The sequence below is a fragment of the Durio zibethinus genome, chromosome 6 (assembly GCF_047325235.1).
Source record: "Durio zibethinus cultivar Kanyao isolate XHJ-2024 chromosome 6, ASM4732523v1, whole genome shotgun sequence".
NCBI classification, from domain to species: domain Eukaryota; kingdom Viridiplantae; phylum Streptophyta; class Magnoliopsida; order Malvales; family Malvaceae; genus Durio; species Durio zibethinus.
This window is the reverse complement of record NC_143167.1, coordinates 32,469,282-32,607,779: the sequence shown is the minus strand read 5'-3', so window position 1 is coordinate 32,607,779 and position 138,498 is coordinate 32,469,282. Positions and strand designations below refer to the sequence as shown.

The window sequence follows — 138,498 nt, the reverse complement described above, 5'->3', positions numbered from 1 at the left end:
CTGGTTGCAGCTGCCATTGTCAAGTTAGTTTGAATGTTTATTAATCTCTTGTAATCAAGTACATCGTAACATATGTTGCAAAAATTTGCCTATTCCACAGGCTTCCTTGTTTCCAAAAATTTCTCCAGAAGAATTTAAAAAAAAATAAAAATAAACGACTAGAATTTAAGACTTGATCTCTTGATCTTGTCACGCCACCTCTAAAAAATAAAAATCGAAATTAAAGGAATTTCCTTTCCTTTCTGTTTATGCTAGTTGTTGAGTCCAAATGAGATTGAGGGCCCCCACCAAATCCATCCACGGCCCATACCAATGGCAAAGGCGGAAGGCAATATTTTTTTAGGATCACTAACAGTGTTTGGATCGAGAGAAGAGGAAGTAAAGAAACAAAAATTAATAGAAATAAAAAAAAAAATTGTTTGGATAAATTTTTAATTTAAAAAAAATTAAAAATTCAAGAATCTTTGGTTTTACTTATAATTCTTATTTTTTAGTATCTCAATTTAGAGGAAAAATTAAGAAAAAGAAAGTTGAAAGTTTCTTATTTTTATAAAAAGATTATTATATTTATTTTTTATTAATATTTAAAATTTAATAAAAAAATAACCACATCATAATCATCTTATAATTTTTTCAAAATCATCTCTTTTTTTAAGTAAATTTCATATTTTTTAATAATTTTTTGATGATTTAATTTTAATAAATTATTAAATATAAATAAATATTTTTTTAAATTTATGAAATGTCAAACTAACTCACAATCATCTATTAATTCATGTTTATAAAACATTTTTATGTTTCACTTGATTAAAAATTATTAATATAACAGTAATGATAAAATCAAATAAAATAACAAACATATTAAGATCTATAAATATTTTAAAATTACAAGAAATAAAATATTATAATTGAAAAAATTATTAAAATAAATTATTTTTTTTCACTTTTTATTTAAAAAATAATTGTTAAAATTTTATTTATTTATTTATTTTATTAATTTTAATTATTCAAACGAAGAGTACGTAAATTTTTTCTTTTTAATTTTTTTTTATTAAAGGCTAAGAGTAGCATCACACTGCACAGTGCAGAATATAGTACTGATTCAAATGAATAAACGACTTCAGTGCCCGAAAGATCAGTAAAACCAGTTACCAGTTCATCACCAATGGCACTGCCATCATCCAGAGTCATTTTCAACTCTTCACAAGCGCTGGCGGATGTCACCCCTATTGTCAACTTCATAACCTCCCTTCTCCAAACTCTAAACCCACAAACCCCCGACCTCAAAAAACTCGGTTCAGCACCTCTAAACCGCTTCTCACCTTTCCTAGACCCAAACTTACTAGCCGTTTGGAAATTAAGCTTATCGTAATTTCAGTTTAATTCAAATATTAATTTCAATAAAATCAAGTCAATATAAAATTTTAATTAATTTTTTTAATTATAATTATAAAAAATTTTATTACTATTTTTAATTTTATCGCAAAGCAATCAACAAACAAACCAACCCTTGCCATGCTCTCTTCTTCGTCAACTGGCGATCAAATCCAAACCCAAATCCTAAAAATTATACCCACGATAAGGAATGTAATAAAGCCACCACAAATCTCCTCCTTTCCCACTCCTTGAAAAATCTCAAAAGCTCTCAGATTTCTTCGTTAGCAAAATCATCAAGGCCTATGGGGATAAAGGTAATATCAATGCTGCTATCTTCTGTTTTAACAAGGCAAAATACTTTGGGAAAAATAACTGCCTGTTTTCGTTTAATGCAATTCTGGGTGTTTTAGTTAAGACTAATAATATAAATTTCGTCAAGACCTTGTTTGATAATGTTGTGAAGGAGGGTTTTGTTCGTCCTGATGTATCTTCCTATACTATATTGATAAGGGGTTTGTGTAAAATGGGGATGGTTGAGAGTGCAAAAAAGGTGTTTGACGAAATGAGTTAGGAAGCCAAATTTGATTACTTTTAATACTATGATTAACGGGTTTTGTAAGAAGGGTGATATGGGGAGTGCAGGTGTCCTTTTTGTTAAGATGATTGCTGAGGTGGATTGCTTGCCCCGATGCTGTAACTTACACTACGTTGATTGATGGGTATTGCAAAAAAGGAGAATTTGAAGCTGCAATGAAGTATCTGGATAAGATGGTGAAAGGGGGTTACTTGCCTGATGTATTCACCTATAATGCTATTATATATGCTTTGTGTCTCGAAGGGGAAGTTGGTGAGGGAAGGAAGATGATATACCAGATGAGGTTGAATGGAGTGAAGGATAATACTGCAACTCACTTGAGTATATTAAAGGGGCTTTGTGTTATGGGGAGTTCTAAAGAAGCCATTGAATATTTTAGGTGGACGGACAGTTGTAATATGGATTTGGATGCAAAAGCATATATAGTTGTTGTGAATGAGTATTGCAAATTGAGGAAGCATGATGAAGCAATTTTGCTTCTGAAGGGAATGCATGGAAGAGGCATTAATCCGAATTTTTCTAGTTTCAATTCAGTGTTTAGGACTCTCGTGGAGTTAGGGGAGCTTGATAGAGCTGTTTTGCTTCCAAAACAGATGCCACAAATAGGTTGCACGCCAAATTTCTTGTCATATAAAACCGTGATATATGGTCTTTGTAGGGCTGGAGGTAGGATGCAAGGGGTTAAATACCTTCTCGAAGACATGCTTCAAAATGGTATTCTTACTGATGCCAGAATGTACAGTTGCATATTTGAGGGATACAGTGTGGATGGAAATGAAGAAACGGCAGTGCAAGTTTTTAATGAAATGATTGGTAAGAGTTATCTCATCAGTTTGGAGAGTTTCTCAAAATTTGTCAAAATGTTGTGTGCAAAAGGGCTGATTGTTATGGCTGAAAAAATTTTTGAGGACATTTGTAGGACATGCCCATCAGTTGAAAGGGATAGTTATAGAAGAGTCTTAGATAAGCATCTGCAAATAACTCAAGGCTCAAGTAAGGAACATAGAGGAGAAGAGAGTTCTTGAGGGTGGAAAGCATGAAAGGTATGTTCACTTGAGAATTAGAATGCAACTTTGGTTTCTGTTGGGACCTACTCTGTACCTTGTTAGCTGAATTGCAGGCTTTAGCAAACTGCAAAATTGCAAGTATTTCCTGTGAAGCCTTGACCACTTTTGGTGGACATGTAATTAGATTTGATATTCATCCGGTGGGAGCAGTATTTGTATTTCTGACATTGCTGAGATGAACTTGCCTATGTTGGTGACAACCTTTGTACAATCGCTAAAATGTTAAGCAATGAGAGACATGCCTTCAAGCCATAACTTGCTCAATTTGTTTGTCCACCATAGACAAGATGCAGAACCAGCATTAGCCCTTTAACTTGTATTTGGCTGGCATTTCAATTGGTTCACCATTCCACCTTGAGCATTGGCTCAAATGAGATGGAATTTCCCATAAACCCTCTTATCTTGTATTTTTTGGTAATTCCCTCCTACCTAGTTTAATTCTATACCAACAATCAAAGAGCAGAATCCAAATCCAGCCCTTTTTAAATTCTTATGTCGGTGTGCCACAGTCCATTATGATAACCAGACAAACACACAAGTTATGGGCCCACAACCAGCCCTTGGGCCTGTCTTGAATGATGTGTCAAAATCTAAATGGGTTTAAGAGGAAACCATCCCTCGTTGACATTTTCTAGTTTTGGGTTTTGTTTTTTTTTAATTTGTTCGTATGGGCTAAAATACCTGAAAGCCTGGGTCACGGATTCTTCTCTCTATTATCAAATCCGCTTAATTGAAAATCACATTTTCTTTCCAAATTCTCTCACATCTCTGTCTTTCCTTGTTTCTCCCTCCACAACCAGAGAGAGAGAAAGGCTTAAACTAAAACAATTTTTTTTTTCGCAAATCTTTGTTTTCCCTCCTTTTCCTCTCTCTTTCTCTCTGCTTCTCGATCCCCACTCTCCAAAACCGAAAAGAGCTCTATTTGAAACAGAAGGAGGAAAAAGAAAAAAGAAAGAAAAGAATCAGTTTTGGGTTATGGACGGCGGTGCTTCGTACAACCCACGTACAGTCGAAGAAGTCTTTCGAGATTTCAAGGGTCGTCGAGCTGGCATGATTAAAGCCCTTACTACTGGTAATACTTTTCACTCTTTTTTATTTTTATTTTTTAAACTACTCTTTTCTCATACTTGGTTTTCATCTTCTTAACCACCTTTTTTCCTCATCCCTTAAATTTTTTTGTTTAATTACTTTTTGGGTGTGGTGGTGGTTGCAGATGTGGAAGAGTTTTACCAGCAGTGCGATCCAGGTACTGCGTTTTTTTTTTTTTTTTCAATTTTCATGGAGAATTAATTGTTGAGTTTTTATACCCAGCTTTGTTTTGTTGGCGAATGATTTAGCTGGAGAATTGAAGTTACAATTTTTATTTTCAAGGTTTTTTTATATATAAATTAAACTGAAAATTCGAACCAAGTAATTGGAGTAGTTTAAAGTTTAGTATAAATGAAGTGAATTTTAGTGCATGGAATGGTGTTTACTGTTATAGCTTATTATTGTTTAAGTTTATGCCCTGAAGAAAAATTATTCAATTATTGGGCTACCATTTTCTTGTCAAATTGAACTTTCCCTTTTAAAATAAAGTGAGTAGTTTGAGCTAAGAGATCTGTATGTTCAGGTGTGATAGATTTAATAATTTCAACATTATTTTTGTTCTTCCTCCGGTTTTCCATTACAAATGTAGAGTCTTTTTCTTTAAATAACTGTACATTTTTAAAAGTTGGTGTGAAAAAATTCTTTCTTTATTTGGCAATTTTTTGATTGACAGGCAAGTTTAATATTGTGGTCATTATTTGATGCTTATTGGTTTTTTAGAATGCTTTGATTTTGGATAAAAAACATGTTCATTTTAAATTAGATGCAAATCGATGAATGCAAATGCAATAAACTCAGTGTGGTTGCCTTATTCATTTACTCGTTCTACCTTGTTAGGTTCTAGATGCATAAAATTGAATGAGTTAACTAAAATTCTAAACTTTTGATTACAGAAAAGGAGAATCTTTGCCTTTATGGATTTCCCAATGAGCAGTGGGAGGTAAATTTACCTGCTGAAGAGGTGCCTCCAGAGCTTCCGGAGCCTGCACTGGGTATTAACTTTGCCAGAGATGGGATGCAAGAAAAGGACTGGTTGTCTTTGGTTGCTGTACACAGTGACGCGTGGTTACTTTCTGTGGCATTCTATTTTGGTGCTAGGTTTGGATTTGATAAAGCTGATAGGTATTTTTCTCCTTGCCCGAGTGTCATCCCCTGATTTGGCGTTACATACACATTGTAGTTGTAAATAAGCTAATACTTTTTGTAGGTATAAATAAGCTAAGTTACTTGGTAGGCATTCACACCAACCCAACTTGACTTGAGTTCAGCCGAATAATCGGTTTGAGTCTTTTGCAGTTTTTGTGTTTTGTTATTTATTAAGATTTTTATACTGCACATTTTACGTTTATCATAAAAATTTTGCATGCTATCTTTTTCACTTAGGTGAAAAACTCTTTTTGTAAAGAGATCCTCTTTTATTGTTAAATTTAGTACATTACTAAAACTTATTTAATTTGGCTAGAATTTGCTACTTGGTTTGGAAGCCCCATTAAGTAATTTGATTTAAATACCTATTTATAAGGTTTTCCTTGTAAATTTATTGGATTGACAAGTTTAATTTCTTTGCAAAAATGCTGAAGCCAGGTGTTAATGTAATTCTGAAGTCCTTCTAGTTGTCATCCAAAGTATGATTGTTCTGATGCTTAATTTAGGCCTCATTTTGAAGAACTTACAGTGTATGGGTAAATAATATAATACTAGATTTGCATGAGTGAGCTTGCATACATTGGGATGCTCTGTACTGGATTTGCATGTGACCGTAACAAGCATGCTATATTTTGAGCTACATATTTTCCAAGATAATACCATGCTGGTTAATGTGATACAGGAAACGCCTTTTCAATATGATAAATGATCTTCCGACAATATTTGAAGTTGTGACAGGAGCAGCTAAGAAACAAACAAAGGAGAAATCTTCAGTTTCAAACCATAGCAGCAACAAATTTAAATCAAACTCTAAGGTATTGAAAATCTTTTATTGCTTAGCTGTTTCATTAAATGTTAATCTGTGTGAAGTTTAGGGTTAAGGTTGGAGCTAAAACATAATATTACATTATTCTCATAATTTGACGAGGGCTTACGGCTTAGTAAAAACTCTAATAGTGGAAGTATAATTCTTTTAGACATAAAGCTGACCAAATTAAGTTGGCATTTTGGGTTGTTACATCAATATTTCTGCAAAGTTCATTCTCCTTGTGCTGATAGCAGAGCCGAAAGAGGGAAATAACTTTACAATTTCAAGGGGACCTTATAAAGTAGATATTCTTTTCCCTTTGTGTTTGAAAAAATGCAGCGAGGTTCTGAATCTCAGCCCAAATATTCAAAGGCAGCAGCATCAAAGGATGAGGATGATGATGGTATGGAAGATGAAGATGACGAGGAGCATGGAGATACATTATGTGGGGCTTGTGGAGAGAATTATGCCTCTGATGAATTCTGGATTTGCTGTGATATCTGTGAGAAATGGTTCCACGGAAAGTGCGTCAAGATAACACCAGCAAGGGCAGAGCATATTAAGCAGTACAAATGCCCATCTTGCAGCAACAAGAGAGCAAGGCCTTGATGATGGCTGGTTGGTGGCTCTTATGTGAACTCTGTTATTGTGGACTGCTAACTGTCTGGTAGATCATGTATTCAAGTTTGTTCTTAGTCAATGTGTCCTTTAATCTATGAAACCTGTCATGGCTTTTATGTGTAGGTCGTGAACTTGCTGTTTAATTTGATTATGAAATAGGATATCTATAATCAGGTTGAGAATCATTTTCTTTCAGTCATTGGAAGGTAGACTTGTTTTATGTTTGAATCTTCTTGTCATCATATGCATGCAACTTCATTTCCTTTTGTATTCTATAAGCTTCAGAAGGGTAATGCTTTATCATTTCAATATTTATTATATATAATAAAAATATATAAAATGAGGAATTTCAAAAGTGCAATTATTAAAGATATAAACCTTTGATAATTTATTAAATTAACCATCTTATCCTTAATTATTAATTTTTATTTGTTCCCTGTTTAAAATAGAAGTCATCACGTGCTTACCATAAAGGCATAAACTAGTACATGTAAAAATAAAAACAATGAAGAAAAATAGGAATTGTCTGTACTACATGGTTTCCTTGTTTGGGGCAGGTGCAAAACGGTGTGGGCAGAATGAGAGACGTTCAGCCCAGCACGGCCTGCTAAGAGATGGGTCTTGGGCCCAGTGGTTTTGCAAGACTCTGTTTTTCCCTAAACAAAAAGAAAAGGAAAGTGTAGTAAAATATTTATGAACAACTAAAACCGGCCATTTAATTTGTCATTTTCATCCTAAGCTTTCCCCCCACCTTTGCTTCTGCACTTGGGTCAATGACAAACAATCGATGAGGAAAGCTTTTGTCCTTTCTCACCATATTTCTCTGTTCAACCAAAGACTATTACCATTTAGCGAAAGGATAATAAGATTAAAGACAATGCCAATGTAATAAAAATACTACTAATATATACTATAAATTGTTTTTTGATTGAGACGCTTTATCCACCATGAAAGGCACATGACTTCCATGTCTGAGCCTTTGTTTGTCAGTATCATTGGACATCGTAAATCCATTGTCTCCCAAACAGAAAAATACAAAAGAAAAAAGGGTTCTACTGTGCAAATTGTAACTGCAATTCCAGAATAAAATACGGATGAAAAGTGAATACAACGGTGGGTGTTTTGAGTATGTAAAGGCTAAAACTTGGTTTCTTTTTCTTTTTTTTTGGAGATAATTGAAACTTGGTTTCATTTGCGTGCCATCATCAAGTTTTCTGTGTAGCTCTCAATGTAATAACTGAAACTACAGAAATGAGTTATTAGCCAAAATTACACTTGACTGTTATCCACAAATGCCCTCAATTCCTTTTGCATTTTGTTTTAGATCTCACTCTTTTGCGGGAGAAGTGGTGCTCAAATTGGCTTCAATCTCAGCTGTTTCATTATCTCTCAGGCAAATGTAGCTGTTGTGGATGAAAATCAGACTGGCCAATAGAGTAGTGGGTTGGCCAGTTGTTTCTGCTTGCCTGGTCCATACACAATCTTAATAATGGCAACTGCTGGATGGTCCATTGTAAATCCATCGGGCAAATGGGTTTTCTCATCAGCCCCTGGTTTTTCATCCCTCTAATTGTGTGACTCAAACTCCCAATTAAAAAAAAAAAAAGAAAAGAAAGGAAAAGTTCATCTCCTCTACATAAAGGCCAAAGCTGCCTGCCTCATCATGCTAATCATTTTTCTGTCCGTTGCCGCCAACGATTGCTTCTTTTAGTGCTTTTCATCTATCGATGCAGATGGAAAATTTTGCGTTAAACTATACGATTTTTTGCCCATTTAAGTAGTGAAGAGTTATGTATTATCTACAGGTTTAAGGTAACTAGTTAAAATTTAAAATTTAAATGTAAACTAAAAGAACTCAAATTTAAATTTTTATTATTTTTTATTAATAAATAATTTATAAATTTAAAGAATCTCAAAAAATATATGAATTTTCTTGTAAATAGACACTTATGCTAACTTTAAAGATAAAGTAAACTCCTTCCTCCTATACCTTTTTTCCCAAAAACAAAAAAGTGATGTACTATGTTTATTCAGTGAAAATACTTTTGCAATGTGTCTGAGAAATGAGAAGGTGGGATTGAACTTTTGTAATGTGCTCCTGTCTCCCCTTTGTCCTCACCCAGTGAGTCCATCATGACTTTACATTAATGCTGTCAGAACGAAACCCTACCGAGAGCACCCAGATATATATATATATATATATATTGTTGTTACAAAAAGAAAAATGTCAGCACACAAAATTTGAAGTCAACACAAATTTATTAAACACCACTTAGATATGATAGATTGATAGGAGTACTGATAATTACTTTAATGCACTTCCAGGATAAGTGAAGGAGGCGAAAGTTTTTCCTACGAATCTATGGTCTGGATCGATGAGTGATAACAGAGTTTAAAATATGAAAGGGAAAGAGTTCAGGTACGTGCGTACCCAAAAGGCCAAAAAAAAAAAAAAAAAAAGGTGAGGCACACGAGAGACAGTGAAAAATGGACTAGAAAAATGTTGGGGATAGTTTGAACTTTTAGCCATTATTTAAACCCATGCGTGTTATTCAGTGACGAGGCATGTGATTTTCCTGTTACTTTCAAAGATGACTTGTTCAGAGGCAGATTTAAAATTTTTCTAAAATGTTCGTTCATATTATATATAAAAAATTAATAAATTTATTAATTTTATTAACGACAAATAAATTTAAAAGTGTTTAAAAGAATTTCTAAATCAATTTTTAAAAGTGTTAAGAGCACCTTATTTCAGCATATAAATCCTCGTCTCGCCCAGCTGAGAATGCCTTGGCAGTAATTTGTTTTACGTATTTTCACCTGTAGCTCTCTTATGCGGAGTGCAGGTTATTTATTGTTTGCATACAAAAACAAGTTCACTGCCCAATCTTTGGATGATTTACTTCGTTTTTTAGTCTAAAATACGTTATATGACCCAAAGTGGGAAGCTTTAAGTATTACCTTTTTCTATCCAAATTTTGTCTATCTTTTCAAGTTTTCTAGTGAACAAAGCCTATTCACCTTTTCTCGATGTGTAGTCCCATTTATATGCTTCGTAAATGGAAATAGAATAACAAGGCTAAAAGGCAAGAAGGCATAGATAGAACTTCTTACATCAACTAATCCCCTAAACGTCACAATGAATTTAGGGATGTTAATACTTAAGTTATAAATAAAACAAAATATTTTTCCTTCACATCTTTGAATTTTTATATTATATTCATATTTAATAAATATTTTAAATTAAAAAATTATTTAATACATTTATAATAAATTTTTTTGATTTTACAAACGAGATTAAAACGGTAACATATATCTTTTATATATTTTAAAAAATTAATTTAAAAAAATAAATGAAACATGTGTTATTATTTTAGTTTCGCTTGTGAAATTAAAAAATTTCACTATCAATATATCAAATAATTTTTTATTTAAATTTATCTTAATTTACATCTTTTTAGATATTTAATAGATATAAATAATTATCATACCTATAACTTAAAAAAAATAAATACCAAGATTTATTTTTTTATCTTTATATTTTTATCTTATATATTATTTTTTTTTATCTTTTTTATTTTTATCTTATATATTTAAGTAATTTTTTATAAATAGATATATTAATATATATTTTTTCAATAAAAATATATTAATTCTAATTAATTTAAAACAATAACTTATATTATTTAATAAAAAATTTATTTACTAAATATATATAAATATATATGTAAAATACAAATAAGAGAAGAATGTTTTCTTATCTATCTTCATCTTCCTATCTAATAAAAATTTAAAATTATATCTATTTGCATCACATACCCATGATATAATACCCATTTCTATCTCTATTATCTCCATCCCTATTCAAATAAAATGTCAGCACCCTATTAGATAAGAATAAGATTGATATTCCTAAATGAGTTCATATCACATTGAAATACATTAACATGGTTTGCAAAGTGAAACACTTTGGTCCGAAAATATATTCGCTTAAGCAAGAAATGGACATAAGTCACCCATCTTTCAATGATAAGAGATGACTCAAAACGCATTAAGAGGTGCTACAAAGTCAATTCATAGCACAAGCATTCATTCAAAGAATATGTATTCTTTTTCAATCATCATAAGAATTTATCCAAAGACTTCTACTCTGTCATGACTGAGATTGCAAAGTTCAAGGGGATTAAAAGAAAAATCAAACCAAACTTTGGAGTAGTAAAGGATTGAATTATGACAGATTGAGAACATGGAAGATACATTATTACAGAGTGACCAAGATGAAGAAATGCTTCATACACCTTTTACATTGACACGCAGGTGATCCTCATCATTAAAAGGCCAAAACAAGAAAAGAAACGTTTACAATGAGTAACCCCTCTTACTAAGCAGGCCGATTAAAGCCAACAGGGAATAAGGTAACAAAAAGCATCTCAAGTGTGAGAAACATTCTGTTTTTCGGTCACCCGCCCTATTCACGATGTCAAGCTCTCTTTGCTCTTAGTTGATAACCGTTTCAAGAGCTCATAGGTAGTGACCATGGTTGTTGCAGACATAGACATTGATGCCCACCTTGGTCCCAATCCCCTGTAACAAGCTGTGAATCCGCCTTCTTTAACCAAATTCCGCATTGTCTGCAAAACCGTCAAAGGTTTTCTTATCCCATTCTCTTCTCTATCCAGAACCTGTAATCTAGTCTTGATGGTGTCAAGTGGCATAGTGATTAAAGCTGAAACGCCACTAGCCATGGCCGCACTTAACCCTTGGACTAACACCAAGGTCTTTGAATCAGGCCTAAAACCAGATCCCCCAATCACACCACCCTCATCCTTTTTACTCATAGAGCAACCAAAACTACCCCATATGAGCTTGTGTGCGACAGAGTAAGAAGCCCACCAAACCGCATTAGATGGTGCATATGTCAATATTGAGATCCCAAATCCCCTATAAAATCCTTTAGGGCCATCTGCATACAGAATTTTCCTAAACGCATCAAGACCATTTCTATATCTACAAGAATTCACATTTGGATTTACATTTTTGCTACTATTACTATTGTTGTAGCCTTGAACCATAAGTCTTTGGCTCACAACATCAATTGGGGTCCAAACAAGTTGTGCAGCCATAGCTGAACTCAAGCCAGCAGCAGCACTAGCTATAGCAGTTGCTGTAGTATCTGAAAATCCTAAACTAACAGTTGCAGTGCCAACACTGCTCTTGGTAACCTCAAGGGCTCCCATGTAAAGGGCTCGAGCTGGGATTGTCCCCATCAAAGAGGTACCAAAACCCCTATAGAATCCTCTCAATCCTTCATATCTCATAATAGAGGAAGACATTTTAAAGCAAGAAATTTGAGAAGATGAAACTTGTTGCCTAGTTTTCAAGACAACTATAGGGTAAAGAGCAGCTGATAAACCTGAAAATAAAGCAGCACCAAATAAAAAGAACTTGGATTTGTCAAGCATATGCCAATCTATATCTGCCGGTATATGAATCTCCGACCCTGAATCATCCTCGGCTGCACTTAAACTCATTTTCGCCACTTCTGTAAACTGTTTTAGTTCAACTAACTAAAATCTGTTTTTTGTTATCCTTTCAACAAAATTAATCAGCACCCACCTCAAATCCTATTCAAAACTCTATATAAACCAACTCCGCTCAAGTAAAATAAAACTCCAGCTATTTGCGTTTTCCATACAATTAAAGCTACAAATTCGCATGAGTGGAGAAGATGATCAGAAGGCAAAGAAAATTAAAATTTATGAGGGTTTTTAGTCTTTTAAGTATTTGGACTGTACAAAATCAGGAAGTCTATGCAGAAAAGGAAAGGAAAAATGAAGACTTTTTTGTTAGTATTAGGTATAAAACCTAAAAAAAAAAAAAAGGTTTCGCGGGTTTTTCCTTTTGCGCAGTCAAATTTGTGAGCGAACGTGGATCATCAGAAATAAGTCGAACATTTACTCACTATGCAAAAACCCCATATTTTTATTTTTGATTCTTACCAGAAAAAAACCAAGTCTTTGCAACATCTTCAAGGCTTCATCTTTTGTCAGTAGGCAACTGGGTAATAATAAAGAGAGATAGAGTCAAAGAATCTTAAACAAGGGCAAAAAGAAATGGGTTTTAGGAGGGTTTCACAGAAAGCGAAATGGATTGTGTTAATAAGAAGGAAGTGGAAAGAGAGAAGTGAGGGAGAGTGAAAAAGAGAGATTTAACGTTAGAGAGGAAAGAAGACAAAGTTATGGATTTTAGCAAAGGGTTTTGCGGAACTATCGGTTAGCCTGGTTTCAAGGTTCAGTTGGTTCAAGCAGCTGGACTGTTGCTACCCTCTGATTTCCAACTTATCTGTGGGTGATCTCTTCAGTTCATCATTTGCATCTCTAAACTGTCCTTCCATCGACATGAATTCTTGAAAACAGCACAGCTACACCTAACATCCATGGGTTGGGCTGCTTTTTTTATTTTGGGTCATCCTTTTTGTCAAGAGCTATACCCATTACTAGTTCTGAGTTCACTCGTCGTATATTTTCACAAGTGATAAAAGAGAGATAAATTTTATCTCATATTTTTATATTATTGAATAAATTCAAAAATAAATTTTAAAAATTTATGAATAAATTAATTAATTCATAAATAAGATCTGGAATAAAATGTTTGTATTTTGGATTATAAAAGTAAGGATAAAAAAAAATTAGTTACTCTTTGAGGAATAAGATCAAAATAGGGTGAAAGTAAATGAAAAATTATATCTAATGAAATGAAATTCGGTTGAAAAAGTGATTGTTCTGTAACTCTTTTTGATTTTAGATCAATTAATTATTTTTTTTCAAATCTGTGAATTTATTTTTAATTGTATTAAAAAAAAATTGTTCTGGTTGATTTGAGATAAGAATGAAGTATTATTTTGATTGTAAAGATATTGGTGCGGATGCAAGAGGGATTTTATATTGAAATGGTATGAAAAAATATTTTGAAGGTGAAGTTGAAAGATTGTATAATTATGTCATATCAAAAGTATAAATATTTGAAATAAAATTAATGAGATAAATAATAATTTTTTTAATTAAATGGAACAAACATCTGAATGTGTAAACTATGCAAATTATTTAAATCATTTTTCAAGTTTTTAAGTTATAATTATAATACCTGACAAGTTATTGATAAATTCTTATTAGTTCAATTTGTAAAAACATAAAAGACCAGCAACGCTGCACCCTACCACTCAAACGTGTGTGCATATATGAGAGAGACAAACTGTGGAACAGATCAAACAATGCACCATATCCTAGTCATCTTCAATTTATCTGTATTCACATTTGTGTAAATATTATTTCCTATGAGAGCTGAAAGAGCTGTCCCACTATATTGCCATGCTAAGCTCACTCCTTTTCATAAGAACCCGTACCCTGTTTCTTTTACCCCTTTCTTCGCAGAGACAAGACGTATGGGATGCCTGAAAGGTTTCTTTCAATTGTCTTCTTGTATGTGGTGTAGTGCATGACCTTATCGATTCTCATTGCTGAAGGAGGTTTAAGCTATACATATATGTAACATTGATGTGATAGACACCTTAGGCACCATTTGATTGTCCACTGCAATTCTGCAAGTCTTCTTGTTTAGCCTTTCAAGTTTCTATTAAACCTGGAATATGAATAACTCATTATTTTTGGCATTTTGATTCCCCAAAAACTGCTATATAAGTGTTTCTATACATTGAACTGTGAGCTGTGGTAGCAATCCATTTGGCTGTAAGATAAAAACTGAGCAATCATACTTGTGTTATTAAGTCAGTGCTTCTATTTCGCCTTGTGAGAAGAAATCAATTCCGCCTAGTTGGAATTTTTTTCTTACGTCAGAATTGTTCAGTTTGAATTATTGATATGTTGATGTCATTAGTCAATTTAAATACCAACCAATGAGAATATTTTACTTGACAATTCAATAAAATTTGGCCGCCTGCCCCATGAAAGCATGTGTTTAGGACAATAATTGTGATAAAAAATCGTTTTATGAGCAAAGATTCAACAAAGTTAGAGTGTTGGAGTTGTCTACCATTATAATATTGGACTTAAGAGATAATCCCTTCACTGTAGACTCCCCAATGGCATGTTTCTTACAATATAAGCACTATTTTTATAAACTTATACAACGGTTTTGCGGACATCAACAAGAAACTATCAAACAAAATTGGACTTAAAAACTCTCTCATCTTATAAATATTTAACCAACGCCAGCCGCCAGGACTACTTGTCCCGTCTTCTGCACCTTTTGCCTGATCATCCATCCGACAACAAAAAATGGCAAGAATGTTGGAAAGCAAGCTTTACGAAGCAGCAGAAGAAGGGAGTGTAACTAGTTTCTTAGAGTTAAATTCAACAGGATCGCTTGCTTCTGGACGGAGTGCTCGTTAATTATACCACTAAGACTCCTTTGCATGTAGCTGCAATGCTTGGACCTACAGATTTTGTGAAGGAGATTATACATAGAAAGCCAGAGTTTACCAAAGAATCCGATTCAAGGGGTTCATCAGCTCTTCACTTAGCTTCGGCAAAAGGGTATGTTAAAATAGTCAAAGCATTGCTATTTGTTAACCTTGACATGTGTCTGGCTCGTGACATAGAAGAAAGAAACCCTCTTCCTCTTGCGGCCATAAAGGGCCAGGTTGACGTTTTAAAGGAGCTAGTCCGTGCCAGACCACAAGCAGCTTAGGTCACCGTGTCTTGGGGAGAGACCATATTGCATTTGTGCGTGAAGTACGGACAATTTGAGTCTCTGAAGCTAGTGATTGAAGTAATGGATGACCATGAAATTGTGAATGCTAAAGACGATTATGGAATGACGGTCTTGCATCTAGCGGTTGCTTACAAACAAATTGAGGAATGGATTGGATCAAACTGCATATCATCTCCAAGCCTTGTTGCCTTTTATTATTTTTCCCCTTTCATTTGGTTTAGCCAATTACATTTAATCTATAAACTAATCAATTGCCTATGTAGCTATTAAGAATGCAGAGGAATTTAGGCTTCTTTCTGTTTTACTGGTGCTGTAACTAATCATTTAGTAATGATAACAAATGTGCAGACAATAAAATTTTCGCTTTTCAATACAAGCGTTGAAGTGAATGGTCTAAATGCAAATGGTTTTACTGCTTTGGACGTTCTTGATCATAGTAAGAGAGGCTTGAAAGACTTTGACATAGCTGAGTCCTTACGAGATGCTGGAGCACTAAGAGCCGCAGATATTTCACATTCAGGAACTAGAATAGGAGGATTGAAAACAAAGGCAAAACCTCTAATTGCTCAAATTATTTCAACCAACGCACCAGCCACAGGATATCACAACGTGCAAAAAACTATCAATAAGGCAGATTGGCTTGCTAGAAAGCGAGATGCATCGATGGTAGTGGCATCACTAATTGCAACAATCAAGGACGGATCTACGTAGAAGTGTCACGAGTCGAGATTTAAGCTTCGAACTCGCACGATTTTGAGATCCGGACATCCACTCATCCAACGTCCCAGATTAACTTAACTGCTACGGTTCACACCCTTGTGAGATATTGTCCGCTCTGACCCCCTTAACATCACGATTTTATCTTATAAAAAACACCTCACAAGAAAGAGGTGGTGTGAACCTTTTTATACCCCAGTAAGCCTCCTGTTATGTTCGATGTGGGATTCATGACTCATCCTTAGGTCCGTGACATTCTCCTGCACTCAAACTCGTGACGCTCTTATCACGAAAGCTGACCACCCTGCCTACCTTCCTCGAGGCGCTTGGCATGGATCGAACGGTTTAGGGCTAGCTTTGATACCACTTGTCACGGGTCGAAACTTAAGCTTCAAACCTGCGTGACTCTAGAACCCGAGTATCCACTCATCCGACATCCTTGTGACGCTCTTATCACAGAAGATGGTCACCCTGCCTACTTCCCTCGAGGTGCTTGGCGTGGATCAAACGGTTTAGGGCTAGCTTTGATACCACTTGTCACGGGTCGAAACTTAAGCTTCGAACTTGCGCGACTCTAGAATCCGAGCATCCACTCATCCGACATCTCAGATCAGCCTAACTGTCACGATTCACACCCTTGTGAGGTATTGTCCGTCTGGTCCTCATGACCTCACGATTTTATCCTACAAAAAGCGTCTTACAATGAAGAGGTGGTGTGAACCTTTTTATACCCTAGTGACCCTCTTATTATGTTCGATGTGAGATTCAAGACTCTTCCTTAAATTCATGACAGAAGCATGTGGGGCAGTCGTCCCCACTGAGTTCATAAAATCTTTTGGGTTTATTATAAAAACTAGCAAAAGTTTTCAAAATTTAAAATTTTATGCTTATAGAAAATCTTTGTGATCATATTTGCCCCCCACTAAGTTAAGGGTCATACATGAAATTTTTCATTATTTATCTAATAATTGAACATTAACACTTTGAGTGCTACTCAATATCATTATAATATATATATATATATATTTATATAATTTTCAAGTTTGTAAAAAATAAAATAAAATACTTTTAGAGAGTTTGAAATTGTTAAATTTTTAATTTCTTATAATGATTTGTTTAGATTGATACAAGTTGATCTTATAGGGATAATGAGATATGAAGCTTGCATAAAATAAATAATCATTTTCATTCATCTTTTCATTGTATGTGAGAAAAGAATAAATTTTTATTTTTCAAATTATAATAAATAAAAATCAAATATATTTGTTTATTAAAAGTAAATGATAAAACTAAATATAGTAAAAGTAAATAATAAGACATGTTAATTTTTATTTCATTTTTTCACATAGTATATTTATTTTTAAAAATTTTGTAAGTAAAATTTTATTAAATTAATATATCTATATATATGTGTGTGCGTGTCTATTATCATAAATAATTTATCTAAATAGTGTTTAGGTTATATTCATTAAAAATCATATAATTAATTATGCAAATATTATTTATATTGCAAAACAATTTTTTTCATTTATAAAAAATATTATAAATGCTAATTTTATTTGTAATTTTTAAAATTAAGTTATATTTCAATAAAAAAAATTTAAATTAATTTAAAATATTTGCCCCCACATATATAATGCTGGCTCCGCTGGCAACAGTGGCTTTGCAAGCTGGATTAACCCCTCCTGGTAGTCTCTGGCAAGATTACTCGACAGGAACTTCCCAAGACAACAATGGAACAGAATCTCACATGGCAGGAACTTCAATAATAGCAGATAAGAACCATAGCTATTACACTCAGTACCTTTCTTACAACACAATAAGTTTCATTGCATCATTAAGCATAATCTTGTTGCTGATTTCTGGGTTACCTTTCAAGCGAAGACTTTTCATGTGGATGTTAACAGTGATTGTGTGGATTGCAATCACATCCATGGCCATTACATACAGAGTTTCACTTCTTGTTTTTACCCCAAAAAAGGAGCAGCTAAACGTCACTCGCGTGCTTGAATATGCTCTCAAGGTGTGGATTAGGGTGATGACTCTTCTTCTGGGGCAAACCATTCGCCTCTCGGCAAGTTTTGTCCGAGAGAGTTGAAAATGTGCTGGGGAAAAAGAGAAAACCACCGCCACCGTTAGTGTACCGACCATTCCCGCTTGCGATCAATGCTGAATTCTAATCCTCTTATCAATTAGTAGTACGTCTCTATTAATGTAATTGGAAGATGAGCAGAAGGAATTGGCTTCTCGAGCAATAGAGCAATCCCAGTCCAACTGAATAAGTTGCTTGCAATCCTGAATGACTTGGTATAGAGGATCATTATCCTGAATCAGCCGCAAAATTTTCTGTAGAGCCAATAAGGAGACCCTAATTCCACTAGGACTCGTCGGCATCCATGCGCACAAACCAGATTTAAACCAGTAGAGATGGCATAAATATCAGCCTTGGTAACAGAACCCCATCCACTTCTTGTAAAACCAAAAACCCAAGAACCATCACTGTCCCTGCAACGACCGCCCAAATCTAAATCACCAGGATTAGATGTAGCAGCTGCATCCACCTTCAGTTTGACCATGTTTTGAGGTAATTTTATTAGATTTTCGAGGCGTTTGAGTTGTATATATTCCGTACATGTTGTTTGAAAACCATTTAACTAGATAGTTTGCTGAAAGACAAATAATGTGATTATAATCAGAATTTTTTTTGTTTAATTCTCTCCTTCATTTCAATCCTGACATTACCTTATAAACAACCTGCAGTTTCTTTTGGTATTAAAGTCAAGGTTACAGATTTGAGTTTTAATAGTATTGTTAGAAGGGAGATTGGTGGCAGATCAAAGGTTAGTCACGTCTATTAACTTCATATGCTTTATAATCGATCGTTATTCTTTGTACTATAAAGTTGTAAGCTTTTTAATAAACATAATTTTATTTATGCTTATTTTTTTCTTTTACAATGTTGTTAATTTTTCTTAAATAATATGAGTATCTGTATCCTACATTACATGATATAATGAAACACGTTGATATCAATTTATTTTCTGATTATAGTCAGTATCTTTTTGTATTGCTCTCAATCACAAATTAAAGAATGTGTGAATAAATAATGATATATATAGAGATCGAAAACTAAATCTGCGAGGCGTCTTGTGAGATAAAATCATGAGACATTCGGGTTAAAGCAAACAATACTTCTCAGGTTTGGTGCAGTCTTTACAAATGATATTAGAGCGATCACCAGTAAGTGAAAACTAAATGCTACATTATGAGAGTCACTAAGTGGTATACGATGAAAAAACACATTTAGAATTCTAACGTCTGATATGATCTTAGTCCTGTGGTTAGACTCGGTTTGCCAGGGACATCAAGGTTTAAAAATGAAAAATATTGTAACACCCAAAATCCTACATTAGAATAATGTATGGATAAATAATGATATATATATATATATCTAAAACTCAAATTTATGAGACTCTTTTTTTGATAAAACTCTGAGACCTTTGGATCAAAATGGATAATACCTTTCAAGTTGGGTGTGGGTCTCCACACTTTTTGCCTAACTTATTCTAATTTTCATCTTTCGTATTTGCTAGTTTGGTCGAATCATCCAATACCAACTTATACAAATCTTTACAGTGTAAGTAATATTCTATCATAAGCTTCTAAATTGAATAATTTGATACCGTCAATTTTATCATTAACCTATATCACCTTCAATGATCTGAAATAGAATTTACTTTTATCTTAGTTTGCTTCTGTGTTGATATCTCAAAATAACTATCATTTTAATACCACTTGTTGAGTCTGAAGTAACAAACACAATAACAAAAATAATGTTGGGTCTGAAGTAATAAATACAATAACATAAAAATAATATATCGTAATAAATCTACAATAATTAATAACAATCAACAATGCAATAAAAATAAAAGTATACCTAAATTTATATGAAAAACCCTCCAATGTAAAGAAAAAAATTACAAACCACAAAAAAAATCTCTACTATCAAATAATATATATTCAAAGTTTTCCTCTAACTAAAATTAGAATTAATCAATAATTAAAGATAATTAAAAAATTCTCATAAAATAAATAATTCAACAAATACACTCTAAATTTATTTTTAAAGAGTTTCAAACATAATCATTGTCTAAAATATAAAATTTTGAATCATAAATCTATTAATAAAATTTTAATTCAATCGAACTATAAATCGGCTTTCGTTCAATCAAAAAAATTTTTTTTTGGATTTTTCTTTTTCTTTTTTCGGCGTTACCACACTTGTTTCACAAAAAACGCAGCCCCCTCTTTTTTATTATTTAGGGCTTTGTTTTCACATTAAGTTGAAAAGCCCATGGCCTATGGGCTGGAACCCACATTGCTAACGCTAGATACTCTTGACGTGATTGAAAACCTCTTCTCGCTATAACTTTATTAATCTGAAATTATATGATCATCAATTTTGGAGGGTGTTTGAAATGGGGTTCTTTTTCCATTACCCATAAACTGTATATCCCTGTTCAAATCCAAGATAATTAGTCTTATTCCTTTCCTATTGAACCAATTAGTTGAATTTTTCAGGAGTCAATCGACCATATATTGATCCACAAGCAAAAACCTGATTCTAGAACGAGAAAAAATAAGCTAGTAGGAAAGGCTAACTACCATCCTTGCAACAGATCCATCGAGAAATGTCAAAGGAGTAGGAACTTTTCTATTGTCTTGAATTCATTGGTGAAAGATGAAGGGGACAGAGATTTGGGGAAACGGATTCGAAGTTTTCAGCTGGCAATCCTTGTTTTCTTAGATGATATAAACATTATCATAGTCCTCGTCGAATTGAAGCTTTTTCTACTTTTTCAGATTGGCTAAATTTCTCAAATATTTCCGAGGTGTGGTGTTTTCCCGTTTAGTTCTTGACTGTCAATGCTTCTAGAAGTGGACGGAAACCATAACATATATATTATTGAAAATTTCATTAGATTAAACATAGTAAATTTCATTATTGAATATGTATTAGATTATGAAATTATATAGTACTAATTTTACTTTGGACCCCGTTATATAACCTATATATTATTCATTCATACTTTTAGAATTAAAAAAATAGTTATTTTAAAAATGATGAGCAGCTATAATTAAAATCAATATTACATGATTATTGAAAAGATCAAATTTTATTCATTCAAAAAAAAAAAAAAGTCCTTTTCAACTTTTATTTTATAAATTAAATTTGATAATTCTATTCTATGTATTTTAAAATTGAAGAGAAGATGAAAGAGTTGGGACGTCTTTTTTTTTTTTTTTCATTTTTAAAAGGAAAAATATGACTATATGTCTATATTAATATTTCGTTAGAGCATTTGAACTCAAATGTTTCAAAGTCAAAGATGAAGGCTGCAGCAAGGATTATAAAAAGAAAAATATAGTTTGGCAAAATCCTTTTCCTTGGTAATATCAATTCAAAGCTCACAAGTCAATGTCGCTTGTCCCACCATTGGCCGCACTGTTTCTCATTTGTAAGCCCAGAACAAGAAAAATAAACGATCTGCACAGGTTTTTTTTTTTTGCGTCGCAATTTGATAGAAAAAATGAAACTAATGAGCTTGTTGGATGAGGAGAAAGAAGAAGAAAACCTAAGAGAGATAGCAAGACAGAAAAGGCTCAACGAAGCAGCCATGAAAGGATCAGTTACCTCACTCCTTGAGCTGCTCCAAGAAGACCCTGATATCCTCAAAAAAGCCCCCTCATCTCTTTCGGACACACCTTTACACATAGCAGTTCTTCTTGGTCACTCCGCTTTTGCCAAACAGCTATTGACTCAAAAGCCAGAGCTTGCAACAGAATTAAACATCCATGGTTATTCACCTCTTCACGTGGCAGCAGCAAAAGGGTGCGTGGAAATAGTGAAAGAATTGTTGTTGGTGAACCCTGACATGTGTTTGGCCAAGGATCGTGATGGTAAGACTCCCCTGCATCTTGGTGCGATCAAGGGTCGAGTTGAGGTATTAAACGAGTTGATCCAAGTCAGACCGGAGGCGACTCGGGCGTTGACCGGTGGAGGAGAGAGTGGACTCCACTTAGCTGTGAAGAACAATCGTTTAGGAGCATTGAAGGTTTTGGTAGAATCTGTGAGAAAAGATGACCAGTTTGTGAATTGGAGAGATTCTGAAGGGAACTCTGTCCTGCATATAGCTGTGGCCAGGAAACAGTTAGAGGTATGCTTTGCCTACTTGTTTTTTCTTGCAAGAACACTGTGATAAAATAAGGTAACAACTTCACTCCAAATTGACTAAACATGTGGAAATTTAATAGGACAAATTAACCCTAAATCCGGCGAACTTAAGGAATAACTAGGAAGTCTGGAAAGTCTATGATGAATCTCTAATATGTAAGAACTACGAAATTTTGCAGATGATAAAATATTTACTCACTGATACCAAGATAGAAGTAAATGCTCGAAATGCAAATGGCTTCACCGCCCTGGATCTTTTATTACATAGTCAAAGGGATTTAAGAGATATGGAAATTAAAGATTGCCTACAGAAAGCTGGAGCTTCAAGAATGATAAGTAAGGCTCAGTCCATTGCCAATAATCAGGATATTGTCGAAGTTGTGCCCCCAATACAGGTACAGCCACTAATTCTTAAGGAAACTGATTCCAAGCCGGTGGTTGAGAAACGTAAGCATACTGATTGGTTGGGAAGAAAACGAAGTGCATTAATGGTTGTAGCATCGTTGCTTGCAACTGTGGCCTTTCAAGCGTCATTATCGCCACCTGGTGGTGTATGGCAAGATGATTACTCGGTTGATTCTGATGGCAACCCTGCAGAGAATCCACACAAAGCAGGCTTGTCTGTAATGGCCTATACTGATCCAAGACAATATGAGGCGTTCATGATAATGAACACAATCGCTTTCCTTGCATCATTGAGCGTAATTTTGTTACTCATCAGTGGACTACCTATGAAACGACGCAGGTTCATGTGGATTCAGATGGTGATTATGTGGCTAGCAATCGCAGCGTTTACTTCTACCTATTTTGTTGCATTGATAGAAATAACACCAAGACAAGTGAGAACTATGCTGTTTCATGTGACCAGAATTTCACTAATAATATGGCTGGGGATGATGGGACTCGTTTTTGTAGGTAATGTCATTCGGATGATCTTATGGTTGCTTAGAAAGTACGGTTACATCAAGCAAAAGGAGGAAGAGTATTCACTTTATGTAGAGGATGAAGAGAATGATGAGTGATGACCAGTGAGAAAAAAATGAAAGTAATTTGGGAGGTTAGCTTAAATTAAACACCATCAAATCTTCATTTGCAATTGAAAATCCAAGTGGAAAGATGATTCAATCAGCATTTAAGATTATCTCTGATGTAATAATAGAATTTCACTGATGTAATTTTTGCTGTCATGTTTTGTCAACATTATTATTATCAGGGGCCTTTTTTTTTTGGTATTATAAATGTGTAATTCAAAAGATCAAAGCCTAAACCATCTAGCTTTTGCTTGTTCATTCTCAAAAGTACGGTGGAAAAGATTTTTTTTTCACAGATATTGAGCCATAGAGTCTGCGGGTCAGACTCAGAACTCTGAATAGATAATTGGGTGATTTAAGAATTTTTCAAGTTACACAAATGGTTTCTGCTAATACAGTTTGGTATATGGTTTAGGATGATTCAATTAACAATAAGAAACTGGTAATTCATATCCAACTGAAACGAGTAGCCTAATAACTATGTGTTTTTCTTTTTGGGGGATAAATGTGGGGTTTAGGGTTAGGAGGCAACCTGTTAGTGTCACATCAAGCGTTTAAAGGAAGAATAAGTAAGATACATTAATCCAACATCGAACATAAAAAAAATAATTATTGAGGTATAAAAATGTTGATATGGCACGTATTGAAAAATCGATTTTAAAAAGAGAAGATAATAATTGTGTGATAAATAATATCAGAGTAAGCTTTTAATCGTTTAACTCACTTCAAATGATTCAATGAGAGATAAATAGGATGATCAGGCGTTATGAGATTGCGTTATGAGATTGGATGAGAAAGAATATCACGTGAATCCTTTTAAAGAGAATAAACAAAATATTTTAATCTTATATTGGACATGAAAGAAGAGTCATTAAAATATAAAAACGTTGATGCTGCATATTCTAATAAATCAATTTTGAAGAGAGAGTATAACGACCACGTGCGACTAGAACAAGGAACGGAACCTCAAGAGCAGGAAATGCAAAGCAAAAAACAAACTAAACTGACCAAAGTAAATTAACAATCAACATCCCACTCACCAATTGTGACAGGAAACAACATTAACAGGATCATTTTGAAACATGTTAATAGCTTGAGACCACCCAACCTGTCTTGCAAAAATGGCAGCAATGCTTCTCTAATTATCTCATGTAGTAGTAAGCACCCTCCGATTGAGTCTGTTTGTCCTTTCTCTCCAGGTGAAGTAAAATAGAAAGGAAAAACAGAGAACTGAAACGCCTCTTTGCCGCAATTTGATCATGACGGACGGGATGGGATGGACCATAGGCTGGTCAAGCTTGGCCCAACAAAAAATTGGGCTCTTTTAGCAACAACAGCAAAGATCCAAAGCCTATTATCTTGCCAGGCAAAACGGGCCCCGGAATTATTGATAATGACCCAAAATAAGGATTAAAAAATAAAAGAAAATTACAGAACTTTCATTTGTTTCTTCAGAATTCTAGATAGGGCATTAAGGAGACCAATTACGAAATTTTCTATCTGCATTGATTAATCTCTAGAACTCTCGCCTCTCCTGCTTGTCTCCTATATATACAAATCAGCTCTGCACCTTTCGAATCACTTTCAAATCAACTTAAAACTTACTGCGTTACACATCTAAGCCTCTTCCTACATCCCTTCTTTGATTTTTGTTTTCTTCTTCTACATTTCTAGAGCTTGAATCATGGATTTGAGGAACTTTGGCTTCGATTCTCCACTTTTAACGATCCTGGAAAACATGCTTGACATCCCAGAGGAGCAGGAGAAGTCCCGAAACAACCCATCTAGGGCCTACGTTAGAGATGCACAGGCCATGGCAGCTACGCCAGCGGACGTGATACAGTACCCAACATCCTACGTATTCATTGTCGACATGCCTGGCATTAGTTACAATGAGATCAAGGTCCAGGTGGAAAACGACAACGTTCTTGTGGTGAGTGGGGAGCGAAAGCGTGAGAAAGAACAAGATGAGAAAGAAGGGGTCAAGTATGTGAGGATGGAAAGAAAGGTTGGAAAGTTCATGAGGAAGTTCGCATTGCCTGAAAATGCAAATATGGATAAGATATCTGCAATTTGTCAGGATGGGGTTTTGAGACTGACTGTGGAGAAGCTGCCTCCACCTGAACCTAAACAGCCTAAGACCATTGAAGTCAAAGTTGCATGAGCAATATGGTTTATAAGTCATGCTTGATTTGCAAAACTTGTTAAAGACAAGTGTGTGTTTCTTTTAGTTTGTACTTGGTTGTGTGAGTTTTGAAGTTTATGAATATATAGAATAAAGACCGAAGTGTATTTCTTTGTATCTTATTGGAGCCATTGTCTTTTAATTTCCTTCTCTTTCATCTGTTTCTTCCTTTCTTCTACCAAAGTACCTATGAGTTAAAGGACATATTGTGTAACAAAGTCGGTTTAATATATCAACTTATTATATGAATTGCCCGACAGCAACTTGAAATTCCAAAATGATCTCCACTTTATAACTTTCATCAATAAATCACAGTTAATATTCTGGTTTGGCCCGAGTTGTGTTAGAAGTTGAACGACAGACATTGGACATCAACTTTTGAAACAATTACAAACAACCAAAAGACTTAAGATTATGAGTTATGTTTCCTCAAAAAAATTACTATGATTTATGAAGTTTATTCAATACTTGATTATATTGGTTACCAATATCTTTAGATAGATATGGTAATATCGTTTAAAAAAATATTTAAATAAAATTAACATCTATTGATTCGAATAATAAGAAATTCAATTATTCTTAAGTAAGGTTTTAGTTTTGAATCTTATAAATGAAAAAAACAGGCTTGGAAGAACTTATCCCTTTTATGAAGTTCGACTTAGCTCAACTTTGAATTAATTAAGATCCAAATTAGTTATCGAACACCGAAGAATCTTAGACAAAAAAAAAATCTAAATGAAAATGGGAAGGAAACAATTGTCTTGGTTGGACTTACATGGGCCTAAAACATGGGACCACAAAATGTTATGCTCACTCACCAGTAGTATTTTGGATCTAAACTTAACATTCTGTAGGACTATAGCCAATAACATGTGAAAATCACAGAGGCTATAGTTTATTGAGAATAGTGATTTAAATCTTATAAAAGATTTGTTTGAGATTAATTAAATATTGTTTGATGAATAAAAAAACTTATAAAAGAAGAATTCTAAAAGAAAAGAGATTCTTGATAGATAAGTTTAACTTGTAGAAGAAAAATTTTAAAAGAAAAAAGGATTCTTAATAATTTTGTATGTTTATAAATAGATGAAATTTATAAGATTAAGTATATAAAAAAAAAGATGTAAGAAAGTTATAAAGTTTTATGAGATGACACTCTATAAAATTATTAGAGATTTACATCTTATGAGTGTATATGTTTGAATGTTAGAGTGGATTATAGGATACTGAGAGGATCACATAGGTATAGGTGTGTATGTCAGAGTGAATTATAAGAGATTGAGAAAATTCACATAGGTATAAGTACATAAGTATATATAGATATATGTTTATTTGAGTTAAGAATACTTCATAGGACTAGAGGCGATTCGTCTATGGGTATTAATTGTTGAATAATTTATATGATTTATATGTTTGTAATTCTCTACAATTAGTGAATTTTTTTTACTTGTGGACGTAGGTCAGTTAGACCTAATCATGTTAAATTACTATATCTTATGTGATTGATTAATTATTTGATTATGTTTTTGCTAGTGTGATTGGATTGAAACTTTTTTGCCTAACAAGTGGTATCAGAGCTGTGGTAATTTCTAACAAGTAATATCAAAGCTATGGTGATCTCTAACAAGTAGTATCAAAGTTGAATGTTCTAGACATAAGAAGAGACAAGCCTAGAGAAATTCGATTCAAGTGAAGAGTTCGAGTTCATGCTTTGAAAATTGATTTGCAAAAAGCTTGAAGGCAAACAAGAAAAGATAACTGTAAGACTTTCATTATAGGTGGAGCTAAGCAGGTCTAATATGAATATAGATAATTTGATGAAATTTGAGTTAAATGTAAAAATTGTTAAGCATAGTGACTCAAATCCCATAAGAGATTTATTTGAAATTAAGTAAAAATTACTTGATGGATAAAAGACTTACAAAATAAGAATTCTAAGAAAAAAGAGATTCTTAATAAGTAAATTTGATTTGCAAAAAAAAAATCTAAAAAGAAATAAATTCTTAATATGCAAGTTTGTATACTTAGAAATAGATAGCTTCTATAAGGTTAGGTATAAGAAAAAGATATAAAAGAGTTGTAAGATTTTATGAGATAGACTTCTCATAAGATTACTGAAAGTTTATGTCTTATGAATGTGTACATTTGAATATTAGAATGGATTACAAGAGATTAAAAAGATCCACATAGGTATGTGTGTATGATAATATAAAAGTATGTGTTTGTTTGATTTGAAAATACTTTATAAAATTGAAAGAAATTGAAAGAGTCTGTAGGTATTAATTATTAAATGATTGATATAATTTGTATATTTGTAATTATTTACAATTAGTGAATTTTTTTTATTTATCAATATAAATTAATTGAATCGAATCATATTAAATTATTATCTCTTATATAATTAATTGTTTTATTATGCTTTCTCTAATGTGATTAGATTAAAATTTTTTACTTAATAAATGATATCAAAACAGTAATAATCGCTATCATAACCCCGATAACTTCTCTTTTGCTCCGTATGATCAGTTGCTACTTGCTAGTTTTGTCCCTATGTTTCCTCCTTTTATCTTCAACAAATGAAAAAAAAAAAAACTTTAATTTTTCATTTGGTCAAAAGCTTTTTGTTTTTGTTTTACTAAGCCTTACTCACTGCTCCTTACATAATATTAACAATTTATCGCTATTTTTTACAAACCCAGTTGAAAACAAGGCTTCATTTTTTCTCAGGTAAGATTTCTTTTTGGTTGATGAGAATATATAATATATACTGTATTACGTTACATAAACTTTGATGGACTTTCTCAGAAAAGAAAAAAAAAAAAAACCCTTAATCCCAGCGATCCCAAAGAGAACCCCACAGTTGCCAGTTGCCACGTCCCCTAGAGACCTACTCCGCGTGGATCTTAAACAGCCCAGTCGGCAACCACGTATCAGGCGTAAAGACAACTTGCACCGAATGCTTTAGCTTGCTGCTAAATTCACTACTTAAGGCATCCCTAGGTGACGAACAGCCCAGTCCTTCCATTGACGTGTATCATTGAAGTTTTGCTCGTGCATGTGTATCCTTTCTTCATAAATCAATTGCATGCAATTCATTTGTCTGTCACCCCCAAACGGATGGTTAATTGTTTCTCTAGCTAGAAATCAACCCAAGAGTTGTCCTCTATAGTCTATACCGTTCTAGAACCTCATCAAAAGAAGAAACCTCCTTAAAAGACCCAAAACCGCTTCAGTTTTCACGCATCTAACTCACTATAAAAGCCCACCCAAAGCAGCATTCCCTTCACAGCCAATAAAAGAAGTTGCTACTACCGCAGAGAATACCAATCTTACATCTCTTTTTCTGCCTGCAAGAAAGAAAAGAAATTTCGGCAGAGAGAAGATGGATTGGAGAGTCATGGGATCTGATCCATCCATCATTGACACCCTCCATGAGCTCCTTGACTTCCCTGACGAGGCCGACAAGTCCCAGCCCCATCCCTCTCGCGCCTACATCCGGGACGCAAAAGCAATGGCAGCGACGCCAGCTGACGTGAAAGACTGCCCTAATTCATACGTGGTTGTAATTGACATGCCAGGGCTCAAACCAGACCAGTTGAAGGTCCAAGTTGAAGAGGACAACTTGCTGGTGGTGAGTGGAGAGAGGAAGAGGGAGAAAGAGAAAGATCAGGGCGTGAAGTACATAAAGATGGAGAGGAGGCTCGGCAAGTATCTAAAGAAGTTTCAGCTCCCAGAAAATGCTGATACTGAAAAGATATCAGCTTCGTATCTAGACGGAGTCTTGATTGTGACTGTGGAGAAGAAGCCACCACCAGAGCCCAAGAAGCCCAAGACGGTTGAAGTGCAAGTGAGTTAAGAGGTCAGAAACTATGCTCCTACAGCGTAGTTGAAGGTTCAAATAAGAGCAGCTTGAGACTGTGCAGGCTTGCTTGGTGAGGTGTAAGAAAGTGAGGATGTGAGTTTGTTGTCTTTTGTGTTTTTGGTGCCGGGGACTCTAGAGAGCTTTGGAGGAGTGGACTGGTTCTGTTCTTTCAATACAGTTCTCGTAATGTCTGTGAACAGTGTTTATGAAAATATATGGAAAAAAAAAAAAAACTTGCTTTAATCATATGTGTACAAAAATGATCTTGAAATTTAACTCCTTACTCTTACTTTTTAGGGGAAAAAACATGCTAATACCGTTGAATTCATAGGAGTGTAGTGGAACAATACCATTGAATTCATGTTTCCCTTGCTACTTGGAGCTGAGTTTGTTGAAAGCGAATTTAGAAGTTTACTAGAAAATTAGGTACAATATCATGTGGAGGAAGAAGCAAAGTACCCTTATTTTGACCCTCTTCATCTGATCTTATCGTATGGGGCCACCACATTGTCTGTAATAAACTTCAATTCAACAAAAGTAGTTCTCATCCAGAAATTTTCAAACCAACTTTGATGGACTGTGTTAGTAAAACTATAACTTCTTTTTCTTTTTTGCATCGAAATGCCATATTCATATGTGAAGAAGACATAGGCCCAAGGAATCAAGGACGAGCCCAACATTTTGCAAGAAATTTTTGAAAAGGCAATAGGCGGTAGCCCCAACGATTTTAAATTAGTCTGAAACTTTTAAAAGCAAAGTTGGCCCACACTATCAACCAATGAAGAAAGGAAAGTCAAAAGAATTCTAGACCTTCGAAAGCATTCTGGAAAGTGGAAATCACTGGAGAGAGAATGTGATACAACTTTCCGGAAAACTCCTGACAATTACCTCCAGAAACTTCCGACCCAACTTTGTAAATGCTCAAAACCATCAGTCCAATAATCAGAGTAAACAGCATACTATAGCTAAAACAAAATCCTAGAACAATTTCATCCAAAATTCCGGCAGCGAAAAAGAGAAATGGATTTCAGAATCATGGGTTTGGATTCTCCATTCTTGCAGACCCTCCACTACATGATGGACCTCCCCGACGACACGGAGAAGACCCCCAATGCACCATCGAGGGCCTATGTTCGTGATGCTAAGGCAATGGCAGCTACTCCGGCGGACATTAAGGAGTACCCCAAGTCATATGTGTTCATCGTCGACATGCCTGGACTGAAATCAGGGGACATCAAGGTGCAAGTGGAGGATGACAATGTGCTGTTGATCAGCGGAGAGAGGAAGCGAGAGGAAGAGAAAGAAGGAGCTAAGTACGTGAGAATGGAGAGGCGGGTCGGTAAATTTATGAGGAAGTTTGTGTTGCCTGAAAATGCTAATACTGATGCTATTACTGCAGAGTGTCAAGATGGCGTTGTGACTGTCACTGTGGAGAAATTGCCGCCGCCTGAGCCTAAGAAACCTAAGACCATTGAGGTCAAGATTGCATGAGAGGGTTTTTAGTTTGGGGAGGTTTTATATGAACTATATGTTGTGGCCAATGTGGGTTTCGAATAATTTGGGTTTATGGGTTTCGAATAATTGGGGTTTATGGGTTCTTTCTAGTATTTACCGTTCTGGCTTCTGAATGTGTTTATGGTTTGATATTACGGTTCCCTTCCCTGTTATGGATTTTGATGAAATCACGAAATATTGCTGATGTTATTAATTAGTATTTTCTTGTATGTTTTTCTTCTCTAAATCCTAATATTTAGTCCCATATATTATTAGTACTAAGTCAATTCTTAGCCGAAAATGATGAATGAAAGTTCTCAAGTCTTAAGTAACGTGAAATGAAGTTTGAATGAATATTCATAAAAAAGAAAGGAGTTTTGAATAGAGTGCATGCTGTTCGTAGAAATGAACAATGGTCGCAAGCGTCGTAAGTGTAAGACCATTGAAGTTTAAGGTCGAATAAAGCTATTTAATGGGGTTATTGTTGTTATCTTCGTTGTTATCTTCTGATGGCAGAAAAATGTTGAATTGCTGATGTTAACAAAATGAGATTACCTTATTTCAATTACATAAACGTTTAGTTAACAATGATCGAGGCAATTGTTCATGTCCTATATACTCCAAAATTAGTCAAAATAGATTTAATGAGATTCAAAAGGAACACAGAAAAGGCATAGAAACTTTGAAGATGAAGACATAACAGGTTTGGAAGAAATCAAATTAACAAAGTGTTTTTTTATTAAAGCTTTAATCATAGGTGTTTATTTCAGGCCAATCCTCGAACTTGGTTTACAATATAACCGCATTTTAAACATTCCGCCAAACAGAGTTGGCACTGTAAGTCTTCCCTTTTTCTTGTTCAGACGTCTCTTTCTTTTAGGAAGGGGACGAGAAGAATCAAGAGTGGCCCTTTCAGGCTTCAATAATGGTTGGATCGTGGTTCTATCTTTTCTGATAAACAGAGCAATGAAAAAGCCTTCTTTGTCCTCCACTGGGTCAGTCCGGAGCAAATGTTCAGCTAAAAGGCAATAATGCAGCAAGGATTTAAGTCATTAATCGCCCGTAATAGTGATGATACAAATGCCTGAAAGCAGCTAATGACAAGGATATTTGATGAAGAAAGTATCTACTTACAGCCTTCAAGCACTGGAAGACCACGACGGTACCACTGGGGAAAAGGAGTTGCTAGTTGAAAACCATGGGATGCAGCAAGCGGTAAAACAGACTTGACGACATCTTCATTTTCAATTTGGTGGATGGAACAAGTGCTGTAAACAATTCTCTCAACTTGTGGAACTGTAGTAGAAAATATATAAACAATAATCAATCCATAACGCTCCTCAAATATTTCTATGGGCACCATACTAACAATTCAGCAACAATATTTTGTGCAAAGTTACAAAACTAATCTATTCTACATTCTAACTTAAAGCTAATATATGCTCCAACTGTTTTTAAAAGTTGACAAGGGCTAGCATGGATAAAAATACAAACATAGGTAGGGAAAAAAAAATACTTAACAGCATAGTGCATGTGCTAGAGCTTTCTTTTGAAAGGAAGCCAGCTTGTTCAGTCTTTCTCTTTCATCAATGTTAGCCGCTTGACCTGCATAATTTGATAATTAAGGTGCAGCATATAATTCACCTTGTTTATGATTGAAAAATCAAATAATAATGACTGCATACAAAAAGGATACATTAAGAGGAAGGTTATTTGGTATAGCAGTGTAACCAGTAATATACATTGCAATTACATCAGCAATACTTACTATTTTCCAGAATTTTATTACTTGAAACCATAAGTAGGTAAAAACTCGAGAGTTTAATATAATTATCAAATTTAAAAAAAATGAAGAGATAATTAACATCATAAAGCAAGAAAGAGATAATTAAAATACTAAAAAGATATATTCAATCACCAACAGATATAAGACTCAGCAAGTTACCAGTAGCATAAGATGGGAGCAAATGGTCCAATCTCTCAGCAACAGTACCGGATCCGGAGCAGGAAGGATCCAAAAGAATAGCACAGACCTGCAAAGTTAAATTTGGTTGAGAGTACAACGAAAAATAAGACTATAGATTTAAAAGAAATCTTGGGGAGAAAGATCATTTGAAGTTCGGAAACAGGGTCCAGAACTTATCAATGCTTATGGTATGAGCTGCTCGGCTTTAATAGAAAGCCCAACCGGCTATTGAAAAAGTGCTGATGATATTAATAAGTCATCAGCCATTCTACTTTTCAGACTCTAAAGGTGCAACCATCAGTCTTTTTGAAAAAAGCTGTAACCCAAAGAATATTAACTACAGCCAAGACACAAAGCAGAGAACATGCTTACCTTGGAGTAAAGAGGATTTTTCGGGTCTAAGCTTAGAAAATCGCCATGCAGAACTTCAATATCTACAACCCAGTTAAGAACAGCACACTACCACAAACATCTTCATATAGAAACTGGAAGAATGATCACAAACTACACTAGTAAATGACAACAAACGAAAATGACAGATCATAAAATAAGGACAACAGATTGAAGAATGCTCAAAAACAGCGCAGCTTCCAAGTCATATATCGCAGGCCCTTCAACAATGGCAACATATAAATGAAAATAAGTACCAATACTTAAGTACTCAAGTATATAAATGAAATGATGAAACAATATTTAAGGATACTGTGTGCACCAGATAGTCTGACAGTGTTTTCTAAACGTTTTATCCTTTCCTTATTTAGTTCACAGGCTATAACCTTTCCTTTCCCTCTCATAAGAGCAGCAAGATGGACAGTTTTGTTCCCTGGAGCAGCACATGCATCAAGAACCTTCACAGAAAATTGGAATCAAGCAAACTATACATAGCTGCCAACATAAAACTCAAGAAAAGACCATATGAGCATCTACCCTACAGCCAAAATGAGTTGTGGCTGTATAACTTTCAGAAACAAATGTAAGAGAATGAGGACTTGTACAAGGAACGAATATAAAAAGAACAGATAAGTAGCTACTTTGTCCGGTAAAAGACTTGGTAAACAAGTAACAATTGATGACCATAACTCACCTCCCATCCTGGTTCAGGATCCAAAGCAGCTGCCACCATAGAACTCGCTTTCCCCTATACGATTACAAATTTGAATCAAACATGAAAAAGAAATGGTATCAGTGCCTAGTCACAGTAATTTTCCAACAGGAGACAACTGTAGTACTCGCTTATTCATGAATGTATTAAACACTTACTTGCATAAACACACATCCACTCACAACCAAAGGATGATCGTGAAGATCACATTTTGGGGGGAGTTTTAACAAGTCAGGAACTAGGTTATCTTTCTGCACCTATGAACGAAATGAGAGATTGTAACAAAATAAAACACATAAAAAACTGGCCTCTGAATTAGATGCAGAGTAGAGATATCATCAAAGTAAGCAAAAACATAAAAAATGATAAAGAAGAGGTTAATTAAAGGAAAACATAAACTTTTGACTAAATATACTGTAGAAAAAACCAAAAATATGATAATAAAACAAGAAGCAATGAGAAAGGCATTCATGGTTGCTTTAGAGATTAACTCTGGTTGATGGCAGGTTGCACTTATAAAATACTTCACTCTTGTTACTTCATATTACCTATGAAAACATTTAAAATAACTCAACAACCCCACTAAGAATTAAGATTTAGCTTTAGCATAGTTTCAGAAAGTACCACATATTGTTTCCCTAATTCAATCAAAGCAGAATCAACACCCAATTTAAGTGTGTTCACTCGAACATAGCGGGGCTTTGAAACGTCTGTGATAAACAATTAAGCGATACATCAAGAAGGAATGATTTAACAAGCAACAGAATGACACAAATGGATGCAAGAGAACATCTTAACACATACCAGGAGTTTGATAAAGATCAATCAAGTCTTCAAGTCGCTTCACCTTTTTCCTCACTAAAAGCCGAGCTAAAGCAGACTGAAGAGAAACTTTCCGCTGAACTAGAAATTTCTCCGCATCACCAATTAATGAAATTTCCTAGAAATTAGAATTCATGCCACAAGATTATCAGACAGATGCAAAACAAAGGCAGAATATTTGCAAAAATAGCATATCAAAGATGAACCCTTTAGCAAACAACAGCCAAACCATACATACAAAAATTGCTGCAACTCCTCAGCATACATTACTGCCTCCCATTAGCTCAGTGAGACAGTCTTAGAAGGCAGAAGATTCTTTGAGACTGAATACTAAGCATCATTATTAGACATACAATCGTTTAGTTCACTAATCGTATTATGTCTTAAGAGTATAGAACTCCTGCTTTCGTCTCACCTACCATGCAATCGGTAAAATCAAAGAGTTTGCGTGTTTTCAGAGAAAGTTCACACATTATCCCCAATAAGGCCAAAAAGGGAAGAGAAGACGTAAAATATGGAAATGTTAAGCTAATGAAGATACAAAAAACCATTACCTGACCAAAAAGAATATCATATGTGATTATATAAACCAATTCCTCTTGCCTCTGCAACATCACAATAATAATCACCATTATCAAACACTTAATCTATAGCAGTTACCCATCACCTCCAGTAAAATAATATAACAGAAAAAAAAGTAAACAGAGGACAGAAAAAAATCATTGCTTTTCTATTACTTAAAACCCATAAATTTTGACCTTCCATCTACTATTCAATATGTTAGCACCCTCCAACACATCCTTAATTATAGGAAGATCTGAAAGCAACAAAATAATAATAATAATAATAATTAGCTGAAATATTTTAAATCTTCAAATGATTTTGCTCTTACTATAAAAAAGAAACATTGATTGAAATTAAAAGAAGAAGAAACTTTAACTTACGTTTGAGTGTTTGGCAAACGAGAGCGAAAGTAGCCTTCTTGTTCTTAATAGTAGGGCTATAAACGAGGGTCTTTATGGAGCCGACGGCTCGTCGAAAAGCGTCTCCTTGGAGAACGGACCGTAGTACCTTCGCAGCCTCTCTCCTGGCAAAGTAAGCCGACCTCTCGGCGTTGCTCAGTCGACGCATCCTCGGTTTCTCGGCGGGCCTCATCGGTTGCTTCGCCTTGAAACGCGCCATTGTTTTGCAAGAGGAGTGAGGAGTAGCAGGGAGCAGAGAAACCTGAAATCCTATTCTCCAGTCCATTCAACTTAATTGGAAACGCACCGTTTTCTTCTTTGAGGGCTAGGGCTCTGACGGGCCCCTTATTTCACTGGGCCTGGGAAGGACGTTCCCAAGCCCAATACTAGCCCCAAATATTGCTTCATTATAAATAAACAATTTTATTTAAATATATTTCAAATGTTTTATTTTAATATTAAAGTTTACGTCAGGTTAGTTTTATCCATTAACAGCTTTAAAGAAAAAAAAATTACTTAACTAATAGTTAGTTTAACAACAGTTTTACTTTTTTTTTGTTGTTTAAACGTTGTTGTCCACAACTTTCTTACCCTCCCCACTTCCACATTTGAAAGCATTAATTGTGGAAATTTTGTTTGAAAGTTGTACTACTATTTTTGGTCATGCATCAGATTTTTCTTTATTTTTATACTATATACCAAATATTAAGATAGACTTCCTTTAATGTTACTTATGGTTTTGTAGGAATATTGTTAATTTATATTTGATAATTTAAAATATAAAATAATGATATAATATAAAAATAATATAAATAAAAAATAAAAATATTACGATTTTAAATTTCAACAAAAATCATAAATAAGTTTAACAAAATTAAAAATATATATTTCATATTTTTATATCAACACAAATTGTTATATATAATTTTCGTATAAAATATAATATAAATATATAAATTATCAATATTTTATATGATATGAATATATAAATTATCAAATTTAATTATCATGATAAATTAAGAAAAAATCAATTATTCTTATTTTCTAAAAGTTTAAGTTGAATGAAATATATGAACTCCATATAAGAAGGAAAATAAAAAAAAAGAAATTTTCTCCAACAACGATATGATTTATTTCAATAATAAAAATTTAATCTTTGATAATTTTAAATAAAAATAAATAATTAAACTCTTCTACCTACTTGCAAAGTGGAACACGTAAAGTTAAAAATTGGCAATTCTCTATGTTCTTCCATGTCAAGATAAAAGGAAAAAAAAATGTTGTCTCAACTTAATTATTTGCTACTACTACGATCTGATAACTTTTTGGGGGTATGAGGTTGCGTAATTCAACTTACCACACAAGTAAATCAATTAATGATGAAAGCAAAGTATGAATAATCCGATTCCATGGTGATGCCATTTCCATAAATACTGGAGTCAAATCAAACAAAGACTTAGCTATGCTTCCTGTCACATTTGTCGGAGGCCTATGGTTATAAAGATGATAGATGATTTTCTTTGATTCCGCAATCTGGCTTCCAGGAACAAGGCAATGGTTGAAAAATAAGAGATTATTTTATCCGATGATTTGACCTGGGCAAACCTTACGCACGGTTGACTGTAAGCTACGTTGGATGGACACTAAAATTAATTACGGTAATATTGAAAAAAAATTAATAATAATAGTGAAAAATATCTTCTATTTTAGTTTTACATTAAAACAATACCCCTTCTTAGGTGAAACAATCATTATTGAACCATTTTCCTTCCGGTCTCAAGGAAAGGTGATGCAGTCGAAAGCCTTCAACTCAATGCTGGAATGCTACCGAGGTCAAATGTACCCCAAAGTGCGGTTGGAAGAAAAGGGGGCAATAAAAAAAATTTTACCATATTTTATTAGCAAGTCATTCTAAAATTGGTTTTAAAATAGCTGAAGTGAAGCCAATTAGTTGGTCAGAACGTAGGAAAGTTAGAAAAGCTTACAATCACTATGGAAGTTTCATGTGAACTTCGGGGCCGGGGTGGTCAAGGAGTCTGTTAGAAGGTGAAAAACTGGAGATAGCCAGTCTGCCTTAATGATGAAGATGGATTTGTCTGCAGTTAGAGATCAATGTAAGAAATTCTGGATTAACTTGGCTGGCTGGCGACCATTGACCAAAATTCGTGTTTTAAAGATGGCGGAAGCAATGGCTAAGAGGACTTTCTTTTTTTTTTTTTGTTAACAACCATTTTTTTCCTTTGGATTTTGGAATTTTGGTTGTCTGCTGTTTTACATAGTTCACATAAGTAACCAATCGAGTTCATGGTTCACACCCTACAAAAAGTGCAAAATACAGCGGATCCTGATGGCATATAGCAACTCTTTCTTTTCTTTGGGAGGGGGATAGGAGCAAGTTATATGTAAATAAAGACCCGAATAATGTTATCATGTTTCAAGTCACAATCACTTTTGACTTGTCTTCTCTAACAACGTTGTGAAAGGGTTGGTCTAAGCACGAGACTGAAAAGCTAAATTCACACAAACAATTAAGTCTTCCTCTCAAGTCATCCTTGGGGATGTCCCACTTCCTTTTAACTTCTTAATGGTATGAACCTGGGACCCAAACATCTCAATACTTAGGCATTCAGCATTAGGATAGAAGTTTCCCTGCAATGTCACAGGAAGGTCATGGCGAAACTACCTTGCTGATTAAGCGGAATATAATATATGTGTTTACCATTATCGAAACGGTATAGACATTAGTAGACCTTTAGTTTCAATATCTAAATGTCTAATAACAGTGCTATACCGCCAGACTCACCAGAAAGCGATCATGCCGATCAATCCAACTTCGAGTTCCCTGAGGAGTACTTCACTTTAGATGATTGGCTGGAGGATTATCCTGAAGCTAACCTCTCGGTGCCAACTGAGAATCCTGTTAATCAAGCCAATAAAGTTAATGATTCTGCTGGCTCTAGCAGCCTCCTTCAAAGACCAGCTGATCATAACAGTAAGAAAAGTCATTACTTAAACATCTTAAGTTTCTATATTAGTCTGTAGCCACTGAATCATCTTTCTTTGTTGTTACTCGTGTTAACAGGAGAAAGTGAAACTATCGGGGAGAGAAGGGAATTCAAAGAAAGATATGCATTCAAGACCAAGTCAGAGGTTGAGATACTGGATGATGGATACAGATGGAGGAAATATGGGAAGAAGATGGTGAAGAACAGCCCGAATCCAAGGTAGTATCCAATGCTTGTATAATTTTAATATTTAACTCACAGGTTTCACTATATTAGTTAATACAGTTAACATTGCAGCCTGTATTCATTTTCTTCAAAGGCTGCTACCAGTTCCTTAGGTGATAACTAGAGCTGTTCACTTATAACCCTTAGACGTTTTAATTTCTTATTATTTGATTAATAGGAACTACTATAGATGTTCTGTTGAAGGATGCCCTGTGAAGAAAAGAGTTGAAAGAGATAAAGAGGACCCAAGTTATGTAATTACAACATATGAGGGTATCCATAACCACCAAAGCGCTTCTTGAATCAGTTGCTTTCTCTCAGGTTCGAGTTCTTTGACCAGTAATATCTCACAGCCAACTCCTGCAGAAGTCGATCTGCATTTATCACATCCACGACATGATACTCAATTCATGTATGTATGATTAAGAAATCTAAAGATAATATCAAAGAGTCTCAGTCCGTTTTATTCATGTAGGTATCTTTTAAGAAATCTAAGGATCAGAATCCCTGGGGGTTTGGCCAACTTTATTTCGTTCTTGGTTTGTTATGTACACATTTTGTTAACTGGCAGAACCCTAAGATGGGGTTTATTCCCGTTTTTAACTGATAGGTTTTAATTATAAGTTGGTCCTTTTTAGTGTCATCAGCACAAGCTCAGGCTGCTGTATTTTTTAACTATGGAGGAATAATGGTGAACGTTGAAAATCAAGCTTGGAGCCTTGGAGACAGTATAACGTGACATGAGACTTTTAACTTTTTGATTTGATTGGTAACGTTCTTCAGTAGGATTATGTTAAAAGTAAACAATACATCCTTGCATAGCTGTATAATTTTGTGTGCAGAAATAGTAATTTAAGTCAAAGATACAAGTTTGAAATCACACTGAACGCAATTAAATTACCATCCACGAAAGTATTTATTTGTCAAGCAATTAACTTGAGGGTGCCGCCGCACGGCCTTTTTGTCTGGCGGTGGGCTGGTAAATATCAAAGTTCTGTTAGGGGCCAAAGCAGGTTTGACCTCTTAGTCAGTCTATGAGCCTGGTACTCATGCCAACGTTCCGTGCGGCTTTAGTTGGACTCTCTTCTTGTATATCTAAGTCCTGAAAACATTCTTGAAGAATGATTACTCAAAAGACTACTAAAAGGTATTCTAAAACTAAAAAAGGTTAGAAAGTAAAAGATGCTTGAAAATACAATCAATGTCTAGCGATAGGTTTACAGATTCATTAAGTTTTAAAAAGCTTATCAGATAATTAATTATTGAAAATTATTCTTAATTGACTCTAATATTTTTGGTAAAAAATTAAAAAAATTCTCTCACCTCAAGAGTATACAAATGCTATAACTTGTATTCACTCAAATGTTTCTGTGAATCAAATCATCAAATGAGGGTGAGGAACCCCTTTATTTATAGTTGAAACCCCCATGAATCAATGGCTAGGATTGACTTATTCCAATTGTTATTACAGAGTCCAAGATTACAAAGAGATTACAAAGAGATTACACGAGATATGCATCAAGAGTTTGAATTATGTAGGGAACTATCCTATCCTTAAGAGTCTCCAAATCCTTTTAGAAAGTTTTGTTTATTGGGTTTACTTGGGTCTAATGCTCTGTTGGGTCTATTAGGGCCTGGTTTGCCTATACCAGGGCTTGGTCCATCTAAGGCCCTTCTAGAAGTGTTAAGCTTGGTCTGGGGAGCCTGTGTGGACAGTTTGGGCAATTTTGGTGCTTGCGCATGTATTATGCACCCCTGTTACGAGCCCAAAGGCCTAAGACCTCATCACCGATGCCTTGACCTCGATTGTACATGCACGGGCAGTGATACTTTCCTCCACCTAATTTTACGACACCCTCGTCACGTGCTCTGAATGAAATTGGTTGATCTAGTCCTTAAATTGCCAAAGATTTTCAGTTGGTTCCTAACTTGCCTTACCATTGGAAAGTCTCTTCCACTGCACCAAATACTAATGTCTTGGCTTGTAATTTTGCACCTTAGAACCCTGTCAGTTGAAATGCACTGGACCTCTTTGTCATATGAGGCCTTTTATACCTATAGGTGCATGTCGTGACTCTACCTATGCTAGATCCTTTCGATCCTTATGAAATGACTTTAACATTCTGACATGGAAAATTAGGTGTACTTTTTACTTTAGTGGTATTTTCAGCTTGTAGGCTACTTTGCCTACTCTCTTCAAAATTTTGAAAGATTCTCCATATCTTTGAACTAGTCCTATGCATGCCCCTATGGTGTAAGGCTGAGTGTAGCTTCACCATCACCAAGTCATTAACCTGGTACTACAAATCTCATCACTTGTGATCTACCCGCATCTTGCTCTTCTTGGCTATTTTGTGTAGACAGACTTTTGCAAAGTCTACTTACTTCTGCCAAAGCATGGCAAATTATAAGTCATTGGATTAGGTCCAATGTAGCTTGCTATAATAGCTTTTAAAGTGAGTGTTTGGTGGCCTATCACTAATTCAAATGGACTCTAGTTTATCACCTCACTCTATTGCAAGTTGTAAGAAAACTAGGTAACATCCAACAGCTTGGGCCAATCTTATTGTGTTGCACTAACATAGTGCATGAGGTAGATATCCAATAAACCATTAACTTTCTTGGTCTGGCCATCAGTTTATGGATGTATGCTGGTGGAAAAGTTTAAGTTTGACCTTAAGAGCTTAAACAACTCTATCTAGAACTGCCTAGTAAAACATTCATCTTGATCACTAATGATGGTCTATCGTATGTCCTAATACTTCATCACATTCTTCAGGAATAAGTGGGCTGCTTTCTTGGTTGTGCACTCCTTAGTTGTTGGAATGAATGTTCCATACTTGGAAAATCTGTCAACCACTAAGATGATGCTCAAAAACCCTTTTAACTTGGGTAGTCTGACTTTAAAATCTAATAAAATGCTCTGCCATAGGCTCTTCAGTATAAGTAATGGATCTAATAGATCGACTAGTAACTTCTACTCCATCTTGTCCTATTGGTAGACAAGATAAATTTTGACATAGGTTTTAATGTCATGCTGCATGTGAGGCCAATAATATCGATCCTGCACCAATGATAAGGTACAGTACACTTCAAGATGGCCAACCAACCTTAAGTCATGGTATTCTTGCATAACTTTCTTATGGAGTTTCCCATACTACGGCATAAATATCTCGTTCCCTTTGATGAAAAGTAAATCAACTTACAATAAAAAACATCTGGTTATACCTTGCTAGGCATACTTTATGAGCATCTTGGTTGTAAGATTATGGGCCAGTCCTTCCTTAATGCACTACACTAGGGAACTATCAGGTCAATTAATGCAGCAAGCATCACTTTTCTACTGAGTGCATTAGCCACTAAGTTAGCCTTTCTTAGCTTGCACTCAATGCTAAAATCAAACTCTACAAAGAAATCATGCCATCTAGCTTGCTTGAGAGATAACTTTTTCTAAGTTTAAAGTAGCTTATCTCAACATTATCAATCCTAACTATAAATCTGGATCCCAGTAGGTAATGTTTCCATATACATAAATAGTGCATCACTGTTATCATATTGTTTCTTGGATTGTATACTTATGCTCAGTTTCATTGAGCTTTCGACTCTCAAAAGTAATCAGATGGTTCTCTTGCATCAGCATTTCTCAAATGGTAAAGTCTAATGCATCCATATACACCTCATATAGTTAAATATGATCCAACAAAGCAAAAATAAGCTATTCAATCACTATACGTTTTAGTCGATCAAAGGCTTGCTGACACTTTTGACTTTAATCCCACACTCTTTCTTTCTTGAGTATGTCTATCAATAGTGTGGTGATGGTAGAATGACCTTTGATGAAGCGCATGTAGTAGTTCACCAATCCAAGAAATGATCTTAGTTTTGTGACTTCGGTTAGTGGCTTTCAAACTAGTATGGCCTGGACTTTACTTCCATCCATCCAGATCTTGCCACCTTTAATAATGTACCCTAAAAATGGCTCATCTTTTTTAGTAAAGAAACTTTTTTTCTTCACCAACAGTTCATTTTCTCGTAATACCTGAAACATTTGCCTAAGGTGTTTCACATGCTCTTCCAATGATCAATTATAAATCACAATAAAAAGATTTAGGAATAGCTACAGTACCTTATTTATTAAGGTGTAAAATGTTATCAACGTATTGGTCAAGCTAAAATGCATCACTAAGAACTCATAAGATCTATAGCGAGTAATATAAGCTATCTTGGGCTCTTCTCACTCAATAATTCTAACTTGGTAGTACCTTGATCGTAAGTCTAGCTTAGTGAACCACCTAGCATCTTTAAGCTGGTCAAATAAATCAACAATGAGTGGGATTGGCTACTTGTTCTTTACTGTCAGCTTGTTCAATGCTCTGTAATCTATGCATAGTCACAAAGACCCATTATGCTTTCATTCGAACAACATTGGGGCACCAAATGAGGCTTTTAATGGTTTAATGTAGCCTGTATCAATAAGCATCTTGAATTGCTTCCTTAACTCTTCCAATTTTGGAAGTGACATTCGATATAGAGCTCTGGCTGATAGGATAACATTCAACACTAGCTCAATTCTATTATCCACTTTTCTTTTTAGTGGTAACCTCTTAGGCAATTCGATGGGCATTAAGTTTCTAAATGACTCTTGCACCTCTAGCACTTCTAAAGGGGTGTCAACATTGTTCTATCTGGACTCTTCCATCTTTAAAGCTATAAAAAAAGTGTATTTATTCTTGCTCACTCTCTTGGCCAATTGTGTGGTAGACAACATCTTGATCCCTGATCTTGATTCTTGTCTTATATTGACGATCTAATATGTAAATACAATTGAAAAAAGATACCATAAGTGCACCAATACAATCAAAGAATTCTTAACTAATAACAAGATCATAATCATTTAGAAGAATTACCTCAACTGATTCCTTGCCTTTCCACTCACCAAGTTATAGCCCCAAGCTCCACTTCATGTGCTATGCCAATTGTAATCATACCAGTTCTTTTTTGTACCTTCAAGTTTAGCTTTTGAGCTACATCTTCATATATGAATAAGTAAGATGCTTCTATGTCCACAAATGTATTTAGTTTTTTATCTGTAATCATCATATCTATAAATATCAGTCTTTTCTACTTGTAGCACCTTTTGCTTGGATTGAATTTAGCACAATCAAGCCAAGCTTTATGGTCTCTTTCTTTAACCCTTTACGATCCTTCTTATTGATGGCAAATAACTTAATTTTTTAAGGGCAGTCTCTCGACATGTATGGATCTTCATAAATGAAACAAGTTACTGGCTCACGATCCTTATTGTTCCACTACTTTAGCTTTCACTCGACCTTTATTCCTATCTTTGGACTATCAATCTTTGTTTTTCTCATTGGAATATTGGTCTTTATCAATACCTTTTGGCTTAAATGATTTAGACTTTTTTTGTGACCAGATCTTCACCAAAAACTCAGTAGCTATCATGGTTTTGGCCAGATCTTTGACACCCTTTCACTGTAACTCATTCTTAGCCCATGGTTTGAGTCTATCCATAAAACAAATAAGACCTTATTTCTTTTTAAGGTTTGAAATCTAGAGCATCAATTTTAAAAACTCTCAAACATACTCTCGTATGTTACCTTTTTTACTAAGTCTACAAATTTTTGCCTTTGCCTAAATATTAGCATACTTAGGGTAAATTTATTGCTTAAACTCTATCTTAAACTCCTCTCAAGTCTAGAAATAGCATCACCGTGACTTGCATCATTACATCTGCATTTCCATTATAACAGTGCAATGTCAACCAAATACATAGAGGTTGTGCTTACCTTAGTGGCATTCTCATCAATGCCTATGGCTTGAAAGTGTTGCTCTATTCCCCATAAAAAGTTATAGACATCTTTTGTGGACCTAGCTCTTTTGTACTCCTTTATTTTGGGAACTTTAACTCGAACTTTAGTTGTTACAGCTAACGCACCATTTTCAATGGCTACCTAGTATGCCATGAGCTCCTTTTTTACCTCATTCATTTATTTAAGTAGCGCCTTAACCATGGCCTCTAAGGCTTTATTCTTCTAGGTAAACATGTCGATGGTTTTATTGAGGGCACCAAAAAATCCTTTATTGATCTTCTCTTCAATCTTTTCAAACTTCTCCCTAGGTTAGACATTGTCACCTTCATCTGGGATCGATATAATGTCTTTCGAGGTAGCCTTTTTTTCCTCTTAGGCTGGCTCTTATGTTATGAGCTTCGTTTTTAAGTCTAAATCCGTGTGGCTTTAAGCTGGAAAATGAACTCATTAGCCTAAGTTCACCCTACTAAAGAAACATACAGACAAGCAACAATAAGAAAAGGTAGAATACACAAGTTAGAAGTAAACACAACAGAATGTTAAAATATGCTCTATTTATTATTGAAAGCAAATATTTGATGATGTACAAAAGAGAAAAGGAATGGTCTTTTATTTATAGCATCAGCACCATATGGCTACTCTTAAAATTAAAGGATTACATGATCTCTAAAAATAAAAAATTACATATTAATACACAGATTACATAAGGTTTCTTATGATTCTAAGGGTTAACCAGATCCTACATTGAGTGTTACCGATCTTAGATGCTCTTAAAAGATTTTAGATTGGTCCAACTTTCTTAGGTCTATCGAAGTGCAATGCAAGCATGATGTGGGCCTGGCTCTGGTTGTGTGAATAGGCCTAAGTGATGTGTGTATGGTCTGGACTTTTTCCAAGCTCATTACACAAACCCCCGTAACTGTTCTTGGTGCTCGAGCCTGAGCGTCTGGTATGCCCGTCAGAGTATGACATTCTCTTTCACTTGATCTCATGATGTCTTCATTGCATTTTCTGTGTGAAACTACTAGATCTGATCCTAAAACTATCATAAGTCCTCTACTGGTTCTCAGCTCACTTTACTGTCTGAAAGCCACTTTCATTGCATCAAGCACTCTTATTTTAATTAATAATTTCATCGCCTAACAACCTTATTAGCCAAAATGTATTGAACCTCCTTCTCATATGAGGCTTTGGCTCCTAATGGTGTATGTCTCGACTCTACCCATCTTGGATCTCTTTGGTTTTTATGAAACAATTTGAGCATGCTCACATGGAAAATTAGGTGAACTTTCAACTTTAGTAGCATATCTAGCTTGTAGACAACCTTGCCTATTCTCTTAAAAACTCAAAAAAGTCCTTTATACGTCCGAACTAGGCTTTTGTGCAGCATTTTATGGTGTATTACGAGGTACAGCTTCACTAAAACCTAGTCTCTCACTTAGAACTGCACGTCTCTCCTCTTCTGATCTATCTATTTTTTTAACTTTTTAGTAATTTTATGTTGACAGACTCGGGCCAAGTAGGCTTATTTCTACCAAGAGTTAGCAAACTTGTAGGCTATTGAATTAGGCCCTGTATAACCTGTGGCAATCGAACCAGACGTTAGTGGTTGCTGACCTATCATAATTTTAAATAGACTTTGGTTCATTATTTTTTTCTTTTGTAGGTTATATCAGAACTGGGTGACATCAAGTAGCTTTAGCCAGTCCCTTTGTATGGCATTCATATAGTGTCTAAGGTAGACCTCCAATAAACCATTCACTTACTTAGTCTACTCGTCAGTTTGTGGATGCATGCTGGTGGAAAAGTTCAAGTTTGACCCTAACAGTTTAAACAACTCAGCCCAAAATCATCTTGTAAATCATTCGTCTCTATCACTAATAATAGTTCTCGATACTTCTCAATACTTCATTATATTTTTCAAGGATAAATAGGCTGCCTCATTGGTTGGGCACTCATTGGTTGTTGGAATAAAAATCTCATACTTGAAAAACCTATCCACCACTACCATGATGCTCACAAACCCTTTTATCTTAGGTAGACTGACTATGAAATCTAAAGTGATGCTCTCCTATGGTCATTCTGGTATTGGTAAAGACTCCGAAGGATCGCCTAGTGGCTTGACTTCTACTTTATCCTATTGGCATACAAAACAGGTTTTAACATAGGCCTACACATCAACCCTCATGTGTGGCCAATAGTACCGATCCTCTAATAGTGCTAAGGTGCAATACATGCCTAGATGACCAGCCTACTTCGAGTTATGACACTCTTGCATCACCTTCTTATAGAGCTTTCCATGCTATGGCACAAATAACCTACTGTCTTTGGATACAATAAATCATTCTACAGCCAAAATTATCTAGTCTTACATTGTTTGGCATTATCGATGAGGGCTTATGCTGTAGGATCATGCATGAGCCCTTCTCTGATGCACGATACCAAGAACCTCTCTAGTTGGCTAATGGTGGTAAAGCTCGTATTTTAGCTCAGAGTGTTAGCCATCGTGTTTGCTCGTCCAGGCTTGTACTCTAACTTATAATCAAATTTAGTAAGAAAGTCTTGCCAGTAAGCCTGCTTGAGGGTAAATTTTTTTCGTATCTAAAAGTAGCTAATTGTCACATTATCGATTCTAACCATAAACCTTATCCCTAATAGGTAATGCCGTTAAATACGTAAATAATGCACCATCACTGTTATCTCTTTTTCTTGAATCGCGTATTTGTGCTCGGTCTCATTGAGCTTTTAGTTCTCAAACATAACTGAATGGTTCTTCTGTATCAACACACCCCCTATTCCAAAGTTTGATGTGTCTATATAAACCTCATATGGCTTGGCATGGTCTGGCAAAGTTAAGATTGGTTCCTCAATCATTGCCCACTTCAACCAATCAAAGGCCTCCTAACATTTGGTGTTCCACTCCTAAACTCTTTTTTTTTTGAGTAAATCAATTAATGGTGTGGCTACGGCTAAGTGGCCTTTGATGAAGCACTTGTAGTAATTGACCAACCCAATGAATGATCTAAACTTAATGACCTTGGCTGGAGGTTCCCACTATAGGATGTCACGGACCTTGCTAGCATCCATATGTATCTTGCCACCTTCCACTATGTGGCCAAGAAACGATACCTCACATTCGATAAATAAGCACTTTTCTCTCTTGACATACAGTTCGTGTGCCCGTAATACCTGAAACACCTATCTCAAGTGATTTATATACTCTTTTAATGTTTGATTATAGATCACAATATCATTAAGATAAACCATAAAAAATGATCTAAGAACGACTAAAGTACCTTATTCATAAGAGTGTAAAATGTGGTCGGAGCATTGGTGGGTCTGAATGGCATAACTAGGAACTCATAACAGCCATAGCGGGTGACGCATACAGTTTTTAGCTCATCTTTTTTTATGATCCTGACCTTGTAGTACCTTGATCGTAAGTCAAACTTGGTAAACCATATTGTGCCTCAAAGTTGGTCAAACAAGTCTGTAATGAGGGGAATAAGATACTTGTTCTTGACAGTCAACTTGTTTAGTGCCTTATAGTTAATATACAACCGTAAGTACCCATTATGCTTGCATTGGATCAAAATCAGGGCATCATATGAGGCCTTAGATAGCTTGATGTAGCTAGCATCAAATTGCTCCCTAAGCTACTTTTTCAGTTCCTTTAACTTTGGGGCTAACATCGATAAGAGGCCTTAGTTGGTGGCTTGGCCTTGGGCATCAACTCGATCTTATGGTCCACCTCTCTCTTGGATGGTAGCTTACTAGGCAACTGTACCAGCATCATATCGTTAAAAGTCTCTAGCACCTCTAATATCTTCAAGAGGGTACGAACTCCTTCTCTCTTAGTTCATTATACTTCAAAGCAGCTAAGAAGGTGTTTTCATCCCTACTCATTGACTTGGCAAATTGAATGGTCGATAGCACATTGGTTTCAAGCCTCACTCTATGCCTTAATGATATAAGGCATTGGCACTGTGCATCCAAAATGCATAAATAATTGGCAAAAGACACAAAAAGAGTATTAATCTGAACAAAAAAATATAACCCAATCACAAACTCATAATCATCTAAGGGTATTACCTCGATGGTCTCCTTACCCTTCCAATTTTCAAGCTGTAGCTCTACTTCATGTGCCACTCTAATGATTAGAACCTCTTTGGAGTTTATCATCTTGATGGTACTAGCCTCTTTCTACATCTTCAGACCAAGTTTTTGGGCTATATCACCTGAAATAAACAAATACAAAGCATTTATGTCCATCAGTATGCTCATTTTTTTTCCCGTAACCAATAGATCCATGAACATCTATCTCTTTGGCTTGTTGTTTCCCTTACCTTGGACAACATTGAATACAATCAACCTAAGCTTTGCTGTATCCCTCTTTGGCTCCTTGTTCTACTCCTTAACTATGGTAGTTAGTTTACCTCTTTTTAGACAATCTCGAATCTTATGCTGCTATTCACATAGGTAACAAGAGAGCGACTTTCATTCTTTTTTTGCCTTTTATTTTTCTGTTGGTGGCTTTCTCTGGCCATCCTTATTCGAACGATCTCAGTCTCTATTTTTGGACTGTCGGTCACGGTCTTCTCTCTTAGGCTATTGATCTCGATCTCTTTTGCCCTTACTCTTTTCCTTAAGTTTGGAAGACTCAAACTTGTTCTGCAGCTTTAATTCCACCAAAGACTCAACAGTGGTCATGGCCTTGGCCAACTTATAAACTCTCTTTCGTTATAGCTCATGCTTCACCCACAGCTTAAACCCATTCATAAAGGCAAACAGACCTTCCATCTTGCTCAGATCTGAAATCTGAAACACTAGTTTAGAAAACTTTTATATATACTCCCTAATCTTCCTTTACTGAGTAAGCTGACGTAACTTTGCTTACACCTCATCATTGGTGTACTCAGGGTAAAATTGCTCATTGAATTCTTTTTAGAACTCTACCTACGTCCTAAACAAGGCACTTTCGTGCCTCACATCATCACACTTGTGCCTCCATCATAACAAGGCAACATCAGTAAGATACATAGAAGTAGTGTTTACCTTAGTGGCATCATCATGCATGCTAGAGGCTCAAAAGTACTACTCCATCCTCATAGAAAGTTGTCCACTTATTTGGCAGCCCTAGTCCCCTTGAACTCTTTGCGCTTTAAAATCTCTACAAGAGACTTTGGCACTCCAGCGATCATGCCATTTCCAATGTTTATCTTGCTAGTAGTGAGCTCCCCCTTGAGCTTCTCGATTTTCTTACGTATGGTCTCTACTAAGGCCTCCAAAGCTTTATTTCTCTAGGTGAATATGTTGATGGCCTCATTCAGAGTAGCCTGCATCTCACATTTAAGCTTCTCCTTTCGGGAGTCCAATTTCTCAAAGTGAGCCTCTACTTCATCAAGCTTCTTCTTCACATTGCCCACTGTCACCTCTACCTTAGCCAAATGTCCATCTATGGTAAACCAGATGTCTCTCAAAACTGATTTTTTTGCCCTTTTTACAGCCTTACTCCTGAGCCTCTAGTTGTTGGCTAGCAACATCACTCTAGGATGCTATCTTTGCAATGCTTTGGATGTAACCTACACATAAACAAGCATAACTTACTCCGATACTAGCTATCACGAGCTCCAGTCTTAAGCCTGAATTCGCCCAGCCTTAAGTTGGGAAATGAACTCCTTAGCCTAAGTTCAGCCTACTAAAGAAGCATACGGACAAGCAACAACAAAGAAAGGTAGAACACGCAAGTTAGAAGTGAACACAACAGAATGTTGGAATATAATCTATATATTACTGAAAGTAAGAGTTTGATGATGTACAAAAGAGAGAAGGGCGGCCCTCTATTTATAGCCCTAACACCATATGGCTATTCCTAAAATTAAAGGATTACATAATCCCTAAAAATAAGAAATTACACATTAATGCACAGATTATATAAGACTTTTCATGATTTTAAGGGTCAACTAGATCCTGCATTAAGTGTTGCCGATCTTAGGCACTCCTGAAAGATTCTAGATTGGTCCAACTCTCCTGGGTCCATCTAGGTGTGGTGCGGGCATGATGCGGGCCTGGCCCTAGTTGTGCAGGCGATTTGGACTCTTCTACCAAGCTCATTGCGCAAACGCCTGCAACTATTCCTGGTGCTCGAGCGTTGGTCACTGATGCTAGGGCCTGAACGCCTGGTGCTCTCGCCTAAGGCGTGACACTTGGACCTCTAGCTGTTGGCTACCAACATCACTTTGAGATGCCATTTTTTCGACTACCTTAAGTGCAAACTGATACGACCTTGAAGTAGAACCTATTCTGATACCAATTGTCACGAGTCTAGGACTTATGCCAATGCTTCGTGTGGCCTTAGGCTAGACTTCCTCCATGTATGCTTAAGTCAACCTAAAAACACTCTCGAAGAGTGAGCACTCAAAAGACCACTGAAAGATACTTTAAAGCTAGAAAAAACTAAAAGCATAGGATGTTTGGAAATGCTATAACTTGTATTCATTCAAATGTTTCTGTACATCAAATAAAAGACATTTTATTTATAGTTGAAGCCTTCATGAATCAATGGCTAGAATTGACTCAATCCAATAGTTATTAGAAAGTCCAAGATTACAAAGAGATTACATGAGATATACATCAAGAGTTTAAATTGTGTAGAGAAGTATTCTACCATTAAGGGTCACCATATCCTTTAAAAAAAGTTCTGTCTGCTGAGTTTGCTTGGGCTTGGTGCTCTGTTGGGTCTGCTGGGGCCTGGTGTGCCCGCACTTGGGCTTGGTCTATCAGTACCAGGGCTTGGTGCATCTGGGGCCCTTCTAAAAGTGCTAAGCTTGGCGTGAAAAGCTTGCACGAGTGGTTCGGGCAATTCTGATGCTTGTGCGTGCATTTTGTGCCCCTGTTATGAGCCTAGGACCTGAGTCCTCATCACTGGTGCCTCGGCCTCGGTTGTGCATGCGCGGGTCGTGACACAAACATTTTCGCTAAACCAATTGAATTAATTGTCACAATCAAGTCTGCTAACCCATTTTAGTAATACCTTCAGAGGTGTGGATGATTCCATGTATCTAATTGCATTAAAAGTCAAAACTGCCTGTTGCTGAACACTTGAAGAATAGAATCCATCTTTGATAGAGGCAGTTCTCAAAACTAAATTCAGAGGGGAAGGGAAAGATTAAACATGGGCAAGTATCATAATCTCCATGGTTTATCTTAGCAACTTCATTTAGTTCCTTTTTTTTTTCCACAATTATGGAAGAAAATCTTCATTTCCACTTTGAAGAACAGAATGTGAGCATCCATCAATGCCAGGACACTCCTGGAGCGAAGAGATATAGCTGCCGCTGACGAGCACTTAATAAAATTTCACTGCATAACCCTGGCCCTAGCATGTCTTTTAAAAGATATAGCTGCTTCCTTGTTATATTCTAGAATATCAGACGATTCTAAAACCCAATAAAAGGCGCCTCTAGGGATATCTATCATTTGCACTACCTTTCTATCCTACGGTAAATTTGGAAATTTGATAGGGAAGGGATGTGTATACTCAGATATCCAACATTAGGACGCAAAAAGAATAAAAGAGAAACCTTGGGCCAGAAAATTACAACCTCCTCTTGCTTTCTTTGGATCTGGTTCCGGGATCTGTTCTTTGACCACTTGATATTATATCTCTAACTAGACAATCATCAATATTATTATAGACCTGTGGTGAGCATATAACTGCATAAACAAACCATAGCAAGAGAACAAGAGCTGTAGAAAAGGCAGAAAAGTTTAGCTATATGCTTCATTTATCAAATTGACATGAACTGATTACATGTAAAATGGATATGCAACTGCAAAATAGATACCTATTGGGCTGTAGAATCTAGAAAACTTTAGCTGCAGAGAGTTGGGTAACACATACAGGAATAAAAAAATGCCTACACACTGTTAACCCTACAAATTAAAGGTATACTCTTAGGAAGTAGTCAAAAACTGCAATCTAAAACAAATTTGACACCTTAATTTGAAAAGGCGACATTAGGGTTTCGACAATGTGGACCCAAATCAGCCAATTCTTTCCAAGTAGTTCCTGCTTCAAAAACATTAGAGGATAGACTCCAGAGAACATTCCCAGCCTCCTTCTTTCTCATCACTCGTGGGTAGAATCTTACAATTGCCTTCGACTTTGAAAATGGAGTATTATTCGAGTTAGCCATGCCACTAGCAAGCAACCAGCGGCTCCCAGACTGTTGCTGTGCTTTGGTGCCCCAAAGATGCCACTTATTGGGCTCAGTATTTAACCCTGCAAGATGGACCTCTGCGATTTTGAAGAATCGAGTTACCCTCTTTTTCCTCCGCCTCTGATTCAGGGTTCTCTTCCAGATCTCCTTCTGGCAGTGTGCTATAGATTCCTTGCTCTGGTGGGACAGAAACCCTCTCTACTTGAATTAAAGCAATCATTGAACTGCCAACTGGTTCATAGTTTCGAAGGGGATCTCTAAGCAACACCATGACAGCTAGCGTAAAGTTGTTTCCCAACAACCCATGCTTCCTACCAGACGCTTTACCCAAGTTAACATGTTTTGTCGATATTCCACTAACCAAATCGATGCACTTGGCTTGATAAGCCTCAAGTATCTGGATCTTCTGTTCACTAATATGATCTCCATCACCAATAATTCCAGAGTCCAGCCGTAACCACTCATCCAAAGTTATAGAAAGGCCCATTAATCTATTAGCATAATCAACAGCATCTCTGAAATCTAGAAATTGTGAACCTGATGCTCCCTCCAAACTGTGAAACTTGCCAAATTTTGAATCCCTCCGTGTAATAAATGAAATGTTGCTAGAGGGCAAAGGACTTACGCTTGAAGGTACGTCCTCATCTGACATTTCACATTGAATTCTCAAACCCTCTAATGCAAGGGCTTCTATCCTAATTATGGCTGATGGAACAAGGTTTTCTAGGGATACACAGCCTGGGCCCATCTCACCAACTATGAGGCCTGAGCTCAGAGAATCGTAAGTCCAGCAAAATTGAAATCCTCCAACTTCCTTTCTCTGATCAAATGAGTCCTGCTCACATAATGATTCTAGCTGCAACTCATCCCACCTGTCAAATAATAATTTTGAGTTAATAAAACATTCATATCAAGAAACGAAAAAGGGATAAAAGAGAAAAAAAGAAATTGAGAGATTAATGCATAAACTCATCCAACTGACATAATTACATACCCCTCTAGCACAACAGCTCTAGGTTCGGCTACCAGTGCAATTTGTTGCAATGTTTTCCGAGTAATATCCTCCAAAGGCATTAATTTGTTAACCTCTAAGGACAGGTTCTCAATTCCGAGTAAAGCCAGGTTATATCAGTACCCAATCTTGCAGGAAATACAGCTGCTCTAGATACTTGCATGACCAAGTGGCCAACATTTTTACAATTTCTAAAAACTGAGGGAGTCATAGATCGTAGAACACCTCCGTCCTTTGTAGGGATGAAATGTCCAAACCATCTCCTAGTGGAGGTAATTCACCTCGTTCTGGTGAAAGCATAATCGGACTACCAAATCCATCAGTTTGAACACTTGGAGAAATTTGAAAAGCCTTCTCATCTAAGCCCCACTCACGCATCAAAGCTTCAGTCTCCAAGTTTTCAAGCATTTTTACCTTCCCTCTGTTTTTCAGTGACAGACTTTCCATCTTCTGCTCCTTGATGGGCAGAATAACTGAAGAGAAAGAAAAATCTTCAGAACTATCCCCACAGCATGCACCAGGAGTGGTGGAACCAATTTCCTCCTCCACTCCCCCTCCATCAAAATCTAGAATGAAGTCACCGGAAGCTAGGGCTTCATTTTCAAACTCTCTCCACAGACGCTCTCTAGGAGATTCAAGAGCACTGTCAGAATTCAAGCTAAATGGACCATGTTCAATTTCCAGCATCTTTAAGAAATCACTTGCCACAGTGTCCGCAACGAGATCTAAACTTAGTGATTTATTTGTCAATTTGCTAGCCTTGTAATGTGATTTAATCTCCATAAACTTGTCATGCTCAATAAACTCGTCCAAAGCAGATGGAGATTCTGATACTGATGATTCTGTAATCAACATGTCATTAAAAGCTGACTCCGACTCTGGCACAGTCAATGGTTTGGAAAATATATTACTCCTTTCTTGTATGCAGTCATCTATCACAACCTCCTCCATGCAACTACTGGAGCTGTGGAAATCTAAAACATGTTCTGCTTCCTCATCAAAATCTGTGTCACAATCTTTAAGGATCTCATCCACATTGATAGTTTCAACGGCAGAGTCATCAATAGTCTGAATAGCACTTTGTTCAAGTTTAGACGGATATTTCTGACACATTTCTACACCATGTTCAACAACAAAAAACTCAATGTTTTCATACTTATCTACACCTTTAGCAGACTCAGAATTAGGTTTGAGTGGCTCCACATGTTCAAACAATTTATCTAAGCCTGATACACTGTGTAAGTTCCCTTCATTAAGTTTCTGATATAAAAAACTTATTGAATTGGAAAGTTCCAGTCCCAAATTTGGCAACACTTCAGTACTGAACTTTATATCAACAGACAGAGGTGACAGATAAGTCCCGTGGTTTATGTTACTTGGAACAATCCCACCATGCTGAAGCATCACATTCCCCTTGCTTGCATGAAGACCTCCACTGTATCCCATTGCACTTGACCCCTTCTCTGTTAGATTTATAGAATTCAATGCATTCATATTGCCACTTGATTCAACTAAATTTTCCCTAATTACCAAGAAACTGAAACTGACATTTAGAGTAGCACCCTTAGCCTTGCCAGAAAGTTTAAAGCTTGTTGTCCATTTACCTAAGCCTTTCTCCCCTTCTAAATCCTCCAAAGTAAGCGGTAACAGCCTTGTGAGATCAATCCAATGTTCTCCTATATCATGCCCAAGAGCGCCAATAACAGAAGCGTAGATTAGGCAAAGCTTGACTTCGTACTTTGCTGAATTATGAGGCCCACTTCTACTACCATACACACAACCTTTATGCATTAACGTCTCTTCAAATTCAGCAATTCCATTGACAACCCTAGCTGCACGTGTAGACAATACCTCACCCTTCCTCTTCCAATGCACACATAAGCTAAACTCATTTAAATAGGAAGGCAAGCCTTCAATAGAATGCACATGGAGGAAAAAACAAATATTAAACCGATGATGCCTAATATGAGTTAATGCTTTCAGGGGCTTCTTCCAATTCCACAATGATGATGATTTCTTATCCTTCTGCATCACATCATCATAAAGGTTTCTTGAGTTCTGAGTCGATTTGGATTCCAAAGGATGGGTTTTTCCAGCAGATTTAGATCTAGCATTGGATGTGGAAATCAAAGCCTTCGATAAGGTTTTATGCAAGTAAAGAGCTTTACTTATTTCCTCAATGTCACGCAACAACTGACCATTGTTAGAATCACCAGCACCATTATTCTTATCATGCTCTATCTTGGAGTTCATTTTCACCATTACACAAAGACAGTTACAAACCTTAATAAAGTGCAACAGATATCTTTAACAATTTCAGTTTCTCCAGATATCTTCAACAACCCACTTCAATCGTTAAGTCATGCACCACAAAGGAAGAAAACAATGAATTACAAGACAAATCATTGAAAACCCAGAAAGGAATTAATCAAAGTAGGTTAAAAGTTACTTACTTGAAATCTTATTCCTTGTTTCTGTCAGATGAAACCGTAAAACCAAAACCTTGATCGATTTCAGTGACTAAACTTTTGACTAGAAGAAAAGAGCAACAATCAAGAATAATAAACTCTCCTTTCAAGGAAATTGAAAAGCGATAAAAACAAGTTATTGGTTGGGTTGGGATTTTCTTGGGATCGTGTAAAGGTTTTTTTTTCCAATTATTTTCTCTGTATTTTCCCGGAAATTTTCACGGGAAAAAAGTAAAAAATGATAATGTTTGTCTTGTATGAACAGCTTGTAATTTGATCAGTTGGTTAAACTCAGGCAAGCGGAAAGACTAAAACAATCAAGAATAATAAACTCTCCTTTCAAGGAAATTGAAAAGCGATAAAAGCAAGTTATTGGTTTGGTTGGGATTTTCTTGGTACCGTGTAATGGTTTTTTTTTATTATTATTTTCTCTATTTTTTTCCCGGGAAATTTTCACGGGAAAAAAGGTGAAAAATGATAATGTTTGTCTTGTGTGAACAGCTTGTAATTTAATTAGTTGATGAACTTGAGGCAACGGAAATATCGAAGTCTTAAATTTTACATCGAATATAATAAAAAAATTATTAAAATATAAAATATTTCACATCATTTTTGTTTTATGAGACATTTTTTTAAAATAAAATCGTAAGATTAGAGAAATCAAAACTGATAATATCTCATAAAATATAAATCATGACAAAAAATTGATTTAAAATATCGAAAAAGTAAATACGTGAATCTTAAATCGCATGAACTTAAAACTTAAGTATCGAACAGAAAACTAAATTATGTTTCTAACAGAATTAATATGCAATGTAGCCGACCTCATGTTATTATCCGAGGAATGGGTTCGTTTGCCGTCAGATTATTGAGTATGAACCATTTTGATTTTCATTTGGGTAGGTGTATTATATATATAAGCGTAACCATTGAGATTATCATAATCCACCGACAGACCATCCTTGAAATTTTAGGGCGTCATCACTGATGTCATTTATTTTTTATTAACAGGGTTTTGTTAATAAAGGAGGTTTAAGAATTAAAAGAAAAATGCGGCATCGGAATTTTAATTTTAATATTTATAATTTTTTATTTTTTTATAAAAAATTATAAATATCAAAATTAAAATTTTATATTTACTTTTGAAAATAATTCTATGAATTAAGTAAAATTCTCGATTCTCCATTAAATCCTACTTGGCCTTTTGGGATCAAAATGATGCAACATAGCCGGTTCCTAACTCTTTTTCAACTAAATCAGTTTGCCAATAAATAAAAAATATTATGGCATTTATGGAATTAACTAAAGTTTAGGGTTTGTTTAGATGTTGCAATAGATCTATTAAATTACTTGATTGGTGATATGTCGATTTAATTTAACTTTATTTAAAATTTTAGTGATAATATTACTTAAGTGACATTTATTTTAGTTGAGACTATAAACATTAAAATTTTTCTATTGAAATTAAAAATATAATTAATAAATCACACTATAATTAATTTCTTTCAATAATTTTTTTGTACATATTTTAAATTTTTTATATTTAAAATTATCAAAATTAAAATATATTAATTCAAACTAAGAATTTCATATATCGTTAACATGTCACACACTGCACTATTATTGCTTTTTTTTTTTTCTTTGCAATAAAAAATGAAAAAAAAATACAATTCAGGATTTAAAAAGAGGGTCCAAAACAAAGCCCAAAAGCCCCATGTGATGACGCCCATTAAGACATCAACCAGCAGGAAACAGGCAACTACATGCTACCCATGTCACCCGACAAATAATTCGAACACTTATACTCTCAGCAGAAAGAAAAGTTCCAAGGAAGGATCAATCAAGCAAACCGTTTGATAATGGAGGGTCTGATGAAGACGCCTTATGTTATGATACGGTTTATGATGGCTTCCTTCGAGCGCAACCTGCTGCCAGATGCTGTTATAAGGAGGTTAACACGGTTGCTCTTGCCTCTAGTTATAAACCCTCCACTGAACTCCAACTTTCTGACCTCCTCCAATTCGTTCACTGTACGTACATTTCTTAGATGTTAATTTTTTTTTTTTAATTTTTGGGCCTACCATGATTTGATTTCATATAGTTTTGTTTCGTTTACTTTGTTTGCTGCAGCTTTATAAGGAGATGCCTATAGCTGTCAAGACAGAAAAGCATAAAACTAAATATTACGAGCTGCCAACCTCATTTTTCAAGTTGGTTCTTGGGAAGAATTTCAAATTCAGTTGTTTTTTTTTCTCTTATGTTCATGAAGTTGAAAGGGTTCAATTTTCTGCACTATTTTTTTTAGCTTACATGGTTTGTATGGAATGATGTAGTAGTTACTTCTCTGATGGATGAAAACTTTGGAGGATGCTGAGGAAGCAGTGATGGAACTGTACTGTGAGAGGTATCGATTAAAAGATGGACACACGGTTCTTGATGTGGGGTGTGGTTGGGGCTCACTTTATTCATTGCCCCGAAATATCCCAATTGCAGGGTTACAGGGATTTGCAATTCCACCACAGAGAGCTTTTATAGAAGAGCAGTGCCGGTAATGCTACTTGCTATGTATAATTGAAAGTATTACTCAATGCTAACTACTTTGGTTTTGAAACTAACTTTTTGTTACCCTTTATAGGGATCATCAGTTAGAGAACGTGGAGATCATTGTTGCAGACATAAGCACATTTGAAATTAAGGGATATATTCAATTGAAAATTTTGAGGTTAGATGATTTAGTTGTCAATGCTACTACACGAACGTTTAAAGTTGATAGCTGGAAAATTGATTGTCTTCTTTCAGCAGCATAGGAAAAACTATCAGGATCTTCTCAAGAAGATATCCAAGTGGATGAAACAGAATAGTCTTCTTTTTTTTCATTATTTATGCCATAAAGCATTTGCTTACCACTTTGAGACATGCATATATACTGATTCTGCTAAGTGACCTTGACTGATATTGCTGATATGGGTTTATGCAATAATCAGGCATCCTACTGTTTTTACAAAATTATTTTTAATATAAGGGATCTTAGCTGATGTGACAACATTTTCTCAAACGTTTTTATCCAGGATATAAATGAAGCTGACTGGATAACTAAGAACTTCTTAACAGGAGGTACGATGCCTTCATCTAATTTGCTTCTTTATTTCCAGGTAAGTTCTGCACCTCACACTTGAGACCTTGTAGCATTTTTACATGTCATATTGGCTATGAATTCTGAAAATTGAAATTTAATGGCCATGAATTTTGATGTCATACCGGTTCCTGCTAATAAATGAAAAAAAAAAGAAAAAAAAAAAAGTATGTTTCATGATGCCTGACCATCTGAAGGAATATGCATATTTGACCTCTGCATGAGCTAACTCAGCTATTGATGGCTTCTTGTTCACCATTTGTATGCAGGACGACGCTTCTGTTGTCAATCATTGACTTCTGAATGGAAAACATTATGCGAAAACTAAGTGAGAGCAGTTGTTCTATAACACCAATATAAATATTCATTACAAATTTACAATAGCTTGATTCTTCCCAGAGAAATAATGAACTGTGAGGCTTAACCATTTCTTTCCCTGTTAACAATTTGAGCATTCTCAGAGAACATTTTTGTATTGCAGTGGAGAGTAGCTCAAGAGAATGGACCAAAACTAGGCTTCCATTAAGCCAATAATGGAGTCAACCTATGGCAAGGATCAGGCTGTCAAATGGACTCTCTATTGGAAAGCATTCTTTATCTCTGTTGCAGAACTCTTTGGATACAAAATGGAGAAGAATGGATGGTTGCACTTTTCCTATTCAAGAAGAAATGAAGCAGTCAATGCTCCTTTCAACCTGAAACCAACATTGGAGGATAAAAGTACGGTCATTTGTGGTAAAAGGCAATATTAATTCTAATAAGAGGAACTCCAGAATTGCTGAATATCATAGATCGTACCTAAATAAGAGTTGCATATCTTGCTAGTTGTTCCATTGAGAAGAGAAATGCAATTTGTTACTTTCGATTAGCTTTGGTCTTACCAGGACTCTTGTATTCCAAGAGAGCTGTAACAACTGCATCAGGAACCAAAATAGCCTAACATTCCAATATTTTATTTGGTGCTGTTGGCGGTTATGTCTGTTATTCTTATTGTTGCTTAAGATTAGGGATTGATTTACACTGATGTAAATTTTATATTCTTTTTTGATTCTTAGATCCTATGAGTAATTTAAATCAAAATACTACTTTTAATTTTAAGTACAATAAAAATATATAACTTAAATAAATTGGTAAAGTTCAAAAAAATTTTGTTATTTTAACTTAAAAAATTATAAAATTATTCATTATATTTTTATTTTTATTTTAATTTATAAAAAAATTATAATGATAAAATAAAGTAAAATTTATTTTTTAATTTTACTAAATAATATATAAAATTTATTTTTTTTTCATTTTTTTAATCTTTTCAATCAAATACAAATACAATGGCACATTAATATATATATATATATATATATATAATTTTATCTGTGTACTTCTCTAATTTTTTTATTTTTTATTCACCTTAGTTCTTGCAGAGCACGCTATATTATTCCCTACATCTATTCTCTACCCTCATTAATTCCACTCTAAGCTCAACTCTCATCGCTAATTCGCTGGACTCATCTACCCAAAAAAATGGAGCAATTCAAGGGACAACCTCGTCTTCCGAAATTCGCGATCCCCAAACGCTACGATATTCGGCTGAAACCTGATCTCTCCGCCTGTAAATTCGCCGGCTTTGTGTCAGTCGAACTCGACATCGTCGCCGACACTCGCTTCATCGTCCTCAATGCCGCCGAACTCTCCATCAACCTCGGATCCGTCTCTTTCTCCTCTGATAACTCCCCTAAGGTTTCCTCGATCTCAACAACTTTTTTTTCCATTTTCTTTATTTCAAAATCGATAGTCAATCGCTTCTCAGCTTTCCATTACATTTGCACTTCACTTAGGTTATTTTTTAGGGTTCGAAGTAAGATTTCTTATTTTTTTATTTGATCGAAGTCTGGTCAACTAAATGCGATATAACGGATTGTTAAGCAGGTATTCGAGGCGTTGAAACTAGAGTTAGTTGAGGAGGATGAGATTTTGGTGTTAGATTTTGCTGAGACACTTCCTCTGGGACTCGGAGTTTTGGCTATTGGATTTGAAGGAGTCTTAAATGACAAAATGAAAGGGTTCTATAGAAGGTACTCATTTCATGCTTATATAGTTACTTTTGATGGAAAAGAAAAAAGAGTAGGATATTTATCTAACTAGTGATATTAATTTGGAAATCTAGTAAATACGAGCTCCATGGTGAGAAGAAGAATATGGCAGTTACACAGTTTGAGCCTGCTGATGCTAGGCGATGCTTTCCGTGTTGGGATGAACCTGCTTGCAAGGTTATTGTTTTAGCTATTCTAAAAACTTGAGTTTATCACCTAGCTGTTAGATTTAGTCTGGATATCACTGTTTATGACAAAAACCTGTGTTATATAGGCTACGTTTAAGATCACATTGGATGTGCCATCTGAACTACTGGCCCTTTCAAACATGCCAGTTATTGAGGAGAAAGTGAATGGGCCTCTGAAAACTGTTTCTTATCAAGAATCACCAATCATGTCTACTTATTTGGTGGCTATTGTTGTTGGTCTGTTTGATTATGTGGAAGATTACACGTCAGATGGTATGAACAGACTGTTTTATTTATTTCTATTGTTGATGGTGTAGTCATACTCTATATTCCCTTTCTTCTGTTGGCAGTGTATTCATACTCTATTATTTATTGCCTTAATATTTTTACCTGCATCTCTGGACAGGGATTAAAGTTCGAGTGTACTGTCAAGTTGGGAAGGCAAATCAAGGGAAATTTGCGCTAAGTGTTGCTGTGCGGACGCTTGATTTGTATAAAGAGTACATTTTCTCATCATTTAATTGCTTATGCTTGCCTTTTGATTGTTGCTCACACATTTTATGTCTCTGACAATACAAACTGGTGAAGACCGCTGGCCATTCTTTCACGTGAATGCTTACTGCTTAAGATCAATATTCAGGAATTTAGTCCCAAATTAATTCAGCTAACTTCTACAGCTATTTTGCTGTGCCATACTCTCTTCCCAAATTGGATATGGTTGCTATTCCTGATTTTGCTGCTGGGGCAATGGAGAACTATGGCTTAGTTACATATCGTGAAACAACTTTGCTCTATGATGAGCAGCATTCTGCTGCTACCAATAAGCAGAGGGTAATATTTGTAAATTATGTTGGTGTCTTTATCAGATTATCTCATTCTGCATCAGACAAAATGTTTGACAATACTACTTGGTTGCTGTTAAGGTTGCAACTGTGGTGGCCCATGAACTGGCACACCAGTGGTTTGGCAATCTCGTGACAATGGAATGGTGGACACATTTGTGGCTGAATGAGGGTTTTGCAACATGGGTAAGGCACTTTTATTTTTTTGGTTTTAATATATATGTTATTACCAGCATGTGCTAGAAACAGTTATTTCTAATGATTATACATTTTCAGGTGAGCTACTTGGCAACTGATAGCTTGTTTCCAGAATGGAAAATATGGACTCAGTTTCTTGATGAATCTACCGACAGTCTTAGGTTGGATGGGCTTGCAGAATCCCACCCTATTGAGGTATGGATATTTTGTGAGATTATTTTCTCTACATTAGAGGTATTAATTCTTTGTTTCTAGAATATTTGATATTCAAAATTTTTACTTTGCAGGTGGAAATAAATCATGCTGCTGAAATTGATGAAATTTTTGATGCTATAAGTTACAAAAAAGGTGCATCAGTTATCCGGATGCTACAAAGCTATTTAGGTGCTGAATGCTTTCAGGTTGGTCTGGTTTGTTACTTACATTGTGATTCTTGTATCAGTTGATTTCCAAATGATTGTGATATTTTTTATGTGTGATTGGTTTTATTTGACTTGCATCTTTTGAATCTTCCAAGTATTAAGATTTTCTTGCTAGTAAGTATTTCTGCTGAAAACAGTGAAGGAAAACAAATGCGGAAGGTCAATTTGTGTTTATTTATTCCATAAATGCTTCTGATGTCATTTGTTTAAACCAATCTTCGTCATGGCATTTATGAACTTAAATTTAGTATCATTCTTCTTTGAATATTTTAAACTTAAATTTTAACTTGATTTATTTACATGTAAAACATTTCTGCAATCAGAGGTCACTTGCTTCATATATAAAAAAACATGCTTGCTCAAATGCAAAGACGGAAGAATTATGGGCTGCCCTTGAGGAGGGATCTGGTGAACCAGTGAACAAGCTGATGAATACATGGACAAAGCAGAAAGGGTATCCAGTTGTCTCTGTCAGAGTCAAAGATCAGAAGTTGGAATTTGAGCAGGTTTAATCATGTTTGATTCTTTTGGGTTGGGTGGATTGGGAGGGGGGAGATGAGGTTTTCATTTCAATTGAACTTTGAAATTGTATCTCTTAATTCAAATTCATAGCAGCTGTTTCTTTTTGTGATGGTTTTTATTTCATGTTGTTCTTGAAGTTAGTGCTCTAACCATTGATGTGATGAATGACAGTCACAATTCTTCTCTAGTGGATCCCATGGGGATGGGCAGTGGATTGTCCCAATAACATTTTGTTGTGGGTCATATGACAAGAAGAAAAGCTTCTTGTTGCAAACAAAGTCCAAAACTCATGATATAAAGGAGTTCTTTTCTGACAGCAATAAAAGCGGTATAGCGCATTCTTGGATAAAGCTTAATGTGGATCAGACTGGTTTCTATAGGGTAAAATATGATGAGGACCTTGCAGCTAGACTCCACTATGCAATAGAAAACAAATACTTGACTGCAACTGACAGATTTGGTAATTTAAATATTTTTCATTAGATTGCATATTATTCTAGAATGCTGAAAGAGATAAGTTAATCTTCTTTCTTTGACAGGCATTCTTGATGATTCATTTGCACTTTGTATGGCATGCCAGCTGCCTTTGACCTCCTTGCTTACCTTAATGGGTGCTTACAGAGAGGAACTTGAGTATACTGTGTTGTCTAATTTGATTAGTGTAATGTTCATCTCTTATCTTGTTTAAATATACTTCAATTATGCTCTGAATCCTGATTCTGGCTCATGCTTTTCACAGATAACATATAAGGTTGGGAGAATTGCAGCAGATGCAAGACCTGAACTAATGGATGACATTAATCTATTTTTTGTTAACCTTTTCCAATATACTGCTGAGTAAGTTATCTTAAATGTAGTTGTTGGTTTCCTGGCAATTTGGATTACTGCTTGGCATGCTGGATTAATGACAACTTCAAGTATATGTTAAATCTGATTGGATTGTAACAACACATATGACTATTTTGAAAACTGATTGAGAAGCTATCAACCATTTATTTAATCCAATTCTTAATCTAAAACAAAAGTGAATCAAAGTTATCAAACAGTTTAGGTGCTTGAGCGTGTAAATTGACCAAAGAAATTAAGAGAATGGATTTTTTTAATCTTCATAAGCCGATGAAAACTTGGCCTTGTTACATCTTTTCACCAGCATTTAAAGCTTCAAGAGAGGAAGGATTCTTTTCGTTCTTTCGTTCTTGAGCAAATGGAAGCCTAATCTTAGTACATCTTTTGACCCACGTAGATAGCACTCTTAAATATAAATTAAGGGAGATAGGCTTCTTGCTTTTACACTTTTGATTCTGTTTTAATTTCTTACAGGAAGCTTGGTTGGGATGCTAAGCAAGGTGAGAGTCATCTGGATGCAATGTTGAGAGGAGAAATTTTGACTGCACTTGCTATGCTTGGGCACGAGGAGACACTGGCTGAAGCAAGTAGGCGATTTCATGCATTCTTGAACGACAGAAACACACCAATCCTTCCTCCTGACATAAGAAAGGTTGTTGATTGTGAAGGATTAATTGAGATAATTATGGTCCTTTTTACCCACCTGTTAACTATTAACTATGGTTTCAGGCAGCATATGTAGCTGTAATGCAGAAAGTCAACTCTTCTAACAGAGCAGGTCTTGAGTCTCTTTTGAGAGTTTATAGAGAGACTGACCTAAGCCAGGAGAAAACCCGCATTCTAGGTACTGAAAAGTCCTTGCCATTGTGATTCAGATGGTTGAGTCTGAATTTGACAATTATATTACTTGTTTATTTTTGTAGGTTCTTTGGCATCTTGTCCAGATCAGGGTATAGTTCTTGAAGTTCTGAACTTTGCATTGTCTTCTGAGGTATTCTAACTGTTGGTTGAATAGTGAGCATTTATCTTGGTGAAGTGCTCTGAAGTCCAATGGTGTCAACAACATTCTCCTTTTCTTTTTTTTTTTTTTTCTCAGGTTCGTAGCCAAGATGCTGTGTTTGGACTGGCTGTTAGCAAGGAAGGACGTGAAGTTGCCTGGACATGGCTAAAGGTAATACTAGTTACCAGGGCATTCAATTTTTTTTTTTTTTTTTTGGGCAAGGGAAGGAGTATGGACTAGGGGGGAAGAGGGACATTATCTTGCGGAAGAGAGTGTCTTAGTCTTGAAAGTGTGGGAACTTGCAATGCTAGTCAATAACCAATCTTTGGGCAATGCATCTTGCACAAATCTACAGTTTGTAATATGAAGAACAGAAATACCCCTTTTATTATTATTTTTCTTCCATTTCTTTTCTTTTTATCTCTCTGATGATGCTAATACAGGATAACTGGGATCTCATCGTAAAAACCTATGGTTCTGGATTCCTGATAACATGCTTTGTCAGTGCAATTGTCTCACCGGTTTGTGCCCTGCCCTCTTTCTCCCTAACTTCGTTATAATTTATAATCTTAAATTGTTTCAGTGCTTAATTTTACCCTTCATTGTAGAGATATCATAAAATTTTCGTTTCATTTTACTCCTTGTACACAGTTTGCTTCATTTGAGAAAGCAAAGGAAGTGGAGGAGTTCTTTGCAAGCCGTGCAAAGGCTTCAATTGCAAGAACGTTGAAGCAGAGCCTTGAGCGAGTCCACATTAACGCCAATTGGATTCAGAGCATTGAGAAAGAGAAAAATCTGGGTGAGGCCGTGCAGGAGTTAGCTTATAGGAAACATTAAGATTGATTTTCTTTTACTACTATTATTTTTCTTTTCCTAAGCTCATTTGAGCCGTTCGGGTTGGCTTTTACTGTTTTTATACTTTTTCTAACTGACTAATAATAATAGACAATTTATCAAATCAACTAATAATTAAAATTTTTAACTCTACAAACAAAATTAAAAAGGTGTTACATAATAATAATAATAATAATAATAATAATAATGCATCGAGCGTCAGTTATTTCTAGTTATTCTCTAGCGTCTTTTCCACATAGCTAAATGCCAGTAGGAAAATAGCAACAAAATAAGAGACAAGATAAGAGAAAATGAATGAAAATTGGTTTTTGAAGGTGCTTTTGGGAAATGTCTATGAGATTGAAAGAAAACAAAAAAAAAAAAAAACGTTTCTCAAATGGGGAACACTGAGAAAGAGAAAAAGAAGGTAAATCAAAACTTATTCTGTTTTGAACCAGCACCGATACCGAGGAAGAAGAACAAAGTAAATGGAGCGGCACAAGCAAGGGTTAAAGACGTTGAAGTTTAAGAATCCATTATCCTTCGATATTCGCAGCAGTTTAAAGTTGGAATAAATAATAAACAAACAAATAAATGATAAAAATACTTATTTTTTGATGGATAAGATGCTTATCTTATCTCTAAAGAAAAAGCATATTCAATACTTCAAAACAGAGACAAATCATGATTAAGACGTCAATACATGACATAATCCAAATATAAATATTTTATAAATATTTGGCCTTTTTTTCTTTTTCCCGATAGCCAATTAAACGAAGTGCAAAACTTGAAGTGCCTCAGTTGCTAAGCAAGCATCTAATACTCTAGTCCTTGCCTTTGTTTGTCTACTTGTAAAATCCATTTATAGAAAATATTTTATTCTAAATTAGAACTTCAACAACAAACACGTATCTCCCCGCGGCATGCAACACTTTCTTTCACTCTAGCCAAAAGCTATATATGCATGGCAAACCTTTGTAGTCTCTATCACCCTTCGCTTTCACTTTTCTATAGCTCTCTCAAAGTTTTGCCTCTTTTTTTGCAACAGTTTCTGAATATAATTCTTAATAAAAACACCATTCCTCGTATTCATTTCGTCTTGAGAGTTGTGACCTGTCAACAAATTTCGTCATGTCTCTGTTTAAGAAGTGCCTTCACTGTTTCCAGAAATCTCGTACTCCCTCAAGAACTGAGAGTCACTTCAAAGGGCAACCTCGTCTCCCCAAATTCGCTGTCCCCAAACGCTATGATATTCACCTGACACCCGACGTCGCAGCCTGCAAATTTGTTGGTTCTGTCTCTATCGACCTTGACATCGTTGCTGATACTCGTTTCCTTGTCCTAAATGCTGCTGAGCTCTCCATTAACCCTGGTTCCGTCTCCTTCTCCAATCTAACCTCTTCTAAGGTTTCTTCCACCATCTCCATTCTAAACAAACTCTTTCTTTGCAACTTTCATTTCCACATTTTTCCATTTCCTTTAAGGTGTTCTATTTTAGTCAACTTAATGGGATATAGAAATATAATTGTCTTGGTTATATATTAAGCAGGTATTTAAGGCGTCAAAAGTAGGGATGGTTGAAGCGGACGAGATTTTGGTTTTGGATTTTGCTGAGACACTTCCGAAGGGGATGGGAGTTTTGGCAATTGGGTTTAATGGAATCTTAAATGACAAAATGAAGGGATTCTATCGAAGGTATATATAGTCATAAACAAAAATTTCATGTTTTTTGGTTGTCAAAACTCAAAAAAGAAGTAGGTAAAAAGGCAATATTTATTTGATTTTTTTATCATATTTTGAAATTCAGTACTTATGAGCATAATGGCGAGAAGAAGAATATGGCAGTTACACAGTTTGAGCCAGTTTATGCTAGGCAATGCTTTCCATGTTGGGATGAAGCTGCTTTCAAGGTTGTTTTTTGAAAATTTTTATCTTATCTGATCTACATATAAAATTTAGCTTTATTATTTGTATGCAGCTTCATATTTGACATCATTAAAATTGCTTCATGTTTTGACAACACGTTTTACAGGCTAAGTTCAAGATGACATTATTGGATGTTCCATCTGAACTAGTGGCCCTCTCAAACATGCCAGTCATTGAGGAGAAACTGCATGGGCATCTGAAGACAGTTTACTATCAACAATCACCAGTCATGTCTACATATCTGGTGGCAGTCGTTATTGGTTTGTTTGATTACATTGAGGCTCATACATCGGATGGTATTAATCATTGCTTGCTTATGACAGTGCAGCCCTGTTTCTTGCTATCGTTCACTTACCTATATCTCTGCACAGGGATCAAAGTTCGAGTATATTGTCAAGTTGGGAAGGCAAATCAAGGGAAATTTGCTTTGGGTGTTGCTGTGCAGACGCTTGGGTTTTACAAAGAGTATATTTTAGACTAACATAAATTTATGTGTTGATTGTTATTCCTAAACAAGCTGACAGATGCAAACCAGGGAACCCCATTGGCTATTCTTATTTTATGCTTTTAGTTTTTCAAGCAGGAGATTGCTTACAATCTATTTCACTTATTGTACTAATTAATTTCTACAGTTATTTGGATATTCCATACCCTCTTCCCAAATTGGATATGGTTGCAATCCCAGATTTTGCTGCTGGGGCAATGGAGAACTATGGCCTAGTTACATATCGTGAAACAGCTTTGCTCTACGATGATCAGCATTCTGCGGCTGCCAACAAGCAGAGGGTTAGTACATATGGCGTTGGTCTCTTTTTCACATATGTTTCTCCTTTCCCACAGTTACAGAAAATGTTTGACTAGTGTGCTTGGTTGGTGTTTAGGTAGCAACAGTGGTGGCTCATGAGTTGGCACACCAGTGGTTTGGAAATCTTGTAACTATGGAGTGGTGGACAGACCTTTGGCTCAATGAGGGTTTTGCAACCTGGGTATGGCACTTTTTGTTTTTCTCTTTTTCTTGGTCTCCATTCTCACCATTGTTACTGTCACCAGCATGTGCTTTTTATTAATTATTGTGCATTTTCAGATGAGCTACTTGGCAAAAGATAAGTTGTTTCCAGAATGGAAAATATGGACACAATTTTTTGATCAGGAATCTAGTGAAGGTCTTAGGCTGGATGGGCTTGCAGAATCCCACCCAATCGAGGTGAATGGGCACCAAGCTTATCTTTTTCCATGCCATTAACAGCTGATTGATATACCTGCCTTTTTCTTTCTACAAAATTTGATCTTAAACATGTTTTGCTTTGAAGGTGGAGGTAAATCATGCCTCTGAAATTGATGAAATATTCGATATGATAAGCTACAAAAAAGGTGCATCAATTATCCGGATGCTACGAGACTATTTAGGAGGTCAAAACTTTCAGGTCGGTCTTCTTGTTAGTTAAATGTATGTGCTTTTATAGCAGTTAATCCAAGACTTCCTCTCGTCTGTGGTGATCTTTTCTATATGCCTGTTTTGAGTTTCAACTTTAAATAAATCTTTGAGACTACCTAGCGTTAAGGTTTACATATTGTAAAGTATTTTGTATTATAAATACTTCTGATGTTATTTATTGTCTTTAACTTTACGAACTTAAAGTTTATACTATTATTCTCTTTTGATTAACCGGAAGTTAAATGTAAATGCTATCAGAAATCACTTGCTACATATATAAAAAGACATGAATTGTCAAATGCAAGGACAGAAGACCTTAGGGCTGCACTTCAGGAGGGATGTGGTGTACCTGTGAACAAGATAATGAATTCATGGACAAAGCAGAAGGGGTATCCAGTTGTCTCCGTCAAAATGAAAAAACAGACATTGGAAATTGAGCAGGTTTATTCATGTTTTGATTAATTACTGGCCAATTAAAACTTTGAAATGATATCTCGTATCTCTTAATCTAAATGCAGAGTCAGCTGTTTCATTGTATGATGATTTCATTTTTATGTTGATCTTAAAATTAGGGTTGCTTTCTAACCTGTTACATAATAAATGGCAGTCACAATTCTTATATAGCGGTTCCCGTGGGGATGGGCACTGGATTATCCCAATGACATTTTGCTGCGGTGAATATACCAGCCGGAAAAGCTTCTTGTTGGAAAAAAAGTCTGAAACTCATAATATAAAGGATTTCTTGTCCGACACCAATAAAAGTAGTGATCCAGCACATTCTTGGATAAAGCTTAATGTGGAGCAGATTGGTTTCTTCAGGGTGAAGTATGATGAGGGCCTTGCAGCTAAACTTCGATATGCAATAGAAAACAAAAACTTGTCCGTAACAGACAGACTTGGTAATGTGAATACATTTTCTTTAGTTCATACCCAACACTTGGATGGTAAAAAAAGAGATGTTATACATTTACATATTCTGTTAACAGGCATTCTGGATGATTCGTTTGCGATTTGCATGGCACGTCAGATGTCCTTGACCTCCTTGCTTACCTTCATGGATGCCTACAGGGAGGAACTTGAGCATACTGTGCTGTCTAACTTGATTAAGGCAATGATTACCTCTTATATTGTTCAAGTTTTCTTCAATTAGGCTCGTAGTCCTGATTCTGGCTCCTGCATTTCACAGATAACTGATAAAGTTGGAAGGGTTGTCGCAGATGCAAGACCTGAACTAATGAATTACATCAAGCAATTTTTTATTGGCCTTTTCCTGTATTCCGCTGAGTAAGTTATTTAGATATGGATGGCTATATTACATGACATGGTTGATTAGTAATCCAGTTCTTAAAACTAAAATAGGAATGAATGAGCGAAATTACCAATCCATTTTAGTGCTTTAGCTTGTAAGAAGTTAACCAAAGGCATCAAGGGGAAGGCGATCCTTTTTAATCTCCGTAAGCAAATTGAACCTGATTTCATTATACATCTTTTTAACCAAATTCGGATCACTCAGAGTAAATTAAGTGAGATCAGCTTCTTGCATTTACCTTTTTTTTTTTGTCTTTCATTTATGTTCTGCTTTTCTTACAGGAAGCTTGGTTGGGACCCTAAACAAGGTGAAAGTCATCTGGACGCTATGTCGAGAGGAGATATTTTCACTGCCCTTGCCATGCTTGGGCATAAGGAGACACTGAATGAAGCAACTTCGCGATTTCATGCCTTCTTGGACAATAGAAACACACCACTCCTGCATCCTGACATAAGAAAGGTTGTTGATCTCATGTTCTTAGTACAACAAACCAAAGAATTTTACCGACTAAGCTTTTAATCAATTGACCAATGACCATGCTTGCAGGCAGCATACGTAGCTGTAATGCAGAAAGTCAGCTCCTCCAACAAAGCAGGTTATGAATCTCTTTTGAGAGTTTATAGAGAGGCTGATCTAAGCCAGGAGAAAACTCGCGTCTTAGGTACAGACAAATCTTTTTTTTTTTTACTGTGATACGGATGATTGAAATCTAAAAATTTTTTTTGACAACTATATAGTTGTTTTTCTGTAGGTTCATTGACATCTAGCCCTGATCAGGGTATAATTCTCGAAGCTCTAAACTTTGCCTTATCTTCTGAGGTATTCTAACTCTTAGTTCAAAAGTTAGCATCTGTCTTGATCAACTAAACCCCTTGAGTTCTATGGTATCAAGACCATTTTCCACGTTCATTAGGTTCGCAGCCAAGATGCTGTTTTTGGACTTGCTGTTAGCAAGGAAGGACGTGAAGTTGCTTGGAAATGGCTCAAGGTAAAACTAACAGCCTGAGACTCTTCTGCTTCTTCTTTTTTAGCTGAGGTTAATTTTTTTCTTCTTTTCTGTTTAATTATTGGCATACAGGATAACTGGGATCGCATCTGGGCAACCTATGGTAATGGACATCTATTAACTCGTTTTGTCAGTTCAGTTGTTTCGCCGGTTTGTGCCCTGTCCTCTCCATTGCAGTTTCTGTTTTGAATCCTCTGGTTTTCCTGTTCTTACTTGCTCTCAATATCAGTTTTAAAAATATTTATCAATGCTTTGATTGTTTTTCTACTTTTTTTTATCTCCCATCACAGTTTGCTTCGACTGAGAAAGTGAAGGAAGTAAAGCAGTTCTTTGCAAATCGAACAAAGCCTTCAATGAATAGAACCCTGAAGCAGAGCATTGAACAAGTCCGGATCAATGCCAAGTGGGTTCAAAACATTGGGAAGGAGAAAGATCTGGCGGAGACGGTGAAGAAGTTGGCAATCCGGAAAAACTAGGATAATCTTTTATATTTTACTCTTTAAATTTATTATTACCATTCTTTTGCTTTTCTTTCCTTCTCCACAGGAAAGCTGTTGGAGTGAATTTTAGAATTCTCATGACTTGTGTGTACCAGACTCATATCAATCAATAATGGAAGTGGCATCGGCAATTTGCATTTCAAGTTAAAATGGGATGAAAAACACTCAAACCAGTGCCATTTGGAGAATAATGGAGAATGAAAAACATTCAAGTAAAAAAGTAGGCCAACGTTATAAACATTCACACCCAAATTTCCACACCTATCAGGCACTGTGAGAAAGGAAGCACTTTACATGGCCAAAAATGATCACTTCCAAAACCATAAGCATTGGCCGGCTTATCGTGCTACAAACTAGAAACGTCTCGTCAGTAGTGTTACCTTCCAAATTTGCCGACTCTTATAAGCACCAACGCACTATGCGGTTGAAATAATATAAAACAAATACCTCTCAGAGTGAATTTTAACTCGGAGGCACAATGAATACAATTTCCCACAATGTCAAAAGCATGGAACTGACATAATCTCCTATTTCCTACGCACAGCTAAGATTTACAATAGCCAGAACTTGGCATGGTTTACATCAAGACTCTTGAAACAATGGAGGTACTAGAATGGTGCATGTTCTATACTACACATATAGACTGATACTGCCATATAAAGCCACAGAGCCCCCCGTGATAAACAAATGGGAAAAACTATATTGAACCGTATGAAATTATGTCATATGGCAAGATTGGGGACCAAATGATGGTTGACAGACCATCATGTCTTACTCTTGAACTTCCTTTGAGCTTTCAGATCCACCACAAGTACTGTAATGTTGTCCTTGCTTCCTTTTTGGAGAGCTCGGTTTGAAAGGTATTCTGCTGCAGCTTGGGCAGCAGGATCAATTGTCTCACCCCTTTCTGAAGTCAGTGTAGCACCATTCTTTTTGTGCCATTGAAGCATTCGTCTCCGAGCCAGGTCACATGCTTCTTCATTTGTCATAACATCCCATAGACCATCACTGGCCAAAATGAGGCATTCATCTTCTTTCACCCTTGGAACAAACATCACTTCTGGCTCTGGAATGATCCATGGCTTCAAATATCTATCACCTGAAACAACAAGAATGGTATTCTCAATTTTTAATTCTTCTGTCCAGTCAAATTATTTATGATTAGTTATGACAAGTGTCACAGGCTTCACACAACACAAGCATCAACTGAGTGCACTTGAATGACCATATAAACATCGGAAATATCTGCAATCAAGTGAGTTTGTGACCTGACAAGAGGAGTTTATAATCTATTATCCTGTAAGGCTACATGAAAGCAGCACCTAAGCAACTATCCTCAGAATGCTAGCACAACACGTTTAACAAAAAGAAATAGCTAACTGGTGCATGCGTTTAGAGAAATGACAGCACTAATAGCATAATCTGAAGTTCATTGAAAGTTAAATCATATAAGATTGATGTCAATTTATAATATAAAAAATATCACTCAAAGGATAGAACATCCAATTGGATACTGAAGGCACAGCAGGAATTCCTTTAATAGTTAGAGGACAACAGGATTCTTCTTACTATTACAGATGTAAGATATCCTTGTAAGAAAGGAAAAATGATAACAAATACCACACTATAGGTTCCTTGCTTGCAATGTTGATGACATTACAGGTTTAATACTCAAAAAGTGACTTCTATATCAGTCAGGATACATTGTTTTATCATGCAAACTTTGATGAAAAGAAAAACAATTGCAAGGATGTTTATAATCTATTGCTCTCCCCAACATTCACCAATCTTCTTTCAAGGGTTACAATTCTTTTGGGCCAAGTTGAAGAAATTTTCTTTTACCATACAACAGCTGCAACTTTTGAACAGTTCATTAAAAAAAAGGTTCCCCACAGAATTCAACAAGGCATAAAAGAGATACTGCATATGCCACACCAATAAATAAGTCAAGACTTTGAAAGTAGGCATAGCCAAAGGAACTTCATGCCGGAAGGTAAAGTAAAAAAATTCGAGCAAAACAGTAACAGATTTTGAATTACTACCCTGGCAATCCCCATTAACACATTTCAACGGTTAGTTATACAGAACAGTGTCAAATCCAACCAATTCTGAAGCATTATTATACACAGATCCATAGCTAGCGTCCCAGGTGAGGCACATGGGCACACCGTGTAATCCTGTCTCACAAGAGATATATGTTGTATTCTGCTTTATATATACGAGCAACAACTTACAACATGATAATGACTATGTTCACAAGATATAAACCATGACGAGGAATAGGATGTCATTTGGGGAAATTTGTCTAACGAAAAGATGTCCCTCTCTCCTTTTCAAATTATTGTTTGAAAAAAAAAAAGCATATAAAAAATTATTGGAAGGAAAAACAAAAAGTGTTCAATTCTTGGGAAAAAAAAAAGTTCATTATAACTGAAGACGTACCAATGGACCTTGACATTGCAAGAACACCAAAAACTCGATGCCCGTTCCATTGGATAACCTTGCCTCCGGCTGCTTCAATCCTTTCATATTCATCTTCTCGATTTGGCTAATAAGAAATATGAACAGAATAAAACAAAAGGGTATAAGTTCCCAACAGTTGATGAAGAAATACAAGAAAATATAAAGGTGCAATTTGCAGTCTCTTACTTTATGATCCACAGACAAAGCCATGGGCTCTTTCCCACGACATAGGACAGCTCTTGAATCTCCACAGTTTGCTACAATAATATGGGAAGAACAAATAAGGGTAACAACAGCAGTAGAACCAACTGTTTCTGGGGCAAGAGGGTCCTGACTAGGTTGTCCACCAACCTCAGCATCAACTTTAACAAAACAATTTCTAAATGCCTTTTTCCACAGATCTTGACAACTATCAGTTATGCTTTCATTACTCCTGCATTCCTTAGCAAACTCTATTTCCTCAGCCAAGGCAGAGTGAATACGCTCACGACAGTAATTTGCAACCTGTACAATGGTGAACACCAAGAAAGAAATTTATTTCCAAGACATCTCATGCATGATTTAATGGAAAGGAAAGAAAGCTAAACACGAAAGATAAAAAGGAAATTGCAAAAATAACCTGTGAGCCTCCATGACCATCATAGACCCCAAAGAAGTGAACAGTCTGATGAGCAAAGCCCCTGCTAAGGCCATCAAGGATCCGATCACCAATTAGCATGTCAATTGGAACCTTTAAAAGCCGAGGCACAGCAGCAACTGCATCTTCCATCTCAGGTCTCCTTCCGCATATAGAGGTAAATCCCCAAAGAGGCACATACTCCACCTCAAATACACTGCGTGGAACCGGAACTGTTGTACTTGGTTCCTTTTCAAGAGCCAATTGAAGAAGCACTGCAGATGACTTCTGTTCAGACCCCTCTCCAATCTCTTCCTCAAGGCTTACTGCCGCAGCAAGGGGATCACTTGCAACATCTGTTTCAACGTTTAACTCCACAAACTTGGTGGCCTTTGCAATAATATCTACACCGCAAATGCTTTTCTCGTTGTCCACAGAGCTCGGTGTTCCTACCTCAGAGGTAGCATCAAAACCCAGGAAATCCTCTCCATAAAGACTACTAGTCTCACTTGCCACTGATAGTGAACAAAAGCTATCAAGATCAAAAGCATGAACACCTTCCAAAGTGAAAGAATCCTCCTCGCTTTCTTGAGCTATAACATCATTACTAGCAATCCAACCAACATTACTATCAGATATCATATCCAAGGAGGTAGCTCCTTCTCCCTTGACCTCTTCTGTCAGTGGAACCTCTACACCACTTTCTTCAGTCTCCATATCAGCCCACTTACAATCCACATCTTCACCAGTAACTGATTGGTTAGTAGCCTTCGTTGTAGAATCAGTTAAAATACCAGCAGGATTTGCCATAAGCTTAAGTCTTGTGATGTCCATACGGGTAGCAAAGGTAGAGCTTTCACAAACTGAATTACCTAATCTAAATGGCACCGTGACCGTCGGAGACATCTCCTCCATCAAAATCCCTATCTGAGCAGTACAAAAAGTTACCCTCCAACCCCTCAAAAATTACACAACCTGTCATTGTTCAACGAAACTATCCCCTTCTTCTGAAATAAAGAATGACAATGGAATGTGATTGGTGGGTTTTAACAGACCATTTCCCATGCTTTGTTTAACTAAAAGGTGTCCAAAAAAAAGGATGCAAATTCAGGGTTTGCAACTTATGGGTCAGTAAAAAAGGTAGTGAAAGGGAAATGGGTTGGTCAGATCTGGTCAACTACAAGCGTATCCAAACTTCCATTCGTGGAAATTACTACGCAAAAATAGTTACTTTAGACCTTGATTATGCATTTTTCAACTTCTTCTCTGGACTCTTCTTTATCTACCTCCATTAACTACAGTTATAACAGAGAACCAGAGAAACAACTTAATATCCACACAAACCAATAATAATAATAATAATAATAATAATAATAACTTTAAGACATCCACAATTAGATCAAATTTAAAACCAACCCTTTATCCTCAAACACAAAAAGAAAGGCTTGGAGAAGAAAAAAAAAAGGTCATGAAAAAGAACTCAAGAAAGTTGATGTCTCAAGAATCACAAGAAAACCCTAGAAAGTTTAAAGAGTTTCCTGGATCTGAGGCAACCCTTCTCAGCCTCTTGTAATTTTTACTCTCCCCACCCCAGTCCTTCCCTCTCTGTGTCAAATAATTGGCTACAATTACAATCAATAAAAGGCAAGTAAATATAGAAACTTTAACAAAAAAAAAAAAGAATGACTACTACCTAATTTTGTAACTGTAGTGGAGTCTTCTTTTTCCCTTTCTGTTTATAGTTGTTTCAAGCAGGGAGCTTGAACATCTGGGAGATGAGACATGAAAAACAAAAAAAAAAAGATCAAATGGCTAAGAAAACAAAGAGACTGACTTTTCTTACTATTTAAAGAAATTAAATTAAATTAAAAATGGTAAACAGCTCAATGCGATCAATAAGGATTGAAAAGATTTTTTTCCTTCAAAAAAAAAGAGATTGATTTTTTATATTATTTTTTCTTTTGTTTATACATGCATACATACAATAATAATATCTGGGCGTTGAAACTTGAAGGAGCAAAAGGAAAAGGAGTGGAGAAGAAAGAGAAGAGAAAAATTAAAGATAAAGAAAAATGCATTAGTAAAAGGGAAAAGACAAAGAGAGAGGGAGGGAGCATGTGTCCAATGGTGTAAGAGGGAGACAAAGAAAGAGATGACAGATGTCAAATCTTGAAGAGCATATTAAAGCATCTCCACCCATCTCAATGCTCTCTTCTTTTGTCCTTCCTAATTTTTTTTCTTTTAGTAATTCTTTTTAATTTTGGGTTTGGTTTCGTTGGGTGAATGAGTATGACACTAAGTGAAAATCAACACAATATTAAACTGCCTCGAATGAAAATTATACACCCACTAACCTGGCCATCTCTCAAAGGATCACCACGTATCTGTGTGTGTGTGACAAAATCTCACCTAGACAACTTGATTACATGTTCATTATAGTTAAATAAATGCTAAAACTTGACCTTTTAATTACCCACAACACTCATTTGGTTGCATTTTAGGTAAGGCTCAAGTCTGACCTTCCTGTTTTCAACCGTAGTTATCACTAAAAAAAGCTACAAATTTCGTTTTCTAGTTTCCTTGTTTGTTCCGCTTACTTTTGAAGTCAATAGCAATTGACTTTTTGTTTAAGGCACGAAACCTCTCTATTTTCCATGGATTCAAGGTCAAGACTTTAAACCAATTCAGTTTTATTCTTTCGAGTCATCATTTCCTTGGACCAAATATCAATCCTGAAGGCCTAACTCAGAGGGTTCTATTTTCTCAGTTTCAGACAATAACAATCCCGTTTTTGGTTGAAAAAAAGGGGAATATCCTGTTTTCCCTAGCGGAAAATAAGAATATTAAATCCTAACCTGCAAAACAAATACATGTCAGATGATAGATTAAAAGAAAAATCCATGCCAGATTGGAGTCTTGAGGTTGCTTAATCATGTTTTCTAGTAACAACTGGGGAGCTCCTCACTTGGAATGGTTCCATCAACTTAAGTCAGAACACTAAATGCCCCATTGTTCAGAAGGACTAAAACTAGGCAAATTGGAATAGAGAATTGTAGTAATGGTCCACGCAGGGAGCACTTACATCAATAGCCACAGAAAGGAACAGGGGAGAATTGCTTAAAACTGTTAAATAACAACATTTTTCAGAAGTTGACAAAACTTCAAAAGCACAATCATACGACAAAAGTAGTACGAGTAATTCAATGGACAATTTTACTGAGAAGGTATTTTTGTGAGCAAAATGTTATTTCCTCTTAGTTAAATTCGAGTTTTTGCTAATAATAGTTTACACACAACAATGGGGGGATCATTGCTCCCAAAATGGCTATAGAGTTTATCAGGAGTTGCTATCAATTAAAATTTTGACCAGAAACTGCCACTAGAGAAGGCAAATTTACCGCAGCCAACCTGGGCAGCCAGTGCATCAAGTTTCAGAACTCTGATCTAACTTCTAATACACAAAGCCTTTTAGGCTGAAAAAGAGTCTTTGCTTCTCCTAACAGTCGACTCACAACTGGATTTTAAAATTTTCTTAAATAGTACTGTACATTTAACAAAGTGGTTCCACGGATCGGATGGCAGCCACTGCATAAGAACTGCAGATCTTGGAGGATTGCCTAACTTAAAACAAGCCGAAATATCCATATATCCATGTAAGAGGTTTTCCCTTTAGTTACCTTATGGCAACATGGGATCACCTGCTGATGCAAGCATTTGCACTTCTGTTTCCTCAGCTGATCGCTTAGGAGAATATCCTATCCCTGAATCACCTGCAGATATTAACAAACTTAATCCATTTAATAGTGGAGAAAGACGACTTACTACATCTATTACCATAATGGTAGTTAGTTGAAAATGAAAAAAAAAGAAAGACTAGAAGAAAGAGAAAAATCCATTACCATATATAGAATCAACAGATTGCTGTTCCATTGATGGATTTTTTAAATCTGCACAAGTAAAATAGTTTAGGAAGGTGATGCCAAATCTCCTCGTGTTCAAGAGGAGCACAATCAGCTGAAGCAACACACCTGGATTAAAAGAAAATCTGGATACCGAATGAAAAACAAACTACAATATACACTTCTAAAACATTGATACATTTTGCATTTCTCAAATTGAATGCTGTCAACACATTCTAGCATTTTAAGGTGATTTTATTACCATGGAATGTGGTTTTTAAGTCTTTGTTTGGACTAGTTAATCTTGCAGGCTTACCTAATTGCCTCTAGTTCCCAACCAAGTATTTCACTCACGTTCTGCTGGAAATTTATTCCATTCTGGTTCACAAAAGTCCAACTATAAAGTTCAGACCCAAATCTAAATTTGCCTCTGAGAAACACTGCATCAAACCCATTCTCTTGAGAGAATTTTATCAATGTTCATGAACCAGCAACAGTTAAAATGGGCAGTGGATTCACCACATCCCAATAATCTCTGGTAGAAGCTTCATTTTAGAATGTTTACCCATGATTGATATCAAATATCATTGATTGCTTCCGCATCCTAACTCCATTGTCATTGTCATCCATGGATCTAACTCTAACTCCTTATCCATACAACCTCATCTTGAGCTGTGTTATCACAGAAACTAAGATCTCTTTGTCAAATCTGTGACTTCCTATCATTTTTTACAAAGATTTAGAAAATGGGAGTAGTAACTTAGACTACCTAAAACTATTAGTGAGCCAATCCTGAAAAAAGAAAGGTAAAGGCACAAACAATCAAGGTTCATTATGGCATTCCATACATCTGTAGTGCTAGTGTAGCATCATTCAAACTTCCGATTTCATATTACATGCTAGCTCATGAGATAAAAAGAAGCATACGAACAACAAATTCAAGCTTATAATCGACATTGATAAGGACAAGAAAATTGAATCTAACACCCTTAACTTGTCTAACGTAAACCAAACTTTTACTCACCCACAGGCAAACTTTGTTTCTGCACAAAATACAAGTATGTTCACAACCAAACAGAGATATTTATTACTGCCAAACACCCCAAAAGTAAACTGCTGCATCACTAGAGATAAAGGTTAAAGCATGGCAACCCAGTGACAAATTGCATACCAAAAGAATGCCGTAGCCCTTTGACAGCATCAAAGTTCTTGTATGTATAGCCAACAAAACTTAAATCTTTGGGTGTTAATAGCATCTGCATAAAGTAGGAAAATTAAATAAACAAATAAATAAATTCTACCATCTAATTGTGTTGATAGGTACTCACTACTCACAGACCAATATATCAAGATATAAATACAACAAGAACCAAGCACAATGATTATCATGGACAAAAATGTATATACTACTCAAAATCAATGAATTTGTTTTTGTTCAAAGGTGTTAGCAGACAATATTTCAGGAAAGAGATCACTGATAAAAGATATGAATTGTTTTGCAAAGTACCATCTTTTGAAAAAAAAAAAAGGACAAGCAATAAAGTTCCATGATTGCATATTCATAGCATTACTGAATCACATAATAGTGCACACACTTGCCGAATACTAAAAAAATGTGTAAATAAATCTTATACACCAGCTGGGAAGTACTGGAACAAACTACTGCTTAAGATGAGTTTACAGACAGCATGATTTGTTACAAACCTTCCGTGAGGGTCCCGAGCCGGTTCTTGCTGGTGCTGGAGAATCCAACTGGTGACAATTCCAAAAATAGTCAAATTATGAGAACAAGATGTCTTTAGTTTCAGCAAGATGGGCAAATGCATAGTGAAGCAAGTGATTAGTATTTGCAATAAGCAAAAAGAAAAGTAATGAAAAAGGGGAATTTCAAGTTATACTTCGTCAAACTTCATAAAATTTTGAGTATCTAATTCCCCATTCACTTCAGGTTTAAATGCTGCCTCCATCTCATAGAGTTTATCCCAGACAACATCGTTGAACCAAGGATGAGCCTGATAAAATTAAAAAATGTCAACAACCAAAGGAAGAAGAGATAGTTGGTAGAAAAGAAATAACATTTTAATATATCATAATCTTACTTTAATTTGATGTGGCCCTCCGGTACCCAGTCTGTGCTCGACATCACACAGCAATCTACATATGAGATCCTTTGCCTCATAACTTAACCTTGAATCTTCAGGAAATCTTAGGTGATTTTTCCAATGCACAATCTGAAAATAATTGATGACCAAAATGTCAGGAAAAGGAATGATATCTCCATCAAGTGTACCTTAGATAAAATGTTCCTGTTAAACTTGCAAGAAAGGGGAGGGAAAGCAACAGACATAATGCAGCAAGCATAATAAAATCAAAAGCAATCATGGTGCATAGGTATTACTATTAAACTTTTAGGAGAAGACAAAATTTAACTGCCTAAAAGAAAAGGGCCATAGTCTCAAAATGCTTGCAGAACGCAATATCAAGCAATGGTGCTGGTAAAACACCAACAACCTAATTATGCTGTACAAGTAAGCATCTGGCTTTGTTGGAATAACTAGACTAAATGCATGTTTAGTTATGGACTAAATAAAATATTATCAGCGTAATATTGTATATAAAGGTGCATTAAACCTCTAGGTTTATCCTGCATTGGAATTCTTTAATAATAGCAGTGTCCACGTGTAAAGGAAAAGATTTGATGTTATAAACTAGCCCAAACTAGAAATCAGAACTCGCTCAGTGGAATATTCTGAACTTGGAGAGAGCACAAAAGAAGAAATAATAATAATAATAATAATGCATCAAATATCAACTGAAGCTAAGAACTGAAGCTAAGAAACTAAGGCCAGACAGAAGTGTATTACCTTCCTGCATGTGGTAATTGGATCATCTGAATAAAATGGTGGATATCCAATTAGCATTTCATACATTATTGCACCTAATGACCACCTAAAAGAAATCCAATAGAAAAGGCATCATTATTTAAGTTATGGTTTGAGATCTTCACAGACAAACCTGTGTGTATATGCAATAGAAAGTAGACAAAACTTCCAGCAATCGGTTAGCTTCTATATTCAAAGTTGCTACCGGAAAAGATGATAGACCACATGCGGTTAGAAAAGTATAAATATGCCTCATGCATGAACATAAAGTAAAAAAATGGAGAACAACTAATAGAAATCAGTTGCAAATAATGAAGTGAAAGAGAACTGAAAAGAAATACAACTAACCAGTCACATTCCATGCCATATCCTTTCTTTAATAACACTTCAGGAGCAATGTAATCAGGTGTTCCCACAGTTGAAAATGCCTTCAAAAAAATAATAGCTGAAATTGTTGGAAAAACTGCAACAGAATCATGTTTTTCAAATTGCATTACCACTTATGCAAATATTCAATGAGAAATTTACCAAAAATTTGGGTCACTCTCTGAGTTTTAAGATTCGCTAATTCTAGTCAACAGTGATGCTATTTACAAATGAATTTGTAAGGGAAAGATAGCTAAAAAAATGCTTATAGGAATGAAGTGTGCCATTAGCTGCGGCTCAGAAAGTCCAGTATGTAATTGAAACTGTTCACATAGCAATAAGTGAACTTACGCACAGTCCAGACGCTGATTACAAACATGTGTATAAACAAACTTCTAGATTTTTATGTTTCACTTTAAGTTTGGTAAGAAGAGGTCTGATAAAGAAAAAAAAAAAAAACAGTGCCATTATTCAGAGATAAAAGGGGCATCAATCAAGAGTTAAAACTAAAACTTGGTACAGCAAAATTTGAGAAAGGTTTAATATTATACCTTAAAGCAACATATCTAAGGAGTTATGTGTTTTAATTAATTAAAATGCTGGAAAAAATTTTGAGCCACTGCAGTATAAGATTTGAGATTCATCTGGAGTGTACTTCAAGAATACATGCATTAAAACAATACAACTATGAAGTAAAGTGCATACATACCAACTTTCTTCTGTTCATCTGCCAATGCTGAAGCTGCTCACGAGTGCTTCTCCAACTGCTCTTATTATCCGCATCAGGAATACGTCCATCAATGTCCATAGGTTCTGTCATGTTTTCATCATCCATGGGCTTATTCTCATGGATTGCTGGTAAATTTGAACAATCTAGAGGTTTACAAAGGCCAAAATCTGATAGCTTCATGTGACCATTTTTGTCAAGAAGAAGGTTGTCAGGTTTAATGTCTCTGGAAAGAAAGTAAATGTAAAGAAATAAGATCGGCTAAACCATAACTTGTAACAATTATCAACACAAATTACCATATCACCCAGCTTCAAAATGAATTAATTAGGCAATATAGTAGGGAAAGCTAAAATATTAACCTGTGAATGTAATTATGCTTGTGAATAGATTCAATGGCCAATACACTTTGAGCAATGTAAAACTTGGCCACATTTTCAGTTAAGGTATCCTCCCTCATCAACAAAGTCATCATATCACCACCAGGAAGATATTCCATGATCAAATATAAGTACTCAGCATCCTGAAATGAATAATAAAGTTTTACTATGCAGTGGCTTGCAACTTCTGCCAGCAGGTTCCTCTCCGCTCTAACATGTTCCACCTAAGGAGTCAAAATAAATTTTGTTGGATTAGCAGTATAAAAAGGACTCTAATGGAGAATGACAAAATAGTTGACTTTAAAGCATGTGATATTCATAAGAAGTTTAGATATCAACGAAGGAGCAGACACCAGCTGAAAATCAGGGAAGAATAAACAATGGATACAAATGCATGCCTTAATCTGATGTAGTATACAACAAACTTGGGGTTAGGTTAAAATCTATGGAAGTTAACACGTAGAGAGTGCCTGCATAAGTTTTAAAACCAACAGGGCAGATGGTTGACACAAGTTCCACTCTCCTCAACTCTGGCTTTAGAGGTATCAGTTAATGAATGGTAATTTGCATGTTACCTGTCCTCTCTTAAGCATTTCAGATTTCTTTAACTTCTTCATTGCATAAATATGTCCAGATTTCTTCTCCTGACAAAGTCGAACCTGCAGAAAAAGTGCGAGCAATAAAATACTGCAGGCAGCCAATGCATGAACGGTGATATAATAAGAAGCAGAAAGCAAAACATAGTTCCAAATGAAGGGACTATACAGCAACTTATATCAGAAACAACAAATACTTCAAAATATAACAAGCATTAGCATTCTAACCTCACCGAAGGCTCCCCTTCCAATAATGGTCAAAAGATCAAAATCTTCAACACAAATCTTGTGCCTTTTAAGTCTCATAAACTCTGTCTCTTTTCGCTCTAAATCTTTTATCAGATTGATCTGTTCCTCCTTGGGCACATCAGAAGCAGCTAACTTTCTCTCCAAGACCCATCGTCTGCAAGGAAACTAAATCATGTTATTAACTTGAAATCCACATTACCAATTCCAAGCTTATGAATGCTGCCAACATTTTGGAGAAGGATACATCAGGTTGAAGAAAGAAATATTACAAGGAATAAGAAACTTCATTGCAATAAATCTCAGTCCCAAATAACCATAAAGTCATATTCTAGCATTGATTCAAGGACCTTCTATCAAATAAAGTTGAAAATATCATGTACCAGATGTAATTGGTAGGTTTTATTGTGCATAAATGCATAAGATAATAATCTGACTAGGAAATCAGATATTGAAATCTGCATGCTGCACAAAGAACAGTATCATGATTGTGATTTATATAAACCAATCTGAATATTGAAATCCACCAGTTTTTCAACAAATAAAATGTTCACATCTAAATATCAATGAAGCAACACCTGCTTTCCTTCATTGTCTTAATTGAATATATGTTGGAATGCATAACTACCTTGCGACAAATCACATAGACAACAACAGCAAGACCAATCAGAAAACATGAAATATACAGATTTTTATACTAGTCCCAAATTTTCCATCATTTTCCAAAACAAAAACTTTGCTTTTAACATTATTATTCTTTTTTTTTTCTTTCCTAGGGACACAAGTAAGAGGATTCCCCTATGTTGTTGTTGTGGTTTCTTTTTTTTTTTTTTTTTTGGGGGGGGGGGGGGGGTTGGACTGAGAGAAAAAGCAATTACAAAAATAAAAAGAAAATCCATGACTTAGAACTAGAATATATCAATAGTACAAAGAAAATGTTTGGTTCATCAAAACTGCCAACTTGTAGAAAACTGCAAAAGACAGTTAATAGTAACTTCCTGGAGCGACTTTGCATTGACGATTAAATCATGCACCAGATCACCGTTAATTGGTAAGAAAAGCAAGGAAAAAAACACAAATCTTTCTTGATACTTTGAAATCCAATTTCTAAAAATCACCTGATTTGGGGAAACAGTTCAATTACTCCTATTAAATGCTCCTTTTCCCAACAAAGAAACCTAATTTGATATCCAATATCCACTCCCCAAACACTAACAAAAAATGGAACTAAGCCACATAAGCAAAGCAAGCACCAGACTCATCAGTTCAAAAACCAGAAAAATGAATAAAAAGAGAAGCAATTGAAGTTAGGTTCAGCTAACTACAGAGTTCATTGATTTCACTCAAAAATGCAATAATCTAACATTCAAAAATCCTACTTTTTCTTTTTAAATTTCTCAGCAACCAAACAAAGATCATTAACAATGCAAAAAAAAAAAATTTTTACAAAAATAAGTAAAAGCAATACCTTTCTTTGCGCTCTCGAATATTCTTCATCTGAGCTCTATAATGATTCTCAATAAACTGTTTAGCCGCCGCCACCTTCTCCATCGTCAAGCTTGACCCTAACACCTCTTCTCCATTCTCCTCTTCCCTAATGCCCTCCATTTCTCCTCTATCCTCTCTCTCCCTCTAAAACCTCTCTTTCTATCTCTCTAAAGGTATAGCTTTCTCTCTCTCTCTCTCTCTCTCTCTCTCTCTCTATATATATATATATTTATTTATTTGTATATTTCCTCTTCTAAAAGCTTTCAACTTTTCTCTCTCTCTTGAAAGAAAAATAAAAACTCTCATTGCCAACAAAGAAATGATAGAAGAGAAAACAAAGCTCTTTCACTGATCTTCCTCTCTATCTTCTACTTCCACCTCTCACGCTCCTTTCCCTTCGAACCCAATGAAAACACTCCACATGCGTTTTTGCCATTGGGCGGTGCTTTGATGATTCTTTGGAGCGGGTTTATGGTGATATTGGGAGCAGGGGAGGTCAAATTTTTATTTATTAAGCAATAAGTTTAACGAGTATTGTCAGCGTAAGAGTGGGGGAGCTCTCACGCTCGGTGCGGTGGAAAGAGGTGTCGGTTTCCGGTCATAAATGACATTTTAACACATTTTAGGACAAGAAAACTGCAAGGAGGGCCCACATGTTGGTTGTGATTGGAGAGTGCTTTCCACTCGCATAGAATACGATGTGGACTTGTGTCCTTTTTTTAATTCTCTGGTCAGTGATTGGCTGTCTTTTGCTGCTTTAAAAAAAAACAGAGGGTTGATCTCTTCTCTTGCACTCAGACACAAATTTACTGTGTCCATTATTGCTCCCATTGATCTTAGCCGCCAAAAATCGAAGGGTGACAAAATCAACTTGGAACTGGGGAGTGATCTAGGATTCTAGGTTAGAAGTACTTTTTGGGACATGTGAGGAGGAAAGACTACATGTTTCAATGCAGGGATAGTTGTCTCTAAAAAAATTAAGAAATTTTCACAGTGAAGTCTAGCTGTGAAACCAGCAACACTCTGCCATAACTCTAGACTCACGTGTATATTATCTCGTGCGTGGTGAGTTATACCATATTAGACCCAATGATCCAGTACAAAAAGAACCGGTTCATCTGGGTCTAGTGGTAGTAGTATTCTAGCCAACGTGGGCATTTATTATTGGACAGTGACAGCTATTGGTCATGTGATGATAACCCATTGGTAGGTCATTTTTTGTAATAATCTGTCTGTGAAAACGTTGAAATTTACATTTGTATTCGTGAGGTGTAAAGAAAAGAAGGGATATGTTTAATCGTCCATCTGATTTTCATGTTTGACACCATTTAGGACAGGCAGTTTAGCAGCAGCTCTCCAGAAGACAGCTGTTGCATTGGTGTTAGGCAAGTTTTAAGCAAAAACTTTGTCAGTGGTTGCCTTTGTTAATTCAATCTAATCATTTTTTTGCAGGGTAAGGAAAATTATGGACTTTCTTTTGGTAAAGAAAACTGCTTCATATTTGAGGCTGGGATCACTTAAATGTCAACTAACAAATTTAGGGCAATGTCTTGAAAAATGGTTTTGATTCTGGTATGATATTTATTGATACAAATGTTGATATCAAATCTAAGGTTCATGTCATATATAATTTTTTTTCATAAAAGTATAAACGCTCGTATTTACGTATCCTTTTTAAAATGTCTTAACTATTAAGTCTAAGAGGTAAAAGATGGTTTCATATATAATTGATCTTTATTTTCTAAGAACAATCCTATATCAAACTTTTCTTTTCTCTATTGGCCTATTTAGTCTGACCAGACAGAGCCTAGAACCGTTTAGGCCTGAACCAAACAGCGCCCATTTTTTCTCTCTCTATCACCAAAGTCGCCAACCGCAATAACTAAACTAAGAAGCACAGGGGTTTCGGTTTCAGGTTTCAAGTTAAAGGACATGGAGAGTTGCGGAAACTGGAAACATATGGGGGGTCCTTGGATACCCTGCTACAGTAGCAGACAGAGGTGCTCATTCTCGTCTTCGTTTACTCCTAGTTTTCACTTTTTTTTTTTTTTTTTTGCTTTCCACAATTTCACTTGTTTGCTTTTGTCTTTTGGGTTATTGTCTGCAAATTTTCACTCTTTGTTTTACTTTGAATTTAGCTTCTTTTCCCTCGTCATGGATGTGATTATATGATACCATTTGAACTGGACTACTTTGGAGTTGATTAACATAAACCACTCTTGGATGTTTAAGGAGGGTTTTCTTATACTGGGTTTTCTTGTTTATTTGAACGTAATTAATATTAGCAATGGCTAATGCCAAGGTTTCCCATGATTCCTAACTGGTTAAGGTTTCACGTGCAAAATCATGAAGGTGATATCTTATAATGAACTGCATTTGCTATGAATTGTACCAGTACTTTGTATTCCCCTTATTCATTAGTCTCTGATAGCTTTTCCCTGTTTTTGCTACCTTTTGAATTTAATCAATGATGTATTTTCAACAATTATATTTTGTGGAGGGGTAAAACAATGGTGGATGAAAAAATAAACTTCCCCAGTTTAGAATCTTTAATAGTGAATATTCTGGTGGTTTTTCGTGCTTTCCATGTCTGCTCTCCAAATTGATATTAACAAGTTAACATTGTTTTATTGATCGTGGACTTTCATTGCGACAGGTAGTATTTCAAGGCCCAGCTTTCCTGGCTACTTGTCATCTGAAGCACCCTCATTGGCATCCCATCATGCTGATATGCAAGTTTCTTCTTCAGATGTTCAAAAGAGAGATGTAAGGCATTTCTAGTATTATATTATTTTCTTAAATAACATTGGGATCATATAACTGGGAATGCGCCTTCCTTTTCATTGGCTTTTTCATGCAGATAAATCAATTGCAGCCTGGGATATATGGTGTAGATGATATTTCAAATTCCAGAGTTTGTCTCGAACCTAATCTTGGTGGTGTATCTGCCGGAGCTACCTAAGGGCTTTTACCCATCTTCTTTAGGAGATTCAAGTTTAATTGCCCAAAGATGGGATGCTCCATTAGGTGTTAATTCAAGTGTAGGAATTCATTCCAAACCTAGTTTTGGCAGTGTATCAACTGGAGCTGCCATTAGGGGTTATTCATCTACTCTAGAAGTTCCAAATTTAGTTGGCCATAGACAAGATGCTCCTGGAATTAGCCCAAGTGCTGGAGTTTATCCTGAACCCAACCTTGGTACTGTGTCAGGTGGGCCTATCATTAGGGGTTATTCATCTCCACTAGAAGTTCCAAATTTAGTTGGCCAAAGATGGGATGCACCGGTAAGCATTAGTCCAAGTGCTGAACTTCACCCCAAAATCAACCTTGGTGCTGTACCAGCTGGAGCTAACGTAAAGGGTTACCCATTTCCTCTAGAAGATCCAAACTTAGTTGGCCAAAGACAGGATGGTCTACTAGGCATGAGGTCTGGTATTCTTGGTGCTGTTGATGAAAAGCCTGCCTCCATGAGAAACTGCGATGGTCCCCCAGTTGCTGCAAGAATCGAACATTCTGTTTGTCGATGGTCTTCCAACAGACTGTAAAGCAGAGAAGCAGACCGTATCCTTTTTTTCCCATGCATGCTTTTCAGTATGGATATATTCCTAAATAACATCTCAATAATGTTTGAGCAAAGTTTTAGAAAAAAGACACCTGCTTCACAATATTATGCAAAATTAAACTGTATTATGCCTGAATATCCAGAACTCTCATTGCTTTCTGGTCGTTTTAGTCCTTTTCTTAACATCAAAGATCTTTTCTGTCCATTTATTGGCTACAAGGAGATCAAAGTTATTCACAAGGAACCAAGACATGTAAGTTTACCACTTGATATTTTCTCTTGATTTATCTTCCCAGTTATTCCTAGAACTTCTTGGCATGCTATAGTCTGTTAGAATAACACCAAGTTTCCTTAGATGAGTTACCATTCATTTGTTTTGTGCTTAAGGTGTCAGGGACAAATGGCTTAATATATGAGATGTTAACATATTTTCTTCCTATTTTTCCATTAATGTAGTTTTATTTATGTTCTCCCTATTCTATAGTTGTCTCATTAATTAAGTCAATTGCAGAGTGGAGATAGAGCCATGGTTTAGAGCTTTGTAGAGTTCGATGACACAAAGTGTGAAATGACTGCCATGCGAGCTCTTCAAGGTAATCTAGACTCAAAAAATTGCATATAGAACTTAAAGAGAAGAAAAATGGTGCAACAGAAGAAAAAGAGAATGTTGAGAAACGACAGGAGGAAAATGCAAGGGATTTCATAATTTGTTTATTAAAGCCTAAATACTTGACATTTTCATTGTTGGCATCATTGTTTTCAATATCATGTGTGGCATATATTCAGTTGACAATGAGCATGAAGTGTGATGAAGCTCTTCATGCTCATCAATTTCTCACAATCTTTGTTAGGTAGAAAGTTGAGTATGCACCATGTATTAGTATCACAGCATTAGCAGTCAATTTTTTTAGGTGATGGGATGTTGGCTTTCTGCAGGATACAGATTTGATGCAAGAAACCTGACTCCCCGGCGTTGAGAATCCAATATGCACATTGTCCTTTCCGTCTTGGAGCTGATCGTGATGATCAAAATGCATGGTGACCTCATTCGAGACCTTGGATGCATTATGATATGGACACGTTTCAATCATGTAAAACGTTTGTTACAGCTGCCTATGCAGACCCGATCAGTTCTGTTTTTTCATGTGAAAAAACCATCACATATTCAAACTAGATTTTAATTGCAAGGTTATACCATCTGTTTGAATGTGACAATTAAATGCAATCCATTTTGTATTACTCACAATTTCTGTATATACGGGGGCTGACAGCTAAAGCTCCTTGTATCTCATTTATTTGGCATCGTCCATCAACGGTGATAGACTAAATGTGAAAAGAATTTATTCTTACCACTGTTTTGTTTGTTGAGGAATGTTCTGACAAAGATGGGTCATTAAAACTGGGGTGTTCAAAGTCATCCCTGACAGAATACAGATTTGACTGGTAAATACGTTTTGGCGTGAAAGTCGCCAAAGACTTTAGCATTTCTATGGTTTTGAGGCTTAGGGATGAAGTCACCAGAATTATAAATTTTCCCGACTATAATATTATTAAGAAATGGAAGTTTTGTCACAAAAAAGCTGTCAACGGCATTTATTTGTTTGATAAACCAAGAAATGAGGTGATAAACTTGCCGTTTGCGTCCGATTAAAGTTATTTTGATTTGTCTTGTAGTTTTTTCTTTAATTTTCAGTTGCATTTGATGTCCAAATGTTGATCAAATTCTTCAGAAACTTCTTAATTTTTATCACAAATTACAACGTCATCTTTCTGCATTAAGAATTAGTAAGTCATTTTCATCATCTTTGTACCATGTTCGCTGTTCAGCGTGAAGATAAAACTATCAGCCCCAGAAATTTGTTCATCCAGAAAATCACTTGCCTCGAGTTTTCATCATTCTGCCAAAACATGACCTTGAATATGACGATGGAGCATTAACATAACCATAAAATCAAGTTCAGAAAGAAATTAAGCCGCCTGGGAACCTAGCAGATATAAAACAAAGCCACCAAAGTAGTACTAAAGGAATGGGCCCAATTCAACAGGCTATCCTGGCTCTTGCCACCAATTTGAAGGTCATCCAACACAGAAACGGAGAAAGAGGCAGACAGCATTTCATAGAGAAGAAAATGCAGAAATTGAAACTGCTAAATTATCTTAGAAAATGCGGGTCCTGAGTCCTGACAACTGAATGTATGAACATTAACTTTCTCTGAATGATTCATGTGCCTTCAATCAAAGATGAACAGCTGAGTCTTGAAACATTTCACACATAAAAGCTTCTTAAATCCATAAACAATTGCACCAATATCAACCCCAGAATTCACAATAAAATTGAAAAAGAATAAAAAAAAGAGCAGAATTTCAATATAACTTAGTCCAAAATTGAACGTTTAAAAGAATATTTCTTTATGTTTGATTTCATTCATATTCTTTATTTCATAATTGAAGTATAAAACCCAGGAAGCCAAATATCTTCTTGTAATGCAAATCTAACACTGTAACTCAATTCCAAATATTCCATTTGTAGAAGGGGACAAATATATAATTTTACACATCCCCTTCAAACAAATTTACAATTAATCCCTACAGTAATGTTATACTACATTGCAAAAAATGAATTTCTAATCTTTAAAAAGAACAAATATTAGCATTGTTTTCCCAAATTCCAACTTCAAATTTTTTTTGTAAATTACAGAAAAGCAGTGCCAGCAAGACCATGATGTAAAAGGTTATGAGCAATAGCATCTCTAGCTTTCATGGAACTCACCGATCTCAAAGCAACTTCGGGAACCATCTCATCATCAACGAGCTCAAATTTCAAGTCTGGGTCAATTCCTTCATTCCTCATTTCACAAATATTATGTAAAACACAACATGCTCCTAATACAACAGGCAAATCCTGTAACTTAACTTCTGTCCTTTTCTGCAAACAACACCATCTCCCTTTCAATCTCGCAAACGCTTCCTTAGCAACCCTTTGAATCTCCCCAATCTTTTCATTAAAAGCATGTTGTGTCCAAGTCAAATGTTGTTGTGTGTAAGGGACCAAAACCCAATCCATTAATGGATACCCTGAACTCCCAACAATCCAAACTCCTTTTAACAATCCCCCACTTGCCCTATGATGCAGAGCTGATTTTTCCAACACTTGATCATCGTTCATCGACCCTGGCCACCCGATACAAACATCTGTAAAAACTCCCCTAGGATCGACCACACCTTGTACGGTTATCGAGTACGAGGTTTTCTGGTTCCGCTCCGTATGTCTCTTATTGAAATACGCCGCCACGCTTATTTTCGGTGCTATGATCGGGATATGCGTCGTATACATTGATCCGACAACGTTTGGTATACCAGAAATACCTTCGTACTCTTCTTTTATTTTCCGCAACGAATCCTCGTCCGGCCATTGTAAATACTTCGGCATCAAGACGCTGCGTATTGCCGAACAGACTTCGAGGACCAATTTGTGACACGTTGAGATGCCTAAACCGAACCGTTTCGAAACGAGCCGTAACGGTTCACCCGTGGCTAACCGCCAAATGCAAACCGCCACTCTTTGCTTAACGGGGATCGCGTTCCGTAACGTTGTGTCTTCTTTGGCGATAACGGAGTTGAGCTCTTCGCAAATGAGCTCGAACGTTGACTTGCTCATCCTAAACGCCTTCTTGAATTCCTCGTCCGGGTAATCCGGTCGGTTACAGTCGTCCCACCAAGCCTTCGATCTGTCCTTCACCCATAACCGCCTCTGTTGACCCGACCCGGATTGTTTGTCACGGTTGTTCGTTGACTGGTTTTCCGCTTCGTTAACGGAAGCCGCGGCGACGGAGGCCGCCATGACCCGGGACTTCTTCCGCTTTATACGGTCGGTTTCGTCGATTTCGGAGTAGTAATCTTGAAGATTGGAGTAAAATTCAAGCATGGTTCGAGTTTTCCTCTTATGGGTCGACTCCAAAATCGATTTCTCTTCGTTGGATGTTTCATTTTGCTCTTCATGGTCTCGCTTTTCTTGCTCTTCAAGCAACACTAACGAAGTGATAATACCATTCAAATCTTTCTTCTTGGTTTGATGATCACTTGAACAGCTATCATCGTCATCGTAACCATCTCCGTCGGCAAACCTCTCCTTTCGTTGCCGCTTATAATTGTCTCCGTTATTCATTTCAAAGAAATAAAGAAGAGACTAAAAATCGTTCTTTGGGTTGGCAGAGCTGAGGGTTTCATATAGGAAGAGAAAACAAAAAGAGGGTAAGACTAAACAGCCGAAATTTGAAAGAAATTGTTGAAAAAAAAAAAAGGATGGGGTTTGAAAAGTGAAAGAAGAAAGGTGTGAAAAGCTTGTTAGTGTGAACACAAAGAGATTCAATTGACATTAGAAATGTGTGCGTTTGTTGGGAGTTTAAAAGATTTGTGTCTCGATGCATTATATAGGCGACAATGTTATAGTACGGTGGCAATATATCAACATCAATGAGGCTTACCTTTGTAGGTCATATTTTTAATTATTGAATTCAATTTTGTAATTTACCTGCCGGTTTAAACATAGAGTAATATGCATGGAGCTGGATATGAAATTACATTTCTTATTTTAAAAATAAAAATTATCTAATTAATTTTCAGTAGAATTTTTAGATTTTATAAGTAAGATTAATAAAATATATTTTTATAATATATTAAAAATTAAAAAATAAAATATATGATAATTTTTTAATTTCATTTATAAAATTAAAAAATTGTATTATCATCATATTAAAATTTAATTTTGAATTAGAAAAGCAAAATTAAAATTGATAGGTGATAATAAATTAATACAATTATATTGATATAGATTACGTCCTTGTGAAAAAAATATAAAAAAAGTATTCTTAAAGAAGGTATAAAAAATTAAATTTAAATAAATTTTAAAAATCTCTAAGCTTATCATTAAAAAAATAATATATTTCATTTGAAAATAATTTAAAAAATAATATTTGGCAAAATATAAATACATGATAAAAAAGAATGAAATATTAAAATTTGAAACCCCATGTGAAAAAAACAAGTAGAATTAAAATTGAAAATTTCAACTTGATTAATTAGAATTCTACAATTATAAAAATTTGTGTTCACCAAACTCTTAATTCCATGACCATTGATAGAAATATAATTGGGGGAATGGATTTAACAGACATTTCTACACAAAAAAAGTCAAACTTTACAACTGCGATGATGGGGGGCGCCAACACAGCAATTGCAAATATGCTAATGTCAAATGTCGAGAGATAATATGGTCCAAATTAAAATAATAAAAAAAAAAGTGTGCAAGTGTGAACGGGGCTCTTGGTACTTGCAGGTTTCAACTGTTTAGATATGGAGGTGGTGACGGTAGGTGTGGGACGGTGACCTTGGATTACGCCGATTCTTCATTTTCTTTTTTTTTTTTTAGCTGAAAGCAACGCAGGCTAAACTTTTAGAAAATAGTTTCTTTTTTTTTTTTCTAGTACTAGAAACGAATGGCTTAGCAAAGTATTTCGAACATTGGGCCCCAGAAATCGGTGGCTTGAGTCATGGCAATGACGCGGCCTCAATCATCCGAAATATTATGCTTGCTTAGAGATGCTTGCTTACTGACATTGAACAAGATTGTGCCTGGATAGGACGGGAAGTTTACGTTACAATTTGTGGAAATATATGTCCTATTGTCCACCTGCTTTTCTTTTTTTTTATCTTTGGCTTTTGCCAAGATCATGTTTTACAATGACTTGGGTAAAAAAGTGCAAGAGAATTGACAAGAATCTTTAATTCTTTTCCTACAAGCAAAAACATGGGCCTGGAATAAAGGATAAACTAATCTAAATTGCTAAATAAATGTTTTGGATCCTTGGAGATAGCTTCTAGAATCTAACAAGTTCCAATAACAACCATGCAGATTTATGCAATTATATTGTATATTTCAAATACAAATTGTGATAATGACAAATAAATTACATTATAACCTTGCTTTAATGACTCCATGATCATGTGATTTTACACCGGAAAACATGGCAAGATATACTAATATCAAACTATTTTTAAAATTAACGCATGTTACTTTGTTAGTCATCAGGGCTCAAGTGGGGCTCTTCCAAAGGTAACAAATTCAACATTTTCTGCTACTTTATTTTGTGTCTGCCAATTTTTGAAAAAAAAAAAAAAAAGAGAGGATGCCCATAACCTTGCTTTTAACACCCTGGGACCAATTCAGAAAATCAAAATGTAATAGCAAAAACTGTTATAGCCAAATCTTAATGGCACGTATGGTCAACCATGTGCTTTCTTTCTTTTTTTCTGCAAAGAGATTTGATTTTTAACGAATTTTCATGTTACACATTAAAATGCGATGGTAGTTGTTGAACGAGTCTTTACCTAGAAGGACTGCATTCTTCTTGCCAAAGCTATTGGAGATATTGAGAAACCTCCCCGTTGTTGCCTCAGGCCAGGATGATTGATCTCAAATAGTGGAATTTCCAAATCTTTGTGGGTTTGGCAAAGACCCAAAAACCATTCACATTCAATTTTCATCCAAATCCAACCATTTCTCACTGTTTAGACCGAAGACCATTCTTCAGCTAAAGTTTGATTATCACATATGGAAATATCATGATGATTTCCACGACTAATCCACAAGTCTAACTGCAAAAACCCATTAATATTTTTTAAAAAAGAAATATTTACATAATTGAAAAAAAAAAACCATATATTCCAATATATGGAAATAACAATAACCCCTATTTCATATATTTAAAGTTATTTCAACACATTAATCTAGATCTTTCTCCAAATCTTAATTTTGCTTCTTTATATTTTCGACAATGCAAAATCTTGTCTATAGTAAGTGTAATATTCTTCACATGTTATATTTATTATACTATGACACTAAAATATGCAAATATGTATGAATGAATATAAACTAAAGTTTCATTCAAAATTTATAACACTAAGTTTCCATCATATTTACCCAATTGATACCGATACTTTTATATCCAACATTTCCATTTGATATATTAGCAATTTGATATCTATACCAATATCGAGACCTAATTCCTTGGTAAGAAGAAAATCAGCCCCAAATGTTTGAATCTTGGGACTTTGGCTGCATAATGGTAGAACCCATATCTGTGCAGCAGCCTAACTGTCAAAGCAAAAGACAGACAGGCATGTGAACCAACTCATCATTTTCATCAGCCAAGGATAGATTAAGTAAGAGATTTGCCAGCCCATTCGCGTTCCCGTCGCTTTTGCTTGGCTTGCATCCGGTTGAATTTTTCTTTCCCCTTCTCCAAAAGAGGGTCAACCACCACATAGTCATTTGGGTCGTCCTTGCGAGACATACGATCCTGCATCATGATTCAAAGAGAACCATAGATTAACTCCATACATATTCCCCTTGTTGCTACAGGACTTAACTAAGCCTAAGACAAAATAAATGGGGATTTGGTTAAGTTTATACAGTCAAGAGCTTTTCATTTATGCTTTAGTGCTGCTCATAAAATAGGTATAAAAATCACATGCAGTTGGGTTTTTGTTGAAAGGCTTACAAGACATCGAATGGGGTTTATATGGAATCGACAGAAAACCAACCTTGGTATCAGGAGCAAACTCTAACCGAACAGCTTTCCAGTCAGACAAATCCTCATTATCACCACCTCCAGGCTCACTACTTGAAGCAGATGATTTTGTGAAAATAGATTGCTTGAACTTCTCAAGTTTTACTAAAACCTAGGGGTTCACAAAAAAACAAATAAAAACTAGAATTAGTTCCAATTTGTGTGGAGAACATGATTTCAAATTTAAAAGGAAGAAACAAATTTCCACCTAGGCCTATCATCATATTCTTATTTCCCTCCAATATCAATAAGAGAAAAGATTTTCGTAAGCACAGAGAAAATTGAACAATGACTTGCTTTTTGCTAAATATCAGTTGAACAGTAGATTCTAATGTGTGAGAGTTGCATTGCAAAGACAGAAAGAAAGAAGGAAAAGTAAGATATAAGGGAAAAGCAACATTGAACCAGAAATTTCGTAACATACTTCATCTTCACGTCCTTGAAGTCTACGCTTCTTCTGTTTTTGCAATAATCTTCCTCGTTCAGCCTCACTGAACAACTGTAAATCTGAATCAGCAGTAGCCATGCGCTCAGCTCTGGCTTCTGATCCCATACCCTTTTTCTTCAGGGACAGCTTTTCCACCCTTGGTTGGTCATCATCAGTACTTTCATCATTGGACCTGGTGCGAACAGCACCAAATAATTATGAGTCATATATGCAAACAAGAAAAAGCAGCAGCAGCAGATTCTGTATCCTGAATAAGCAGGGGAAGTAGCAGAAAGAGAAGGTTATAATGTTCAAAAACGAAACAACAAAACTACAGGGAAACATGGATTATCACATAACTGAACCAATCAATGACCATAGTAAAACCAACACAACAGAGAACAAAGTAAAAACCACTCAAACAACAACAGAGATATTTAATGAAAGCAAACCAATTCAGTTGCAGGACTTTAGCAACTTTCATGTATTAGGAACTTTCTGACAGGTGCATACATGTCAAATATATGTAAATAGTTGCTAAACTTGGATATTTCAACACTAAACCTTTTGAGAGATTAATTAAAAGTAGCAACAACTATTAAAAATAAAAATCATTCATATCTTTACCTTGGTGCAGAAATTTTACGGTCATTTGGTTTAGAGCTCCCTGCACATAGATTCCATAAGTCAAGGCCAATTGTAAGGCAATCACTAAGTAATAAATAAACCAGATGGAATCAAGGATGTACACTAGAAAGAAAAATTTTTCTGATAACAGCCCAATTTCCAGGGGTTCGACATTTATAGATTGGTCAAAAGCTTAATGATAAATTCTAAATTCTAAACCTTAAACCAAGTGCATCATGTTGCTAAGCAAACAACACCTGAAATTTCAAGGTCTTGAGTGATATTACCCGTTCCTTACAAAGCCTAAAGCTCTTGTGATTGCAGGAATATCCTTTTCCAGGCATTAACACTTCTCCAACATGTTAGAACAACATGAATACATTAAAGTAACCAAATGCAAAAACCTAGGTTCCAAACTTTGCATTTATATCTTGTTTCATCCAAAACCAAAAGTACTTTCCTCTTTATGTTTTCCATGATGGGCAACAGTTTTAAAAACTTCTACTCCAATTGTCTCTTCAAGATATCTCTAATTGTTCAAAGGGTGCTTTCAAACTCAGAAGGTACCATGCCTGAGTGCATGTGCTCATGTGTGCATGACACAAGATGTGTGAAATAAACTACTATGTAGCAGCCTTACCTTATTTGTAAAGATTTCCAATGACCATTACTGGACTTGGAAATGTAGTCCAAGTATTGACCCTAGTTTCCTATATTTTTGTTTTACTACTTTGGAAGTTCAGAGATTTTTAAGATTGAGGCATCAAAGTCTAGTTTTATGAGAATAAGCACTGTAATTACTAGTTTTCGGGACTTCAAACTTCTGTTTAAATCCAAAAGGGAAAGGAGTTCCATAATGAACGGTTACCATTTTGCATCTTTTGTTTAGATGGGAGATCTCCCAGCTCCTTCCGTCTATTTAGTATCTGACGACGCATTCGTGCATCAAAACTGGCCTCATCATCATCACTATGATCAAGGGCATCAGACAACTCAGCTTCTGCATCCTTTTGTTCTCCTTCTCTCCTTGATCTTAGAGCTCCCCTGACAGACAATTGCACATCCTTGGTAGTTTTGGCATCAGATAAATCCTGCATTGAATAAGCTGCTTTAAGAATATAATAGCAAGATTCATTAACTGCTCATTATGTGGAAGAGACACTCTGCGTGTCAGCATAATTACTTGACTTGCTATGTTCACCATTAAGTGGTCTGGAAACTAATTTTAAAGTGTCTTTGACAGACAACAGATTAACTTTACACTAAGGAATGGTAGTTCAGGGGATGGTTGGAAGAAGAATTTTTGTAAATTTAAGAGAACCATGCATCAATTAACTTGGCTTGAGCATTGTTTCAAAATCTATCTAAGTATTTAAAAAAAGAAAAAGGGGAAGTACACATCAAGATAGATATGGGATCATACCTGTTCTTTATCAGGAATTTCTTGCTTTAGGAGACGGGGATCATCTAATACATCGTGACTACTCTTAATCTTTAGCTTTACTGCTGCCAATTCTTTCTCTTCTTCTTCAGCTTCTTCTCCAAATGACAGCAGGTTCAGCTTTCTGCATTCTCCAAATAACGCATAGACCTTAAGCAATAAGAATGTCTTCAGCATGCTCAAAAAAGAGTGCTCAGTTAAGGAATAAGAAGACATACTTAACAGGTTTCTTCTTCGAATCTTTGCTCTCAACCTCGGCAGTGGGCTGGATCAACGGCCTTGAAGATACTCTCGGAACTATATCTTCAAAAGGGTTCCACAGCACCTAAAACAGTAACTGAAAGGATAAAACTGGCTGGCATAATTCTCTTCAAATATAACAAAAACTAATACCAATAAGCAGCATACAACACGCCAAAGCAGTATGATTAATTCTATGCTTAAACAACGGAAAACCTACCTCAACTGATTTTATTCTTGGAGGAGGATCCAAAGGCCGGTCATTCTGATCAGTGTCAACATCACCTATCCTCAGAATATTAAATATAGAGTCCCCAGTAACCTACCAACAACCCACAATCAGTTCCAGTAACACTCAAGTATGATTTACAAAATAAGAAAAACTTGTTACCTTTCCAAAAATAGTGTTTTTTCGATCAAGCCATTCACATTTATCCAAAGATATAAAGAACTGACTCCCATTCGAATGAGGTGAACCAGCATTGGCACAAGCAACAATACCCCTATGGTTAAACCTTAAACGCGAATGAAACTCGTCCGGAAACACACTCCCATAAATACTTTCACCACCTAAAAACGAAAAATTTATATTGATAACTAACCTTTAACTAACCCTAACGAATTGAAAACGGATAAAGGCAAAAAATTAAAGAACAAAGAGGGGGTACCGGTGCCGGATCCAGTGGGATCACCACCTTGAACGAGGAAACCCTTAATAATGCGGTGGAAGATTGTGTTGTCGAAATAGCCTTCGAGGCATAGTTGCACGAAGTTCCGAACGGCTTTCGGGGCTTCTTTGGGCCAGAGCTCGATGTCCAGAGGGCCGTACGTCGTGTTGAGTATCACTTTCCCCTTCGTCGGTGGTTCTAGAACGTACACGGTCGACATCTTTTCTTTATCGGATTCTCAATTCAGCGTCCAATTTTATAATCGAATAAGGCTTTTCCGTGGGTTTTGTGGATAGGGTTCCGGGCTTTTGTTGCTTTGGTTTAGAATTTGTGCTGACAGCCTTAAGCGACGTCGGTTTGAGAGACCAAATATTTTAAAACAAAAAAGGCCTCGTTTTTTATCCCATAAATATAGAGTAAGGCTCAAGACTCAATTTAATAAATCTATGCCATTTCATTCTCCATCAAGACTTGAAGTTCAGATCTCATGAATCTTGATTGACTGGTGGTGATGAAGTCCTAAACGCAGCTTTTTCTTAGTTTTTGAAGGAATGAGCCTGGTCAAATTGTCTAAAACAGGCCAATGGCGGAAACATCTTCATTACATGACGAAATATTGCAGTTGCACCTATACATCATGAGAAAGACCTAAACTAGGTTTCTCCCTTTTCCTTCCATATCAATCACATTTTCCTTCTGGTATTGTATGATTTTTTTTTTGGTCAAGCAGTTATAGCAAGAGGAGGAGGATTGGCATGGTGGTTGCAAGGGCAGTGGTGGCAAACTTATTCGGTCAACACAAAGTTTAGCAACATTGCCGTGTGCCACAAGTCAGAAAGTTTTTTCCTGAGATGGCTCATCTCTTCTCATCTGAAAACAATATACCTGTCAACACCACTGCGGTGGCCATCGACAAAGACAAAAACAACCACATGCTGTACGTTGGGCCATTGATCATCTTGTCATCACCAATCAATTCAGCATTTTAATCCATGTTAGGCAAAAAAAGGGTTAGTACCCTCTTTCATTTCTCATATTATTATCTTCACTTTCTTTCGTCCCAAGAAAGTGTCAATGACAATTGTTGGTCAGTCATTCATTCTTTTTTGTGATTTCTTTTGTTCTTGATTTAACATTTCAGAGGAAGAAAGCGAATCTGATTATAACATAAACCAGCTTTTCATTGCTTTTCGCGGCTACTGTGCATGCAAAGGGGTACGCAAAAATTATTAGATGATGAATATGTCTTATCAGATTATGTCATGTGATAAACCAATTCTAACTAATATATATTTTCATTGTCAAGTTCAGATTCAAATGAAGGAGGTTACCCTCGACGATTCTGATATTTGTAAAGCACTTTTAGACTACATCAGCAAAAACTAATCAACAGCATAGTCCTTGGTGAAGTAATGAGGAGTTCCATTTCAAGGTTAAGTATTACATCTTCATTCCTAATTGCCTCTTCTTGTTCTCTCTATCCTCTTCTAACAATCAAATTTGAGTTATTTGTATTAAAGGAAATTTAAAAATGACATTTCCACCTGCTTGATTAAAACTGCACCAGAGTTTTGTTCTGTTTATGTAATTTCCAAAGGTAAGATAGTGACAGTGCGAACAGCACAACCACCTGTATCAAATACTGTTGCCTCGCCAAAGGCATCATCAAGAATGCCACCGTGGATTCCATTGGATCAAATTGAAGATGACGGAAACAGGTGGGAAAAGTTGGTTCCAGATTCTTAGTATTTATTGAAAGAGTAGTATTGGAAAAATGTGACCAATAATCAAAACCTAAAAGTTTGTTGGTAAATTACAATGATGTCTCTTTTTAATGTCTCCTTCTGTCTACTATGCTTTATTGTCTTTCTATGTTGACATTGTATCTTTTACTATAAAATAGAGGACAATATACATGGGGAGCATTGAGAAATAGAGGATCAGAAAGACTGTTCTTAGATAATCCCTCATAAGTACCTGTACGTGGCCCTGATAGACATAGAAGCTCTCCAGCAATTTGGCATTGGACATTGATTTAGATGCTACCGGAGAACAGTCCTCATCTAGCCAAGATTTATCTAGTGACTCAGATTTTCCAACAAAACTTTCCCTTGGATCCATGGATATTTCTGGCAAAAATTTTGATTTCTCTGTGGTTTCAAATACCCCTCCAGAGCCACTTCCACAAAGTTCGGTAAGTGGACTTTTGGCATTAGTTATTGAATACCAGTAAGAAGAATTCACATATTGTATTTTTACAGTAAATATGCTAACATTCATAATATGCTATGGCCGCGAACTGCAGCGAGATATAGAAGCTGAAATGAGAAGGCTAAATCTTGAACTTATATATTTTTATCTATTAGACTATCCAGGACAATTATATTATTTGCCTCTGAAAGTTTTAGTGGCAATTAATGACTTTCAAAAGCATTTATATTGGTCTCTCTATAAGCTATCTTTGTTGTAGTGCCAAAGACTTGGCTTATTGGAATTCTTGAGGATTTGGACCAGAGAAATTCTTATGAGTATTTAAAAGGGATGATAAGGTGTCATAGAAAATTATGATGGTGGGCCTCTTTTTAGTTGGGCTATGCATCAGATTACTGCACACCTTAAAACTCTTGAAAGTCATGATTCAAAGATAACAGAAATATTCTGGATCAGTGTTTGTGAGAATTTAAAATTATAATATTTGCTTATATTCTTATCTTCTTCATTTCCTTAAGGCTCTTATTTGTAATATATATATATATATATATATATATATCAAGAATAATTGTTTCTCTAGTAAATTTATGGTATTGCACAAATATCGTAATCATTTGACTTTTGATCATTTATGACAAGAGCACAGTCAACAAAAGCTTATATTCAAAACATTTTTGCTTATGAGCAAACCTGAAAGATGATCTTATTAGGTAAAAAACTTCAATTTAATTGAATATTTATGTTAACGAAAAAAAATCAATTAATTACATAAAAACTGTAATTAATATGATTTAGTCTAATTAAATTACATTCATGAATGAAAAAAAAAATCTACTAATTATAAAAAATTATAAATATATATCAAATCAATCTTTTTTAATAATTAATACATATAAACATCTTAATTTTTTCTAGTCATATGAAATATTTTTAATACAAACAAACACATATCTACGTACACTTATGTACCATATCTCGTGGAGTCTCTCAATCTTCCCTACTTCACTTTACTAAAAAAATATTCAAACATATATAGCCATAAACGTAAATCTTTAGTAGTCTTATGTCTATACCATAAAATCTTATAATTTTTTTACAACTCTTTCACTTTTTTTTCTCATATTTAATTATATAGAAACTTTACTTATTTATAATTATACAAACTTATCTATCAATAATCTTTTTTCTTTTATAATTTTTATCTTACAAGTCTTTTTATCTATCAAACAATATCTAATCAATCTCAAACGAAATCTCTTATGGAATTTGAGTTACTATTCATAACTATATAAAAGACTTTACTTATTTATAATTATACAAACTTATCTGTTAAAAATCTTTTTTCTTTTAAAATTTTTATTTTACAAGTCTTCTTATCTATCAAATAATATCTAATCAATCTTAAACAAATCTCTTATGAAATTTGAGTTACTATTTCTAACTATATAGAGACTATTTATACAAACTTATTTGTCAAGAATTTTTTCTTATTAGAATTCTTGTCGTACAATTTTTTTTATTCATTAAGCAATATTTAATCAATTTAAAACAAATTTCTTATGAAATTTGAGTTACTATTTCTAATAATCTCTACTTTAACTTAAATTTTATCAATCATTAATTTTCATATTAGACATACTTGACTCTACCTACAATTAAAGTCTCACAATCAATTTTTTTTGTGTGTCTTCAAGTTTCACGTAAATCAAGTTTTAAAACACGAACTCGAATTTTTCTCTTGAAACGAGCTCCTCTGAGATTGTCTCTTCTCATATCTTACATTTTCAACTTTGATATCGTTGGAATCACAACAGTTCTGATGCCATTAGGCAAAAAGTCTCAATCCAATCACATTAACGGAAGTAAAATTAAATAATCAATCAATCATACAAGATATAATAATTTAATGTGATTCGACTTAACCAAATTATATCTACGAATGAGAAAAAAAATCAAGTTGTAAAAAATTACAAATATATATCAAATCAATCTCATTTAATAATTAATACACATAGGCTCTCTCAATCTCCTATAATCTTATAGAGTATTTTTTACCTAAATAAATACATACTAATGTTCACTCATGCACCATATTTATGTGAATCCTTTTTGTTTCATTTAGTTCACTTACAAATATTCAAATATATACACTCATAAAATGTAAATCTTTAATAGTTTTTTGAGATGTTTATTTCATAAAATTCTCTTACATCTTTTTTCTCATACTGAACTCGATAAAAACTTTACCTATTTATAACCATGCAAATTTGTCTATCAAAATTATTTTTCTTTTAGAATTCTTCTCTTACAAGTCTTTTTATTTATCAAATAATATCTAATTAATTTCAAATAAATTTTTTAAGAGATTTAAATCACAGATATGATTTCAAATTTGCAGTAATGCGACTCTACTTTTGTGCATCAAACACCACTTCATTTGGAGTGGAGTTAATTGTGGAAAATAAACATTGCTTCTAGGAGGCTGATCATGGTCATTCTTCAGGTGCAACAAGTAACTGTGTTGCATTCGAATTTGATGATGATTTTTGACAGTATTGTGCAACGGGACTCGGTTGAGTTGGGCTGGATTTTGGAGGCTTGCTTCCATCTCTTTATGAAGAGTAAATAATGTAATTCAAAATGCTGCTACATGAGTTAATTCTTCAATGATATGGTCACTCGAGGGGATATTCTAATACAAGCAAGAATTCCCTAGAAACCCGCAACGTGAAAAAGGAGATTCAGGAGGCCCCCTCTGAAAGAAAAGCACAATCAGAGAATAAAGTGTTAAAGGGTAACATTGTGAGGAGAGAATTTATGCTCTCAAAGATGAACTTATGTTGAGAGAAAGGTATAAGAAAAAGTAAGAATGGTGTGACGAAACAAGTTTTGCTTTGGATTCCCCTCCCATGAAAGTGAAAGAACACAAATATAAAAGCTTCAAAATCCAAGCAGATAATAAATTATTAGCACTAATGTTTAACCTTGTCATTCAAATTCAATGCCTTTACGCCGTTGTCTGCGGTCCCCCGGTTAATCATTCTCCTATTATTTTTTTAAAACATATTTACATGATCATAATGAGATGAAGACAGAAGATTATATGATCATGTGATCAGCTCTAACAAGATTGAATAAAAGAAATCCTAAGTGGGAAACCTTTGCAATGTCAATTGTAATTGTCAAGGAAACTTCATTTCCTGTTAGTCCAACCTTGTTTTCTGGCCGAAAGGCAAGTTTCTACCTAAAAATCCTCATTCTTCAAACAATGTACAGTATTTTTGGAGTATTATAGATTAGAAAGGGTAATCAATTTCAAGTTACCAAGGGTATTTTTGGCCTTTCATTCAAATTACTGCTGTGTCCAAAATATTGGCCTTCCATTGTTTAATCCTATCCTCTTTACAGATCAAAGAAAAAAAGCTGTGGAAGTAAATCTTCCCCTTTACAGCAATACAGCACAAACCATCGTTAAGGAAGCATCTAAATCAGGCTTTTAGAAGAGCCATACACACGCATGTAAAAAGGTAAAGTGGCCTATCTAGATGCATGATCTTCATTTGGAATTGTCTTGATAAAGTCACTGAGCATATAAGTATCACAGGTTTCTGTCCAGCAATTCACAAAAGCAGTTTCTTTAAACTTATGATATAAAATGATGATGGGCTTAGGCTATAGTCAACTATCCCTAGGAAGCAAATGGCTTGTCTTGCTCTTGAAAGTAGGGATCATGGTTTTGATCATGCTTGCTAGAGTAACATCTGAGGATGAATTGGGGATACCATCAGCCGGCTTACTATGCATCAGTGACTGTGCGACATGTCCAGTCATTTGTTCACCACCACCTCCACCACTGCTGAAGTCATTTCCACCACCACCACCGTCATTTCATCACTCGCCACCACCAGTTCCATATTATTACATCCCACCACAATCTTACTCTCACTCCCCACCACCAGCAGAATCAGTACCACCAACATCTCCATTGCGGCCACCCCCACCAGCGCCTTCCTCGTATTCCTCAAAGGGCAGTCCACCACCTCCTTTTAAGTACTTCTACAACGCTCCTCCAGGTCAAGGGCCACCTACGGTAGTAGGACCGCACCAGTATCCCTATCCTTACTACTACTTCTATGCATCAAAGGCCTCTTCTCTTTATTTTCAGGCCTCCTTGTCACTTGTAAATATTGTTATGTTTCAATGTTGTGCTATAATTGCATTGTTGAAGGGCTAGATGTTTATATATTTTTGGGGAGCAAGAGTGAAGATCAAATGTAAGTGTTATAAAGGGAAAATATGGGGTCTCCAATGTAGAAATTAGGAAGCCATTTGGGCTGTTCTGTTTTTTTTTATGTTCTTTTTATCATATCGGTGGTGTTAAGAAATACACTATAAATCGAGTTCTTGTTATTCCTCTTTTGTTTGGAAGCACAATTTAAAATAAAGATACAATAATATGATATAAATATGATAAAAAAAAGATATGAAAGTGATATAACTTAAAATTATAATAATAATTATTTATGAGTTTAACAAAAACAAAAAAATTATATTTTATATTTTTATATCACATAAATTATTATATTTAATTTTTATATAAAATAAAATACAAATATATTAATTTTAATATTAATAATTTATATAATACGAGTATATGAATTGTAAGATTAATTTTCATGATCTCCTTATTTGAGGCCAATGGGCCATTGAAGTCAGGTTATAGACTGAGGCCCAAAGGAAAAACGAGTCGGTCAAACTAAAATAAGTTAATTGTGCCTTGGAGTCTTTCGTTATCGTCGGCCTTTGACCCTAATTTCTGGGCCTAAAACCCAATAAATATGATGATTTTGATCCAACCCAACCAAAATTGGAAAAATGGAAAGGGACAGATGGCACATGATAAGACACTCGTAGATTCTTATACATACTTTAGATCCAACGGTTAAAGTCGTCCAAAGAAATTCGAGCGGGTCAAAATCCGGTCCCCACCAGAAACGCTGACATGGCCGGAGATCTAGCCCTGCAGCTCTCCTCCGTACCAAAATCTTTCAGATCCAAAAAAGTTGAACCAGATTCTGGATATATTTCTCGCTCCGAGAAAGGATCCAACAAAACCCGAATTTAACAACGGTGATGGAACTAGAGATTGGAGGCGACGCCGTCTCTCCATCGGCGTCACCGGCATCGTTCATGGCCACTCTCCTCCCTCTCGCCTCCGTTTCTCAACAGCCTTACGTCTTGGAGCTCCTCTCCTTCACTCTTGATCGCTTCCATAAGGTCCGTTTCTTTCGTTTCTGTCTTTTTAATCTCTTAATTTCTTTTTATACGTTGTTTGAGATTGAACCGTGTTTGTTGTTTGTGAATGAAAAGGAGCCGGAGCTTCTTCGGGTTAATGCGGAGAGGATTCAGAGGCAAATGCAAGAAGTGGCGGTTGGTAATTACGGCTCTTTCATTGCTGCCTCTGATGCGTTGGTTGCGATCAAAGAGGAACTGTCTTCTATCGATAGGCATATTGAATCTCTGGTAAATTACCCTTCTTTTTCAATTCAATTTTCATATTTTTATTTTTAGATACTGGTAATTATTATTTGCTTTCTGACATTGAGATGTCATAAGATCTATGGATTTCAATCTGAAAGGTTTGGTCTTTAGGATATAAAAGTAAGTAATAAGATGTGTGATTTTATGAGTAGTATAGACGGTTTGTTACATTCTTGGCTATCTAGTGAATCTCAAGATTAGTGACTGCGTTTGCTTATGAATATAAGAGCAAAATCTTGAAAAATAGCTTCAATTAATTTGTTTTAGTTTTGATGCTTGAATTAGTTGTGAAAGCATCTTTGGATAAAGCATAAGGGCATGCAGTTGGGTTTCTCCCTGAGTGATGAATTAATAGTACTTGAAAGAGGTTTTTGCTATCTGATGTTTTTGCTTTTCTTTCTATATTTGTATTTACAAGATTCAATAGGTGGAGAATATATTTTGATGACCAATGAGATTAGGGAAGGTGACTCTACTTCTAAGAGGAGGGAATCAATCTCATGGCAACCACAGAGTTACGAAAGGAAAACTCTTAAGTTAAAAGAGAAAAAGGACTGACCTTAACTTTTACATGATTTGGGCATCCTATGAAGATGGTGAATTGATGATGCATTGATCTTCTAAGTTTTGATTTTTGATCCTTAGAAATCTTAAGATCATTTGTAGATATGCTTATAAGTAGGGTTTGGCTTCGCAGATAATTGAGATCCCAAACCTGACATCCGGTTGCACAGAGTTTATAGAATCTGCAGAACAGATTTTGGAGAAGAGGAAGATGAACCAGACTCTGCTAGCAAATCACAGCACTTTGCTTGACTTGCTTGAGATTCCTCAGCTTATGGACACGTATGTGCTTGAATAATTTGTACATGTTGAGGTACTTGTCTTACAGAATACATGCTAGAATGCCTAATTAAATTCAATTTTTCTGCAGATGTGTATGAAATGGAAATTATGATGAAGCTCTTGACTTGGAAGCATTTGTTTGCAAACTCTCAACCATGCACCCCAAGTGAGTTAACCCCTCTTATTTCCATCCCTTGTCAACTTTGGAAGACAGCTAACTGAGTTTTTTTTTTCCCTTCATGAAAGATTGCCTGTTATTCAAGCACTGGCTGCAGAAGTTAGGCAGACAACACAATCTCTTCTCTCTCAGCTTCTCCAGAAGCTTCGTTCTAATATTCAGGTATTTATTTGGGAGTGATGCTCAACATATGCTATGAGCAAAACTTGATTTTGTTTGTAATTTTAGTCAAGTGTGTGGTTTGTGTATTGCAGTTACCTAAATGCCTTAGAATTATTGGATATTTATGCCGAATAGGAGTGTTTAGTGAGTATGAAATGTGATTGCAGGTAACTTCTGCAGAGCTACTTTGTCAATTTCCATCCCCACCCCTTTTATCATGGGGGTTCACTCTCCCCACCCCATCTACAGTTTTACTTTCATTTGTCCCCTTCTGACAGCATTATTTCATGGTTTAGTTTTTGAGATGCCAGGAGACTTGGCTTGCTGGAATTCTTGAGGATCTGGACCAGATAAATGCTTATGAGTATTTAAAAGGAATGATAAGCTGTCATAGAATTTATCTTTTCGATGTTGTTAACCAACATCGAGCAATATTTGCTGATGATACATCTGGGATTGAAGAAAATTATGATGGCGGGCTTCTTTTTAGTTGGGCTATGCATCATATTATTTTACACTTAAAATTCTTAAAGTCCTGCTTTCAAAGATAACAGAGGGTGGATTGCTGTCAAATATTCGGGATCATTGTATGGTGAGAAAATTTAAAATTATAATATTAGCTTTTATTCATGTCTTCTTCATTTCCTTAAGGCTCTTATTTGTAATGTGTGTGTGTGTGTGTGTGTATATCCAATATTGTTGTTTTTTTCAGGAAATTTATGATATTGGAGAAATATTGTCAATCATTTGACTTTTGATCATTTATGACGAGAGCATAGTCAACAAAAGCTTGTATTCAAAACATTTTCGCTTTTGAACAAACCTGAAAGATAATTTGGTTTCAGATTTGCGGTGATGCAACTCTGCTTTTGTGCGTCAAACACCATTTCATTTGGAATGGAGTTAATTGTGGAAAAGAAACATTGCTTCTAGGTGGCTGATCTTGGTCATTCTTCATGTGAAACAAGTAACTGTGTTGCATTCGAACTTGATTATGGTTTGTTTTGTTTGTTGTTGTTATTGTTGTTGACAGGATTGTGCAATGGGACTTGGTTGGGTTGGGCTGGATTTTTGAGGCTTGCTTCCATCTCTTATTGAAGAGTAAATACATAATTCCTTTTTTTTTTTTTTTCCATTTTTGGTTTCCATTTAACTACTTTTTATGTATATGAGCAATTATATTGACTTTCACCACTTTACAGGGCAGTGCTCAATTTATTCCCAAAGAACATGAATACAGCTGTTGAAAACTTTCAGGTAGGCCGGCAAAGGACAAAGTTAGAACTTTCTTTTTTATAGTGTCCTCAAAATGGGTTAGTTGCCTAAGTGTTACAATTTGGGCTCACAGCTTTACAACTTGTCTTACTTGTTCCCAGTTAGTTTTGGATTCACATCATTGGATTCCACTGCCAGCAGTTGGCTTTTCAGCAACTAGTATTGGTGAAGAAAGTCAGGAGGATGTAACTCCACCATCTTATCTTATGGAACATCCACTTCTTGCAGTGTTTATTAATGGTAAGTTTGACCCATGCTTCTCAAAGTGCTTTTTCCTTATTGATGGCTTCTCAAATGTTTAATTAAATTGTATCTACCTCTAAATTGCTGAGATGGTGGGTTTGTTTGGAATCAAATTGTTTGGATAAAACTATCTGAGTGATAAATTACACTAGAGCTGTCAAGAAAGTGATAGTTATGTTGAATTACACATTCTGACTTTTAGATTCAAGCTATTTACATCCATAATACTCTTGTGTTGAGTGTAAAGGCAAAAGAGAACCAGTTTTTATTTTTTAAGTTAAATTTGATGGTTCAGTGTTATTCGTTTTACGTAACTGGACCACAATGAATTGAGGTGTTTTCTGAGGTATTTGTTTTTTTCCAACGGTTGCTAGCTGAAGTTAATAAAGTTATATGTAATCTGAAGGCTGTCTGCAAAATTATACTCTATATGATAATACTCATTCAACTTCTTGAATCTTATGTGTGAAAGATTTGGTTTCAGAGAATTGCTACTTCCATTGACATTGACTTGTCTCTCTCTGGTAATTTCAGGTGTTTCTGCTGCAATGAATGAGCTACGTCTTTGTGCCCCAGTAAGTTTGAAGAATGTTCTTGCTCAAGAATTAATTAAGGGATTGCAGGCTGTTTCTGACTCTCTACTGAGGTACATTGCAACCCGGATGCTTAGAGAAAATTAGTCTGGGCTTTTCCTTACGCTTTGCCGAGCATCTATAGAGGTGAATTCTGATGAAATCAGGCAGATTGTCACCTGCAAGTTATATTCATAAAGCATATTTGACAGACTTGATGTACTGACGAACTTCCCTCATTTGTAGGTTGCTTTCCCACGTTGTGCAACATGCTTTGGCCGGTGTTTCCCTGGTGGAGCAGCTCTCATCATGGATACAAACAATGTATATGATGGAGTTGGTTGCCTGTTGACAATCTCTTCATCGAGAGAACCCCCTAAACTGGTTAGTAATGGAGAGGAAAAGGCCAATCCAGAAAACGTTGACCTTCCTCAGCCTGTTGCGGAAAATGGTGTTGAACCCACTGTTGATGAAACGAGGAGCTCAAATGCAGATGAGAAGGAACAGAACAGTCCCATTTTGCAGACCGATGAAAAGCATGGCGAATCATCCTAGAAAGCTCATCACTTGATTTACTTTTCCATTCTTTTTATTTTTAAAATTTTTTCATAATTGTTTATAATTATCCGTCATTGGTAAAAATTTTCGGAATATGTTACAGATGTGCTGTAGTATACAGAGGAAAGATTAACTATACAAATTCACAAATTTAGAAACGAATAGAAGGAGATTATTAGAGATTCGCATTTGGTGTTTTTGATTATTTTGATTTAGAATCAAACTATACAGTGATTTCTCAACAAAGACGTGGGGATATTATTTTTAATCAAAATAATGATTCTATCGATCATTTTTATGGTAGAATTAGAAATGAAAACCACTGCTCATGGAAATTCGTGCATTGTATATTGTGTTTATTTTATATTAAATACGTATAAAAATTATAAACAAAAATTTTTATTATTTTTACTGAACTAACAAATAATTTTTTATCAAAATTTTCAATTATTTCTTTTTGTTTTTTTATGTCTAGTACATTATACGTTTAAAATTGAAAAAAAAAATTAAATAATTGAAGGCTGCCGAAAACCATTCTTATCTGGTTAAACGCATTAACATGACGGTGACAATCAAACAATGCGGAAATGTTATATTTCAGGTGTAAGCCTAACTTCTCAATTGGGCAAAAACCCTAAACCCTCTGTCTCAAATTCTCGTTGCTTTCTCTGCTTCCCTGCTCCTGCCTCCACGCGAAGTAACGCAGGTAGACAACTTCCTATTTTTATCCTTTTTTTTTAATTCTTTCCTTTTTAAATATTGAATTTTATTATGAGATCATGGTGAAACCACTAATTCATGATTATTATGTTAATTGCTTCGCTTCTAAGATTCTGTTTTTGCTGCCGATAAGCCTTATCAAATGATGGATTCCAATACCCAAAACAACGTGGAGCAGCAACAATCGGCGCAGAGGATACAAATATACCCTCCCACTACCACTGGAGTTTCCCCCTTTTGGAGAGGTGATCAAAGTTGTTTTTTTTTTTTTTTTGCTCAATTGTTGCCCTGCATCAAGTCCGCCCTTTAAACAAAATGTTCTGTTTTGCAGACAAGTATGAAAGAGATGCTAAGAAGTATTGGGATCAATTCTACAGGCGGCATCAAGATAGGGTAATTTCCCTTGCATTTTTCTTCACTTATTTGTCATTTTTATAGCTACTGATACTACCACCATTACCAATTCCCCTGAATTTGACTGGCTATTCAAGATTGCTGGACCTGGTTGGTAATGTCCAATGCAATAATAGATATAGCTTTTCAGATTCCAAACATCGACACTAACAAAATTTGGTTTAATCTCCGTACGTGGTGCCCAACGGCCCAAAGTTCCTTCTGGCTTACTTATAAGAAAACTACAATTTCAATAGAACCGGTGCTACAAGAATTTTTAATTTGATTACTTTGTACTGATTTTTAACATTGTTCAATACCTATTGCTTCAGTTCTTCAAAGATCGGCACTACTTGGACAAGGAATGGGATCGGTATTTTTGTGTGCGTCAGATAACAATTTCCTTATCTTTATTTTTATTTTATAATTCTTAAAGATGATCTCTTTCCATAAATTTTACTTTTTTTTTTTTTTGTACTCAGGGAAGTGGAAGAAAAGTCATTTTGGAGGTAAATCACCTAATATTGACCTTCACATAGTGCCTGCTCTGGTATCTATTTTGTGCACATTGCACAAATATTCTACCTACTTTATTATTGAGTTTAATTCAGTAATATGTTGTTTGTTAATAAGAGCTTATTTGAACATGAACTTGTAAATTGAGTTCAAGTAAATGTGAATTGTGCCAACTTTTCTTCTTTCTGTATGAGTTCTTATTTTATTCTTCTTTTCAATCTGATAATTTTAATTTAGATGCCCTTCTTGTTACTGGTGAATCATTTGGAAAACCTCGTTCATTGTTTTATTGATATTTTGGTCACTATTTTCTTGCTTGCGATTTTATAAACTGTAGTAGCATTTGGCCTGACTTTTCCTTACAGTGTGTTAAGCAGTGTCAATGTCTAAGATTCTTAAATTCTTTTCTTATAGCGTTGTTATTTTTATAGAGTTAATGTGAGTGATCTTGGTAAGCAGGTTGGCTGTGGAGCTGGAAATGCTGTATTCCCTTTAATTTCCACATACCCAGATGTTTTTGTTCATGCATGTGACTTTTCACCTCGTGCAGTTAATTTGGTTAAGGTTTAGTTTCTTGTCCTCTAACTGCTCCATTATTCATACTAGGGGGCTGAATGCTTATCATTTAGAGATCTAGTTTAAATAGGTATTGCAGCATGAATGAATTTTTTTTCTCTTATTATTGTAGGCACATAAAGACTTCACCGAGACTCATGTCAGTGCTTTCGTCTGTGACCTGACTACTGATGACCTTAGCAAACAGATTTCTCCTGCCTCTATTGATGTTGTAACCATGGTATTTGAATAATCATTTTGATATATTGTTATTTGCTATGTGTGCCCATATGTTTGTATTTCATTAATGATGTTTATTATACAATTAAGGAGCTGACATTTTAAGTAGATTTTTGTATTATCTGCAGTATCCCCAGAGAAGATGCCTTTAGTCTTGAAGAACATCAAAAAAGTTCTCAAGGTAAGCGATAACTGTATTTGCATCATGCCTATGTATGTAAGGATTTCCTATCTACGTTGCTGAGACAAAACTAACTTGATGCCTTTCTTTTTCGTATCCGTTGTTGTCTTTCCAGCCAAATGGTTATGTGCTGTTTAGAGACTATGCTGTTGGTGACCTTTCTCAGGTTGAACTATGCACGTATCTTTAAGTACTTTTTTTAGTAAGATTAATGTGCTGGAATTCTGTAATGTATTAATAGTTTCCTGTAATAATCTGAGAATATGTGTTCTTAGATTTTGGTGCTTTAACTAAGGTATCGTTTTCCCTTAGCTGATATATAAAATATATACATATATATAATATCAGGAAATATAGATTCAGTTTTCATTCAATTCAGTAGGTGGTTTGTGTGTGTGTGTGTGTGTGAATATGGAGGCATAGATATGGGTATAAAGGTAATGCACACCTCGCTCACAGAAAAAAAAATGCATTGAGGCATAGTTGCTTCTATTAATAAAAAATTTTCTCTTGCTTTATACTTTTAAAAGAATGCATTTACTGCTATCCCTGAGCTTGATGAATGATTAGTATCTGCAGCAGGTTTTTTCCTTTATTATATTCTGGCGTGCTTTCATTTATAATGACATGGTTTGAACAATAGAAGCATCCTGATTTAGAACATCGATATTAAAGTGTTTGAAGCAAAACATTATTAAGATTGTCCTAAGAGATATTTTCCCTTTTTTACTGGAGTCTACACTGTTTCACTTGATCCTGTCCGTAATTGTTTGACATCTAGAGTATCATGGTGGCTTGCCTGTTTCTGATGTGTATTTTTCAAATATACCTTGGTTGACAGGAAAGGTTCTCTAGCAAGGATCAAAAAATCAGTGAAAACTTCTATGTCAGGGGTGATGGCACTGTATGTCCCTGTCATGTTATGCATTAATCTTAGTATTTTTATTTTAAATGAGGCAGATTTTTACTCTTATCAATTTTCTTTTCAGCGTGCTTTCTATTTTTCTAATGAGCTCTTGACAAGTTTGTTTAAAGAACAAGGACTTGATGCTGAAGAGCTTGATTTGTTTTGCAAACAAGTTGAGAATCGAGCTCGTGAATTGGTGATGAATCGGTAAATGATCAATGACTTAGCAAGAGAACAATCTTTCCTTTTCCTTCTGAAATGATACTAATTCTGATTTCCAACTTTTGAGTTGCTTCACTTTTGTTGAAAGAACTTTACGTTTGCCCTGAAGGAATTATATTTCCTGTTATTTTAGGCGTTGGGTCCAAGCTGTGTTTCGCTTTTCAGATACTGTAAACTCTTCCCCTTGTTTAGAGGCTCCAACTAAGGTTGATCTATGTTGTCAAGAGAATGTTCAACCTAATGCTGATGTGGAGCCCGTTAAAGATTTTGCGGTTGACATGTCTGAAGATATGGCCGTCGAAATGTTTGGAGTTCCAACTACTAATGATAATGAGGTGAATATTTGAATACTTATTGAACATTGAATGAATGAATGTTATATTTATTTTTAAGATAGTTTAATTTCTTTTTCTTTTTTTTTTCCTTTTTTGGTATTTGGACGCAAAATACATCCTTGTTGCTCTTCTTCCTTCTTTTATCCTTTCCTTTATTGCGTTCCATATTTCTACATTATGAATTAAATTTTAGCTTGTACTTTTATGTCATTCGCAGTTCTCGACATGCTTATACTTTTATGTTTACTTTTTCAAATAAATCAAGTTGTTCCCTTTCTATATTTCCCTCAGATTGTTAAGATTGAGCTTGGAGGCTGCGATTTCAAGGTAAAAGTACTATCCAAAGAGTATCAGCACACTTGCAAATCAACTGGCTTGATGTTGTGGGAATCGGCTCGTTTGATGGCTGCTATCCTTGCAAGAAATCCAAATATTGTTGCAGGGAAAAGGGTTTTGGAATTAGGGTGTGGCTGTGGAGGCATCTGTTCAATGGTTGCTGTTAGATCAGCAAGCATTGTGGTTGCCACTGACGGAGACAGAAAAGCACTGGAGCTGTTGACCCAAAATATCACATCAAACCTTAGATCACCATTTCTAGCTAAACTTATTACGAAGAGACTAGAATGGGGAAATAGAGATGATATAGACGCCATTAAAGTCATGAATAATGAAGGCTTTGAAGTCATAATAGGAACAGATGTTACTTACATTCCCGAAGCTATTTTACCTTTGTTTTCAACTGCAAGAGAGTTGATTTCATCCAACAGTGCTGAGAAGGACCAAGCGCCTGCACTAATTCTCTGTCATATCTTCCGGCGAGTTGATGAGCCTTCTTTACTTTCAGCTGCATCTAAATTTGGTTTTAAACTCGTAGACAAGTGGGCGAAAGGAAGTCCAATTGATCAGTCTCAAAGCTTAATCAGCTCTTGGTTTCCTGAGAACAATTTCGATGAGCATATCCCAACTTCGGCACTAAATATCACGTATTTCCAGATAGATTGAAAGATATCTTAGGCTTTCACGTTGATGATAATTTGTCTTGAATTTGCTTTAAAACAATTAAGTACTTCATATATATTAGTATTAAATAAATTCATGTTTGTAGCTTTGTGTTCCAATAAAATTGTACCAATTTCTCTTCCTGTTTTCAATATGAAGATTTTACAATTTCATTGACTTTGTCCTATGAGGACACATTATGCAGGGGTGAAGGAAAGGTCTTTTGCATAGAGATTGGCTTTCCATGATGTGACTGCAAAATTTTTTTATTCGGTTGGTTTCCTGTTACCCTCCAAAACAGTACATATAAAGAACAGTATTCCAAATGTTGATCACTTGTCAATGATTGTCTGATATATATTGACATTAGGATATGTAAAAACGTTCAGGCGGTCAAGATTTGTTTCACCAAAAAAGAAGGATTGAAAACTTTACTGTTCAACCATGCAAAAAACGCCCGACCTCATTCTTCATGTATTAAAATATTATGATCATTCTCTTGCCTGTGATTAATCAACAGAAGTCATGAACCAAACCATGCATTGCAATTAATTAGTTGAAGAAACTTTAAATTTATAAGATTTGCTCCATCAAAGAACAACAAAGATCAAAGAGATCAGAGTTAAATAACAAAAAAGGTACAACTTACATGGAAAAAGATTATAGTACTTTGTTTTCCTTTTCTGCTAGCATGCAAAGTAAATAGTGTTGAATAAACCAACAAGCAAAATCATATAAGCCTTTACAGAAAGAATGAAATCTACAATAGAAATACCTTAAGAACATTTCAATAAGCTCCGTCATGCGGGAAAAGAAAACATTTTTCAAAAAGAAAAAAAGAGAAAGAAACGAAAACGGATCATCTTTCTCCTAGGTTTTATATATGTACTTGAGAGAACAAACTTGGCAACTTCTAACTTCCATGTCTACGCTGAGCTGAAGTTGGACATGTCAAGGTCCTTTTGCTTGATGAAACAGTTGGTTTTTCAAATTAAGAACCAGTTGTGTCACCTCGAAACACTGAGCATAAGTTTATGGATCATTAGCTTCTTGTTCTGGTTATACTACTCTAAGACATCCATGTCAGTTTACAGATCTGTTGGACAGAATTGATCATTTGAATGTCATATATATAAATAAGTATGAAGAATAGGAGGAACGAAAAGAAATTCAGTCGAGCCACCAAGTTCTTAAATTCATCAGATGAAACGTCATATAATGTAATAAACATTTGATAGAACTGAAGAAATCGGACTACCAGTGCAACTGCATCTTCACATCAACAAAGTCAACCATACTCCCCTTTGTTCATTAGCTAAAAAACCCAACTTAGATCTAGATCACGCAGTCAATAATTATCATATATATGCAGTTAGAAGGAAACCCTTTGCATATAGGGTTACTAGACTCAAACCTAACTAATGATGAAAAGAAAACTGGAGTGCAAATTGCAAATAGTTTTCCTTTAATTGAACTGGTCTTTGTACATGATTAGTGATGACAACGAAAAGAGTGAGCTTTTAGGCTTTGATTTTTGTTGGAGCAGTATGGTTCAGCTCTAATACTGTAAAAGTGCAAGCCAAGTACAAGACCGTGGTGACTTTTATGCAGCCCATCAGAATGTTTTTCCATTGAAAGGACGTTTGTCATGACTTTTTCATTTGCCACAAAAAAGCACCACAAGGGAATAGTAGTTAGTACAATTAAAGTAGATGTATGCACGGTAAATTCATGCAAAACAAAACAGACATCCCTAGCTGCTTGTCTTTACACAGGCTTATGCAATTCATAGAAGTATATATAAGAAAAGAGAGAGAGAAAGAGAGAGAGTGAGAGAGAAGTGGATGACAGATAGAGGGTGAGCACGCAGAGCTTCGAGCATGAAAGCCAAAGCATGCAAGAAAAAACCCTGGGTGCTCACTCTCTTCTGTCACCTCCCTTACCCTAAAACCCTTTTAGCAGACAGATTAATAGGCTGATTTTCCTACCAAAAAAGCATGTTGAAGCTAAATCAAGGACACCCCTAAGTATCTCTTTAGGTGTATATATATACATATATATATATATATATATATATATATATACACATCCCTATATACCCAGAAATGCTCCAATATTAGATTTCTGAAACATCTCTTGTATTTGCTTTGCTTTGCTTTGGTGTGAGAAGCAATGGAGGAGTACAGGGGCTTTATAGAATGGAAAAGAGAGTGGTTGCATCACGTTTGGAATAAATGTAGGTTTATCTGTTATTGGCCACTCCATATATTTTAATACCCTTATTCAAAGATTGAAGAAAAAGAAGTCTAGAGGCATTATCTCTCTTTTTATTTTATCACCCCCAGATTGGCCCATTCAAATCTAACCAGACACATTTATTCAATTACTCTTACCAATGCATCTGGTAATTCTAAATATCTAACCCTCCAATCCTCAAGCTTTCTCTTTTATGGTGTTTTCAACTCTCAATGACTCAATCCTATCTCTTTTCATCTTGGTCTGTTGAAATGAATCTGTTTCTTTCCATAATAAATGTCTTGTTGAAGAAGATATTTTTGGAACTATTTGCATGCTTTAATTTGGAAGAGAAAGTTTATACATATATAAGATATATTAGAATTATATTTAGTCAAATAAATGTGAAAATTGAATCTTATTTTTTCCCATGTTCTGAGTTGGATTCTTCCCTGGAAAGATGAAATTTGTTTAAATCTAATGGAAAAGAGGGGTTGTTAAGGTAAAATCAGCAGCAAACCATAACAAAAAGCAAAGGAGATTAAACGTTATACAGCCAAAAAGAAAGCAGAAACCACAACAGCATGCTGCAATAAAAAAACGTATAGGGCTGCCAAGTGCCAACAAAGAAATATGATTAACAACAAAAAAGGAACACAAAGAATAGACCATCACCACAAAAGGATAACTCATATATATATATATATATATATATATATATATATATATAAGCAGTTGAAAATCTCCATTTAATTTCCATATAAGTTATAATTTGTTTATATATATAAAACCTAGCTAGCTATAATTAAACGTTGTGCACTAATGTTAGATTTTATGTTGGAAGTTATAGACTGTCTCCAACTCATAAAATGCACCTTTTGATATGGTGAGAATACTCCCAACACACTTTCTAATGAAGATCTATATACATTAATAATATGTTGGTAGTTTGTTAATATCATTTTAATAGCATTTTAATGTAGTTTGTTAATATCATTTTATTCTTAGCAAGAATCCCATCTTAGTAATTCTCCCACATTAGCCATAAAATGAGGGAAATGGAATCTAGGGTATATGAATCTTTACCCTATTCCATTCCCTTTTAGTTCTTTTTCCATCAAATCCTTCATAATATTCAATAGTACATTATTCATTTGAACTTTGACTTAGTAGAACTGTAGAACAAGAACAGTTCCTTGAATTTTTTTACCCTTTTTTTCTACATACATATATATACAACCCTAACATGATTGTATTGTGGTAAAGTTAAGTTAAAGGTCGAATTCCCTCTCTCTCTCTCTCTCTCTCTCTGACTCTTATATATATATATATATATATATCCCTTTTACAGTTTTACCCCTTCGCATTTGGACCAAAGCATTTGCAATAAGGCGTTAAATACTACTTCAAAGTTCAAGCAAATGAAGTCGGGACCAAAACTGCAGCTGGTCTGGTCCCCTTCCCATTGCCATTGCCTTTGGAAAAAGAGAAAGAAGAAAAGCAAATTAGAAGAGTTGTTTTTTGTGAAAGGTCGGATCAGCCAATGAGAGCGCAACACAACCTCATGAACGCATGAAAACTAAAAAATCCGATACGGCGCAAAAGCAGCTTAAAGTATATATGCTTTGTATTAATTAAACAATAAACGATGGTTTAAAGAATCCTTGACAAATGTTCCGACCAATCACTCCAACTGCGTGGTTCGCGGGGACGTCATTCCTTTTCTACATTCCTTATTGACTAGCGTTAATCTCCATTGGATTTGATACTTGCGTAAAGTACCAACAAACATTAGTGATCTTAATCAATTGCTTAATTACATGCTTTTTTTTCTCGAATCATATATTTTTTCGTTTAATGTAATGATTTAAATGCATTGATCCAATCACTTAATAATCTTAATAAAAATCATAAACAGATCATGTAGACCTATATATGAATATATATGATATGGTATGATAGAAAATAAAAGAGTAAACCCACTACTCAATTAATGTATACATATTATTAATTAAGAGAGAATATGACCTAATTTACTACTTAATTTTCTGTAATTAGAATGATGGCATATGGTGGGTACAAACAAAAGAAATATAAAATTTTTTCCCATTATGGAAGTGGGGTATTTCTTGTTTGTGGTCTAAACTTTCCCTATCGAGTGGAAGACGAGGGAGGCGGCTGCCATACATGTGGATATTCCCATTTCCCCAGCTGCTTTGAAAGAAAAAATCCACCCCCCAAAATCCAACTTGCTTCATCAACAATTATGATAAGCACCTTCTTCTTCTTCTTCACACACGTAAAGGAAAGGGCTACGACCTTTCCTTTTTTTGCCTGGTAATTAAACCCCCTAATGGCAGGTAAAAGAGCACGTTATAGGATTATATCTTCTGTCATGCACTTTCGGCATGTAGCTAGAGATTGGCTTTTACCTGTTACAAGTGGCAACACAGGGGAAGCTTGACCCAACCATGAGTTTGTTGTTTTGCCTTTGCAACCCATACATTCCCGTCTTAAATGATTCCATCATTTCCATGAAGAAGTGCAAGCAAAAAGATAAAAGGAAAAAGTTGGCATTCAAAAGCAATTAATCAGTAATGCGTGAAAGCATGGGATTTGTTCAATCAAGAATCACCTAGCTAGCTAATATTATCCATTTCGGATATAATTCCCTTTTTTCTTTTTCTTTTCTTTGTCACATGTCATAAGCCGTAAGGAGTTAGACAAAAAGAGTTTCAAACATATATATATTCGATAATAATCTTCCACATATAACAAATACCATTACATATATATATATCTCACTAATTTATATGAGATTTTTATTCAATTCCCACCAAAGGATGCGCATGTAAAAGGACAATAACTTTGATTATATATATATATATATATATATATATATATAGAAAATGTGGAACAAATATATCTTTATTTATTCAGAATTTGGTAAACAATTTAGTAATGACAAATAGTATGTTAACACCAAATTAAAAATATATTATGAATTATATCCATCGATGATTGATCTACTATATATATCAAATATTTTGAGAATTAAGTATCTAAATATGATCTTCAGTAATTTTAAACTTAAATTAAGATTATACATATGTAACCTAACTTACCTTCAACACTGTCCAAAGAACAATTTTGACAGCAGCAGCAATTGTTTCTTCCCAAGAAAAATATGGAGTAATACCTTAGATGAAAAAGTGTATATGATTTGAAAAAATATAATACTAAAACTAAAAGAGATATGACCAATTAATGTGGATTGTGGAGGACCATGAACTCCCCCATGACTTTAAACCAGATCATCAAGGAATGAGAGCCACTTCAATGCTAAGCACGTGATGATTCAGAACAGATGCAGCATGCATGTGCTTCACCACATGCTTCTCTAACTTTGTATAACACAAATGAATTGATGCATGATCCCAAACAAACTCTTTTTAATATATTTTAACATTTTCATAAAAAAAAAAAAAAAAACAAACAAACAAACAAAAAATGTTGTTGAAAAGAACATTTACATATATGAATTGTGATCCTCCATTTCTTTTGTTCTGGTTTAGGGGGAAAGGGAAGATTTACAATCGAATTTAGTTTATTAAGATTTTGTAGGAAGACAAGAAAGAAAAAAAGTTAATAAACTTGGTTAAAATATAAGATCTGTTTAAAAATGGATTAGATTTTGATTCCAACATTCAAGATCTGAATTCAACCCTATTCTACATGACAATTATAATATATATATATATTTTTTTCATTTATATATATATTTTAATTTATATTATATATTTAGGACAAATATATAATAATATAATGTAAACATTAAAAAATATGTTAAATTATTCATATTTTAAAATTTAATAATAAAAGAAAATACAAAATATTAAAAATTAAATAAAAATCATATTTTTATTTTTTAAAAATTATTTAGATGGGCTTATATTGTATCATTTATTAATCTTGGCAAGCGTGAATAAAATTTGAGATCCGACCTACTGAGTTGAGCCGAGTCAAACTTGAATAAGCATGTAAGATATTTATACCATATCTAGACTAAACCCGTAACCTAACAAAGGAGACCTCTACTCCCTAGAGTAATTACATAAGGCGAAAATAGCAGTGAGATTGATGAATATAAAAAATGCATATATAAACTAAGAAAATTTTTATTTGTAAGTCATTGGTTAAATGGGTTCAGATATAGGGAGAAGATAACACAGGAAAAAAAAGGAAATGAGAAGGAACTTGGGAAATAAAACTCATTCTTATTCGTTTTTAATCAAAATTTGAGTTTCCCAAAAGGCAAAAATCCAGGAGACCAAATGAATAACACAATGAGTAAATAATAACAACAATGATTATAACGAAGTCAAAAATACCAAATCCAGCTAAAACTTACCTAACTAAAACAAACAGACATCTTTGCTCTTGTTGTGTATGAAATTGGGGACTCAATCAGATTAAGTCTGCAACATTTGCAGGCAGTTCCTCAATCATTACATTGTAGAACTTCTGGATCTCAGTAAGCATCCTGTCATCATCTCGTGTTACACAATTGATTGCAATGTCTGTCCTCCCAAATCTTCTACTTTGACCAATGCGGTGAAGATGGCTCTCTGGTTGAGTTGGAAAATCATAGTTAATAACCAAGGAGACCTGCTGGAAATCAATCCCTTGAGTCAATAGATCAGTGGTGACTAGCACACGAGAAGTACCAGAACGAAACTCACGCATGATAATATCCCTTGTGTTTTGGTCCATGTCTCCATGGGTGGCACAGACTGTGTGATCACAGCTACGTCTTTGGTTGGTAATTCAGTTAACTTTGCGTCTGGTGTTAACAAAGATCACACTGAGTTATGGCTAGAGTTTCATAGAGATCACAAAGTGTGTCAAGCTTCCACTCCTTGTCAACATTGACATAAAAGTGCTTGATACCTTCAAGGATAAGCTCATCATGCTTTACAAAAATTCTAACCGGTTTGTTAATAAATTTCCACATAATCTCAAGAGCCTCAGGTGGCATTGTTGCAGAAAATATATCAACCTGTATTTTCCCAGGGAGTTGCTGGATAATATCATAAATCTGAAAATGAAGACATTAGAGTTAATCAATCATGAAAGTCATATTAATACATAATTTAACACATCAGGTAGGAAGTAAAGGCCACCAAGAAGTAACCAGACAGACAGCTTATACATAAATAGTTGATGATACTATCAAGTAGAAGAAAATTAATAATGTAAGGGACACGTTTACTCTCCAAAGAGGACTAGCGAAATTAAGATATCATGGTGAGAGGGGTTTAAAAATTAGGTGATATTTTATGGAGCAAAGCATAAGAAAATGACAAACGATTGTCAAACATAAGGGAATTGAATCTCCCATCGCATAACACAACAGTACCAGATACAAATTAGGAATCCAAACATAACTGCTATAAAAAATTCCGAAAGGCATAAAAGTTAGTTGAATTGATTTCATCCAAACATAACTCTCACCAAGTCCTCTAATAGAGAGGGTCATTGTCTCCTAGATTTCATCCTCTTCTTCATTATAAGCAAGACTCTTACCATCTTATATTTTCCCAGCTGAATTGATTATCGAGCACTTAGGTACTTATAGCGGCAGTTTATAGGTAAATCATTATCATTGTCATGATCACCATCATTACAACAAGAAACTCCTGTGAACAAATGAGGCACTTAACCATTATACTCAACCACTAATGCTATTAAAGGCAAGACACTGACCTGATCTTTAAAAACCCGAGAGAGCATTTCATCAGCCTCATCCAGGACAAACATCCTAATAGAATCTGCACGAAGAGACCGCCTGTGAAGCATGTCAAAAACACAACCAGGAGTACCAACAACAACATGGACACCAGAAGCAAGGATCCGTTGATCCTCCTGAACACTGGTTCCACTGACACATGCATGAACCTTTACACCCAAATAATCACCAAGAGCACGCATGACTTGCTCAATCTGTTGTACAAGCTCTCTAGTGGGAGCAAGAATCAAAGCTTGACATTGAACTAAATCATAATCCAACTGTTGCAAGACCCCAGAGCAGAATGTTGCCATTTTACCAGTAGCAGACTGTGCTTGCTGAATTACTTCTAGACCTTTGCAGAAGGGCACAATTCCCCTTTGTTGAATGGCAGACCGCTTGTCAAACCCTTTGTGGAAGAATTATGACATAAATTCGGGCCCTCAGCATAAGCTTTTTTTTTTTGTTAAACAATAGAAAGGCCAAATGATTAGAAAAGAATGAAGATTACCATAAGCATAGATGCCTCTTGGGAGGTTTTCTTTCAAACCCATTCTATCAAAGCTCTCATGGACCTCATCACAAGTAATAAAAATTTTTTTTCCAGATCAGAAACCCTATAATCATGCGCCAATAGAGGTCAGAAATCTGGCACTATTAAGTACATATGACTAAGAATTAATCCCTGAAAAATTACGATGAATGTAAAACTAACGATTCATTCATTCCGGTGTCATGTTGACGAGCATCATACTGTGATCCATCAAGCGCAAGTCCTGCCACGACTGTAAAGCAACAATAAATAACAAAAATGCATCAAAAAGAGGTGGTAAGATATCTAGAACAATGCCATACAACCAATATAAGATATCACATCTCCCAACACTAGCAATGGGCTACCAATTTATAAAACAAATGGGAATCTCCATTTGATATAAATGTTAAGGTTCAATTGTTCAAGCAAACCAATTTCATTCAAGACTAAAATCTTACACAACATATACAAGCTGTTCCCTTATAATCAAGAATGACCCAATTATACAATGACAATGTATTTAAAAAAAAAAAGAATTAATCTATTTTTTAATTCCATCAGTGAAGTATAATCCTGATGAATCGCCTTAATCACGGATTAATCAACAATAATTCTAAATAAACAGAAATCAAAGGCACTGATCAAAACGATCACAAAACAGTAATTGAAAAAGAAAAAAAAAACCAACCAAACAGCGCCTTACGTTCTTCATACCGGTAATAAAAAAAAATCTAAACAAACATCAAAAGAAAGATTAGTACGACAAAGAAAAACAGTTATCGGAGCGATAAATAATAATAATAATAATAATAATAATAATAATAACTCGAGAACAAAACACAACAAAGAGAGCAAAAAACAGAAGCAGATAATCGAAGATCGCCTGTTGGTTCGATTGTCGTTTTCACCGAAGTTGAATTGAACAAGAAATGAAAATTTAAGTTCAGAGGTTTTCTAGAAAAATCTATCCGGATCTGAGGAACGGTTTCTTTTTGGACAGGAACAGTAGTTTGTGATGGTTGTGGGCTTGTGGCTGAAGAATCGGAGAAAAGAGAAAAGAGAAAAGCTAGAAAACGGTATCGCTTACGGACCCCTCCGGGAACCGATGGCATAGTCTCCCTCCGGACGGACACCCTGCTGGGCTTACCCCACCAGTCCTCTAATAGCTTGTTAACGTGCTAGCTAGATAACAAGTTGTTTCAGAAATATCATAGGTGACTAATGAAACAATTAAGTAGCGATACAAGTTAAAGCATAGATGAATGAGTAGAGACCCTACAATAAAGACAACAGTACTCGAATCATTTTTATCTTAACTGTTAGCTGCTATGCTTAAGCTAGTAGACGAGAAGGCATTAGTTGGGCTATTACATCATCAGAGCGAAGACGCTTGAGGTAGGTCTACCTGCCTGTTTCATAGACTCGTCAGGTGTATCCTGACATGCGTGACCGATCGACGCTGGCTCCATACTGAAAACAATACTCGATAGGTCGGCTAAAGCAATTGTTGATTTATGATTTGTTTCGAAGATTACGAGTACAGGAAAGGCAAGCTAACAAGGGTAAACACTCGCTCATAAAGATATTTGGACGAACCTACCCTTGTATTTCTTCGAAATGACAGCGGAGGATGTGTTGGGTTACACGGTGGCATTTGGCTGGATTGTCAGTGTCATGCTACGGGGAGAGCTTGGTGACGAAATTGCGCCTTTGTTTTTGTCAATTACCGTATAGTGCTGATTGCCCTGCAATGCATGTTTGGGTTGGGCCCACAAGTGGCCTATCATAATGCATGTTTGGGTTGGATTCGTGCAATTGTTCTTTCTTTCTTTTTTTTTTGGAAAAAAACAAATTTAGTTTTTTAATAATAATACAAAACGTTTGCAAAAATAATAACAGGAAAACGACGCCGCATAATAGCAAGAAAGGGGGGTAAAATCTTGAAAACGGCAAACGAAAGTACGGAGGGCTATGAATAAAGTGACTGTGTCACATGTTGATACTTGCGTGTTTGTGTTGTGCAGGTTAGATCGTGACTGAGAAAATAGTATCCCAAACTAATGTTGCTAGCCAACAACCAAAGGTCCAGGAGCATGGGCGTGGAAGAGATAAGAAAGCCAATTCAAGAGATATATGATCTATCAATGACGGTAGGCTGGCCAAGGTGGAGGTGACCATGGGCGACATATAGGAGAAGCTTGAGGAAGTGAAGACTCATATTGCATCGCTAGACTCTATGAGGGAGGAGATCCAAGGTGAGCTACAAACTGCTCTCAATGAAGGCATGGACGTGATCACCCAAAGGAATGAGGCCTTAGAGGCTGAAATGCTGACCTTGCGCAATGGCATGGAGGCCATGCGCCAGCGGATGGAGTAGTTTACCAGCTCACTGCTTGCAAGACTGCCGTTGGGCATGGCATGTTTGCTAGAGTGTCCAAGTTCAGATTGGATGTCCCCAAGCCTAAGGAGTTCAAGGGGACTAGAGCGGCCAAAGAAGTAGACAACTACCTATGGGTATGGAGCAGTACTTCCAGGCCATGGGCATGCAGGACGAGACAATAAAGGTAAGCACCGCTAATATGTATCTCACTGATGTAGCCTTGTTGTGATGGAGGTGCAGGTGTGATGATGTTAGGCGTGAGAGCGCCAAGATTGGAACCTGGGCAGAGTTCTAAAAAGAGTTTAGAGAGTAATTTTACCCGAAGTATACCGATGATGAGGTGCAGGTAAAGTTACGCAGGCTGAGCCAGGAAAGGGACATAAGGGAGTATGTCCAGAAATTCTTTGAACTGATGTTACAGATCTCGGATCTAGGCAAGAAGGATGCCTTATTTGCTTTCATGGATGGGCTGAAGTCGTGGGTGAAGCATGAGCTACAACAGAGGGGAGTTCATGACTTGGCTAAAGCCATGACTACTGTTGAGTCTTTGATAGAGTTCAAGCTTCTGAACAAGTTCGAGTCTACCAAGCCCAAGGGTAAGGGCAGGGACGATAAAGATCGGAAGAAATAGTCCAAGGGGAAGGACCATGATCAGGAGTCCAAGGATAAGGACCGAGACTGTTCAACCAAGGATGACGAAAGGAAGCCACCAGAAGGCAAGTGGAAAGCAAAAAGGGATCGAGAGCCACTAGTATGCTACCTATGTGGAGGAGCCACATAGCGCGCGATTACCCACAAAAGGGTAAGCTGGCTGCTGTAGATAAGGATCTGACGAGGAGCCAGAGTCAGGGGCAGCAAAGCTTGGGTCGTTGGTGCTCATGCTGTCCAAAGTAATAGGAACTGCAAGCCAAAGGGTTTGATGTTTACGGATCTGATAGTTGCAGGTCAGAAGGTGAGTGCACTGGTGGACACAGGTACCTCACATCTTTTTATTTCAGGTGATGATGCCCGAAAGCTCGGACTAAAGGTGCAGAAAATGATTGTTACCATTAAAATGATGAACTCTAAAGAGGTTCCAACCATTAAAGTAGCACGGGGAGTGGAGTTGCAACTTGGAGATTGGAAAGGCAAAGAGACCATAGAGGTAATACCGCTTGATGACTATGAGTTTGTGATTGAGTTAGATTTTCTTATTCGGATTAACGCCTTCCTTGTGTCTTTTGCTAATTATATTTACATCTTGGATGCACTGTGTCAATGCTTAGTACCATTGAGAAGAAGGTCTAGAGTTGGGTCGCCGGTGGTGTCAGCCATCCAATTTACCAATACGGTAAACAGAGAAGAAGATACCTTCTTAGCAGCCCTGAAGTATGAAGAACCAAGGGGAAAGGAGATCGAGTCACCCTTGGAGGTGTTAAAGGTGCTAAAGACCTTTAGTGATGTGATGCTCGTAAAGCTGCCTAGCCAGCTATCACCTAAGAGGAAGGTAGACCACAAGATTGAGCTGGTGTCCAAGGCCAAGCCACAAGCTAGAGCCCCTTACCGAATGTTCCCACCAGAGTTGAAGGAGTTGAGAAAGCAGCTCAAAGAATTAGTTGATGCTAGCTTTATCAGGCCATCGAAGGCACCATATGATGTACTGGTTCTATTTCAACGTAAGCATGATAGGTTGTTACGACTGTGCATGGACTACCGGGCTTTGAACAAGCTGATCGTCAAGAACAAGTAGCCTATCCCACTCATTACGGACTTGTTCGACCAACTTGAGAGCGTAAGATGGTTCACTAAGCTAGATTTGAGGTCGGGCTACTACCAAGTTATGATCGCAAAGGGAGATGAGTCAAAGATAGCATGTGTCACTCGATATGATTCGTATGAGTTCTTGGTGATGCCTTTTGGACTCACGAATGCCCCAGCAACATTCTGCACCCTTATGAAGAAGGAACTTCAGTCGTTCCTTAATCGATTTGTTATGGTTTATTTGGATGACATTGTGATCTACAACTAAACTTTGAGAGAGCATGTAGACCACTTGAGACAGGTGTTTTAGGTGTTGTGGGCACACAAGCTATTTGTCAAGAGGAAGAAGTGCTCATTCACTCAGCAAAAGATCTCATTCCTAAGCCATATAGCGGAAGGTGGCAGGATACACATGGATGAAGGTAAGGTGCACGCCATCCTGGAGTGGGAACTGTCAGCCAAGGTCACTAAGTTGAGATCATTCCTTGGGTTGGTTAACTACTACAGACGCTTCATCAAATGTCACTCAGCAATATCCACGCCATTGACTGACTTGCTCAAGAAAGGGAGAGCATGGGAGTAGAGCGTAAGGTGCCAAGAAGCTTTTGACAGGTTGAAGCAGGCTATGACTGAGAAGCCAGTCTTGGCCTTGCCAGACCATGTCAAGCCATATGAGGTGCATACGGATACATCAGACTTTGCCATAGGGGGCATGTTGATACAGAAGGGACATCCAGTTACGTTCGAGAGCAGGAAGCTGAACGAGACTGAACGTAAATACACAGTCCAAGAGAATGAGATGACTACAGTGGTGTACTGCTTGCGCACTTGGTGCCATTACCTGTTAGGGTCGAGGTTCATGGTTAGGACGGATAATATGACGACCAGCTACTTTCAGACACAGAAAAAATTGTCCTTCAAACAGGCGAGATGGTAAGATTTTCTTGTGAAATTTGACTTTCAGGTGGAGTACAAGCTGAAACGGATGAACCTGGTGGCAGTTCAAAGACCAGATCAGGCAGTACCATACAGAAGATGCCACGAGGGCATTATGCAATCAGGTGGAGGAGAATGTCATGCCCTGGGTGGGAATGTCAAGCATATCAGGCGCACCAGCATGTGAGCCAGAGGTTGAGGCCTGCACACCAGGTGTGCTGGCGGGTATTTATGAGCAAGGCCTAAGAGACGTGGCCAGAATGCCCACCCAACTTACAGGCCAGCTCGTGAAGCCAAGGCCTGGCATGTAGGCTGCCCGCATCATATCCAAAAGGGCCCAAGGTGCTAGATACGTAAGTGAAGCTTCTAAAGCTTGCAAGATCAGTAGGAACCTCTTGGTAGATTTGATTGACCCTAAAAATTAGGAGTTAGAATCCTGATTGATTGTAATCTGTATAATCCCTTGATTTTAACCTTTATTCTATGGATATTACCATTAAGTGTAGCTGAAGCCTCAACTATAAATAGAGGGCTACTCTACCCTCATTTGTACACCATCAAATATTTTTGTTTCAGTGAATACAAAACATATTCTAGCATTCTGCTTTGTTATTTTGTTTCTCTTTAACTTACATAATCAGTCATTCCTATTGTTCTAGTACCCGTACGCTTGTGTTTTAGGTTGACTTAGGTATAAAAAAAGAGATTTCAAGCCTAAGGTCACACGATTTTTGAGTTTAAGCTTCGAATTCGCGTGACTCTGAGACCCAAACATTCACTCATTCGATGTCTCAGATCAGCTTTCTTATCACGATTCATACCCTTGTGAGGTATTGTCTGTTCTGACCCTCTTGACCTCACGATTTTATCTTACAAAAAGTATCTCATAAAAAAAAAATGATGTGACCTTAGTGACTTTCCTATTATGTTTGATATGAGATTCAAGACTCTTCCTTAGGTTCGTAACATTTTCTTCCACCCAACCTCATGACGTCCTCATCACGAAGGTTGGCCACCCTGCCTACCTCTTTCGAGGTACTTGACGTGGATTGAACGGATTAGGGTTGGCTCTGATACCACTTGTTATGGATCGAGACTTAAGCTCTAAATTTGAGTGACTCCGAGACCCAGGTATCTACTCATCTTACGTCTTAGATCAACTTTTCTGTCATAGTTCACACCCTTGTGAGGTATTATCCGCTCTGACCCCATTGACCTCATGGTTTTATCCTACAAAAGGTGTCTCACAAGGAAAAGGTGGTGTGAACCCTTTTATACCTCAGTGACCTTCATATTATGTTCGATGTGGGATTCAGAACTCCTCTTTAAGTTTGTGACACCTGGGCTTTCCTTATTAGGGGTCTCTTTCTCTCTCCTGACATCATTACACCCTGAGATAGAGAGATCGAAAGATTTTAGGCTAAAAACCTTAACCCTAAAATATCAACCCTACCTAGCTCTCTAACTTATCTTAATCATCTTCATCATCAGGTAATTTGTTTTTCTTTTTTACCCTTGCTCTAGTTCATCTTATTTGTATATTTGTTTAGCATTATAAATTTTTTCTCTCTTATTTTGGTACTATTTTTCTTGAAGAATCAACATGTCAGAATGGGAACCAGCTTGTTTTTATTGTTTTGGACATGGGTTTTACTTTAATCCGACAGATCTTTAGTTTGGTACTAAGGTTGTTTTTCTTGGCTGAATTATTGTAGCTTATTCATCAAAATATCCTTTCAATGTTCAAATAAGGATAAGTACTGATTGTATTTTATATCGTAAACAATCATTCACCTTGTTGGCATTTAGCACCTTGAACAAATAGAAGTTAGGTGAACTTCATGTGGTGCCTTGGTTTTTTTTTTTCTCTGATTAAAACTAAACTCAATTGTCTTCAGCCTGATGCTTGTGTCATGGATCTAATGAAGAGTCCTGAATCTCACATCAAACATAATAGAAAGGTCACTGGGGTATATAAGGGTTCACACCACCTCTGCCTTGTGAGGTACCTTTTGTAGGATAAAATCATGAGATCAGAAGGGCCAGAGCTGATAATACCTCACAAGGGTGTGAATCATGACGGTTAGGTTGATTCGAGATGTCAAAAGGGTGAATGCCCAGGCCTCGAAGTCACGCGAGTTTAGAGCTTAATTCTCAACCCGTGACAAGTGGTATCAGAACCAGCCCTAAACTGTTCGATTCATGCTAAGTGCCTCAAGAGAGATAGGTAGGGTGATCAGCCTCCGTGACGAGGGTGTCACGAGGTTGGGTGCGAGAGAATGTTACGGACCTAAGGAAGAGTCATGAATCTCACATCGAACATAATAGAAAGGTCACTGGGGTATGTAAGGGTTCACACCACTTCTGTCTTGTGAGGTACTTTTTGTAGGATAAAATTATGAGGTCAGGGAGCCAGAACAGACAATACTTCACAAGGGTGTGAACCGTGGTGATAAGCTGATCTGGGACATCGGATGAGTGGATGTTCGGGTCTCGGAGCTACGTGGGTTCAGAGCTTAAGTCTCGACCCGTGACAAGTAGTATCAGAGCCAGCCTTAAATCGTTCGATCCATGTCAAGCACCTCGAGGGAGGTAGGCAGGGTGGCCAGCCTCAGTGACGAGGACGTCACGAGGTTGGGTGTGGGAAAATATCACGGACCTAAGAAAAAGTCCTGAATCTCACATCGAACATAATAGGAGGGTCATTAGGGTATAAAAGGGTTCACACCATCTTCGTCTTGTGAGGTACCTTTTGTAGGATAAAACCATAAGGTCAAGGGGACCGAATCAGATAATACTTCACAAGGGTGTGAACTATAACAAGAAAGCTGATCTGGGACATCGGATGAGTGGATGCCCGGGTCCCAGAATCGCACGGGTTTAGAGCTTAAGTCTCGACTCATGACAAGTGATATCAGAGCTAGTCCTAAATCATTCGATCCACGTCAAGTACCTCGAGGGAGGTAGGCAGGATGGCCAACCTCCATGATTAAGACGTCACGAGGTTGGATGAGAGAGAATGTCACGGACCTAAGAAAGAGTCTTGAATCTCACATCGAACATAATAAGAGGGTCACTAGGTTATAAAAGGGTTCACACCATTTTCGCCTTGTGAGGTATCTTTTGTAGGATAAAATTATGAGGTCAAGGGGGTCGAAGCGGATAATACCTCACAAGGGTGTGACCATGGTAAGAAAGCTGATCTGGGACATCGGATGAGTGGATGCTCGAGTCTCAGAGTCGCGTGGGTTCAGAACTTAAGTCTCGATCCATGACAAGTGATATCAGAGCCAGTCTTAAACTGTTCGATCTACGTTAAGCACCTCAAAATAAGGCAGACAGGGTGGTCAGCCTCTGTTGTCACGGGCTCCGACCTTAGACTCAGAATCCGTGCGGCCTTAGGCTTGGAATCTCCTCCTTTATACCTAAGTCAGCCTAAAACACAAGCGTGCGGGCACTAAAACGATGAGAAGGGCTGATTACGCAAGTTAAAGAGAAACAGGACAGAAAAACAAAATTCTGGAAATGCTCTTGTATTCACTGAAACAGAAGTGTTTGATGGTGTACAAATGAGGGTGGAGCAGCCCTCTATTTATAGTTAAGGCTCCAGCTACAACTTAATGGCAAATCCCTAAAATAAAGGCTACAATCATGGGATTACAATTAATCAAGATGCTGGTTCCTGATTTTCAGGGTCAACCAAATCTGCCAGGATGCTGATACTGATACTGTCTGGTTCCAGAAGCTTCCCTTGCGTATCCAGCACCTTGGGCCCTTCTGGATGTGGTGCGGGCAGCTTGTATGACAGGCCTTGGTCTCATGGGTTGGCCTGCAAGTCAGGTGGGCGTTTGGAGCTCGTTTGCTAGGCTTTACGCACTGATACCCGCCAGCACGCCTGGACTGCGAGCCTCAGCCTCTGGCTCGCCTGCTGGTCTGCCTGATGTGCCTGGCGCGCCCGCCCAGGGTGTGACATTCTCCCCCACCTGATTGCACAATGCCCTCGTTGCGTCTTCTGGATGGTACCGCCTGATCTGGTCCCCGAACTGCCATAAGTCCTCTGCTGGTTCCCAGCTCGCCTCACTGTCTGGAAGTCTCTTCCAGCGCACCAAGTACTCATGTCTTGGTTGATAGTTCTTCCGTCTCACCTCTCGGTCAGCCATAATGCTGTGGACCTCCTTCTCATATGAGGCCCTTGCTCTCAACGGTGCACGCTTTGACTCTGCCCGTCCTGGATCTCCCTCATCCTCATGAAACGGCTTGAGCATGCTCACATGGAACACCGGGTGTACCCTCAGCTTGGGTGGCATATCCAGCTTGTAGGCAACCTTGCCTACCCTCTTGACTACTCAGAAAGGTCTCTCATACCTCCGGACTAGGCCTTTGTGCAGCCCCCTGTGGCACACAATGGGATGCAGCTTCACCAACACCAAGTCTCCAACCTAGAACTGCACATCCCGTCTATGCTGGTCTGCCCACTTCTTCGACCTCTTGGCCGCCTTGTGTAGACAAACTCTGGCCAAGTCAGTTTGCTCCTGCCATGCCTTGGCAAACTTATATGCTGCTGGATTCGACCCTGTATAACCTGCAGCAATCGAACCGGGTGTTAGTGGTTGTTGCCCTGTCACAACCTCAAATGGGCTTTGGTTCGTTGCCTCGCTCCTTTGCAAGTTGTAGGAAAACTATGCAATATCCAGTAGCTTTGGCCAGTCCTTTTGCGTGGCACTCACATAGTGCCTGAGGTAGACCTCCAGTAGTCCGTTCACACGTTCTGTCTGCCCATCGATCTACGGATGCATGCTGGTGGAAAAGTTCAAGTCTGACCCCAACAGCTTGAACAACTCAATCCAGAACCTGCCCGTGAAACACCCGTCCCGATCACTAACAATGGTCCTCGGCACTCCCCAGTACTTCACCATGTTCTTCAGGAACAATCGAGCTGCCTCCTCGGTTGGGCACTCTTTGGTTGTTGGAATGAAGATTCCATACTTGGAAAACCTGTCCACTACTACCATGATGTTTCCAAACCCGTCTGCCTTGGGTAGACCGACTATAAAGTTCAGAGAAACACTCTCCCATGGTTGCTCTGGCACTGGCAATGGCTCCAAGAGACCCCCTGGTTTCTTGAGCTCCACCTTGTCTTGTTGGCACACAAGACAAGTCTTCACATAGACCTCCACATCGTCCCTCATGTGCGGCCAGTAGTACCAGTCCTCGATCAGCGCTAAGGTGTGACTCACTCCTGGGTGTCCAGCCCACCTTGAATCATGACACTCTTGTAAAACTTCCTTGCAGAGCTTCCCGTGCTGCGGCACAAACAGTCTACTGCCCCTGGTGTACAGCAAGCCATCCTGCAACCAAAATCGCCTAGTTTTACCTTGCTGGGCGTACTCCATCAAAGCCTTGGCTGTAGGATCATGCGCAAGTCCCTCCTTGATGTGCGGCACCAGTGACCCCTCTGGTTGGCTAATGCCAGCAAGGTTAGCCTTCTTGCTCAGGGCGTCTGCCACTAGGTTCGCCCGTCCTGGCTTGTACTCCATCTGGAAATCCAATTCCGTAAGATGTTTATGCTGAAATAGAACCGATGCACCATAGGGTACTTTCGATGGCTTGATGAAGCCAGCATCAACTAACTCCTTGAGCTGCTTCCTCAACTCCTTCAACTCTGGTGGAGACATTCGGTAAGGGGCTCTGGCTGGTGGCTTGGCCTCGGACACCAGCTCGATCTTGTGGTCTACCTCTCTCTTAGGTGGTAGCTTGCTAGGCAGCTTTACGGGCATCACATCACTAAAGGTCTTCAGCACCTTTAGCACCTCCAAGGGTGACTCGGTCTCCTTCTCCCTTGGCTCATCATATTTCAGGGCTGCCAAGAAGGTGTCTTCTTGTCTGCTTACCGCCTTGGCAAATTGGATGGCTGACACCACCCGTGACCCAACTCCAGACCCTCTCCTCAATGGTACTAGGCATTGGCACCGTGCATCCAAGATGCAAACACAATCGACAAAAGGCACAAGGAGTGCATTAATCCGAACAAGGAAATCCAACCCAATCACAAACTTATAGTCGTCAAGGGGTATTACCTCAATGGTCTCCTTGCCTTTCCAGTCTCCAAGTTGCAACTTCACTCCCCGTGCTACTCCAATGGCTAGAACTTCCTTGGAGTTCACCGTCTTAATGGTACCAGTCCCTTTCTGCACCTTTAGTCTGAGCTTTCGGGCTTCATCACCTGAAATAAAAAGATATGAGGCACCTGTGTCCATCAGTGCGCTCACCTTCTGACCCGCAACCATCAGATCCGTAAACATCAAGCCCTTTGGCTTGCGGCTCCCCTTACTCTGGACAGCATTGAGCACCAACGACCCAAGCTTTGTTGCCCCTGACTCTGGCTCCTCGTCAGACTCCCTGTCTACAGCAGCCAGCTTGCCCTTTTGTGGGCAATTGCGTGCTATGTGGCTCCCTCCACATAGGTAACATGCTAGTGGCTCTCGGTCCCCCTTTGCTTTCCACTTGCCTGCTGATGGCTTCCTCTCGCCATCCTTGGTTGAACGGTCTCGATCTCCATCCTTGGACTCTCGGTCACGGTCCTTCCCATTGGACTGTTTTTTTCGGTCCCTATCGTCCCTGCCCTTACCCTTGGGCTTGGTAGACTCGAACTTGTTCAGAGGCTTGAACTCTATCAATGCCTCGACAGTGGTCATGGCTTTAGCCAAGTCATGAACTCCCCTCTTTTGCAGCTCATGCTTCACCCACGGCTTCAGCCCATCCATGAAAGCAAAGAATGCGTCCTTCTCGCCTAGATCCGAGATCTGTAGCATCAGTTCAGAGAATTTTTAAACATACTCTCTTATGTTCCCTTGCTGGCTCAACCTGCGCAACTTTGCTCGTGCCTCATCATCGGCATACTCCGGGTAAAATTATTCTCTGAACTCCTTTTGAAACTCTGTCCAGGTTCCAATCTTGGCGTTCCCACGCCTGACATCATCACACCTGCGCCTCCACCATAATAAGGCTACATCAGTGAGATACATAGCAGCAATGCTTACCTTTATCACCTCGTCTTGCATGCCCATGGCCTGGAAGTACTACTCCATACCCCAAAGGTAGTTGTCTACTTCCTTGGCCGCTCTAGTCCCCTTGAACTCCTTAGGCTTGGGGAC

The 138,498-nt window shown here is 36.2% G+C and overlaps 16 protein-coding genes and 6 pseudogenes across 31 annotated transcripts; 15 read left to right on the top strand and 7 right to left on the bottom strand.

The window, feature by feature from the left end:
- Positions 1 to 1,137: 1,137 nt before the first annotated feature.
- LOC111284477 (uncharacterized) lies at positions 1,138 to 3,294 on the top strand (annotated as a pseudogene).
- On the top strand, positions 1,488 to 6,931 carry LOC111285222 (PHD finger protein ALFIN-LIKE 4-like). 2 transcript variants are annotated; one of them, XM_022874545.2, is made up of 5 exons: positions 1,488 to 4,111; positions 4,253 to 4,285; positions 5,022 to 5,250; positions 5,957 to 6,089; positions 6,422 to 6,931. In XM_022874545.2, exons 1-5 carry the CDS (start codon positions 3,634 to 3,636, stop codon positions 6,689 to 6,691), a joined length of 1,143 nt encoding a protein of 380 aa, XP_022730280.1. In that variant the 5' UTR covers positions 1,488 to 3,633; the 3' UTR covers positions 6,692 to 6,931. The 2 variants fall into 2 exon arrangements, with proteins under 2 accessions (XP_022730280.1, XP_022730281.1); XM_022874546.2 differs by having other exon boundaries at positions 6,337 to 6,463.
- A 3,967-nt stretch (positions 6,932 to 10,898) lies between these two features.
- Positions 10,899 to 13,126, bottom strand: LOC111285211 (uncharacterized). Its single transcript, XM_022874530.2, has one exon. The coding sequence runs from the start codon at positions 12,232 to 12,234 to the stop codon at positions 11,176 to 11,178; it is 1,059 nt and encodes a 352-aa protein (XP_022730265.1). The 5' UTR covers positions 12,235 to 13,126; the 3' UTR covers positions 10,899 to 11,175.
- A 1,680-nt stretch (positions 13,127 to 14,806) lies between these two features.
- On the top strand, positions 14,807 to 18,870 carry LOC111284476 (uncharacterized; annotated as a pseudogene).
- A 2,746-nt stretch (positions 18,871 to 21,616) lies between these two features.
- LOC111285084 (ankyrin repeat-containing protein BDA1-like) lies at positions 21,617 to 23,523 on the top strand. The gene is made up of 2 exons (XM_022874326.2): positions 21,617 to 22,368; positions 22,565 to 23,523. Exons 1-2 carry the CDS (start codon positions 21,742 to 21,744, stop codon positions 23,405 to 23,407), a joined length of 1,470 nt encoding a protein of 489 aa, XP_022730061.2. The 5' UTR covers positions 21,617 to 21,741; the 3' UTR covers positions 23,408 to 23,523.
- Positions 23,524 to 24,955: 1,432 nt separating this feature from the next.
- Positions 24,956 to 25,718, top strand: LOC149518592 (17.6 kDa class II heat shock protein pseudogene; annotated as a pseudogene).
- A 3,160-nt stretch (positions 25,719 to 28,878) lies between these two features.
- LOC111285835 (17.1 kDa class II heat shock protein-like) lies at positions 28,879 to 31,187 on the top strand. Its single transcript, XM_089763029.1, has one exon. The coding sequence runs from the start codon at positions 28,984 to 28,986 to the stop codon at positions 29,455 to 29,457; it is 474 nt and encodes a 157-aa protein (XP_089619155.1). The 5' UTR covers positions 28,879 to 28,983; the 3' UTR covers positions 29,458 to 31,187.
- LOC111285029 (17.3 kDa class II heat shock protein-like) lies at positions 30,390 to 31,187 on the top strand. The gene has a single exon (XM_022874240.2). It carries the CDS (start codon positions 30,484 to 30,486, stop codon positions 30,952 to 30,954), a length of 471 nt encoding a protein of 156 aa, XP_022729975.1. The 5' UTR covers positions 30,390 to 30,483; the 3' UTR covers positions 30,955 to 31,187.
- Positions 31,188 to 31,677: 490 nt separating this feature from the next.
- On the bottom strand, positions 31,678 to 36,123 carry LOC111285027 (25S rRNA (cytosine-C(5))-methyltransferase NSUN5). 2 transcript variants are annotated; one of them, XM_022874237.2, is made up of 13 exons: positions 35,792 to 36,123; positions 35,606 to 35,664; positions 35,402 to 35,452; positions 34,830 to 34,965; positions 34,650 to 34,735; positions 34,184 to 34,276; positions 34,008 to 34,061; positions 33,627 to 33,771; positions 33,296 to 33,357; positions 32,903 to 32,990; positions 32,479 to 32,562; positions 32,092 to 32,253; positions 31,678 to 31,975 (listed from the first exon to the last, which is right to left on the bottom strand). In XM_022874237.2, exons 1-13 carry the CDS (start codon positions 36,093 to 36,095, stop codon positions 31,719 to 31,721), a joined length of 1,581 nt encoding a protein of 526 aa, XP_022729972.2. In that variant the 5' UTR covers positions 36,096 to 36,123; the 3' UTR covers positions 31,678 to 31,718. The 2 variants fall into 2 exon arrangements, with proteins under 2 accessions (XP_022729972.2, XP_022729971.2); XM_022874236.2 differs by having other exon boundaries at positions 34,184 to 34,282; positions 35,792 to 36,119.
- Positions 36,124 to 38,444: 2,321 nt separating this feature from the next.
- LOC111285028 (putative WRKY transcription factor 51) lies at positions 38,445 to 39,682 on the top strand. The gene is made up of 3 exons (XM_022874238.2): positions 38,445 to 38,801; positions 38,892 to 39,033; positions 39,218 to 39,682. Exons 1-3 carry the CDS (start codon positions 38,579 to 38,581, stop codon positions 39,339 to 39,341), a joined length of 489 nt encoding a protein of 162 aa, XP_022729973.1. The 5' UTR covers positions 38,445 to 38,578; the 3' UTR covers positions 39,342 to 39,682.
- Positions 39,683 to 52,629: 12,947 nt separating this feature from the next.
- LOC111285796 (protein PLASTID MOVEMENT IMPAIRED 1-RELATED 2) lies at positions 52,630 to 56,697 on the bottom strand. The gene is given in 6 exon segments (XM_022875398.2): positions 52,630 to 53,191; positions 53,193 to 53,964; positions 54,087 to 54,219; positions 54,222 to 54,362; positions 54,365 to 56,450; positions 56,558 to 56,697. Coding segments are annotated over 5 exon segments (3,369 nt in total). The 5' UTR covers positions 56,367 to 56,450; positions 56,558 to 56,697; the 3' UTR covers positions 52,630 to 52,870.
- A 1,508-nt stretch (positions 56,698 to 58,205) lies between these two features.
- On the top strand, positions 58,206 to 60,759 carry LOC111286151 ((S)-coclaurine N-methyltransferase-like). 3 transcript variants are annotated; one of them, XM_089763028.1, is made up of 7 exons: positions 58,206 to 58,602; positions 58,703 to 58,782; positions 58,906 to 58,976; positions 59,066 to 59,120; positions 59,208 to 59,294; positions 59,641 to 59,724; positions 59,975 to 60,759. In XM_089763028.1, exons 1-3 carry the CDS (start codon positions 58,432 to 58,434, stop codon positions 58,925 to 58,927), a joined length of 273 nt encoding a protein of 90 aa, XP_089619154.1. In that variant the 5' UTR covers positions 58,206 to 58,431; the 3' UTR covers positions 58,928 to 58,976; positions 59,066 to 59,120; positions 59,208 to 59,294; positions 59,641 to 59,724; positions 59,975 to 60,759. The 3 variants fall into 3 exon arrangements, with proteins under 3 accessions (XP_089619154.1, XP_089619152.1, XP_089619153.1); XM_089763026.1 differs by having other exon boundaries at positions 58,215 to 58,602; positions 58,906 to 59,120; XM_089763027.1 differs by having other exon boundaries at positions 58,217 to 58,602; positions 58,674 to 59,120; positions 59,975 to 60,033; positions 60,187 to 60,759.
- A 406-nt stretch (positions 60,760 to 61,165) lies between these two features.
- Positions 61,166 to 66,768, top strand: LOC111286645 (aminopeptidase M1-like). The gene is made up of 19 exons (XM_022876724.2): positions 61,166 to 61,439; positions 61,629 to 61,774; positions 61,867 to 61,969; positions 62,067 to 62,253; positions 62,387 to 62,480; positions 62,658 to 62,811; positions 62,904 to 63,008; positions 63,099 to 63,215; positions 63,308 to 63,421; positions 63,766 to 63,948; positions 64,136 to 64,424; positions 64,504 to 64,625; positions 64,704 to 64,801; positions 65,285 to 65,462; positions 65,540 to 65,654; positions 65,734 to 65,801; positions 65,907 to 65,981; positions 66,254 to 66,331; positions 66,462 to 66,768. The coding sequence occupies exons 1-19, from the start codon at positions 61,224 to 61,226 to the stop codon at positions 66,645 to 66,647; spliced, it is 2,628 nt and encodes an 875-aa protein (XP_022732459.2). The 5' UTR covers positions 61,166 to 61,223; the 3' UTR covers positions 66,648 to 66,768.
- Positions 66,769 to 67,630: 862 nt separating this feature from the next.
- LOC111286643 (aminopeptidase M1-like) lies at positions 67,631 to 72,951 on the top strand. Of its 3 annotated transcripts, XM_022876718.2 has the most exons (19): positions 67,631 to 68,051; positions 68,194 to 68,339; positions 68,452 to 68,554; positions 68,677 to 68,866; positions 68,942 to 69,035; positions 69,203 to 69,356; positions 69,452 to 69,556; positions 69,655 to 69,774; positions 69,881 to 69,994; positions 70,264 to 70,446; positions 70,613 to 70,904; positions 70,992 to 71,113; positions 71,192 to 71,289; positions 71,596 to 71,773; positions 71,861 to 71,975; positions 72,066 to 72,133; positions 72,228 to 72,302; positions 72,393 to 72,470; positions 72,611 to 72,951. In XM_022876718.2, the coding sequence occupies exons 1-19, from the start codon at positions 67,776 to 67,778 to the stop codon at positions 72,794 to 72,796; spliced, it is 2,697 nt and encodes an 898-aa protein (XP_022732453.2). In that variant the 5' UTR covers positions 67,631 to 67,775; the 3' UTR covers positions 72,797 to 72,951. The 3 variants fall into 3 exon arrangements, 2 of the variants coding, with proteins under 2 accessions (XP_022732453.2, XP_022732452.2); XM_022876717.2 differs by having other exon boundaries at positions 67,649 to 68,051; positions 68,677 to 69,035; XR_016343186.1 differs by lacking the exons at positions 72,393 to 72,470; positions 72,611 to 72,951 and having other exon boundaries at positions 67,649 to 68,051; positions 68,677 to 69,035; positions 72,052 to 72,133; positions 72,228 to 72,282.
- A 268-nt stretch (positions 72,952 to 73,219) lies between these two features.
- On the bottom strand, positions 73,220 to 78,053 carry LOC111286646 (protein phosphatase 2C 53-like). 2 transcript variants are annotated; one of them, XM_089763024.1, is made up of 6 exons: positions 77,883 to 78,053; positions 77,593 to 77,667; positions 75,903 to 77,194; positions 75,470 to 75,787; positions 75,263 to 75,368; positions 73,220 to 73,919 (listed from the first exon to the last, which is right to left on the bottom strand). In XM_089763024.1, the coding sequence occupies exons 3-6, from the start codon at positions 76,812 to 76,814 to the stop codon at positions 73,585 to 73,587; spliced, it is 1,671 nt and encodes a 556-aa protein (XP_089619150.1). In that variant the 5' UTR covers positions 76,815 to 77,194; positions 77,593 to 77,667; positions 77,883 to 78,053; the 3' UTR covers positions 73,220 to 73,584. The 2 variants fall into 2 exon arrangements, with proteins under 2 accessions (XP_089619150.1, XP_022732463.2); XM_022876728.2 differs by having other exon boundaries at positions 75,903 to 76,906; positions 77,883 to 78,022.
- A 1,036-nt stretch (positions 78,054 to 79,089) lies between these two features.
- Positions 79,090 to 86,743, bottom strand: LOC111286647 (uncharacterized). Of its 2 annotated transcripts, none has more exons than XM_022876730.2 (13): positions 86,464 to 86,743; positions 84,978 to 85,152; positions 84,729 to 84,812; positions 84,136 to 84,377; positions 83,756 to 83,999; positions 83,029 to 83,108; positions 82,663 to 82,747; positions 81,898 to 82,029; positions 81,697 to 81,810; positions 81,503 to 81,550; positions 80,970 to 81,054; positions 79,799 to 79,846; positions 79,090 to 79,669 (listed from the first exon to the last, which is right to left on the bottom strand). In XM_022876730.2, the coding sequence occupies exons 1-13, from the start codon at positions 86,601 to 86,603 to the stop codon at positions 79,578 to 79,580; spliced, it is 1,569 nt and encodes a 522-aa protein (XP_022732465.2). In that variant the 5' UTR covers positions 86,604 to 86,743; the 3' UTR covers positions 79,090 to 79,577. The 2 variants fall into 2 exon arrangements, with proteins under 2 accessions (XP_022732465.2, XP_089619151.1); XM_089763025.1 differs by having other exon boundaries at positions 79,111 to 79,669; positions 79,799 to 79,927; positions 86,464 to 86,732.
- Positions 86,744 to 86,904: 161 nt separating this feature from the next.
- On the top strand, positions 86,905 to 91,220 carry LOC111284474 (uncharacterized; annotated as a pseudogene). The gene is made up of 12 exons (XR_016342596.1): positions 86,905 to 86,925; positions 86,974 to 87,067; positions 87,110 to 87,213; positions 87,500 to 87,613; positions 87,816 to 87,868; positions 87,936 to 88,043; positions 88,413 to 88,483; positions 89,140 to 89,249; positions 89,344 to 90,044; positions 90,237 to 90,298; positions 90,557 to 90,638; positions 90,982 to 91,220. The product of XR_016342596.1 is annotated as an uncharacterized LOC111284474 (transcript).
- Positions 91,221 to 96,962: 5,742 nt separating this feature from the next.
- LOC111285487 (Cyclophilin-like peptidyl-prolyl cis-trans isomerase family protein) lies at positions 96,963 to 101,899 on the bottom strand. The gene is made up of 10 exons (XM_022874971.2): positions 101,077 to 101,899; positions 100,800 to 100,978; positions 100,629 to 100,730; positions 100,387 to 100,493; positions 100,151 to 100,292; positions 99,596 to 99,818; positions 98,728 to 98,767; positions 98,098 to 98,293; positions 97,648 to 97,785; positions 96,963 to 97,403 (listed from the first exon to the last, which is right to left on the bottom strand). The coding sequence occupies exons 1-10, from the start codon at positions 101,294 to 101,296 to the stop codon at positions 97,263 to 97,265; spliced, it is 1,488 nt and encodes a 495-aa protein (XP_022730706.2). The 5' UTR covers positions 101,297 to 101,899; the 3' UTR covers positions 96,963 to 97,262.
- A 4,778-nt stretch (positions 101,900 to 106,677) lies between these two features.
- LOC111286360 (uncharacterized) lies at positions 106,678 to 107,697 on the top strand. The gene is made up of 2 exons (XM_089763379.1): positions 106,678 to 106,814; positions 106,892 to 107,697. Exon 2 carries the CDS (start codon positions 106,943 to 106,945, stop codon positions 107,519 to 107,521), a length of 579 nt encoding a protein of 192 aa, XP_089619505.1. The 5' UTR covers positions 106,678 to 106,814; positions 106,892 to 106,942; the 3' UTR covers positions 107,522 to 107,697.
- Positions 107,698 to 108,237: 540 nt separating this feature from the next.
- On the top strand, positions 108,238 to 112,850 carry LOC111285958 (conserved oligomeric Golgi complex subunit 8-like; annotated as a pseudogene). Its single transcript, XR_016343185.1, has 12 exons — positions 108,238 to 108,564; positions 108,658 to 108,810; positions 109,526 to 109,674; positions 109,763 to 109,840; positions 109,921 to 110,014; positions 110,107 to 110,181; positions 110,311 to 110,606; positions 111,048 to 111,115; positions 111,217 to 111,271; positions 111,391 to 111,529; positions 112,067 to 112,251; positions 112,351 to 112,850. The product of XR_016343185.1 is annotated as a conserved oligomeric Golgi complex subunit 8-like (transcript).
- A 325-nt stretch (positions 112,851 to 113,175) lies between these two features.
- Positions 113,176 to 117,882, top strand: LOC111286328 (S-adenosyl-L-methionine-dependent methyltransferases superfamily protein). Of its 5 annotated transcripts, none has more exons than XM_022876234.2 (13): positions 113,176 to 113,368; positions 113,493 to 113,627; positions 113,714 to 113,775; positions 114,108 to 114,158; positions 114,258 to 114,284; positions 114,751 to 114,855; positions 114,980 to 115,087; positions 115,196 to 115,267; positions 115,383 to 115,433; positions 116,109 to 116,171; positions 116,257 to 116,381; positions 116,530 to 116,731; positions 117,023 to 117,882. In XM_022876234.2, exons 1-13 carry the CDS (start codon positions 113,242 to 113,244, stop codon positions 117,731 to 117,733), a joined length of 1,839 nt encoding a protein of 612 aa, XP_022731969.2. In that variant the 5' UTR covers positions 113,176 to 113,241; the 3' UTR covers positions 117,734 to 117,882. The 5 variants fall into 5 exon arrangements, with proteins under 5 accessions (XP_022731969.2, XP_089619148.1, XP_022731971.2 ...); XM_022876237.2 differs by having other exon boundaries at positions 113,232 to 113,368; positions 113,516 to 113,627; XM_089763022.1 differs by lacking the exon at positions 114,751 to 114,855.
- Positions 117,883 to 124,222: 6,340 nt separating this feature from the next.
- Positions 124,223 to 127,857, bottom strand: LOC111284683 (eukaryotic initiation factor 4A-10-like; annotated as a pseudogene). Its single transcript, XR_016343184.1, has 5 exons — positions 127,694 to 127,857; positions 126,465 to 126,538; positions 126,265 to 126,370; positions 125,732 to 126,162; positions 124,223 to 125,063 (listed from the first exon to the last, which is right to left on the bottom strand). The product of XR_016343184.1 is annotated as a eukaryotic initiation factor 4A-10-like (transcript).
- Between the last annotated feature and the right edge of the window lie 10,641 nt (positions 127,858 to 138,498).

Coding starts and splice junctions, on each gene's coding strand:
- LOC111285211 (XM_022874530.2), bottom strand. CDS start 12,234: ATGAGTTTAAGTGCAGCCGAGGATGATTCAGGGTCGGAGATTCATATA.
- LOC111285029 (XM_022874240.2), top strand. CDS start 30,484: ATGGATTTCAGAATCATGGGTTTGGATTCTCCATTCTTGCAGACCCTC.
- LOC111285835 (XM_089763029.1), top strand. CDS start 28,984: ATGGATTGGAGAGTCATGGGATCTGATCCATCCATCATTGACACCCTC.
- LOC111285222 (XM_022874545.2), top strand. CDS start 3,634: ATGGGTTTAAGAGGAAACCATCCCTCGTTGACATTTTCTAGTTTTGGG. Junction 5,251..5,956: donor GGATTTGATAAAGCTGATAG/GTATTTTTCTCC, acceptor AATGTGATACAG/GAAACGCCTTTTCAATATGA. Junction 6,090..6,421: donor AATTTAAATCAAACTCTAAG/GTATTGAAAATC, acceptor GAAAAAATGCAG/CGAGGTTCTGAATCTCAGCC.
- LOC111286643 (XM_022876717.2), top strand. CDS start 67,776: ATGTCTCTGTTTAAGAAGTGCCTTCACTGTTTCCAGAAATCTCGTACT. Junction 68,555..68,676: donor GGGATGAAGCTGCTTTCAAG/GTTGTTTTTTGA, acceptor CACGTTTTACAG/GCTAAGTTCAAGATGACATT. Junction 69,357..69,451: donor CGGCTGCCAACAAGCAGAGG/GTTAGTACATAT, acceptor GTTGGTGTTTAG/GTAGCAACAGTGGTGGCTCA.
- LOC111286646 (XM_089763024.1), bottom strand. CDS start 76,814: ATGGAGGAGATGTCTCCGACGGTCACGGTGCCATTTAGATTAGGTAAT. Junction 75,369..75,469: donor CTTTGTCTGTGGATCATAAA/GTAAGAGACTGC, acceptor ATTTCTTATTAG/CCAAATCGAGAAGATGAATA. Junction 73,920..75,262: donor TGCAATGTCAAGGTCCATTG/GTACGTCTTCAG, acceptor TTGTTGTTTCAG/GTGATAGATATTTGAAGCCA.
- LOC111286328 (XM_022876234.2), top strand. CDS start 113,242: ATGCGGAAATGTTATATTTCAGGTGTAAGCCTAACTTCTCAATTGGGC. Junction 116,172..116,256: donor ATGTCAGGGGTGATGGCACT/GTATGTCCCTGT, acceptor TTTTCTTTTCAG/CGTGCTTTCTATTTTTCTAA. Junction 116,732..117,022: donor CAACTACTAATGATAATGAG/GTGAATATTTGA, acceptor TATTTCCCTCAG/ATTGTTAAGATTGAGCTTGG.
- LOC111286645 (XM_022876724.2), top strand. CDS start 61,224: ATGGAGCAATTCAAGGGACAACCTCGTCTTCCGAAATTCGCGATCCCC. Junction 63,422..63,765: donor TAGGTGCTGAATGCTTTCAG/GTTGGTCTGGTT, acceptor TTCTGCAATCAG/AGGTCACTTGCTTCATATAT. Junction 65,982..66,253: donor TTGCCTGGACATGGCTAAAG/GTAATACTAGTT, acceptor ATGCTAATACAG/GATAACTGGGATCTCATCGT.
- LOC111285028 (XM_022874238.2), top strand. CDS start 38,579: ATGTCTAATAACAGTGCTATACCGCCAGACTCACCAGAAAGCGATCAT. Junction 38,802..38,891: donor AAGACCAGCTGATCATAACA/GTAAGAAAAGTC, acceptor TCGTGTTAACAG/GAGAAAGTGAAACTATCGGG. Junction 39,034..39,217: donor AAGAACAGCCCGAATCCAAG/GTAGTATCCAAT, acceptor TTTGATTAATAG/GAACTACTATAGATGTTCTG.
- LOC111286360 (XM_089763379.1), top strand. CDS start 106,943: ATGATGATGGGCTTAGGCTATAGTCAACTATCCCTAGGAAGCAAATGG.
- LOC111285084 (XM_022874326.2), top strand. CDS start 21,742: ATGAAACTAATGAGCTTGTTGGATGAGGAGAAAGAAGAAGAAAACCTA. Junction 22,369..22,564: donor TGGCCAGGAAACAGTTAGAG/GTATGCTTTGCC, acceptor GAAATTTTGCAG/ATGATAAAATATTTACTCAC.
- LOC111285487 (XM_022874971.2), bottom strand. CDS start 101,296: ATGTCGACCGTGTACGTTCTAGAACCACCGACGAAGGGGAAAGTGATA. Junction 100,979..101,076: donor TCCCACTGGATCCGGCACCG/GTACCCCCTCTT, acceptor TTTCGTTTTTAG/GTGGTGAAAGTATTTATGGG. Junction 97,786..98,097: donor TTCAAGGACGTGAAGATGAA/GTATGTTACGAA, acceptor GTGAACCCCTAG/GTTTTAGTAAAACTTGAGAA.
- LOC111286151 (XM_089763026.1), top strand. CDS start 58,924: ATGAAAACTTTGGAGGATGCTGAGGAAGCAGTGATGGAACTGTACTGT. Junction 59,121..59,207: donor TTTATAGAAGAGCAGTGCCG/GTAATGCTACTT, acceptor TACCCTTTATAG/GGATCATCAGTTAGAGAACG.
- LOC111285027 (XM_022874236.2), bottom strand. CDS start 36,095: ATGGACTGGAGAATAGGATTTCAGGTTTCTCTGCTCCCTGCTACTCCT. Junction 35,665..35,791: donor CGTTTGCCAAACACTCAAAC/GTAAGTTAAAGT, acceptor TGTTGCTTTCAG/ATCTTCCTATAATTAAGGAT. Junction 33,358..33,626: donor CAGACTATCTGGTGCACACA/GTATCCTTAAAT, acceptor ACTGGGTTGTAG/ATATTGAAGTTCTGCATGGC.
- LOC111286647 (XM_089763025.1), bottom strand. CDS start 86,603: ATGGAGGGCATTAGGGAAGAGGAGAATGGAGAAGAGGTGTTAGGGTCA. Junction 82,748..83,028: donor TATGGCATGGAATGTGACTG/GTTAGTTGTATT, acceptor GATTTCTTTTAG/GTGGTCATTAGGTGCAATAA. Junction 81,055..81,502: donor GCTCGGGACCCTCACGGAAG/GTTTGTAACAAA, acceptor TACTTTATGCAG/ATGCTATTAACACCCAAAGA.